Here is a 134,193-nt window from a genome sequence, read left to right on the forward strand (position 1 = left end):
AGTGTAAGGCACAGGGTTCTATCCTCAACACCACATAAAAAATAAATAAAATGAAGTCATTGTGATCACCTATAATTAAAGAAAAATATTTAAAATAAAAATAAAACAAATAAAATTTAAGAAGGCTGGGGCTGGGCATGGTGGCACACATCTGTAATCCCAGTAATTTGAGAGGCTGAGGTAGGAGGATTGTAAATTCGAGGCCAGCCTCGGCAACTTAGCTAGGCCCTGAGCAACTTAGTGAGACCCTGTCTTAAAATAAAACATAAAAAGGGCTGGTGATGTGGCTCAATGATTAAGTGCTCCTGGGTTCAATCCTTGGTACCAAAGGAAAATAAAAAAAAAAGGCCGGGGTGCTGAGGATGAAGGTCACTTATAGAGTGCTTGTACACCACCCTGAGTTCAATCCCTAGTACCACAAAAAGAGAAAAAAATCCATACTATTCTCAAAGATCTAGTCAGTGTTCAAATTTCCAATTATTTCTACAATTTGATGTTTAATAGTTTGTTTGAATTAGAGTACAAATAGGGGCCATAAATTATGATTGATATGCTTCTTAAATATCTTTTTTTTTTTTTTTTTGCAGGGCTGAGAATTGAACCCAAGGCTTTGTGCATGCTAGGTAAGTGCTCTATCACTGAGCTACATCCCCAACTGCCTCCTCCTTTCTTAAAAATGTTGAGACAGGGTCTTGCTAAATTGCTCAAACTTGAGATCTTCCTGTCTCAGCCTCCAAGTAGCTGGGATTATAGGTGTGTGCCACATTTGGTTTTAAGTGATTTTTGCTTTTGTTTTAAACTAGGAATTGAAAGTAGGGGCATTTTACCATTAAGCCACATCCTCAGCCCCCACTCCCACCCTTTTTAAATTTTGAGACAGAGTCTCACTAAATTGTTTAGGGCCTTGCTAAATTGCTGAGGCTGGCCTCAAACTTGTGATCCTTCTGACTCAGTCTCCTGAGTTGCTGGGATTATAGGCATGCACCATTGTGCTCAGCTCACTTAGCATGTTTTAAAGGTTCACCTATGTTATGTAGTACATGTACTTCATTTTTTTTTAGAGCTGAATAACAGTCCATTTCATATAGCAAGAGTCATCTCTTGGTATATGGGGTATTGGTTCCAGGACTCCCACAGATAACAAAATCCACAGGTCCATTTTATAAAATGCTCAGGTCTCTTATATAAAATGGCACAGTATGTGCATATAATGTACATGTATCTTCCTACATACTTTAAATCATGTCTAGATTACTTATAATAACAATGTAAATTATTATTATATTCTATTGTTTAGAGAATAATAACAAGAAAAAAGTCTATACATGTTCACTGCAGTGCAACCTTCCCTACCTGAATATTTTTTTTAATATTTATTTTTTTTTAGTTTTTTGGCGGACACAACATCTTTGTTTGTATGTGGTACTGAGGATCGAACCCAGGCTGCACAAGAAGACTACACAACATTTTGTTTGCCATTCATCAGTTGGTGAATGTTTGTGTTGTTTCCACTTTTTGGCTATTGTGAATAACACTGCTGTGAATATTTGTATACAAGTTTATGTATAGATTCTTTTTTTTTCACCCCAGCCTTGTGTGGATTCTTAAATATCTTTTGATTTCTAGGTTTCCTCCCTGTGTATGTATGTGGGATACTGACTTTTAACTTATTTGCTGAAGAAACTGTGTTGTCATATAGTTTCTCACAATTTGGATTTTGCTTCTTGTATTTCCAAGGTACAGTTTGTGTGTGTGTGTGTGTGTGTGTGTGTGTGTGTGTGTGTGTGTTTGTTTCTGGGGATTGAACTCAGGGTCTCAAGCAAGGTAGGCAAGTGCTTTATCACTGAGCTAAACTACCAGCCCAGGGGTGTGTGTGTGTGTGTGTGTGTGTGTATGTGTGATTATAAAGAAGTGAAATGGAGTAGGTCTTTGTGGTAATGGACTAGTTCTGCTTTTTTTTTTTTTTTTTGTACCAGGTGTGCTTAACCCCTGAGCCACATCTCTAGCTCTTTTTAAATTTATTTATTTATTTTTGAGGCAAGGTCTTGGTAAATAGCTTAGGGCCTTACTATCTGGTTCTACTGAAGCTGGTTTTGACCTTGCTGTCTCATGCTTCAGACTGTGGTTGCTGGGATTACTTACAGACTGTGGTTGCCTAGTTCTACATATTGATTATGGTGGTGGTTACAGGAATATGCACATGTGACAAAATGATGTAAAACTATATATACACATTGGTCAAACACCAATTTCCTGATTTTGATATTGTTCTATAATTATGTAAGAGGTAATCACTAGGAGAAAATGGAGGAAGAGAACACTGAAACTCTGTACTATTTTTGCTACTTCCAATGAACCTATAAATAGAACTCCCAAAAAAGTTTTAGAAGTACTTTTACAGGGTTCGGGTTATAGCTCAGTGATAGAGCGCTTGCCTAGCACATGTGAGGCACCACATAAAAATCCTCAGCACCACATAAAAATAAAATAAATAAGACATTGTGTCCATCTAGGCTAAAAAATTTTTTGCTTGCTTCGCACATGTGAGGCACTGGGTTCAATTCTCAGCACCATATAAAAATAAGTAAACAAAATAAAGATATTGTGCCCATCTATAACTAAAATTAAAAAATATTTTAAAAAGTACACTTACAGAATTTTAGATATGGTCTGATTCCACTGTGTTAAAAATTTTCAATGACTGTTATTATTATCACATTTTACATTTGAGAAAACATATGAGGGGCTGGAGATGTGGCTCAAGCGGTAGCGAGATCGCCTAGCATGTGTGCGGCCCGGGTTCGATTCTCAGCACCACATACCAACAAAGATGTTGTGTCCACCAGAGAACTGGAAAATAAATATTAAAAAAATTCTCTCTCTCTCTCCCCGCCCCTCCTTAAAAAAAAAAAAAACATATGAAATGTTAGGGTTTGACTGTCAGATGTAACCTATGTTCTTAATGGTTGCGACATACAGAGTGTGTGTGTGTGTATAAAGCAAAATCAGACAGAGAGTTTAATTTTTCAGTTTTATAGATCTCTATTGTTTGAATAGTTTACAACAAACTTATGTTACTCTTTTTTCATTGGGGGGGGGGAGTAGAAAAAGGTTAAAGTTAGTGAGGCATCCTCTCCTTAGTGTCCTAATGGTGGATCCGAGCAACGCTATATTAGTCACATTATTTCGAAAGTTCAAAGCTCCGCACAGTGCGCTGCAGCCTTTATTAGGAGGTCTCCTTTTCCCTACCCCATTTTGTGTTTCTTAAGTCATAACTGACTACTTTGGAACTTCTCTCAAATTCCGCGTGGATCCTAGATTGCATGTGGGGCTGGCTGCAGAGGAAGGATACTGTGGCGGTTGGTCCCAGTCCTACATCGCAGAAGGGCAGCAGCAGGCGCGACGACGGCGACACCAGGGACTGGACGCAGTTAAAATATTTTGGGGCGGGTCCTGGCGGTACACGCAGCTTTCCCACACGCGACTTAGCTTCTTAAAATCAGCCCCCACCCCCGCCTGCCCCCGCCTTTCAGGTCCTGCGCCTGTTTCCCATTGGCTAGTTTCTATTGCAACAGGGACTTTTTTTTTTTTTTTAAAGGAATGCGTCTAGGACATCGGTAAAAATAGTCGTTTAAAAAGCGATAAGGTTCACGCAGAGCTGTCGCTGCCAAATTACAATTCTTTTCAAGGAGCAGTGCTGAGGTTACAAGGTCGTGGGCTCAGAGCAGTAACCCTTGTTTGCCTTCTCTTTTAAACAAGGTCGACTTCAGCCACAAGTTCAACTTCCTTCATGTAAATTAACGCCGAATCAGCAATTCCCACCATCTGCATTAGGCACAATTCGCCCGAAGCCATTAGTGTACTTTCACGTGAAATGGAAGGAAGGTGGCAGGAAGGCTCTTGAAATCAATGGAATGATTTAGAGAATTCTGTGTAATATAGTTTCTTTTCTAATTTGATGTTGTTGTTGTTCACAAAAGCAAATCATGTTTATTATCTGAAATTAATTTAGCAGAATGTTAAACAAGAAGTGAAAGACTCTTCCCTTTCTCCACATAATCTCACAGGCTAATGTAACTAACCACTGTTAAAAATTGGGTATTCATTTGCCTAGCCCTTTTTCTATGCACATTCTAACACACATTCAAACTTTTTTTTTTCTCCCTCCTATGAGATAAACTCTGGCTATATTGCCCAGACTGTTCAGAACTGATGGGCTCAGGTAATCCTCATGCCTCAACCTCCTGAATAGCTGGAATTATAAGTGCACACTACTACACCTGCTCCAATGTTTTTGCTATTACATATTTCCAGATTTTAAATTTTATTTTTAAATTTTTTTAGTTGTAGATGGGCACAATACCTTTATTTTTTTTAAATTTATTTTTATGTGGTGCTTCAAACATGGGAGGCAAGCACTCTACCGCTAAGCCACAAATCCCAACCCCTAAACTTTATTTTTCTTCTTTGTATATACAGGAGTAACACATGCTCAATGTAAAACATTTAAGATTTCAGAAATGTATGGCTTAGAAAGCAAAAGTTCTTCATAATTCCTTCTCTGATAACTACCAAATACAGATGTTCCTCTATGCATATACCACATATATAATCTGTTATTGTGTAGCTCTATACATTATTGGTAACACAAATGTGGTTATATTACACGTTTTGTTTTCTACTGAAGTCAATGCAAAACATTACATAGTTCTTGATATATCATATTTCACACTTTGATTCAAGTGGGTTATGAACTCCCATTTTTACCCCGTATACAGATTGCAGAATCACATCAGTTACACTTCCATTGATTTACATATTGACATACTCATGTCTGTTGTATTCTGCTGCCTTTGAATTCCAGGTCTTTATCTTCCTAGCAGCAAAGAGGCTAAGCCTTTTAACCTATGGAATACAAGAACCACCAACTCTTCAGAAACAGGGAATTTATTTGGCTGCCTCACTGTTAAGAACCTCCTCTTGCCCAGGGCAACTTCCCTATCTAACTCCTCAAAGATCCCAAACTCTTTGGAACACTAAGTTTGTTTCTGCTCTTATCTTTTTTTTTTTTTTTTTTTAAAAAGAGAGTGAGAGAGGGGGGGGAGAGAGAGAGAGAGAGAGTGAGGGAGAGAGAGAGAGAATTTTTTAATATTTATTTCTTAGTTCTCGGCGGACACAACATTTTTGTTGGTATGTGGTGCTGAGGATCGAACCCGGGCCCCACGCATGCCAGATGAGCGCGCTACCGCCTGAGTCACATTCCCAGCCCTCTGCTCTTATCTTTACAAATTACTCTCTGACACATGATAAATACACGACTTGTCCACATTATTATGTAAGCTGCTTTTATAGTTAGGTAAATTAGGTTCACAACTAACAACAGGAGCCTTAGAAACGGAGATGCTGATTTTTAAATTGTTTAAGCTTTCCATTGGAATGATACCAAATAATAATTACTAACAGATTTGGTGGACAACTTGCAAATGCACAGCTTCCCATTCAAGTGTTCATCTTCCCACCTCCTTCCCAGGATACAGAGGAGAGATGGGGGTCCATCTATAGATTGAATAGCCAGGCTGTTTGTTTTCCATGCTAAAAATCCCCTACATTGCACCACATAGCCTGGCCAAAGATTCACAGGAAAGAGAAGTTGAGAGCTCTGGGAACCTGAAACTGAATACCAATCCCAACTTCACAAAGGCTGAGTTTAGGGATTTCTCTCATGTGTCAAAAGTTGGAACCATTTTTTTTTGGGGGGGGGGGTACTAGGGATTGACCCAAGGAGCTTTACTGCTGAGCTACATCCCCAACCTGTTTTATTTTGAGACAAGGTCTCACTAAATAACTGAGGCTGGCTTTAAATGTGTGATCCTCTTACTTCAGTCTCCCAGATTGTTAGGATTATAGGCATGTGCACCATTTTTTTTTTATATAATCCTACTTTTCTCAGAAAAATTATTCACCATTATCACTGATAATATCTATTGAGTACTTTCTTCAGGCCAGGAACTTTATACACAGCTTTATTATTTAACTTCACAATCCTATGAATGTAGTAACAATGATCTCTTTTTAAAAAATTTTTAAAAAATATTTATTTTTTGGTTTTTGGTGGACACAACATCTTTGTTTGTATGTGGTGCTGAGGATTGAACCCAGGCTGCACGCATGCCAGGCGAGCGTGCTATTGCTTGAGCCACATCCCCAGCCCATGATCTCTTTTTTTATTGATGGGAGAAAACAAATTTTAAAAAGTCAAATAACATCCAAACTTCCCATTAGGAGCAAGTAGCAGAGTAGGGCTTGAACCCACTGATTGCAGAGCCCTGGTTCTAAACCACTTTATTACTGAACCACAGTACTTTGGCACCAGTGGCCTCAGTATAAGAAGAAGCACAAATGTGCACATCAGACCTTTTCACCAGGAGAGCTTCACATTGCCCAAGGCTATTAATAGGACAAAGCAGGGATGGTCTTTTTACTTTTTATTGGATTCTGAACCCTTCTACACTAGGTGTAGACCATAAGAGTTCTGTGATATAAAGTCTTAGATACTGGGGGGTGGAGTTTGGGGAGGAGAGGGAAAGAGATAGTTTTAAGGGAGCTATTGTCTTACCTAACAGCCTGTGAGGATAAAAGGATTTTTCCTGAGCTGCTCATTATTCAACCAGTCATTCATGATTTCATTCAGTAAGTGTCTTTGAGATGCCAGGCATTGGGGATTAAAAGAGGAGCAACAAGGACAACATCTACGCCTTCTAGAAACGGACAGTCTATGGGTTCAATCCTCAGCACCACAGAAAAATAAACAAATAAAACAAAGGTTTTTTAAAAAAAAAAAAAAAAAGAAACTGACAGTCTATTGAGTGAAACAGTTGTTTGACAATTACAATCAAGTGTGATCAATCTCTGGAAGGACTCCAATCAGGGCCCCTAACCTAATCTAGGGTTACTGTTCAGGGAAGGCTTCCTGACAGAGATGACTCTTAGGCCAAAATCAGACTGCAACAAATCTAAGGAAGTGTATAAGACTCAGGTGGCACAAAGCCTGTGTCATTTATTTCTCTCTTTCTTTCTTCCTTTTTTTTTTTTTGTGGTACTGAGGATTGCTCTACTAGGTATCTTCCATCAAGCTGAATCCTTTTTCTTTGTACAAGAGATTGAACCCAGGGGCACTCAACCACTGAGCCACATTCCTAGTCCTTTTTTATTTTTTATTTTGAGACAGAGTCTTACTAATTGCTTAAGCTTGCTAAATTTAGCTGAGGCTGGCTTTTAACTTGTGATCCTTCTGCTTCAGCCTCCCAGCTGCTGGAATTACAGGCTCCTTAGTCCTTTTTTATTTTTTATTTTGAGACAGGGTCTTCCTAAATTGCTGAGGCTAGCCTCAAACTTGGGATCCTTCTGCCTTAGCCTCCTGAATTGATGGGTTTACAAGTATGCACCACCACACTAAGTTTGATTTCTTATCAATTTCTATGAAGTAGGCATGAATATGGCACTAGACTCCAACAAAAGAATAAATGCTGATAGGCAGAACACATCCCAAATCGAGCTATATAACAAAAGAAGGTGGCTATGCACAAAAAATGTAAAATCAAGTGCAATTCCTTCAATAAACTACTGCTCTGATATTTTACCATGAATATATAAGCTGCTTCAGACTCTGATATTTTGCTCTGCTATTTTACCATGAATATATAAGCTGCTTCAGACTCACAAAGTCCATCTTTTCAAAGAAATAGATTAGCTGCTACTAGTTAACCTCTAATAGACAGCCTATAATGGTAATATCAACTTAAGACATCTAGACTATTTATGGACATTCTTACATTTTTTTTTGTAGTTGTAGATGGACACAGTGCCTTTATTTTACTTGTTTATTTTTATGTGGTCCTGAAGATTGAACCCAGTGCCTCAAGCATGCCAGGCAAGTGCTCTGCCACTGAGCTACAGCCCCAGCCCCTGGATATTCTTTCATTTTAAGACTAAAACCATACCTTAAAAAATATCACATGGCTGGGTGTGTTGGTGCATGCCTGTAATCCCAGCAGCTTTGGAAGTAGAGGCAGGCGGATCACAAGTTCAAAGCTAGCCTCAGCAATTTAGCAAGGTCCTAAGCAATTTAGTGAGACCTTGTCTCAAAATAAATAATAAAAAAGGGGGCTGGGGTTGAAGCTCAGTGGTAAAGTGCTTGCCTAGCATATGTCAGGCACTGAGTTGATTCTCAGCACTGCAAATTTAAGTATTTTTTTAGTTGCCGATAGACCTTTATTTTATCTATCTATCTATCTATCTAAGGCTAAGTGGTTAAGTACTCCTAGGTTCAATTCCCAGTGCAGTGTGCTCACAATTTTAGAAAAATAATGGAAGGTAAATCAAGGGCTGTATGTAGAATGAGTGGGAGGAAAAATCACCCAAGGACAAATTTATTATGTAAGAAAATTTACACACTCTGTACAAATTTATAATATTGTTTATATGTATATATGCAACTTAAATAAAATGTGCAGACCTTTAACATTCAGATCCATAAATTTTGACAATTGTATATAGCTGTGTAACTTCCACCCAAAACAACATATAGTACATTTACATTACCCCAGAAAATTTCTTCAATTCCCTTCTTGGTAAATCACTTCCCAACAATGGCAATCATTTCCTGAATTCAACACCAAATAGGGTTTGTCTATTTTGGGGTTTCATGTGAATGGAATCATACAATCCATATTCTTCTGTGTCTTGCTTCTTTTGTTTAATATAATCATTTTGAGATTCATGCATGCTATTGAGTGAATCAATAGTTGGTTCTTTTTCTTTTCTTTTTTTCCTCCAATGCTAGGTATCAAATCAAGGGCCTCAAGCATGCTAGACAAGTGCTCTACTACTACTAAGCTACAACCCCTAGTTCAATTACTTTTTTTGTTGTTGTTGAGAAGCATTCCATTGTATGACTATATCAGAGTGGGCTATTCCATTCTCCTATTGATGGACATTTGGGCTGTCTCCAGTTTGGGGCTACATATGAATAAAGATGCTATGAATATTTATATACAAAACTTTTGTGGATATATATTTTCACTTTTCTTGAGTAACTACTCAATAATAAAGTTGCTAGGTCATATGGGTGTGTTTACTTTTATAAGAAATTACCAACATTTCTCTGAACTGGTTGTAAGAAAATTTACACACTCTGTACAAATTTATAATATTGTTTATATGTATATATGCAACTTAAATAAAATGTGCAGACCTTTAACATTCAGATCCATAAATTTTGACAATTGTATATAGCTGTATAACTTCCACCCAAAACAACATATAGTACATTTACAACATATAATACATTTTACACTCCCATTGGCAATGTATTAGAGTTTCAATTACTGTACATTCTTGTCATTACTAATTATTGTTAATGTTTTTTAATTTAGCCATTCTAGACAGTGTCAAATGGCATCTTATTGTATTTCCCTGATGACTAATAAATTCCAAAATACTTGAAAATTAACTTTGGTTAAAGAATAGATCACAAAGTAAATTAGAAAATTAGATGGGCTGGTGATGTTGCTCAGTGGTAGAGAGCTTATCTAGTATGACCCTAGGTTAGACCCCTAGCACCACAAACGAAACAAACAAAAAACTTAGAGCTGAACAAAACTGAAAATACAACATATCAAACAAGGGGAATACAACAAAAGCAGCATGCTTTTGGTACTTTATTAATAATTTTTTTCCCCTACTGGGATTTCTGGTGCTTGGGATTGAAACCAGGGGCACTTTACTAACACTTTATTACTTAGCTACATCCTAGGTCTTTTCTCTTTTTAGTTTGAGGCAGGGTCTTGCTAAGTTTCTGAGGGGCTTGCTAAGTTGCTGAAGTTGGCCTTGAACTTGCCATCCTCCTGCCTCAGACTACCAAATTTCTGGGATTGCAGGTGTAAACCACAGTCCCTGGAAAGAAGTACTTTTAGAGAAAAGGAAAAGTGTGGTTGAGGCAGTAGCTCATGGTAGAACACATGCTCAATATGAGTGAATCTCTGGGTTCAATCTCTAATACACACACACACAAAAAAAAAAAAACCAAAAAAACCCCAAAAAACAAACAACAACAACAAAACAGTGATTTAAGCTCCTACTTCAAGAGGAAAGAAACAAATTAAATCCAAAGTAGGTAAAAAGAAAATAAGAGCAGAAGTCAATAAAATAGCAAATGGATTGCACAATAGAGAAAACAACAAGGACACAAACTGTTCTTGCTGAACATGGTTCAAGGTCAATGTCAGCAATTTAGACCCTCATCAATTTATGTGACTCAGGAGGCTGAGGCAGAAGGATCACAAGTTTAAAGCTAGCCTCAGCAACTTAACCAGGATCTAAGCAACTTAACAAGATCCTTTCTCAGAATAAAAAGTAAAAAGGACTGGGGATGTGGCTCAGTAGTTAAGTATCCCTGAGTTCAATCCCTAGTAAAAACAAAAACAACAAACAAACAAACAAAACAAAGAAACAACTTTTTTTTTTAATTTTATTTTTTGCAGCTGAGCAAGTGCTCTACTACTGAGCTATATCCCCAGCCCCTGGAGGAATTATTTAAATTGATAAATCCTATGCTAGATTTATCACCAATAAATAAATAATAAAAAAGGAGAGAAAACACACTTTACTAATGTCAGGAAAAAGGGACACCATTAAAGTTGCTACAGATAGTAAAACGAAAAATAAGGGTATTATATATAATATCTTTATTCCCCGTTGGGTCCACAGTGGCTCTGCCCTAATTTCAACCCTTCTCTGTTCAGTATATGAGACAGTATAAATCTTGCCACAGTCACCTGCTGTGACTGTGGCAAGATTCTTTCCTTAATTGGGCTGTAGTTTTTCTTTCTTTAATAAATTTAGGAGTGAGAAACAATGAAGGCAAAGTCCTTTCCAGTAGATGGAAGAGAAAAAGGGGGGTGGGCATTGCCCTGAGTGGTGGCGCTGGTTTGTAATCCCAGTGGCTTGGCAGGCTGAGGCAGGAAGACTGCTGGATCAAAAGTTCAACGCCAGCATCAGCAATTTACGGAGGCCCTCAGCAATTTATGGAGATCCTGTCTCAGAATAAAAAATAAAAAGGTTTGGGGATGGCCCAGCCTGGTAGCTCATTCTGGTCTTAATGTAGATCTCTGCACAGAGTATATGCTCAGTGAATTAGTTTGTCCCCACCTTCTAAAAAACAAATGCATGTATTCCAGGTTTGCTTAAATCGGTATTCCTGATGATCTTGAACACATTGTTGATTTTTAATTACTGGAGCATACACTATATAGTTTTTAATTTTTTTTCCTGAAGCACTTGGTAACAATTTACCAAGCCAAGGGTCACCTCTATTAAGGCAGATATGCCAGTGGCTCAGGACAGAACAAGATCTTCTGGGGTTGTCCACCCAAGCTCGGGAATTTCATTCCCAGCGGGTGTCCAGGGTACTACCACAGCTTTTGGAAAGGCATCGGATTAGACTTCAGAAAAGTCCTAGTTTTGCGACTAGAGCTGTGGGACAGTGGACAAGCCTTCCTCTTTCGGGGACGTTGCAATGGGATTAAGTGCCTCCTTCGGGATTGGTTCGGGGATGGTAAAGCGACATGCAAAACATGTGCCTTTAAATATTTTTTTATCTTCGACGACACGCACGAGAGATACTAGGCGCTGGGAACTAAAGGGTCCTGGCGCCAGAGGATCCAGAACCCGCCTGCTCCTCGACTCTCGCGAGATCTCCTCCCAGCGCTTCGCGGCGTCATCCCCTCGACCGTGGCGGCCCTGGCGCCGACAGCGACGGTGCGTAAGGTACTCACAGGGGCGGACCGTATCCCTCCGCCGCCGGCGCGGCCCGGCCCTCCCTCGCTGGACCGCCAATCCCCGCGCCTCCCGACCTGCCCCTCGGCCTGGGCCCACCCCGCGCTCTGGCGGCCCCACCCCGGCGGCGCCGCCCGCCCGCCCGCGCGTCCCTTGGTCCACCTGCAGCAGGCCGGAGGGCAGGCAGTTCCTCTCGCTGTCCGACCGAGAGGTGCCTGCTGAGCCGGAGACTCGGGCTCTTGCTCCCGGCGGAGGGATCCGTGGCGGCTGTGGAGGCTCTGAGACTGGGAGGAAGAGGCAGCTACGGCGGCGGCTGGGGCGGCGGCGGCGGCTGGGGCGGCAGCGCATAAAGGGGCCGCCGCCGGGTGATGCGGTGACCGCTGCGGCAGGCCCAGAAGCTGAGTGGGCCCCAGCCCTCAGCTTGTCTTGTCGGACCCGCGCTCCCGAACTCCCCATCTTCTCCGGCCGACCCGCGACCGCCGAGGCGGCCTTAGGCCCCCTCGTCCCTTCCCCACCCCTCCCCCGCCCCCGGCCCGGGGGCCGCTGCCACCTCCACCGCCTCCCAACATGGCTCTGAAGAGAATCCACAAGGTAAGCGTCCCGAGGTCGACTGCGGGGATGGGCCGCTGGGCGGGCCTCCTGAGCAGGCTGCGGCCTGCACTTCCCGCCGTCGCCTCCGCCGGGCTCGCGGCCTCAGGTTCTCGCTGCCGGCGCTGGCCCCGCGGGGCGGCCTTCACACCCCACTCCCAGTGATGGCGCCCGTGGAGGCCCCGGCGCGCGGCCCATGCTTAGGCCAGAGGTGCTCCCACTCCTAGTGTTCCTCCTGTCTGCCTTTCCAGGCCCGCGTGGAGTGGAGTCCCCGGGTGTCTCTCCGTCCTGGGACGGCTGCGCTCCAAGGCATTGTCCAGCTAAACTAGGGATTGGGTGGTGCGAGGGCTTTAGGAGTCCCCATAGACAGAGCTCGAAAGGGTTCCTCCACCCGTCTCCGCCCTGGCTCCCTTCTAGAGAAGTGCCTGGGCTCAGGGACCCTCTCTTGGGCCGGCGGAGGAAGCTGTATTGCCCGATCCACAACTATTTCTTGAGTTCACTTACCTATTTGATGACTATGTACTTCGGTCCATCTGACTAGCAGAAAGTGCTAAAGTAGGAAGTTTAGAAGGAAAAAAAATGTGACTCTTAGGAAGGAGGAGGGAAGTAGAGGGAGAAGCCTTTTATTCCTTGAGGTTGCCATATGTAGTCAGAAGCTATCACTGCAGTTTTGCAAGATTAGATCTGATAGAAAAACTGTTAAATTGGCAAGGGTAGGAGCCAGTTCAAAAACTGAACATTGAAAACCACTGGAGAAATTACACACAGAAGCCTTTCACCGTCCATTCACAAAATAGACTTAACACAGTGTTGTATGTTCAGGGAGACCCTTTTGATTTTCGACGAGAAAGAATTTCTTTGCTCTTCGAAATGAAAGGTTATTCGTTCAGTTATGGATAAGGAGGTTTTCCTAATAATTGCATCAAGAGTGTGCGCTTGTCTTGAAAATTTAGGGTTCTTTATCTAATATTGTAGCCTTTTATTTTTATTTTACTTTATTTTGGGGGCGCTGAGGATTGAACCCAGGGGCGCCTTATTACTGAGACACATTCCAACTTCTCTTTATTTAACTACTGTGAGACAGAATCTTTCTAAGTTGCTTAGGACCTCCTTAAATTGCCGAGGATGTCTTCCAATTTGCAACCCTTCTACCTCAGCCTTGTAGTCAATGGGATTTCAGTCGTGTGCCACCACACCTGGCTATTGTAACTTTTTTAGTGCCACTTACTGTAATTTTTTTTTTTCTTGGAAGTAGGGAGACACCATTGGTGGTTTTTGTTAGGTGTTTCACTTGGCTACTCAGATTGGCTGAATTAAAGTTTTAGCTGCTTAGTGAGAAGTAGGTCCTGGGATTATCCATTCTGAACTCTGTGGTGGGAATGCAGGAGGAAGAGAACCATTTTTTTACTTTGCCTTAAGCCAAGTTAGGATGCAGATTGACAGTTTAAACACCTCAGTTCAATAGTTGATCCTCATTTCATTCTTGTTGCTACTGTACTGAAGGTTGAACCCCTGGTCATTTGCCATTGAGCTACATCCCCTCCTCTCCCCCCCCTTTAAAAAAATTTTTTTTTTTTTTGATTGTAGATGGTCTGTCTAAATTGTTTAGGCTGTCCTCAAACTTGCATTCCTCCTGCCTTGGTCTCCTGAGTCTCTGGGATTACAGGTGTGCCCCATCATACCTGGCATGTTACTACATATTTTTGAGCAATCGATTTTCTCCAAAATATCCTTATAAATTTTAATAATAAAATCAAATTTTGAAATTAAATGATAGCTTGATTTTTTTTTTTAATGGTACCTTTATTTTATTTATTTTTATGTGGTGCTGAGGATCAAACCCAGTGCCTCACACATGCTAGGCAAGTGCTGTACCATTGAGCTATAACCCCAGCCCACATCACAGTCCTTTTTTTTATTTTGAGACAGGGTCTGGCTGAGTTGCCTGACCTGGCCTAGAATTTGTGATTCTCCTACCTTATCTTCTAGAATAACTGGGAACTGCACTCTCTGGCTAGTCCTCACTTTATTCTTTTTTTTTTTTTAAAACTATTTATTTTTCAACTTTTAGTGGACACAACATCTTTATTTTATTTTATGTGGTGCTGAGGATCGAACCCAGCGCCCCAGGCATGTCAGGCGAGCTCGCTACCACTTGAGCCCCATCCCCAGCCCCCTCACTTTATTCTTGATCAATCAAGACCTTTAAATGAGTAGAATGAGTCCCATCACCTACTATAGGTTAGTTTAGCTTCTTACCCACTTTTTTGGCTTCAGTTCTTACAAATGAAAAATGGCAGACTTTAGACAATAAATCTTATACTAAAATGAAGCAGGATATTTGTTAAAAAAATGTGAACCTTAAGTAAAGGCTTCTGGTAGAGTCATTTAAGGTGCAGAAGCACAATTGAGAGATAATCATCCAAGTAAAAAAAATATGTATTTTTGAGGTGTTTAGGAGTTACTAAGTACTTCTAGAGTCTAACTAGGACGTTATCAACTTGGAGATGTCATTTGGTTTATACCTATAGAGGATTGTGCTCTTCTACAACTGAGTATACTATGTGATAACTATCAGATCAAGAATTGTAGCATTTAATCCCTACATTGATTGAAAATAGCATTTTGATTACAAACATAACATTTTAATCTAATTGTACTTGCTACTTGCCCCCCTAATGTGATTTCTTCTGAGTTACTACATCTTTTTTTTTTTTTTTTCCCTTTTTGGTACTGGGGATTGAACCCAGGAAAGCTTTGTCACAGAGCTACATCTCCAGCTCTTTTTATTTTGAGACTCACTGAGTTGTTAAGGCTGGCCACAAAATTTGCGATCCTTCTGCCTCAGCCTCCTCAGTTCCTGGGGTTTACAGAAAGCATATGCCACATTTTTTTTCTAAGTTTATTTTTGGTACTGGGGATTGAATCTAGGAGACTTTACCACTGAGATACATCTGCAGCCTCCCCCCCCCCCTTTTAAATTTAACACAGGGTCTGTATAAATTGTTGAGGCTGTCCTCAAACTTGCAATCCTACTGCCCTGGTCTCCTGAGTCTCTGGGATTATAGGTGTGCCCCATCATACTGGTATGTTACTACATATTTTTAAGGAATAAATTTTTTATAATAAAATCAAATTTAGAAATGAAAGGATAGCTTGATTTTTTTTTTTTTAAATGGTACCATAGATGCTTAACCACTGAGTCACATCTCCGACCCTTTTATTTTTTGAGACAGGTTCTCACCCAGGTTGTTTTAGTGCTTCACTACTGAGGATGGCCTTGAACTTGCAGTCCTTCTGCCTCAGCTTCCCAAGTTACTGAGATCACAGGCATGTACCACCACCCTTGGCAATGCTTGAACTTTTAAAACTGCTATTCCTTTTTTTCCTAGTTTTTAACTAAAGGCTTCTTCAAAGTATGGCTTGACTTCTCAGAGGCTAGAGATTAGAAAAATGAAATTTATTTCTGGTATACCATTCAAAGATTATGAAAACAAGATAGATTTAAGTTTTTTACTTTTCATATGATGCCCATTTTAGGCTGAATGGCAGAGCAGTCTAGTAGTGTATCTCTAATGGAATCTGCAAGACACTTGCTTATTTTTTTTTCTGTTAATACTGGGGTTTGAACTCAGGGGTACTTTACCAGAGTTACATCCCCAGACCTTTTTATTTTTTATTTAGAGACAGGGTCTCACCAATTTGCTGAGGGCCTCAAATTTGTTATCTTCCTGTCTCAGCCTCCAGATTACAGTTATGTGCCACTATGGCCAGTAACATACTTGTTTTATATTGATCTTGGTCTTGAACCTTCTCAATTATCATTTTCTGAAATAATAATTCTCCTTAAATGCCTTTTCAACTTTAGATGTCAAGAACTGCATCTGGATTCCAATAAAATTTTTCTTTTTTTTTAAAGTATTTATTTTATAGTTGGACACAATATCTTTATTTCACTCATTTATTTTTTTACATAGTGCTGAGGATCGAACCCAGGGTCCAGCGCGTGCGAGACGAGCGCTCTACCGCTGAGCCACAACACTAGTCCCCAGTAATATTTTTCTAAGAAAAACCACATTTGACATGGCATTTTTAGGAATTTAGTATCTTGTTTCTTTGACAGAGGGACACTATTTGTATCTGAATTTGGCAGTCTTCAAATCTTTTTTTTTTCCCCTGTGCTGAGGAATTGCCTTTTTTTGGAAAAAGCTTTTGAAGGGCTTTATTTTGAGATACAGTTTAAGGTTGTCAGACCTATGCTTTAAGCAGAATATATCAAAGAGGATGATTATGAATATACAGTGTAGTTCTGGCAAAGGTTGAGATCCTCTGGGGTTTTTGTATCTATACTAAATGGCTCTGGTCTGCTATGTTTTGAGGTTTTTTTGCTGACTATATAGGTCTTCAGCTTTGATTTTGATGCTTTGAGTGCCTTGAAGCACCACCCCCATCCCTTTTCCCGTTGGCTGCATCTCATCTGTTGTGGGCTAAGAAACCAGATCATGGAGTTTATTAAAATTGTGTCTAAAATAAGATCTAGTAGGCTCTGAGTGAAGAGGGTTTATGTGTTCTGTGAATTGTGTGGTCTTTGGAAGATCAGAGACCTTTTTGACTTGCTTCCTGTTTTTCTTTTGCTATATAGATGCCAGAGGTTCTTTTGTAAGTGCCATAATACTGACATACAAAGTTAGTTTCTGTATTTTTTAGGAAGGTTAAAGGCTCAGTATCTTGATCTTTGAGGATTTGAAGATTGACCAAATTTTGGATACTGAAAGTTTTTTTTTTTTAATTGGTGCTGGGGATTGAACCCAGAGGTGCTTTATCACGGAGTCAGTCACATCCCCAGCTCTTATATTTTGAGACAAGATCTCACTAAATTGTTTAGGGCCTTTCTAAGCTGTTGAGACTCATCTTGAATTTACAGTCCTCCTGCCTCAGCCTCTTGAGTTGCTGGGATTATAGGCATGTGCAACCATATCTGACAAGCTTCTTTTTTAATAGTAATAGAGTCATGTACATTTAAAAGATATCCTTGGGGCTGGGATTGTGGCTCAGCGGTAGAGCGCTCGCCTAGCACAGGCAGGACCTGGGTTCGAACCTCAGCACCATATCAAAATAAAAAGGCATTGTGTTATGTCCATCCACAACTAAAAAATAAATATTAAAAAAAAAAAGATATCCTAATGGTGCCCTTGCTACTTCTAGTTATAGTTAACATTTGGTATACTAGCTTTAAAACATCACCTAATATATATTATCACCTAATATATATGTTTTTTGTTTAAGATTTTATTTTTTAGCTGCCTTAAATCTTTTAAGCCTCCTAAAACAAAATGATGAAGTTTTCGGCTAAAGATTTAAAACTCTGATGACTATGAAATCCAGGCAGGTAACCAAAGTGAGCAAGAAGAAAGAAGAGAATTAGCAAATGCATGTGTTGTGTCAGATGAGGGCAGCTGCTACCCTGTTCCCTCCAAATGTTGCCATTGCCAAGATCCTTGGGCCCAGTGTTGCCAGATCTTTCTTTTTTTTCTATCCATGAAAGAGAAGCTGAAAGTCCAGATTTTTGGCAACCTAATCAAATTTTTTTTTCTTCTCTTTTTTAGTACTGAGGATTGAACCCAGTGTGAAAGGCATGCTAGACAAGTACTCTAATACTGAGCTACATCTCCCACCCTTTTTTTATTTTGAGACTATCTCACAAAGTTGCCCAGGCTGGTTTAGAACCTATGATTTTCCTCCTCAGTTGCTGGGAATACAAGTGCCTGCTACTGCACCTAGCTTTATATTGTGGTGTGAGGTTATAGGAAACATCAATTTAGAGGTATATATCCTATCCTTTAAAAAAAATTTTTTTTTTTTAGTTGTAGGTGGACACAATATTTTCATTTGTTTTTATTATTCCTTTTTTAGTTTTCGGCAGACACAACATCTTTGTTTGTGGTGCTAAGGATTGAACCCAGGCCACACGCATGCCTGGTGAGCGTGCTATCGCTTTAGCCACATCCCCAGCCCGTTGTTTTTATTATTTCTATGTGGTGCTGAGGATTGAACCCAGGGCCTCACATGTGTGAGGCAAGTGCTGTACTGAGCTATACCCCCAGCCCCATTTTATTCTTTTTTTTTTTTTAAAAATATATATTTTAGTTGTAGATGGATATCGTTTCTTTATTTATTTTTTATCTGGTGCTGAGAATTGAACCCAGTGCCTCACATGTGCTAAGCAAGTGCTCTACCATTGAGCTACAACCCCAGTCCATACATCTTATTTTTCATTATGATTTGTTTCATGTTGTTACTCATCTTTTTGTAGATGGTACACTTTCAAAATATCTTGAGGTTGAGAGGTTACCAGAGTAATGATTTTTCCTTCTTTTTCTTTTTTGCACTGGGGATTAACTCAAGAGGCACTCTAAGACTGAGCTATGTCCCCAGCCCTTTATATATATTGAGATCCACCTGCCTCTTGGGTTGCTGGGATTATAGGTGTGTGTAATTGTCTCATTACACCTGGTTCAAGTGTGATTCCTAAGGTCGTGGGAAAGGAGTTGTAATACTGTAACAGTAATAAATTTTAAAATATTACTTAAAAGTTGACTGGGGGCTGTGGACATAGCTTAGGTTGTGGTGTGCTCCCCTAGCATGCACAAAGCCTTAGGCTGAATCTCTAGCACCATGTGGAAGAAATACTAGAGATTTGGATTGTATATTACTATCATCATAGGAGGGCTGGGATAAAGTTCAGTGGGAGTATTCTCACCTAGCAGGTGGAAGGTCCTCCTGGGCTCCATCTAAATGAATTCCTACCAAAACGATGAAACAAATTAACAAATATTCCTGTGAAATGCTGGGAACTTTAACATAGTAAGTAGTTGGCTAAAAGAAAGCTATTTAAATTAGAATTAGTTCTATCTTGGAAAGTAGGTGTACCTTATTACAAAAAATAGCTTTTTTTTTTTTTTTTGGTGGTGATGGTGCTGGGGCTTGAACTTAGGGCCTCCTACATGCTAAACAAGTGCTCTATCACTAAACTCCAATCCCATCCAACCCCAGCTCTTAGGATGAGTATATATATATTTGGAAAGATTTTTTTTCTCCTTCCACTAGAAAAAGATTTCTTCCCAGGGGGCAGTGGTGCATACCTACAGTCCTAGCTCTATTGAGAGGCTGAAGCAGGAAGATTACTTGAGATAAGGAGTTCAGGCCAGCCTGGGTAACTGAAAGATCTCATCTCTTAAAAAACATTGGGGGTGTAGCTCAGTGGTATACCCAGTGCTTAGTATACATGATAAGGCCCTAGTTCGACCCCCAGCATGATTTTAAAAAAAAGAAGAAATAGAAACCTTACTTTGCAACATTTCATTGAATTGAGAGACTTTCTTTGGTTCTACTAGGTTTCTATTTAAATATAATTTAAATAGCCATTATTAGCCAGGTGTTGTTGTACATACCTATAATTCCAGCTACTACAGAGGCTAAAGCATGGAACACAAATTTGAGGCCAGTCTGGGCAATTTAGCAAGACCCTATCTCAGAGTAAAATAAAATGGGTTAGGAATGTTGCTCAGTGGTGAAGTGCTCCTGTGTTTAGTCCCCACTACCAGAGGTGATGGGGAGCTGCCTTTGAGGAGAACTTAATGAAGATTTTTCTTTAGAGATCCTCAGGGATTATGTATTATGGTAATGCTGACTAGGGAGGTTTTAATAAGGCCCAATTCTGGATATTATAGTTCAAAAAGGGATGGCTGCTAAAATATCCCAGGCAGCTCCCAGGATAGGAATTCTTGACTCATTCCTGATATTTCCAGAATCCTCTGCCCCCCACATCATGGAAATATGGAGCACACTTGGTTTTCCTGTACAAATAAAGTTTTGATGGCTAACCATCAGGCTAATCTTCAAAATCATATTAAATTATAACATAGAGAAATAAGTACCATTTTTTTCTGTTCAAAGTCAAGTGAGATTTCAGCTAATAGAATCATAATGTTAAATATTGCGACATATCTCAGGGCTGCTATCTGAAAAGGCCATGTGACTTGCTAGGGAAGACTAGGCCTGAATCCAGAACCTGGATTTATTGCTGGGTATGGCAGTGTACACCTGTAATCCCAGCAATTTGGGAAGCTGAGATAGGAGAATTGCAAATTAGAGGCCAACCTTGGCAACTTAGTGAGACCTTGTTTCAAAATAAAAAAAGTTTAAGTGTTTCAGGGTTCTGTCCCCATTGGGTACAGGGGTGGTGCAGAGGGAAAGAAATTTGGATTTCTTGTCTGTATCCAATATCTTTTCTGGAAGGCCATGTAATAAATACCTTTATGTAGGTATTAGGATATAAATCAAAAGGAAGCAACTTTTTTTCTTTTGTTCAAACAATTTTTTTTAAAATTGGGAATTGAACCCAGAAGTGCTTTACCATTGAGCTACAACCCCAGCTCCAGCTGTTAATATTTTGAGACAGGGTCTCACCAAGTTGTCCAGGCTGGCCATAAATGCAATCCTCCTACTTCAGTTTCCCTAGTCACTGGGATTACAGATGTGCTCCACTAGCCTGACATAATTAGGATTAAATTATGTCCTGGAATCTGAATATCTTTGTAAACTTTCCTTTGAATTGTTGATGGGGGTCACATTAAGAGCATATCCATGATCACCCACTTGGATGTTCTTTATCATTCATTCATATTTATATATATATCTTTTTTAATTTTTTTTAGTTGTAGATGGACACAATATCTATTTTTTTTTAATGTATTTATGTGGTGCTAAGGATCAAACCCAGGGCCTCATGCATGTGAGGCAAGTGCTCTACTAGTGAGCTACAACTCCAGTCTCTTTATATATTTTTCATCAGTGTAAAATGGGTGCAGTGGTACATACTTGTAATTCTAGCTACTTAGAGGATCTGGCAGAAGGATCTCAAGTTTGAGGCTAACTAGGCAGTTTGGTAAGACCATGGCTCAAAAAATTGAAAAACAGTAAGGGCTGGGGTTATAGCTCAGAGGTAGAGCACTCCTGGGCTCTGTCCCCAGTACTGCCAAAAAAAACAAAAAACAAAAAAAGAAGAAGAAGAAAGTCAAATGGGTTCTTAAATTTTTAATGGCGATTTTTTTTTTCAATATTTATTTTTTTTTAGTTCTCGGCGGACACAACATCTTTGTTTGTATGTGGTGCTGAGGATCGAACCTGGGCCACATGCATGCCAGGCGAGCTCGCTACCGCTTGAGCCACATCCGCAGCCCCGGTTCTTAAATTTTTACAAAAGATTAAAAACCATCCTCCTACCTTCTTAAATATAGTTTTAATCTCATCATGACCAAAGCATCTATTCTACAGAGAAAATAGGAATCTCTTATTATGTGAATCTTTCAGATTTCCTTGGAGGCATTAAAAAAAATTCCAGCTACTATATTTAGAGATTAACTGTATATCAAGAATTACTGAATCTTTTCAGCAGTTCTATGAGAATTGCTTTCCCCGGGTTAGACGAGAAACAGAGACATGGAGTAAACTTGTCCAAGATTATATGGTTATGGTAGAAAAAGTCAGTATTCAGATGCAGGTCTTGACTGTACAGCCACTGCTTCTCTACATTTGACTGTCTATCATTGTTTTTCTCCCTGCTTGTTTCTAGAGAAACTGTACTTTTCCCGTTGCCAAACAATTACCTTCTATCCTATTCTTTCTTAAATGTCCTTGCTCTCTAGTAAATTGTCTGCTTTTATAGTTCCAGTGTCTGCTCTACTAGTCTTTTTCAGCATCCAAATTTATCCAAGGTGTTTTTCCTTTCTAAATAAACAAATTTGTTTAGTGGTGCTGGGGATGAACTAAGGAATGGTGCATGCTAGGCAAGCATTCTGCCACTAGACTACACTGCCAATTCCAGCAAATGAAAAAAAAAATTTTTTTGGATCTGGACATTTAAGCAAGGGGTGGTATTCCCCCACCCTTTTTTCATAAAGATGCCTTTATTTTTATGTGTATGTGGTGATAAGGATCGAACCCAGTGCCTCACACATGCTAGGCAAGTGCTCTGCCACTGAGATACAGCCTCAGCCCCTCTCCACCCCTTTTTGTTTTTAATTAAAAAAAATTTTTAATATGTATGTGTGTGTTAATTGTGTCATATCTTTTTTAAAAGAGATTTATTTTTTTAGACTTTTATTTATATGTGGTGCTGAGTATTGAACCCAGCACCTCACACATGCTAGGCCAGCACTCTACCACTGAGCCACAACCCCAGCCCCTGTCTTGGAATTTTTGATCTTCCTGCCTCAGCTTTCCTAGTCCCTGGGATTACAGGCACTTGCTACTGCATCAGGCTAAATATTTTTTAATTAATTCATATATATTTTAAATTTGACATCACACTGCCAGTTGTGTTGTTTTAAGCCTATTGTCCCATCTACTCAGAAGGCTGAGGCAGGAGGATTGCAATTTTTAGGTCAGTATGGGCAATTTAGGGAGACCCTGTCTCAGAATAAAAAATAAAATAAAAAGGACTGAGGATGTAGCTCAGTTTCTGGGTTCAATCCCTAGGATTTCTAAACAAATAGCTCTAATGATCTCAGACAAGAGATCATTATTAATTTAAATATATAATCAAAATTCACTATAATAAGCAAAAAAAGTTAGGGACTATTGAAAATGATATCAAGATGGAACATCTTTCATATTTATTAAGACTAGTATTTTTGGGGGGCCAGAGACATAGCTTATTGGCAGTGCTTGCCTAGCATGTACAAGCATCCTCACACACAAAAAATAGTACTTTTCTTACTTAATATAGTGATCCTTTGGGGCTGGGATTGTGGCTCAGTGGTAGAGCTCTTGCCTAGCATGTGTGAGGCCCTGGGTTCGATTCTCAGCACCACATATGAATAAGTAAAATAAATGTCCATTGACAAGTGAAAAAAAAATTAAAAAAAAAAAAGTGATCCTAGGGCTGGGGATGTGGCTCAAGCGGTAGCACACTCGCCTGGCATGCGTGCAGCCCGGGTTCGATCCTCAGCACCACATACAAAGATGTTGTGTCCGCCGAAAACTAAAAAAATAAATATTAAAAAATTCTCTCTCTCTCTCTCTCTCTCTCTCTCTCTCTCTCCCCCCTCCCTCTCCCTCTCCCCCTCCCCCTCCCCTCCCTCCCCTCCCTCCCCTCCCTCCCCTCCCTCCCCCTCCCCCTCTCTCCCCCTCCCCCTCTCCCCCTCTCCCTCTCCCCCTCTCCCTCTCTCCCTCTCTCCCCCTCCCCCTCTCCCCCTCTCTCTCCCCCTCCCTCCCCCTCCCCCTCTCCCCCTCTCTCTCCCCCTCCCTCCCCCTCCCCCTCTCCCCCTCTCCCCCTCTCCCCCTCTCCCCCTCTCCCCCTCTCCCCCTCTCCCCCTCTCCCCCTCTCCCCCTCTCCCCCTCTCCCTCTCTCCCTCTCTCTCTTTCTCCCTCTCTCCCTCTCTCCTCTCTCCCTCTCTCTTTAAAAAAAAAAAAGTGATCCTCATCAGGTGCTGCATTAATGTATTACTGGATATTTGTATTACAGTGTATGAAAATTGTTTGGAACAGGTACATTGTTGTAAATGAAAGAACACAAACTTCTTATTATATATATATAATATTACATTATAATTATTATGTTATTAATTATATATTAATGTTATATTATAATTATAATATATAATATTATATATATTTTAGAAGTAGTTGGACACAATACCTTTATTTTATTTATTTATTTTTATGTGTTGCTGAGGATCGAACCCAGGGCCTCGCATGTGCTAGACGAGAACTCTACCTCTGAGCCACAATCCTAGCCCCTACTGCTTATTTTATACTATTCTTATTTGCCATATGTAGGCAATTCAGCTACCACTAACACTTTTTAGTACTGAGGATTGAATACTGGGGTGCTTAACCAATAAGCCACATCACCAGCCCCCCCACCTTTTAAATGTTTTGTTTTAGTTGTAGTTGGACGCAGTACCTTTATTTTACTTTTGTGTGGTGTTGAGGCTTGAACCCAGGGCCTTGCACGTACTAGAGGAGTGCGCTACCGCTGAGCTGCAACTCCAAACCCATCGCCAGCCCTTTAAATATTTTACTTTCAGACATGATCTCTCCAAGTTGCTCAGGACTTTGCTAAGATGTTGAGCCTGCCTTTGAACTCGTGATTCTCCTGCCTCAGCTTCCCTAGGCACTGGGATTATAGACATGTGCCACCATGCTCAGCTTACCAACATTATTAATTGTCCTTCATGAACAAGTCACCTAATTTTTTCTAAAAACCGGAGACTATGCTTTGTTTATGTTTTTTAAAATTATTAATTTTTTGGGCTGGGGATGTGGCTCAAGCGGTAGCGCGCTCGCCTGGCATGCATGCGGCCCGGGTTCGATCCTCAGCACCACATACCAACAAAGATGTTGTATCCATCGAGAACTAAAAAATAAATATTAAAAATTCTCTCTCTCTCTCTCCCCTCTCTCACTCTCTCTTTAAAAAAAATTATTAATTTTTTGTAGTTGTAAATGGACAGAAAGCCTTTATTTGTTTATTTTTATGTGGTGCTGAGGATTGAACATAGTGCCTCACACTTGCTAGGCAAGCACTCTGCCACTCAGCTACGGCCCCAGCTAACTCTTGCTTGTTTATTTAAAAATAATTTGACTTCTTGGGTTAAAGAATCAAAGGACTCTGCTTTCCATTTAAAACCTGTTCATTCTAACTATAAGTCTTTGGGAAATAGGTTAGAATGCCAGAAATATTTAATATTACGGTGAGCTTTGATTAAATAACTTCTCAAATATACATGGAATTATGACAAGAACATAGGGTAGATCAATGGTTCATTGGTGGTCAAGAAGAAAGTAATGCTGGTAGTTAAATATTGTATCTCTATGCAGATTGATAGAAGTTTGGCATCATTTGCACGTGTGTGTGTGTGTGTGTGTGTGTGTGTGTGTGTGTGTTACTTGAGTTCAACTACCCAGGACCTCCTCATACATGCTAGGCAAGTATTCTACTACTGAGATACATCCCCAGTGCCTTTAAATAGTTTTTTTTAATTTTTGAGACAGGTCTGGTACAGTTGCTTAGGCTGGCCTGGAATTTGTGATCCTCTTGCCTAAGCCTCTTCAGCCTCCCCAATACCTGGGATTACAGTTTCTGCCACTGGCTGGGCTTATCATTTGCTTTTGCTATTTGATGTGCAGATTTCTTCAGGCAAATTATTGCTCTAAAGCTGAAAATAAAAAAGTATTGCTTAAGAATATGTATTGGGCTAGGAATATAGCTCATTTGGTAGAGTGCTTGCCTCACATGCATAAGGCCCTGGGTTCAGTCTCCAGCAGCACACACACAGACACACACAAACACACAAAAGTATGTATTAAAAGTGGATAAAATTTAGAACAAAAAATATTGCTGCCTTCACTATTATAATACATAGTAGTTTATCATGGGAAAAACTTTGTAATTGAAACAGTTCTCATTGATCCTGCTCAGTAATTTTATTTTGTTCTTTTTTGAGTGCTTTCCCTTATACAAAGAATGTCTTCTCACCCCACATTCCTCTCCTTCCAAATTCTTTATTCAAACTTAGAGACTTCTGAGAAGCTTGCACTAATATAGAATTGCTGCTGCTGCTCCTCCTCTTCCTCCTCCCCCTCCTCCCCCTCCTCCCCCTCCCCCTCCCCCTCCTCCTCCTCCTCCTCCTCCTCCTCCTTCTTTTGTAGATGGACACAATACATTTTCTTCTTCTTCTTCTTCTTCTTCTTCTTCTTCTTCTTCTTCTTCTTCTTCTTCTTCTTTTTTTTATTATTAGAACTATTTTCTTATTTGAGTTTTTTTCCCAGATCCTGAATTTCTTCTAAATTTACAATGAAACAACCAGAGGATTGGAAACATTGGTTCTGAGACAGACTCCTTGGTAATGAGAAAGTCCAATTCCAACTGGGGAAGTTTACCCGAGTCCCAGCCTTTTCAGTTTAACATATACTTACCACCTAGAAAAATAAATCCCAAGTACCCATCTGTGTTGAAGGAAAAGAGTTACTTGTGATTTTATAAAAAATGGAACTAACGATACCTTTCTTTTATTTACTTTTATGTGGTGCTGAAGATAGAATCCAGTGCCTCACATGTCCTAGGCAAGTGCTCTACCACTGAACTACAACCCTAGCCCCAGTATTGTTTCTTAGTATGTGTACATGAATGATTTTTATCTCTTTTGGACTTAGCTTTCCTGGACAATATCTCTGTTTTATTCTTTGTAGTATACCTGATGCATGGTAGGTATTCAGTGAATGCCAGTTCCAGTGATGTGGTAGGAAAAGATAAGAGGATTTTGGAGCAGCATACCTACTGAGTTATTTTCTAGTCCTGTGGCATTAGGCAGGTATTCTCACTAATGTTTTTAAGCCTCAGTTTCCTTATGTATAGAAGGGGGATAATGTCATATAGCCCACAAGCCTGTGGGAAATATTAACAGGATTAATTCTTGGTACTTTGAACTACACAAAAGGTGTAGGTTCTTGTTTTGTTTTGTTTTTTGTTTGGTTATTTGTTGCTTTTAGTTTTGTTTTTACAACATGTGGCCCTTTAGTTTGTTTCACAATCTGGAAACAAATCAAATAACCATCAATAGATGAATATAACAGCAAAATATAGGATATCCATACAATGTAGCATTACCCGCAACAAAAAGGAGCAGTTCCTGGTGCAGTGGGAGGCTGAGACAGGAGGATCCCAGAGTTCAAAGCCAGTCTCAGCAAAAAGCAAACCCTAAGCAACTCAAGTGAGACCCTGTCTCTAAATAAAATACAACATAGGGCTGGAGATGTGGCTCAGTGGTGGAATGCCCCCAAGTTCAATCCCTGGTACCAAAAATAAACAAATAAATGAATGAATAAAAAGGAGCAGATAAAAGATACTTATCTGCCACTTATATATTAACTCAGCTTTAAATTCAGCCCTTAGAACCTTCTCTATTGTAAGGAGCTGGACTCTTTCACTTTTGCATTTAGCAAAATATTAGGCATTGTCAGTAGAGGGCACTGGAAGGACATTGCAGAAGTAAGAGGTTCCTTGGATCTGTTAGGCTTTTTATTACTTTTGTTTTTATTTTAATTTTTTTCTGTTAGTCTTCTTAAAATCATTATTTAGTGTTTTTGTTTGTTTTTTGTTTTGCTTTTGCAATACTGGATATTGAACCCTGGACCTTGGATATGCTAGGTAGCTAGCATGTGGGTTTACCACTAAATTACATCTGCCCTCTAATAACATGTGAAAGTTTCATAGTCTAGAATTGTGACTAGTTCTCTTAAATGTTACCTTGTAATAGAGGTATCAACTGTTATTTGAGGACATCCTTCACCATTCATAGAGGATCGTTCCAAAAAAGTGATAGCATTTCTTTGTCAGTTTCTACAGGACTTATGTCAGGTAAAAACTTGGAAATCAAATTTGTTTTTTACAGAAGCATCAATGATAAAGAGTATAGGAATTAATCTCTTAAAGTAGTAGTTCACTAGCTGGACACAGTGTTGCATACCTGTAATTCTAGGGGCTTGGAAGCTGAGGCAAGAGGATCCCAGGTTCAAGGCCAGCTTTAGCAACTTAGGGAGACCCTGTTTGAAAATAAAAAATAACAAGGTCTGGGTGTGTATGTAGTTCAGTGATAGAGGGCTCCTGGGTTCAATCCCCAGTACGAGGAGTTGGGGGGAGAAACAAAAAGATTAAAAAATAACCTACTAAGGTAAGTGCTTTTCTTTAGGTAAAGTATGCTTTTCTTTATACTATGCATATTAGTTTTCCATGCTGTCATAATAAATTACCACAAAGTGGGTGGCTTAAAACAACAGAAATGTGCTCTCTTGGATTTGGAGTACAGCAGTCTGAATCAGTGTGACAGCAGGGTCACATTCTTTTTAATGCTGTAGGGGAGAATGATTCCTTGTTTCTTCCAACTTCTGGTGACTGTCAGCATTCTTTGGTTCCTTGTTTTGTGGTCACATCTCTTTCAGTCACTGCTTCTTCCATCTTTATAGCGCCTTCTCTGTGTGTCTTATCTTCTCTTTTGTCATATATATATATATATATATATTTTTTTAAGAGAGAGAGAGAATTTTTTAATATTTATTAGTTTTTGGCAGACACAACATCTTTGTTTGTATGTGGTGCTGAGGATCCAACCTGGGCCGCATACATGACAGGCTTGAGCCACATCCCCAGCCCTGTCTCCTATATATATGACAGTTGTAATTAAACTTGCCCAAGACTGGGGATGTACCTCAGTAGTAGAACATTTGTCTAGCATGGGTAAGTACCTGGGTTTAGGTCCCAATACTGTAAAAAACAGACAAATCCAAAAACTTGTTCACCCAGGTGATACAGGATGATTTTTATCTAAAGATTCATAATTATATCTGCAGATACCATTTTTTCCAAATAAGGTGACATTTGTAGGTCCCAGGAGTTAAGGCATGTGGGTATCTATTTTTCAGATGGGGTATTTAGTCCACTGAGGGTTGAGCCCAAGGCTGGGCAAGTGCTGTACCACCAAACTTCATGCCCAACCTCAAAATGAGAGCATTTAATCACTCAGGTTTTTTTTTTTTGGGGGGGTGGTAGATACTGGGGATTGAACTCAGGGGCATTAGGCCATTGAGCCACATCCCCAGCCCTATCTTGTATTTTATTTAGTGACAGGTCCTCACTGAGTTGCTTAGCACCTCACTTTTTGCTGAGGCTGGCTTGAACTGTAGATCCTCCTGGTTTAGCCTCTCAGGACACTGGGATTTCAGGCATGTGCCACACTGTGCCCAGCTCAATCACTCAATTGCTTTTTTTTGAGCAGTACTGGGTATTGAATCTGGCAGGTGAGGCTCCTACCACTAAGTGACATCCCTAGTCCTTTACAGGGTCTCATCAAGTTGCTGAGGCTGGCCTTGAATTTATGAGACTCTTGCCTCAACTGATATGAGTATTATGGGCATGTGCTGCTAGGCCTGGCTAGCCTTTGGTTTTTTGTTTTTTTTTTTTAAAGAGAGAGTGAGAGAGGAGAGAGAGAGAGAGAATTTTTAATATTTATATTTTAGTTCTCGGCGGACACAACATCTTTGTTGGTATGTGGTGCTGAGGATCGAACCCGGGTCGCACGCATGCCAGGTGAGCGCGCTACCGCTTGAGCCACATCCCCAGCCAGCCTTTGGGTTTTTTCATACTGTTTTTCAACCTACACAAAAGTTGCAAATACAGTATAAAGAGTTTTTTTTTTTTTTCTTGAGCCATTTCAGAGGAAGCAACCCTCATTTAATTTAATTTAATTTTTCTGGTGCTGGAGGTTGGATCCAGTGCCTCATGTGTGTAGGTAAAGTATCAGTGAGCATGCCTCCAGTCCCTGCATGGATCTGCAATGTTGTTTTCACAGTGATTGTACCATTTTACATTCCCACCAGTTATGCACAAGGGTTCCTTTTTTCATTTTTCTTTGCATTTTGCTGACAGTTGTTTTCTTTCTTTCTTTTTTTTTGTTAATAACTATCCCAGCGGTATGAGGTGATGATTTTTAGTCCATTCTAAGATAATTTTTTAATTTAATAATATAGGGGTCCAGATTTAGTCTTTTGTATGTGAATATGCAGTTGTTCCAATATTATTTATTGAAAAGATTATATCTTTGAACCCTGTTGAATTGTTTTGGCATTGAAAACCATTAAACTACAGATGTTTGGGTTTATTTCTGGACTTTCAATTTTATTCCATTGATCTCTGTAATCTTGTTTTAGTTGTAGATGGACACAGTACCTTTATTATTTTATGTGGTGCTGAGGCTTGAATCCAGTGCCTCGTATGTTCTAGGCAAGCACTCTACCACTAAGTTATCACCCTAACCCTGATCTTTATGTTCATATGCCACTACCATACTGTCTTTTTCTTTGGGGAGTTGGGAGTACTGGGGATTGAATTTAGGGGCACTTGATCCCTGAGCCACACCCCCAGCCCTATTTTGTATTTTATTTAGAGACAGGGTCTTACTGAGTTGCTTAATGCCTTGCTTTTGCTGAGGCTGGCTTTGAACTAGGGATCCTCCTGCCTCAGCCTCCCAAGCCATTAGGATTACAGGCATGTACCACCACACCTGGCCTTACCATACTGTTTTGAATGCTTTAGATTTGCATTTTGTTTTGAGTCCATAAATGAGTCCTCCAGCTTTATTCTTTTCCAGATTGTTTCTGTTCTTTGAGCCCTTTGTATTTCCATGTGAATTTTATTTTATTTATTTTTTGGGTACTGGGGATTTAACTCAGGTACAATTTATCACTGAGCTGACAGCTCCAGCACTTAACTTTTTTTGTTTTTTTCTGAGACAGGGTCTTACTAAATTACTTAGGACCTTGCTAAGTTGCTGAGGCTGGCTGATCTTCCTACCTCTGCCTCCCAAGTTGCTGGGATTACAGGTGTGCACCACTGCTCTTGACTCCATATGATTTTTTATCATCAGCTTTTTTACTTCCTGTAAAAATAGTTGCAATTTTGATAGAGATTGCATTGAGAATCTATAGCTTAGTTTGAAGAGTATCTGCACTAGTCTTACTATGCTCCCTTTGTAATTTTCATCTTTGTCTTTGTCTACTTTCTGGAAGGTCTTCTCAATTTTGTCTTCCAGCCTTTCAATTAAAGTATTTTCATTCTCAGAAAATTTCATTTGTTGGATTGTTTTAAGTGTTTTTCTTTTGTTTGTTTGTTTGTTTGTTTTTGCAGTACCGGGGGTTTGAACCCAGGGCCTCATGCATGCTGGGCTACATTCCCAGCTTTATTTATTTTTCTTGGTATTGGGGATTGAACCCAGGGGTGCTTTGCCACTGAGCTACATCCCCAGCCTTTTGTTTGTTGTTTTTAAACTTTTTTTTTAGGGGTTCTGGGCATTGAACTCAGAGGCACTCAACTACTGAACCACCTTCCCAGCCCTTTTTTTTTGTTATTATAGATGGACATGATACCTTTATTTTGTTTGTTTAATTTTATGTGGTACCAGGGATTGAACCCAGTACCTCACACATGCTAGGCAAGTGCTCTACTACTGAGCCACAACCCTGGCCCACAGCCTTTTGTTTTAATTTCATTTTTTTTTTAACTTTTTAAAATTTTAAGATGGGGGTCACTAAATTGCCCAGGGTGGCCTTGAACTTGTAACCATCCTCAGCAGTTCAAATTATAGGTATGCACCACAGCTCCCAGTTTATTTTTTTAATCTTCATTTTTTTTGGTACCGGAAATTGAACCCAGGGTTATTTAACCTCAGAGCCACATCCCCAGCCCTTTTTATGTTTTATTTTGAGACAGGGTCTTGTTAAGTTGCTTAGGGCCTCAATAAGTTGCTGAGGCTGGCTTTGAACTCATTGATCCTCCTGCCTCAGCTTCTCAAGCCACTGAGATTACAGGTGTGCACCACCCAGTTTATTTTGTGACAGGGTTGGATGTGCTAGGTTATATTTTGAATATGCAAATACTATGTTATTTTGTATAAGGGACTTGAGCATCAGATTTCAGTATCCCTGGGGATTGGTCCTCTCTCCTCACTGCTGCCCATGGTGGATACTGAGGGATGGCTGTATAAGGGAAATTGCTAACTATTCTACAGTACATAGAAAGAACAACAAAGAATTATCTGGCCCCAAAATGTCAGTAGTGCTAACATTGAGAAACACCAAGATAAGACTTTTAATTATTTATTTATTTACTTATTTGGTACCAAAGAAAAACCCAGGAGCACTCAACCATTGAGTCACCACCCTAGCCCTTTTTATTTTTTATTTTGAGACAGGGCAAGTTCTCACTAAAGGACTCAATAAGTTGCTGAGACTGGCTTTGAATTTGGCCATTCTCCTGTCTCAGCTTCCCGAGATGCTAGGATCAAAGGCATCCATCCACCATGCGTGGTGTGATAAGGATTTTTAAAAAGTGCACAGTAGTTAACTAAAAATATGGACAATAATTTTTGTATCAAATGTGTAATCGAGGGCTGGGGATGTGGCTCAAGCAGTAGCGCGCTCGCCTGGCATGCGTGCGGCCCGGGTTCGATCCTCAGCACCACATACCAACAAAGATGTTGTGTCCACCAAGAACTAAATAAAAAAAAAAATGTGTAATCGAGCAAAAGAAAAAAATTAGTAAAGTTCTAAATACTGGACCTGCAATTGTAATTTCATATTTGCTACATTTGATTGGTTAAACAAGACGTGTTCCTGGGTTCAGAGGGAGGAGATATAGACTATTTACTGATAAGAGAAGTGGCCCTGCTTATAACAAGGGAAGAAATTGTTTGTAGCCATCATTGAAGATTATGTGTTTCAGGACATATTTAATGTTTTATTTTTATTTGTTTATTTTTCGGGGGTGAGATACTGAGGATTGAACTTAGAGGTACTCAACCACTGAATCACATCCCTAGCCCTGTTTTGTATTTTATTTAGACACAGGGTCTTACTGAGTTGCTTAGCTACCTCACCTTTGCTGAGGCTGGCTTTCGATTTTCCTGTCTCAGCCTCCCGAGCTGCTGGGATTACAGGTGTGTGCCACTGTGCCCAGCAAGATATTTAATGCTTTCTTAACATAATTCTTGGATAAGGTTCATGTGCCATAAATGTATTTTTTAATGTAATTTTTGCTGCTATAGAGTCATTAAAAATGAGCTAGTTGAGGGCTGGGGATGTGGCTCAAGCAGTAGCACGCTCGCCTGGCATGTGTGCGGCCCGGGTTAGATCCTCAGCACCACATGTGTCTGCCAAAAACTAAAAAAATAAATATCAAAATTCTCTCTCTCTCTCTCTCTCTCTCTCTCAAAAAAAAATGAGCGAGGGCTGGCATTATGACTCAGTGGTAGAGAACTTGACTTGAACATGTGAGATACTGGGTTTGGTCCTCAGAACCACATAAAAATAAAGATATCGTGTCCATCTACAATTAAATATTTTTTTGTGGTGCTGGGATTGAACCCAGGGCTTTACACATGCTCTGGGAGTGCTCTACCACTGAGCTACATTCCTACATTTCTAGCCCTAAATTAACATGTTTTCCTAAATGTTTATCCAACAAAACTTCTTTTCTCAAGATTTGTTTGGGAATAGTGGGCGGGAATAGAGAAGGAGATGGAAGGGGAAAAATGTGATTGTTTTGAGAAGTTATCTAGTTTGAGGACGGGGTGTTTCCTGTCAGAATAACTTCCAAATTTGCATTGTTTAGCCTAGTGCTAAGAGACTAAGGGAAAGAAGTTAGAAAGGTAAAAGAATTAAATAACAGATGAATTTCATGCTTTTACAGACTTTTTCTTTTGAAACTTTCACTTAAGATTCAGGCTTGATGGTACACTTGTTAAGAAACTTGAGACTGACTAGATTGTGTTTTTAGGGGGAAGGACTTCATTCATAATATTTTTATACTTCTATTGTACCACAGAACAAATTCTCTACTTTCTGCCTCCTCTGTATTGATCTCAAAAATGCTCTTGGAATCCTCAAGTAGCACCACTGTAATGATTGTATGAGTTAAATATCCTCTAAAACTTAATCATATTGTAAACTACTTACTACATAGAAATAATGTTTGAGAAGATAGATATGTTTACTCTGACTTGGACATCACACAATATAAATATGTATTGAAGCATCACATGGTATTCAAATATATACAATTTTTATGTCAAAAAGTAAATTTAGCTGGTCATGGTGGCATACCTATGATCACAGAAACTCTTCTTCAGTTAAATGGTTTTGTGTTGTTTGTTTTTAACTGGCTATGTAAGTTGTTATTTGTAGAATAACCTTTTCCAGAACTGGAGCACCTGACTGTCCTTCATTGTACTATAAAAATAAATGATTTCTAAGCGTGGTGGCACATGCCTATAAAACAAACAACTTGAGCTGAGGCAGGAGAATCCCAAGTTCTAGGTCAGCCTCAGCAACTTAGTGAGACTCTGTCTCAAAATAGAAAATAAAAAGGACTAGGGATGTGACTTAGTGCTAAAATGTTCTGGGTTTAATTGTTAGTACCACAAAAAGTAAATTTAAAAAAATATTCATATACTATGAAAAGTTTGTGCATGCCATTTTTGTATTTAATGAAAGAAATTGACCTAGTATTTTTTCCCCCACCTTATTAAACTGCTTACTAGAGCTGCGATTTCTAAATGTTTTCTTGAAACAGGCAATGCAGGTTGGTACTCTAGCCTAGATATAGACTTGAATTTCCTGTTTGGCCCCTTCCACTTTCACTTGCAGATAGCATGACACTACTTTCAGGGTGTGAATTTTCATCATCACAGGAAAACAAACTGTTCTATTTTCTTATTGTCTAAGTACTCTATCCCCCAAGATTGTACTAACTGCTTCTGTTCCTGTATAGAAGAAAGGTGATTAGATACTATCTCAGGTGCTTTTAATGTATACAAAGGACTCCTATCTTTAAGCTTACATACAATATAATTTTTAAAAACATTATTTCATATGTATCAAGTCACATTTGTTAATAGTGTCTAGTTTTGGAGACTGAAATGTTCCAGGAAGAGATAAGACCTCTTTCTGTTAGTTGGTGTTTTGATTTGTTCCTTTTCAGTGCTAGAGATTGAACTAGGGTCTTGTGTGTGCTGGGCAAGTGCTCTACCATGAGCCATGTCCCCCACTCCATTTTCTTATTTTGAGATAGGGTCTTGCTAAATTGCACAGGCTGGACTTGAATTTGCAATTATCCTGCCCCCCTAGCCTGTCAAATACTTGGGATTACAAACTCTTGTGCCTTTGATTCATTATGTGAGACAATTTTGCAGATATATAATGAGTCTTCTAGTGATTGGTACTGGCAATTGAACCCACAGGCCCTTTACCACTGAGTTTCATCCCAACCCCTTATTTTTTGAGACAGTGTCTTGCTAAGTTTCCTGGGCTGGCCTATAACTTGTGGTTCTCTTGCCTTAGCCTCAAGTGGGGTGACAGGAATGTACACGTGCTTGGTTTACCATTGTACAGTTTAACAGCTTACTTGACTATTGTTTTACCCATCATGTACCATACAGTTTGTCAATCTGTGGGAAGACTGATGTAACCATAGTCGGATTTCTTATTACATATTTATTTATTTGATAACTGGGATTGAATCTAGGGGTACTTTACCATGAACTACATCCCCAGCCCTTTGTATTTTTTCTTTGGAGTCTCACTAAATTGCTGAGGGCCTACCTCCAGAGTTGCAGGGATTACAGATGTGTGCCACTGTGCCCAGCAGTTTCATCCTTTGAAACTCTTGATAGTCATTGAAAATTTGTGAAATGAAAACTACTGGCTTTACTGTGGAGGAATGAAGATGAAAGTCCATGAGAAGTATTACTTTTTGTTTCAAGGATTTACAGTTCTGACAGTTTTATATATTTCAGCACATCACACCACTTAAGTACCCATATGCTGCTTAACAAAAATAGTTCACATAGGTTCTTTGAGAGAGGGGCATAGTTTTACAGGGTATAATGAGAATCAGATTGCCATCTTACTTCTATTATGAGTTCCCTATTATTCTGTCGATTTAAGTTAGGTTCCTGTTTGGTACTGGGTCATGAGACATTAAATAGTACACAAAACTCAGAGGCCAACCTGGGCAACCTCTGATTCCCTGTCTCAATAAAAAGGACTGGGTATGTAGTTCAGTGATAGAATTCTTGCCTAATTTGCCCAAGGCCTTGGGTTTAATCCTCAGTACCAACAAAAACAGAAATATGAACTATGCTAAGTCGGAAGAGTATCTTCTGCTTCTTTGTAGTATTTAAGGAGAAATTAATGAAAAATGGGCCAGATGCAGTGGCACATACCTGTCATCCCAGCAACTTGGGAGGCTGAGGCAGGAGGATGGCAAGTGACCTCGGCAATTTAGCAAGTCCCTAAGCAACTTAGTGAGACCCTGTCTCAAAAAATAAAAAGGTTTGGGGATGTAGAGCACCCCTGGATTCAACTGCAGTTAAAGGAAAAAGAAAGAAAGAAGAATGGGGGCAAGGAATTTCAGAGAATGCCTAAGGGCGACATGTACATATATCCCAAAGGTATCTGGAGGAGGTAGGGATAAAGAGAAGAGTATTCCAGGCAGTATGTTCCTGGAGTTCTAAAGTGATGAAATTAAAAAGTCAGTGAATTGAGGTGGGGATGTAGCTCAGTAGTAGAGCTCTTGCTTAACATGTACAAGGCTCTGGGTTCAATCCCCAAGTACCACAAAAAACAAACAAAAAACCTCCACAAACCAAACATGAATGAATTAAGAAAAAGTATTATACACAATGGGATATTATTAAGCCTTAAAAAGAAGGACAGCCTTTTTGTAATAATGTAGATGAATCTGGAGGATATTATTGTTAAGTGAAATAAGCCATGCACTAAAAAGACAAATGATCATGTTATCTCACTTTTATGTGGAATCAAAGTCAACCTCTTATAAGTAGAATGGTGGTTACCTGAGCAGGGTTTGAGGGTTAGGGAAATGTTGGTCAAAGGATACAGTTTCGGTTAGATGGGAATAAATAAGAGATCTATTGTGCAACCTGGTAACTATAATTAATAACAACATATTCAAAATTGCTAGGAGAGTGTTTTTTAAAATATTTTTTAGTTGTAGATGGACACATACCTTTATTTATTTTTTTGTGGTGCTAAGGATCAAACCCAGTGCCTCACATGTGCTAGACAAGTGGTCTGCCTCAGAGCCACCTCGCCAGCCCCTAGGAGAGTGTTTTTAAGCACAAAAAAACTTAGCTGCAAAAAATGTAAGTATGTTAGATTTGTGTGTGTGTTTTAGCTGAATATTGCTATATTCAACATTGTATACATATTTACATAATTTTGTAAATGATGCATATGTTTTTTGTCAGTTTTAATAAATGAAAAAAGTTTTGAATTATGAATTCAAATAAGTGAAATAAAGCCTATGGAAGATTTATTTATTTGTCTATTTACTTATTTATTTATTGGTGCTGGGGATCAAACCCAGGGCCTTATACATGGTAAGCATATGCTGTGCCACCAAGCTACACCCCCAGCCCTAGGAAAAGTTCTTGATCCTCATAATGAATGGAGGAAAGTAGGCATGGTGATAATTGCCAGTGTCTCAGCTACTTTGGAGGCTGAGCTGGGAGGATCACTTGAGCCAGAAATTTAGATAAGCTGAGCGACATAATGAGACCTCAAAAGAAATAAGTAGCTGGGTGGCACTGTAATCCCAGTGACTTGAGAGGCTGAAGCCATTGGATCGAAAATTCAAGGCCAGCCTCAGCAATTCGGTGAGGCCCCAAGCAATTTAGTGAGACCCTGTCTTTTTAAAGTTGATACTGCAGATTGAACCCAGGGGTACTTTACCACTGAGCCACTTCCCCAGCCTTTTTAATTTTTTTATTTTGAGACAGTCTTGATAAGTAGCTTAGGGCCTTGCTAAATTGCAGAGACTGGTCTTGAATTTGCAGTCCTCCTGCCTCAGTCTCTCAAATTGTTGGGATTACAGGTGTGCACCACTGTGCCCAGCTATGAGATCTAGTCTTAAAATAAAAAGGTTTCGGGGCTGGGGATGTGGATGTGGATGTGGCTCAAGTGGTAGTGCGCTCGCCTGGCATGCATGTGGCCTGGGTTTGATCCTCAGCACTACATACAAATTAAAAGAAAAAAGATGTTGTGTCCGCTGAAAACTTAGGAAAAAAAATTAAAATTCTCTCTCTCTCTCTCTCTCTCTCTCTCTCTCTCTCTCTCTCTCTCTCTCTCTCTTAAAAAAAATAAAAATAAAAAGGTTTGGAGATGGGTCTCAATAGTAAAGCACCTCTGGGTTCATGCCCTAGAACTCCCCTCCCTCCAAAAAAAAGGAGACCAAAACAAATTATTAAAAGAAGATATTGTCATTAATTATAGCAGAACGTTTCCATCTAAATGGTTTCTGCTCAAAGGGAGAAATTTAGTGTTCTCTCTAGTGTTTTCCAGTCCCCTCCTTTTTTTTGAACTGGGGATTGAACCCAGGGATACTTTGCCACTGAGCTACATTTCCAAACTTTTTTTTTTTTTTTTTTTTTTTTTTTTTTTTTTTTGAGACAGGTCTTGCCAAGTTGCTGAGGTTGGTTGGCCTAGAATTTGGCAGTCAGGGATTCTCAGCCTGGGATTATAAACTTGTAGCACTGCCCCTGGTTTGTTTTCTGGTCTTAGCCCCAAATGCCTTTTCCATTCAGGTTCAGTAAATAAATCTTAATGTATTCTGTATGTCACTATAGACTTTGTTTTCTGGCACTATAGGTGATTAGGCTCAGCAAATTGGACTTGTCCTTGGAAGTATACCCCTCACATTGTCCCACCTCCACTTCATACTGGAGATTGAACCCAGGAGCACTTTACTGTTACCACTGAGCTATATATCCCTACCCCTTTATATATTTTAGAGACAGATCTGACTAAATTGCTCATGCTGGCCTTGAACTTGTGCTTCTCCTGCCTTAGCCTCCCTAGTAGCTGTAAATACAGACATGCAGCTTTGCATATGGCCTTTGGAAATGTTTTTTATGTGTTGTTTTTTTTTTTTGGTGGTGGTGCTGGAATTGAACCCTGAGCTTTGTGCTTATGAGGCAAGCACTTTGCCAACTCAGCTATATTCTGCAATCCTGGTTTTAGGTTTTATTGTCCTTTATTTAAAAAATATTTTTTAGTTTTCAGTTGACCTTTATTTTGTTTATTTATATACGGTGCTGAGAATTGAACCCAGTGCCTCACACATGCCAGGCAAGTGCTCTTCCACTGAGCCACAGCTCCAGCTCCTCTTTATCATTCTTTTTCTTGTATCAATTCTGCTTGGTACTGTGCTAAGAATCCTTTCATTTAGGTATTTAAGTGCTTCTTATTTTCTACTCTTTGAGAAATGTACTGAAGAATGTGACATATCTTATCTCTCACTTTAAAGAGTTTATAATTTAAACATTTAAGGAATAGAGGGTGAGAATATAGAAGTGAACTTTTGGTAGTTAATTGAACATGAAGTACAACTGTAGAGTACCATATATGATATTAAATGTATATAACACTGTTAATGAATAAAGTAGCAGCTTTGTAAAGGAAGGTGATTTATGGGGTCTAAAAAGTTAAGAACGTGTTCACATATATAAACACTATCTTTATAATTGGAAATGTTTAGTGCTGTATTTTAAAATCACAAATGTGCTATTGTGGATTTAGATAAAAATGATCTGGGCCAGGGGTGGCTGGGGGTGCAGTTCAGTGATAGAACACTTGCCTAGCATGCACAGGCACCTGGGTTTGATCCCCAGTACTGGGGTCTTTAGGAGAGATCTGGGTGTAGCTTAATATATTTTTCTTTAAATCTGTTTCATACTGGGTCAGTTGTGCATTGTCAGTTTTATATAGATTTTTCCATTGTGAAACTTTAAACAATGGTAAGCAAATTTGCTGGGTGTGGTGGTGCATGTCTGTAATCTCAGTGGCTCAGAATTGTAAGTCCAAGAACAGGGTTCACAACTTAGTGAGAACCTGTTTCAAAATAGAAAATAAAAATAAATAAAAAGTACTGGGATATGGGGCTAGGATTGTAGCTCAGTGGTAGAGTACTTGCCCCTCACATTTGAGGCACTGGGTTCAATCCTCAGCAACACATAAAAAATAAAGTAAAAGTATTGTTTACCTACAACTAAAAAAAATTTAAAAAGAAAGTACCGGGATAAAGTGCTCTTGGTTTAGTACCAAAACCAAACAAGAACATGGTAAGCAAATTCAGATGTCTTATCAAATCAGCTGTCATTTATTTGGGAGAAATATCTTACAAGTCTGAACTCACTGACTTGATCTCAGAATTCCTAGACTCAGTTGTTCTCTTGCTTCAGCCTCCTTAGTAGCAAGGACTATAGGAGCTTCACTGACTTTTTAAAACTTCTTTTCTCAAGGTAGATTTTTCCTGCTTGCCAAAGTGATATTCATTATTCTCTGACTTCCTGATTCCATATTGCTGTCCCTTACCTTCTGATGTGTAGACCTAGTTTTATTCTTGAGGTCAGTGGTGAGTGTAAAAAAACAATTTTCAGGGGATTGGTGATTTAGTTTGAGATAAAAACCTTTTGGGTTCAATCTTCACTACTGCCTATAAATAAATATAAGTACATAAAAATAAAACCAATCTGAAAATTCATAGATAATACATGTAATCTGCCTTGAAAAGAATTTTTGATGATTGGGCTGGGGTTGTGGCTCAATAGTAGAGTGCTTGCCTAGCATGTGTGACGTACTGGGTTCGATTCTCAGCACCATGTAAACAAATTAAATAAAGTAAAGTTTAAAAAAATGTGAAGATTGAAAAAAAATAAAGAAGAATTTATAATGGGTGTGTACACTCTTGTAATCCCAGCTAATTGGGAGCTGAGGCAGGAGAATCCTAAATTGTAGGGCAGCCTTGGCAATTTAGCAAGATTCTGTCTCAGAATTTTAAAAGGGGCTGTGGATGAAACTTAATGGAAAAAAGTAATTATGTTGTATTAACCTTATCTGAAAAACTACTAAACTTGAACTTTTTCTTACTTTAAACATTTGCTTAAAACACTTCAAAGTAGTTTTTTGGATAGATCTTAAATGAAGATGAGGAATAACTACTAGACAGTTTAGCTGTATTGTGCAGATTTCTCTGTCATGTTGAAAGACTTATTCATGAAACTGTAACATATCTTGTCTGGGATAAAAATATTTTTCTTGGTTCTTTCAAACTTATTTCAGACATTATGTATTTTGTGAGAATCAAATCTTGAGGGGCAGAAGGAAGAAAGAAGTAAAGGCTGGTTTTGTGTTCAAAGTGTTTTCTATATGCAGAACCTTTTTAGAACCTTGAATATTCTAATGTGTAAGAATGTAGATTACAACATTTTCCAAATTTCTTTGACCCTTAAAGACCTATAAATAAACCATGCTGTGTAAATTTCCTTTTCAGTCTAACTCTCCGCCCCTCAGTCCTGGTCTTATTTGGGTGGTCTGTAACTTGTGACCCTCCCACCTCAGCTTCCTGAGTAGTAGAGACTTACCAGTGTTTGCTACCGAGAAAGTGGCCTTATTTTATAGATATGAGAACTCTGATCTGGACTGTTTGACTGATTTGCTCTAAGTTATGTCAGAGCATATAATGAAAAATATTGAAGTATATTAGCATTTAGAAAACCTGAATTCTGCATATTACCCCTAGTGATTATAAGCAAGAATATAAGGAAGTTATTTATTTATTTATTTTTGAACTGAGGATCGAACCCGGAGTGCTTTACCACTGAGCTCCACGGTAGAATTTTTATTTTGAGACAGGGTCTCAAAATAAAACCAGTGATCCTCCTGCCCCATCTTCACCAATTACTGGGATCACAGGCATGTGCCTCCATGCCTAGTCCTTAGTTTCATTTTCATGCTTTCACATGGACTGCTTAATTTTCATTATTTGCAACATAAAAATCTCTGTGGTATTCTTGTAGAACCATTCATTTATTAGGTTTTTTCATATATATATATTTTAGTTGCAGATGGACACAATACCTTTATTTATTTATCTTTATGTGGTGCTGAGGATCAAACCTAGGGCCTTACACATGCTGGCAAGTTCTCTACCACTGAGCCTTAATCCCAGCCTGAGAACAGGTTTTATTTTTATTTATTTATTTATTTTGGTACTGGTTCTTTTGTAGCTCAACCACTGAGCTACAACCCCAGCCCTTCGTACTTTTTTTTATTTTGAGACAGGGTCTTGCTAAGTTGCTGAGGCTGGTCTCATTTAGAATTTTTCATAAATTTAGTAAGAAAACCACCCCTGGGTTCAGTCCTCAGAAACATACACACACAACAAAAAAGGGAAGGAAGAGAGAAAATAAGAGCCAGCTGGGCATTGGGGGCATATCTATAATCCCAGAGAGGAGGATCCTAAATTCAAGGCCAGCCTGGGCAATTTAGCAGTACCTTGTCTCAATAATAAGGGCTGGGAATGTAGTGCCTTCAGGTATAGCACCTCTGAATTCAATTCCCAGTACAACAAAGGAGGGGGAAAGAAAGATCTGTTTAAGAGCAAATTCCTCTTTAATAATGGAAACATTTCAATTAGATAAATAGCAAATAATTTGTTTTGTAAACCAATAGCTATAGAATTAGAAATGTAATTTTAAAAGAGGAAGTTCTTTCTACTTAGTGTTTACCTTGAGAAACTCATGAATAAAAGAGAATATTTAGTAAAGCATTTTAATAGTGAAAAATAGGAAATAAACTAAATATCCATAAAGAAAGGTTTTATTGTTGTGAGTAGCAGAATAAACAGCAATGGAAAAAGGATAAAATAGGTCTACTGTGTATTTTCATGGGAAAATATCTCAATATTTTGAGGGGGAAAGCAAAGTATGAAATATATGTAACCCTGTAAGGCTTTCTAAATATAAATTTAAAAATTGTATGCGCAGTGATGTAGGCTTGTATTTGGGAGGCTGAGGCAGAAGGATGGCACATTCAAGGCCAACCTCAGAACTTAGTGAGACCTTTTTAAAAAATTTTTAAAAAAGAAATAAAAAGGGCTGGAGATGTAACTCAGTGGTTGAGCGCCACTGATTCAATCCTCAGTATTTCAAAATAAATAAATGAATATGAAAACAGTGCTATATTGTTTATGGACACAGATAAAAGTATAAAGGATTGCATGGGAATAAAAAACACTATATTTAGGTTAATCATTACTTATGGAATGGTACATGGGGAACTTTGTAAAGATTCAAAGTTAATGTGGCAGTATTAAGATTGGGCAAAGCTGAGGGCTGGGGATGTGGATCAATGGGTTCAATCCCTGGTACCCCCCACCCAAAAAAAAAAAAATGTACAAAGCTGGGTGGTAGGTTCAGGTTGCTTATTTTCTGTATTTAAGATTTACCTGGATTATTTTTAAGGGAGAATAGGCTTATTTCTGATAAGGGTGTCACTTCTTGTAGTCATTTCAGAGAAAGATTCATAAAGATCCTTTTCCATCAATTTGTCACTAAAAAGTAGCATTATTAAGAGAGAAAAAGGAAATAATATTTAAGTGTGCCAAGGGGTTAAGTCTGTTGGCTCCGGATAATTTGATATTATCAAAAATCATATTTCTCTGTCAAACTCAGATAAATGTGAATTGCTTGTATCTATATCTTCCAAGCTGTTACTTTATTCATTAACAGTATTATATACATTTAATATCACATGGTAATTTAAAATATGCTAGCAGTTGTTTTCAAATATTAGCTTAAATATAAGATTGGCATATAAATTGGGAATAGACAATTAATTTAAATTAAGGTTAAATTAAATTCAAGGCCAACCTAGGTAATTTAGCAAGACCCTGTCTCAGAAATAAAAAGGGCTGGGGATGTAGCTCAGTGGTAGAGAGCACCCCTGGGTTTGGCGAAGGGGAGGAATGGCAAAAATTGCTGAAGACTGTTTTGCTCAGTAGTCATAGGATGGAGCCTGGAAAGTTTGCATTTTTAATAAGTTTCCTATGATGACCAGGTTGTTGGGCCCAGGACCTCAGTTTCGAGAACTACTAGTTTGTTCTTGGCAGGTCAGTAATTCTAAATGAGATTTAGCTTAATTTCCTAGGCAAACAGTTTCTTAAAACATTTTAAACTTGTGAATTTCTAATGTTTTAGACCTGGCATATGTAGAATATTCTAGATCCAGACTGAAGAAGCATGGTATAATAAAACACCCAAATTCTTACCCTTATGTTAGATACTTTTTGTTTTTGTTTTGTTATAAAATTTGGGAATAGGTCTAGATTATCTCTTCTGAATTTGAGGTTATAATCCTGTGAATCATAAACTCTTTAAATCTTTTCATATCATGAAAAAGAACCACCCAAAATACTTGATTTGTTAGCAGTGTTCAAAACTGTTAAAACCTGTCTTTAGTCAAGTATGGTGGCACACACCTGTAATCCTAGCAATTCAGGATGCTGAGGCAGGAGGACTGCAAGTTGGAGGCCAACCTGGGCAATTTAGACTGTCTTTATAAAATAAAAATGATTGGGGATGTAGCTCAGCACCCCAAAATACTTGATTTTAAAACCAGTTTTCTACCAAGCTAATTATAACATCCTAGTTTCCCATCTTGTTCTTCTCACTCTAGACTAAAGGTGAGGACCAAAAGAGCAAAACAAACCTTTTCTGTGCTGTATTTATGTTGCTTCATAATGGTTAAGATTGGGGAATAACTAGAAAAGCTGGGCATAATGATGCATGCTTGTAGTCTCAGCTATTTGGTAGTCTGAAGCAGGAGGATCCCTTCCCAGGAATTCAAGGCCAGCTTGGGTAACATAGGGAGACCTGGTCTTGTGGTGGTGGGCAAGCAAAAGGCATTAATTTTTACCCAAGATGGCTTTACTACTTAGATAAAATGAAAAGAAATCTACATATCCCTTGCAGGATTGCAGGATCCCTTCCTCTAAAAAATTCAGGAAACTTTCTTTCCTGGTTGTGTGGTGTGTATATGTGTGTGTGTGTGTGTGTGTGTGTGTGTGTGTGTGTGTGAGAGAGAGAGAGAGAGAGGCACTAGGGATTGGACCCAGGGGCACTCTACCACTGAACTACCACTTTTTATTTTGAGACAGGGTCTCACTAATTTCCTGAGGCCAGCCTCAAACTTCTGATCCTCCTATCTCTGCCTCCTGAATCACTGGAATGGCCTTGTGCCTGGGGTGAGGCCCAAAATTTAATCCCAGCAAAACATTTGTATACATATGCGCATGCACGTACACACACACACAAATAAATAAGGAATAATTATTTGGGAAGAGGGTATTAAGGAATAACAAAGGATTATTACTAGTCTTGCTTATTTCTGCATTAGAAATCACATTCCTGAACCAAAAAAGATAGTAGGAAAAGTGTTAAAAGTTTTATTGAAAGTTAAACTTTACTTGAAAATAATTAAAACGGTATAGGTTCAGGGCTGTTTGAACTAAGACAAAAACACTTAGGATAGTTTGAGAGAAGCAAAATTATTTATAGTTCATAGTCTTTATTTAAAGATCTTAGTTCTACCATATACCTATATACAAGATTAATATAGGGAAATAATTTTTCCCCTAATACTGCAGATTAAACCCAAGGGTACTTTACCAACTTTTTTTTTTTTTTTTTTTTGGTATGGGGATTGAACTTGGAGGCATGTGACCACAGAGCCATATCCCCAGCCCTGTTTTGTATTTTATTTAGAGACAGGGTCTCACTGAGTTGTTTATTAGCTTTTGCTGAAGCTGGCGCTGAACTCGGGATCCTTCTGCCTCAGCCTCCTGAGCTGCTGGGATTTCAGGTGTACATCACCATGCCCTGCTGACAAAGAACTCTTTTAAATTGGCTAAAATACATAGTTTGCTCCCCCAAATGATACTTATTTTAATTTTTAAAGGCTGTCAAGGAAATTAAAAATGTAAAATCTTTTTATAATTTGAGGATTCTAGTTTAACTGTCAGGCTTCACTGACTTCCCCATGTTTTTCTTTATTTTTTATTTTTTAATGTTTTTTGGTACCAGAGATTGAACTGGGGGGGGGGGGCACTCCACCATGAGCCACGTCCCCAGCCCTATTTTGTATTTTATTTAAAGACCAGGTCTCACTGTGTTGCTTAAGGCCTTGCTTTTGCTGAGGCTGGCTTTGAACTTGTAATCCTCCTGTCACAGCCTCCCAAGCCGCTGGGATACAGGCGTGCGCCATTATGCCCAGCTTTCCCCCACATTTTCCCAGAATCTAATTATTTCTCTATTGCTCTTTCTGTAGAAAAGTTGTTTTCCTAGAATGCTCTACCACTGGGCTATACCGCCAGTGATTTTTATTTTATTTTGAGACAGGGTCTGGCTAAGTTGCCCAGGCTGGCTTTGAACCTCAAGTCCTTCAGTCTTGGCTGGAATTATAGGTCTGCTCAGCAAAATTGAACAACCTTGAGGGCTGAAAATGTAGATTAGTGGCAGAGCAATTGCCTAGTATATGTAAGGCCCTGGAGTCAATCCCCAGTACCACAAAAATAAACAACTTTGAGATGCTGAATTTTTTTAAATATTTATTTTTTAGTTGTAGGTAGACACAATACCTTTATTTTATTTTTATGTGGTGCTGAGGATCGAACCCAATGCCTCACACATGCTAGATGAGCGCTCTACCTCTGAGCCACAACCCCAGCCCCAAGATGTTGAATTTTTTTTTAATTTATTTTTTAGTTTTAGGTGAACATAAAATTTTATTTTTTATGTGGTGCTGAGGATCAAACCCAGTGCCTCATGTGTGCTAGGTGATCGCTCTGCCACTGAGCCACAACCCCAGCTCCGAGATGTTGAATTTTACATTTGTAATACGTATCTCAAAGTTAAGTTCAACAATTTTAAGCCAAAAATTTTTTAAAAATTTTTAGTTGTTGATAGACCTTTATTTTATTTACTTATATGCAGTGCTGAGAATTGAACCCAGGGCCTTACACATGCCAGGCAAGTGTGCTAACTGCTGAGCCTCAGCCCCTTAAATTAAAGTTTTAATTATACAGTTGGAGTTTTGATAAGTATATGTAAGTTGTTCACTCTCCAAAATTATGATACAGAACACTTCCATCACCCCCAAATTTTCCTCCTGTCCGTTTGTATTCAGTACACTCACTCTTTTTTTTTATATTTATTTTTTAGTTTTAGGTGGACACAATATCTTTATTTTACATTTATGTGGTTCTGAGGATCGAACCCAGTGCACCTCAGGCATGCTAGGTGAGCACTCGACCACTGAGCCACAACCCCAGCCCCTAGAACAAGTCCTCTTATGAATTTTTTATAATACCACTGACCTTGTTATAAGATGGTGTCTTCCGTATTTAAGAATTTCTAATAATGTACCTTACACATTTTTTTACATGTTTTCATAATATGTATTATTTGCAGAACATAGAAGTATTTTTATTTAATCAAGCAAAACACAAATTTTGACTTCACATTCACATATAACTTTCTCTGACATTTGAAACTCAATAGATTGGTGATCCAGAAGATCTTCAATAATCATTATATGGAACAAACTATATTATTATCTCCAAAGTTTACTCCCCCAAAATTTCTTCTTTTATACTCTAAAACATCTTCATCGTGTTGTTTGATGAGATAGAACCACAGAAAGACGGTGGTACCCAAGGTCAGCCCGACTTTCAGCCTGTCCGGCTGGTCGTTCGGTGGGTCCTGCAGGTAGAACTTTGTGCTGAAGTTAGCATGCAGAAGCCCCTGGTTCAATCCCAAGAACCCTCCTCAAAGTTTGTTGCATATCTGAGTCTGAAGCTCCTTAAGGCCTCCCTGGTTTCCTTCTTTCTGGAGCAGGGAAGAACATTTATTTCTTAGTTTCCTAGCAGGAAACCAGTACTCTCACTCTTATCCAGCTTCTGGAAACAACTGATCTGTGTTTGTTTGGGGGGTTACTAGGGATCAACTCCAGAGGCTCTTAACCTCTGAGCCACAAGTTGCTTAGAGCCTCACTATTTTTGGGGTGGTGGTGGTGGTGGTGGTCATCGTGCTGTGGATTGAACCCAGGGCCTTGTGCATGATAGGCAAGTGGTCTACCATTGAGCTATATCTCCAGCCCTAAGGCTGGCTTTGAACTCAATGATCCTCCTGCTTCAGCCTCCCAAGTAGCTGGGATTACAGGTGTGTGCTACTATGCCTGACTTGATGTGCTTTTTGTCATTATAGTTTTATCTTTTCTAGAATGTCAAATAAATGGAATCATACAGTATGTAAGCCTTTTTTGTCTGGCTTCTTTTACTTAGCATCATGCATATCTGCCTTTGAACCAAAGAAGTGTTCAATGAGTGTATTAAATGTATATTAGCCTACATTTGAGTAAGTTTTTAAAAATTGATTGTATCATACTGACTCAAGAAATGTACTGATGGATTGTAAATTCAGCTTAGATAAATCTTAGCTCTTGAGGTCAAACCTTGATATCATTTGGCATAAAAAAAAGTAAATCAGTTTGAAAGGAGCAAAAGATTAAGGCTAAATCAGAAGTGAAATTCCATTTAATGAACATAGCAAGACTTCAGAATAGCTTGTTAAATTCAAATTATATTTTAATAGTAGCCTATTGCTATAGCAGTCAGTGTCTTAAATCAAGCCATAGTTCTTAGTTATACTGACTTATATTGAAGGAATATTTGGGAATGGGAATTATACAGTAATTATATTTCTTCTTGAAATGGGTGGAAAATCTGTAGGGAAGCAAAATCTAAAAACTGAAATACTTGAGGAAATGTTTTAGATCTCAAGTCTCAGCACCTTTTTTTTTTTCTTTCCAAGACTTGTCTCTATTTATGCTTTGTACTCCAAGTTCACACATAGGAGTAAAGAGCGTAATAGTTGTAGTAAAGTGACTGGTTGAATAACTTTAACTCTGACAACTCTCAGAAACAAATATGTGTTGGGTACACCTGTAATCCCAGTGTTTTGGGGGGCTGGGATTTGCAGGAGGATGGCAAATTCAAAGCCAGCCCCAGCAATTTAGCAAGGCCTTAAGTAACTTAGTGAAACCCTGTCTTAAAATTTAAAAAAAAAAAGCTGGGGTTGTGGCTCAATGGTTAAATGCCTCTAGGTTCAATCCCCAGTACAAAAAACCAAACTGTTCAAAAACAAAATACCAAAACCAGAAAAAAAAAGTATGTTGCAAATTAATATATAATATTTGGAGAACTAAAACCATACCTTTATAAAACATTGGTAAGTCTATAAATAGTTTATAGCATTCAAAAATATTAGACTTTACTGTTGTTCTTGTATACTCTAAAACTAGTTTTTCTTCAGAACTTGTTTTAATCAGAAACCAGAACCAAAACAAAGGGTACTGAAAGTATACACTGTCTAGCAAGGCCCTGGGTTCAGTCCCCAGTACTACACATACACACAACAAATAAACAAACAAATAAATAAATAATATAAAATAAATAAAACACAAGTGGAGGGCTGGGAATGTGGTTCAGTGGTAGGAGTTGCTTAGCATATGCCTGCTCTGGGTTCAATTTCTGGTATTACAAAAGAAAAAAACCAAGCCAAGGGAAAGTAGTATGATTTTCTGCCTTATAATTATTCAGGCATACCCACTGTTAACTGTTCTCAAGTTTAGCTAGGAAGTAAGGGCACCCAGGTGCATATCTGTAATCCTAGCCACTTAGAATACTGAGGCAGGAGAATCAGAAGTTTTGAGGCCAACCTCAGCATTTTAACAAGTTCCTAAGCAACTTAGTAAGACCCTGTCTCAAAATTAGAAATTAAAAATTAAAAAATCAAAAGGGTTGTTGCTCACTGGTAAAGTGCCTATGGGTTCAATCCCCAATACCAAAAACTAAAACAACAAAAACAGCTAAAGAGCTGACATCTGATTGTAGAACAATACTTAAGTAGATCAGTCTGTAAAGCTTTATGGTGTGGGGTGTGTGTGTGTGTGTGTGTGTGTGTGTGTGTGTGTGTGTGTGTAGTGGGGACAGATGGACCAGGGATTGAATTCAGGGGCATGTGACCACTGAGCCACACCCCTAGCCCTATTTTGTATTTTATATAGAGATTGGGTCTCACTGAGTTGCTTGGCACTTTGGTTTTCCTGAGGCTAGCTTTGAACTTGAGAACCTTATGCCTTAGCTTCCTGAGCCCTTGGGATTATAGGCATGCACCACAGCACCGCCCAGCTATGATGGGTTTTATTACTAAAATCAGTCCTCTTTTTTTGGTGGGGGCAGTTCTGGAGGTTGAATCTGGGAGCACTTTACTAGTGAGCTACATCCCCAGTCCTTTTATTTATTTTTCACATTTTTGAGATAGGATCTTGCAGACTTGCTGAGGCTATTCTTGAGATCCTTCAGCCTCAGCCCCCAGCATAGCTGGGATTACAAGTATGTGCCACCATGTCAAGCTCAACCCCCTATGTATCTATCTAATCTATCTATTTATTTATTTTGAACCCAGGGGCACTGAACTACCCCCCAGGCCTTTTTATTTTTTTACTTTGAGACAGAATGGCCTCAGATTTTCAGTCTTCCTGCCTCAGTCTTCAGAGTTGCTGTGAATACAGGCATGTAGCTCTTTGCCCAGCTCTTAGTTCTATATTTGCCTACTAAATTCTAAACAAAGCAAAAATGCCGCACTTTACTATTCTATTTTTTCAGTGCTAGGGGTTGAACCCAGGTGTCTAGTATATGCTAGGCAAGCATCCTTACCTCTGAGGTATACCCTCTCACTTTTAAAAGCATACAGTTGCATTTAAGAGTCCAAAGTAACTTCAATTTAAAAGTTCACTATCTAATCCTCATTTGAAGGAATGATCCTTAAGAGCTTCAACAGTAAGTAGGACAGAGAATATTGGTAACAATGAAAATTTAGTCACGATGTAGTTACATTTATGTTGAATACATTTCTTTTCTTTTTCTTTTTTTCCTTAAGGAATTAAATGACCTGGCAAGGGACCCTCCAGCACAGTGTTCTGCAGGTCCTGTTGGAGATGATAGTAAGTATTTAAAAGGAATTATGGAGTAAAACAGCATAACAATGTCTCTGGGGAGCTCTGTATTATACGATCTCTTTTAAAGTTATCTTGTTTTAAGAGATAGTTTGCTAAGGAAAGGAGGGAGTGTATACTTTTAGTTTCCAATGAAAGAAGCCATTCAGTCATTTTCTATTATATTTTGAACCCCCTGTGCTAGGCATTATCTTCGTTGTTCTGGTTTATTCTTCTCCCCTCCTTCATTCCTTCTGTGTATTTTTGTGGGGTAAAATAGTTAATTAATTACATCTAGTTTATTTATTTGTTGGTACCAGGGATGAAACTCAAGAGTGCTTTACCTACCATTGATCTACATCCTTAGTCTTTTTTTGTTTTCTGGTATGGAGAATTGAACCCAGGAACACTTAAAATGCTTGGCCACATCTCCAGCCCTTTTTATTTTTTATTTTGAGAAGAGGGTCTCACCACATTACTTAGGACTTCTCTAAGTGACTGATGCTGACCTTGAATTTGTGATTCTTTCACCTCAGCCTCCCAAGTTGCTGGGATTACAGGTGCTCACCACCTTGCCAGGTTTTCCTAATGTATTTTTTTTTTTTAAGAGAGAGTGAGACAGGAGAGAGAGAGAGAGAGAGAGAGAGAGAGAGAGAGAGAGAGAGAGAGAGAGAGAGAGAGAGAGAGAGAGAAGAGAGAGAGAATTTTTAATATTTATTTTTAGTTCTCGGTGGACGCAACATCTTTGTTGGTATGTGGTGCTGAGGATCGAACCCGGGCCGCACGCATGCCAGGCGAGCACGCTACTGCTTGAGCAACATCCCCAGCCCTCCTAATGTATTTTTAATGTCTAATTTACATGCTTACTACTATCTAAAATAATTTATTAAATGATCTTACCACATAGGTTGAGTAATAATTTCCCTTTTTTTCTAATATGATTCCATGTAGCTTTTCCCCCTGTATCTTCTAATTTTGTTTGAAGGGAGGATATTTGAAGGACTCTGTTTTGTAACACCAGACAAATCCACAAAAAATTGGTAATGTTTATCAATTAAAAAAATGATTGTGATTGTCAGAAACATTTGTATAAGAAAATTATACATTTTTTTAAAAAGAGAAAGACCCTAAGGAACTTAGCACCTAAAAAAACTTGGCTGGGGTTGTGTCTCAGTGGTTGTGCCCTGGATTCTGTCCCTGGTACCAAAATAAAACAGTAACAATAACAAAAAACAAACAAACAAAAAAACCAGAAATGAGTATGAGAATGAGATTATCTTGTCTTCTCTGATGCTAGGGATCAAACCTAGTGCCTCACATATGCTAGGCAAGCGCTCTATTGCTGAACTATTTACCCCAGTTCCTTGATTTTATTAAGAATTTTTTTCTGATTTTTTTTTTTCTTTTTCCTTACTATAAGGAGAATGATGATGATGACAGTGATGATTTTGGTACCAGGAAGTTGCTTAGGGCATCACTAAGTATGAGGATTATTTTAAAGATAAAACTGATATTATAAATTATAAATTATGAGAGGGTATGGGGTTATGACTCAGCTGTAGAGCGCTTGCCTAGCACGCACATGTGAGGCCCTGGGTTCGATCCTCAGGACCACATAAAAATAAAGAAATAAAATAAAGGTATTATGTCCAACTATAAAAATAAAATACTTAAAAAATAAATAAATAAAATAAATTATGAGACTGGGGCTAGGGTTATAGCTTGGTAGAGTGCTTGTCTCACATGTGAGGCATTGGATTCAATCCTCGGGCAGCACATAAAAATAAATAAAAAAGATAAATAAATAAAATAAATTATGAGACTAAGTATGTACATGTGGAAAAATCTGATTTACATTATTAAAGTTTGACCTGTCCAGCATTAATATTTACTGTGTTTAATACCAAGCAGGGCAGACCACACACTTAACAATACAAAATGATTTAAGTACAACTGGCTAGGGAGTAGGTCAGAGATTTTAAAATAGCTTAGAAAAAAGTAATAAGAGCCTCATAGAGATTTCTGAAGTGGATACATTCTTCTCTCTCTCTTTTTTTGTTTTTGTTTTTCTTTTGTTTTGGTACCAGGGATTGAATAGGGCCTTGTTAAATTGCTGAGGCCAACTTTGAACTTTCAATCCTTCTGCCTTAGCCTCCTGAGCCACTGGGATCGTAGGCATGCACCACCATGCCTAGCAGTCATTCTTAGTGTTTTTTATTCCAGTTTTTGCCGTTCTGCCATATCATATGACATACCTACAATGGTGTGCTATTTTTCATTCATTTGAAAAAGTGGCTTAGCCAGGCTCAGTGGCATAAAACCTTATAATCCCAGCTCTCCAGTAGGCTGAGGCAGGAGGATCATAAGTTCTAGGCCAGTCCAAATAACCTAGCCAGATCTTATAAAAAGGGCTGGGGATGTAGCTCATTGATTAAGCACCCCTGGATTTGATCCTGGTACAGAAGGAAAGAAGGAAGGGGTTGGGGAGGAAGAAAGAAAATAAAGGAAGGATGAATGGATTATACATGAATGTGGATTAGATGGGGAATGATGACTTAATTGATAAGGTACAATGTGGAGATTGATACATGGTGATTTTTTTCTTGTTCTTTTTCAGTGTTCCATTGGCAAGCTACAATAATGGGGCCAGTAAGTATTGAGATTAATTTCAGAATAAATAGTTTATGTAATTTATTCCTTTTAATTCCACCTTTTCTTTATCATTAACAGAATGACAGTCCCTATCAGGGTGGAGTATTTTTCTTGACAATTCATTTCCCAACAGATTATCCCTTCAAACCACCTAAGGTAATTGGGATATGATAATTATTTTCAATGTGCTCTGTGTGATACTTTTAAACAAATTTACAAAAATTTTTCTTTTTCTATAGGTTGCATTTACAACAAGAATTTATCATCCAAATATTAACAGTAATGGCAGCATTTGTCTCGATATTCTACGGTCACAGTGGTCTCCAGCACTAACTATTTCAAAAGGTAATGGAATGGATATTTGATACCAAGCTAAACACTTTTTTTTCCCCCCCTTAAGACGATCCAGTTTTGGGCCTGGGGTTGTGGCTCAACGGTAGAGCACTCACCTTGCAGGTGGGAGGCCCTGGGTTCTATCTATAGCACCACATACAAATAAATAAATAAAACAAAAGTATTGTGTCCAACTACAATTAAAAAATAAATTTTTTAAAAAAAGATTATCTATTTTTGAAGAGATTACTCATTCTTTTTTGGCGGGATGTGGTAACCAGGAATTGAACTCAGGGGTCACATTCCTAGCCCTATCTTGTATTTTATTTAGAGACAGGTCTCACTGAGTTCCTTAGGACCTCGCTAAGTTGCTGAGTCTGACTTTGAACTCATGAACCTCCTGCCTCCACCTCCTAAACTGCTGGGATTATAGGCATGGGATACCATGCCCAGCTCATATTCCTTTTAAAAGGAACAATCTCCCTTAGTCTGAAATAGACATCATGACAATGGGAAAGGGTTGGGGCTTTGAGCCTAAAAATTCCTTGGTATGGTAACTAGTCTGTTGATTATGTTATTTTGGATTAGGTTGGCTGAGCATAGTAGTGTATGCCTATAATCTAAACAAATTGAGAGACTAAAACAGGAGGAATGCAAGTTCAAGGCCAGCTTCAACAATTTATAAAGGACCTAAGCAATCTCACGAGACCTGCTCAAAATAAAAAAAGGGCTGAAGATATAGCTCAGTGGTAAATTGCCCTTGTGTTCAATCCCGAGTGTCCCACCCCCAATAAAAAAGGAAAAAACAAATAGCTCTTTAGAAGATAGCATTACTTGTGCTATAAATACAGTACACAGACATTAGATGGGGGTGGAGGGGGGCCATGTTGGTTCTGGGGATTGAACCCAGGGGCACTTAACCACATCCCCAGCCCTTTTTAAATATTTTTATTTAGAGACAGGGTCTCACTGAGTTACTTAGAGCCTTGCTAAATAGCTGAGGCTGGCTTTGAACCTGTGATCCTCCTGCGTCAGCCTCCTGAGCCACTGGGATTACAGGCATGCACTGTTGCGCCCAGCTGGATACTAGATTTTTGAAGAGCCAGATGTAGGTAAATTGGTGTAGAGACTGTTTCACCCAATGTTATTTTTAGGAACAGATTCATCCTCTTAAGATGATCAGTTTAGCATAAATATTTTTGGACTGTAGGTGTCATTTAGTAGTAGAGTGATTACCTAACATGCACAAGGGTCTGGGTTTGATCCTCCAGCACTGCCTTCCCCCTGTCAATTTTTTTTCCCCTCTGAACATCCCAGTGATGATTAGTATAGCTCTATGTGTGTTTGAAAATATGTTTTTTAAAAAAAGTTAATTGCTAAATTTGTAATGAAAGACCAGTAGTTCTACTAAATCATTACATGAGTAAATTAAGGATTTTTTTTTTTTTGGTACTAATGAATTGGTGAGATAGTTAATGAGAATTGTCTTAAATGTTAATTTGAAAATTTGCATCCCCCCAATATTATCCCTAAATGAAATTAAAAGTGGATTAAAAACTAAACTATAGCCAGGCGTGGCAGTGTATGCCTATAATCCTAGTGACTCTGGAGGCTGAGGTAGGAGTTTAAAGCCAGCCTCAACGAAATCGAGGCACTAAGCAATTCATTGAGACCTGGTCTCTAAATAAAATACAAACTAGGGCTGGGGATGTCTCTCAGTGGTAACGTGCCCTTGAGTTCAATCTTAGTACCCCTGCACCATCTCCCCGAAAAAAAAAATAAATAAAGGGAAGATTTGTCAGATCTGAACTTTCTTTTGGGCGAGAAGCTATTACAGATTGAACCCAGGAGTGCTTAACCACTGAGCTACATCACCAGGCTTTTTATTTTTAATTTTGAGATAAGGTCTTGCTAGATTGTTTAGGGCTGGGTTGCTGAGGCTAGCTTTGAAATTGCAGTCTTCCTGCCTTGGCCTCCTGAGTCACTGGGATAACAGGCGAATGTGCACCCGGCCCTAGATCTCAATTATCTAATATGAAAAGTATTGAAAAAAAGAAAATGAAAGAGTTAAAAGAAAAAAGAAAAGAAAATCAAATGGGTTAATGTTTAAAATGTGAAGAACTTAATAAGGAAAAAAATATCTCACCATGTGCAATGGCACACAGCTGTATGTAATTCTAGCAGTTTGGGATGTTGAGGTAGAAAGATTGAAAGCCTAGTCTAGGCAACTCAGTGAGACTCTTGTCTCAAAATAAAAAATAAAAAGGGCTGGGATTATAGTTCAGTGTTAAGGGCCTCTGGATTCAATCTCCAGTACCAGAAAAAATAAAATTTACCATTTCTTTAGTGAATTTGTCTTCTGTAGAGTGCCCCTGGATTCAACCCTCAGCACTGCAAAAACAGACAAACCAACCCAATCAAACCCAAACAACCCCAGTCCCAATAGACAAATGCACAAAAAAGAACCAAAGACTAAGGAAACTTAAAAAAAAAATTTTTTTTTTAGTTTTAGATAGATATAATACCTTTATTTTTATGTGCTGCTGAGGATCAAACCAAGTGCCTCACATGTGCTAGGCAAGTGCTCTGCCATTGAGTCATATAACCCCAGCCCAACTTAAAATTTTTAAGTTCCCATTTTTTTCGTTTACATATGCTAAGCCAACCTCTACCACTGAGATACATCCTGAGCCCGCTCTTCACCAGTAAACCATTTCACCATCATCTTCCCTCTCTTTTAGTGATAATGAGGATTAAACCCAGGGACACTTTACCACTGAGCTTCATTCCTTATTTAGAGACAGGTCTCACTAAGTTGGGAAGCTGGACTTGAACTTAGAATCTTCCTGAAATTTTAAATAGGGGCTGAGGATGTAGCTCAGTGACACAGGGTCCCTAGGTTAAATTCCAGTAACCCCTCCTCACACACACAGACTAAATGTTGATGATGTACATTATAATGAGTACTATATACAGTAGAAGGGTAGATTGTACACTGTTACATGTTAAGAGACTTTCATTCCCCTGATCCAGTAATTACAACAATAGCAAATGCTTAAAAAAGCTTTGTATTGAAGTACATTTGTGACAGTGATGTGGTTTTGTTTTGTTTGTTTTGGTACCTGGGATTGAACCCAGGGGTGTTTAACCACTGAGCCACATCCCCCTCCCCCCCTCCCCCCCATTGTTTTTGTATTTTATTTAGAGACAGGGTCTCACTGAGTTGATGAGGGACTTGCCAAATTGCTGAGACTGGCTTTGAACTTGCCATCCTCCTGCCTCAGCCTCCCAAGCCTCTGGGATTTCAGTTGTCTGCCATGGTACCTGACTGACAGCAGTGTTATTTCTGAAAATTGGAGATTATATACAGATGCAGTAGTAGAGGAAGAAATAAAATAAGTTCTAGCACATACATTTAAGAGTACTGATCAATTATAGCCTGGTATGCTGGTGCACATCTGTAATCCCAGCTACTTGGGTGGCTGATGCAGGAAGTTCACAAGTTCGATGCCAGCTTGGGCAACATAAAAAGTCCCTATCTAAAAAACAAAATGAAAGGCTGGGTTTGTAACTTTTAAATAGAGGTTGAGTGCTTTCCTTCCATATGAGAGGCACTGGGTTCAATTCCTAGTGCTGCAAAAAAAAAAGCCTTTAAAAAGTTATGACACTAGCCAGGCAGTGGTGTGTGCCTGTAATCCCAGCATCTTTGGAGGCTTAGGCAGAAGGATCACAAATTCAAGGCCAGTCTTAGCAACTTAGTTGAAACCCTGTCTCAAAATAGACTAGGAAAAGATAAATAAAATAAATACTGGGAGTGTAGCTTAGAGGTAGAACACTATTGGTACTCAATCCTTAGTATGCCCCTGCAAAAAAGTATGGCACTTAAAGTCATTAGGAGAATGATTGCCTAACATGCACACAGTTCTGGGTTTGATTCCCATCAACCCCTCTCTGAAAATACATAAAATTATTGAAATGGAAAAATACTGTATGGAAAAAAGCAGAAAAGGGCCAGGCACAGTGGCTCAGGAGGCTGAGACAGGAGGATCCGCCAAGTTCAAAGTCAGCTTCAGCAAAAAGCAAGGCTCTAAATGACTCAGTTAAGACCCTATCTCTAAATAAAGTACAAAAATAGGGCTGAGGATGTGGCTTATTGGTTGAGAACCCCTGAGTTGAATTCCCAGTATCCCTCCCAAAATGGGGAAAATTTGTATACTTTGAGTTATATTAAAAAGTTTTAAGGGCTGGGGTTGTAGCTCAGTGACAGAGCACTTGCCTCGCACATGCTAGGGTTCAATCCTTAGCACCATATACAAATTAAATAAAGGCTTTCTGTCCATCTACAACTATAAAAATTTTTTTTATAAAGTTTTAAATAGTTAGAAATAAGACAGTCCAAGTTTTTGCATTTGGTAGTAAAATTTGATATATGAAGTTTTTTTTTTTTTTTCTGTCTACTTAAAATTACCATTTCTGCAGGGCACAGTGGAGCATTCCTGTTCCTGCTATGTGGTTGAGTCAGAGGAGTGAAAGTTTGAGACGAGCCTGGGCAGTTTATCAAGACCTTGTATCAGTCAGTGGTAGAGGGGCCAGTACCAGAAAAAACTGAAATTTACTCTTTCTTCCTCCCCTCCCCTCCCCTCCCCTCCCCTCCCCTCCCCTCCCCTCCCCTCCCCTCCCCTCTCCTCCTCTCCTCTCCTCTCCCCTCCTCTCCCCCCTTTCCTTCCTTCCTTCCTTCCTTCCTTCCTTCCTTCCTTCCTTCCTTCCTTCCTTCCTTCCTTCCTTCCTTCCTTTCTTTTTCTTCATGAACAAAATACCATTACTTTATTTATTTTTATGTGTGCTGAGGAATGATCCCAGTGCCTGATGTGTGCTAGGAAACACTCTACCACTGAGCTACAATCCACGCCCCAAATATACCATTTCTTCAGTGAATCTAGTCAAGAGGCATGGTGGTGTACACCTAGAATCCCAGCAACTCTTGGAGACTGAGGCAGGAGGATCCCAAGTTGGAGGCCAGCCTCAGCAATTAGCAAAACACCATCTTAAAATAAAAAATGTTTAAAATGGGGTGGGGGTGTAGCAATGTGGAAGTCCCCTGGGATGAATCCCTAGCACAATGAATAGAACATAGATTCTGAATCAAATTGCATATGTTGAAATTGCAGTGCTACCTCTTATTGAATGAAACTTGAGACATAGAATTCTGTGTTTCAGGTTTTTTATCTGTAGAATAGGGATGCTTAATAGGTTTTTTCATTGTTATTATAAAGATTAAAGAAAAAAGTATAGTCAACTTTTTCCTTAAACACTTCAAAAGTGGGACAAAAGCACAGTTGTCACAGTATTAGAAGTTTGTCATGTTATAACTTGAATATTAAGATTTGTATACTCTTAAAATTAATTCTTTAAAGGAAACCAAAACTCAACAGCATTAAATTAAAATTTCTGGAGTCTTAAGTAAAAGTCGAAACAAAAAAAACCCAGAGAACCACATTTTTCTTCATATTTTTATTTTATTTTTGGTACTGGAGATTGAACCAGGGGCACTCTAGCCCTTCTTTTTTTTTTTTAGTTTTAGGTGGACACAATATCTTTATTTTATTTTTATGTGGTGCTAAGAATCAAACCCCTCACGCATGCTAGGCGAGCGCGCTACCACTTGAGCCACATCCCCAGTCCCTCCCCCCTTTTAAAAATGTTTTTTTAGTTATAGATGGACACAATATCTTTATTATTCTTTTTTATTTGTTTATTTTTACGTGGTGCTGGGGACCGAACCCAGAGTCTCACGCATGCGAAGCAAGTGCTCTACCACTGAGCTACAATCCCAGCCCCTCCAGCCCTTTTTATATTTTATTTTGGGACAGGGTCTTGCTAAGTTGCTGAGGCTGGCTTTATTTAACTCATGAACCTCTTGCTTCGACCTCCTGAGCCACTGAGAGAGAACTACATTTTAACAAGTTGTGAATTAAATATTTTTTTTTCAGAGAAGTGGGCTTTTCTTTCAATTCAAGGGCTATTTGAGAAAGTGTTTATTATGTGTTTTTGTCATTGTCTAACCTGGTGAAGTTTCTGTTGGTTGCTCTTTCTTTGCTAAAGAGCAGTAGAGATATAAATCTAATAAGGAACCAAGAGAGATGGAATTGTGTGCAGTATGTGTATGTTTGAGGGGTTAGCTTGATAGCTGAAATTGTTGCCATCATTTTTTTTTATCCTTTCCCTTTTTCATGTCTAATGTTGATTCCTACCACCACCACCACCCCTCCAGCCCCACTATTGTAAATTATAAGGACTGTTAGAAGTTTATTTAACTGATATTCTATCTGGATAGGTATCTCTTAAGATAATTGTAGTGCCATTATGTTGAATATGTCACCTATCATAGATTTTAATGTTTCCTTGAGCCCTTTTCATAAATTGAATGTGTGTTTAAGTATTTCTGTAAAAGGCCTTAATCCTGTGTGTAATAATAATTGTCCTTTAACATATGCTTCCCCTCCTTCCACCCCATTACTGGGAATTGAACCCACTGAGTTACACTTCTAGTACTTTATATTTTACATTTTGAAACTGGATCTCACTGAGTTGTTCAGGCTGACCTCAAACTTAGAATTCTCTCTCAGCCTTCTGAGTTGGTAGGATTTACAGGTATGTGCCACCATTCCTGGTTATGATCATTTTCAAGGACAATAATTTTGACCTCAAATCCCCTTTTCTTTCCCCAAACCTTAGTGCAGGGGATTGAATGCAGGGTATGACATATTAAGTATGCACTCTACCAATGAGCATATCCCCAGCTTCCCTCCACTTTCAAGATACATGTTCGGAATCTAAATATACAGAAAATGTATGTGTGTAAATATAAGTAAAAGTTTATTCATTATCAGTGAGGAACCTATGCAGGTTGTAGAAGTTATTCTTGTTATGGAAGAAGAAAATACAGTAGGTTATAAGCCAAAATCAATTTTCCCTGAATTAAAGGAGAGCTAAGTGGTGTACTAAGAATCCTTTCATTAGGTCCAGATAATCACTATCCTTCTTCTCTTTCCTAAAAAGAAAGTCAGAAAAGCTACTTCTTTAAAATTTATCCTTTTAAATTTGTATAGAAGAATAAGTAAAGGGCTGTGCATAATGGCATAAACTTTTAATCCCAGCCACCTGGAAGCAGAGGCAGAAGATAAATTCTAGGCCAGCTTGGGTAATGTAACAAACAAGACCCTGTCTCAAAATAAAATAAAAAAGGAGGGGAAGGGGCTAGGGCTAGCTCTGTGGTGGAGTGCTTGACTGGCATGTATAACCTTGGGTTTAATCTCTAGTATAATTGGAAAAAGAAGAAGAAGGAAAAATTAAAGGGAATTTGTAACACATACTAATTTTGAAGTATGTCTGATTTTATGTGAAGAATCAGTGGTAGGGGCTGGGGTTGTGGCTCAGTAGAAGAGCACTTGCCTAGCTTGAGCAAGGCCCTGGGTTTTGATTCTCAGCACTGCATATAAATAAATAAAATAAAGGTCCATTGATCAAGAAAGAAAGAAAGAAAGAAAGAAAGAAAGAAAGAAAGAAAGAAAGAAAGAGAGAAAGAGAAAGAAAGAAAGAAGAACCAGTGGTACTCTTGCTAATTTGATAGCCCACTGAAATTTCTTCTTTTTATAGTCAACACTTTCATGAACATTCAAAAATCTATAACTCCCTTTTGTAATTTCCGGGAAATACATGCAGTCTTTCCAAATTCTATTAGAATTTGGAAAAGAGAGAGGGCATTAGGTGATGGTACATGATGGGAAGAAAAGATGTTTTAAGACTACCATCTACCTGAATTGTGCCCAACGGAAATGAAGAGTCAGAAAATATTCTTTCCTGATGTTTTTTATTTGCTATATAAGGCAAGGAAATAGCTTTTTTTTAAAATTACCAAACTGAAGAATAAAAAGGGCATGTCAACTTTTTCTTTGTCTCTCAGAAGCCTTTGATCTCTGTAGAATAGATTGATAGGAAAATTAGTAAATCCTTTTCTTGTTGAATTTAGTGTTTGGGAAATAAAGTGTACTCAAAGTCATTGCGTCTTGGCACAGAATACTAGAGAGAAGTAAGATAAATTCTGATACCATCAGAACAAAAGAATTTGAATTTATTTCATTATGTCAGAGACTACTTAATGTTATCAGTAACCTGTTCCCCCCTTTTGCATTCAACAAGGAATGCATACATTAATGACATATTTAAATAGAAAAAATTATACTATTAATGTTTATCTGATGCATCCCAGGTTATCACTGAGGAAATAGCTTAGATGAAATCTAAATCATTGCTGAAAAGAATTTAAGACTTTAGTAGAAGTATGTGTTGTATTTATATATGTGTGGCTATCCCCATTTGGTAGCAAATTGTTGCCTTCATGTTCTTGACTTGGACTAAATTGTTTTCAGTTAAAAATGAAACAAATCTGTTGGAGTTGTAGCTCAGTGGTAGAATGCTTGTCTGGCATGTGTGAGGCACTGGGTTTGATTTCCAATACTTATATATCTATACAAAGGCCCACTAACAACAAAAAATATATTTAAAAAAAATCCAGTGTATCTGATAATGGTACCTGCCATTGACAAAATAGTGATTGTTGAATTTCACAGTTGTCATTTTTGCTTAAGAGAATTCAGTAATGTGGTTGTCTTTGTAATTTTGAAAGCCATATATTTTCTTGAGTCTGGGCTTCTGAAAATTGAACTTCATGTGTTCTGACAAGTGTTCTTGGTCTAAGATTTGTGGAAGACCTATTTTGTTTAGTGATTTTTTAAATTTGTTTTTTATTCTTCTTTTGGTGGTGCTGGGGATAGAACACAGGGCCTAGTGCATGCTAGGCAAGTGCTATACCACTGAGCTATACTCCGAGCTCAAGACCTGAGTTTTTAAATTTCATTCTCATCATTAACTCTGGGCCAGATTCTTTAGGAATTTAGGCATAAAAGCAGTCCTGTCTATGCTGTTTACATCATGGGGTAATTGTGACACTGAATCAAAGGGGCCAGATATTCTTACCTGGGAGGCCAAGGTGACTGTCATTCACCATAAATTTTCTGTTTGTTTTAATTTGGGGAGGTGAGTACTGGGGATTGAACTCAGGGGCACTCAACCACTGAGCCACATCCCCAGCCCTATTTTGTATTTTATTTAGAGACAGAGTCATAACTGAGTTGCTTAGTGCCTCACCCTTTCTGAAGTTGGCTTTGAACTAACAATCACTGGGATTATAGGTGTGTGCTGTTGCACCTGGCCTTCATTTTAATTTTTTAATGACTGAATCAGACAGCTGTTTCAACTTAAAATCTCTGATGATTACTGGTAGTAATAGAAAGGGCCTGGCATAGTGGTACACTCCTATAATCCTAGCAACTAGGGAGGCTGAGGCAGGAGGATCACAAGTTCAAAGCTAGCCTCAGCCATTTAATGAGCCTCTAAGCAACTTAGCAAAACCTTGTCACAGAATAAAACAGGGCCAAAGATGTAGCTCAGTGGCAAAACAGCCCTGGGTTCAATCCCCAACACTGCAAAAAAGAAAAAGAAGAAAGATGGAATTTATAAAGTTTCTAGTTACTATATTATATATAGGTTCTGTTTTTGGTGTGGGAAGGCAGTGTTATCAGTTGACCACTGAGCTACACTCCCAATCCCTAAATTGATTGTTAGAAGTTTTCTCTTGTGTTTTTTTTTTTTCAACCCATTGCATGTGTTCTACCCCCTCTCCCCATTCCCCCCCCCCCCTTTTTTGATACTAGGGATTGAACCCCGGGGGCACTCAGTCACTGAGCTGTACCCGCAGCCCTTTCTTTCTCTTTAAGATATAGCTCACTATGTTGCCTAGGCTGTCCTTGAACTCACAATCCTGCTTCAGCCTCTGGAGTAGGTTTACATGCCTGGGCAACTGCACCTGGCTAGCTCTTTGCATTTATTCTCTATTAATTTACATATTTATATGTATATTTTTTCTTCCTAGTACTCTTGTCCATCTGTTCTCTGTTGTGTGATCCCAATCCAGATGATCCTTTAGTGCCTGAGATTGCTCGGATCTACAAAACAGATAGAGAAAAGTAAGTATGCCTCTAGACGGAAAGCTATCATGGTGGGATGGAAATGTTTGTCTCAAATCTTTCTTGTCTAAGGACTGAACATATGCCAATTATCTTAAACAAAGTCTTAATATACTTTCCTGTGAACAAGAAAGAGGAATGTTTGCACTAAGTATCATTATAAATAGATTATACTGATTTTATCTCTAGAACTTTTTAATATTTATTTTTTAGTTTTTTGTGGATACAACATCTTTATATGTGGTGCTGATGATCAAACCCGAGCCACATGCATGTCAGGCGAGCGCGCTACCGCTTGAGCCACATCCCCAGCCCTTATGTTTGGTTTTTGACATATAAAATAATTTGCATCAATTTCCCATTTGTTTTGCATAGGTATTTGAAAATTAATGGGAAAGAAAATTGATATTCTACCAATCTAAAGGAAGAATAACAAATTACCGCTACGGAATATGAAAGCCCCAAATTTCTTTTAAAACAAAACTTAAGGGCTGGGGTTGTTGTTCAGTGGTAGAGTACTTGCCTCCCACGTGTAAGGCCCTGGATTCAATCCTCAGCACCACATAAAAATAAACAAATAAAAATAAAAATTGTGTCCATCTACAGCTTAAAAAAAAATTTAAATGCTTCAGAATTGTATACTGTGAATTATTGAAGAGTGGTCAGAATATCAACAGATAGTGTTCTTCCAATTTTTGTTTTATGTATTAATCAGTGGGATTGTAGGACAAACTAGATGGAAGCAGATAGATATTTTTCTTAAGTTAAAATATAAAGGATTGGCTGGGTATGATAGTACATGCTTATAATTAAGCAACTTGTGGAGGCTGAGGCAGGAGGATCAGAAGTTTGAGGATCAGCAATTTAGTGAGACCCCTTTGTAACTTTTAGTAAGACCTTGTCTCAAAATAAAAAGGACTAGGGATGTAGCTCAGTGGTCAAGCAACTCTGGGTTCAATCTCCAGTACCAAAAAGAAAAAGAGGAATACACACACACACATAATTAAAGAATTATTTGAATTTTGATGGATTAGAGAGAGATAGTATTTTGTGGTTTTTTTTTTTTTTTTTTTTTTTTTGATGGAGCTACACTGGGAATAGCATTTGATTCTTAGTTTTGTTTGTGTTTAGGTCCAAATAGAATTGTAGTCTTGTGTTTCTGGCTCATTCAGAATAAAATTAGATTGTCCTTAATCTTTTTTTTTTTAAACTAGCCATTTTGCCTACTGCCTAGAATTGTGGCCATGAATGCTTACCAAAAGGCAGATCCTAAGTTATTGTGGTAGTAATGTTTACCAGAACTTTTCTGCATTCCCCCCCCCCCCCCCGATTTTGTGTTTGCTTGCTTTTTTTTTTTTTTTTTTTTTTTTGCTTGGGGGGCTACCAGGAATTGAACTCAGGGATACTCAACCACTGAGGCACATCCTCAGCCCTGTTTTATGTTTTATTTAGAGACAGGATCTCACTGAGTTGCTTAGTGCCTCGCTCTTGCTCAGGCTGGCTTTGAACTGGTGATCCTTCTGTCTCAGCTTCCTGAGCTGCTGGGACTATAGGCGTCCACCATGCTCGGTTTTGTTTGCTTTTTTGTTTTCAGATAGGTCTCCCTATAGTGCCTTAAACTCCTGGGCTCAAGCTGTCCTCTTGCCTCAGCCTTTGAGTAGCTGGGACTAAAGGCACTTGTCACCATTCCTAGCCTTGCTTCTCTCTCTCTCTCTCTCTCTCTCTCTCTCTCTCTCTCTCTCTCTCTCTCTCTCTCTCAGTTGTTGATGTGCCGTTTATTTATTTATTTATTTATTTATGTATGTATATGTGGTGCTGAGGATCGAACCCAGTGCCTCATACATGCTAGGCAAGTGCTCTGCCACTGAGCCACAACCCCAGCCCCACATCTCTCTTTTAGTATAAAAATTACAAACTACTGGAATGTTTTCTGGAGTAGTAAGCCCATACATATTGTCAAGCAAAGTTAAGTTCTTTCAGAACCAGTTATTTTATTGATATAATTGAAAGCATGATGTCAGTTTAATAACTGTTAGTATATGATTTGAAGAATCATACAATGTAGAATTCCAGTTTTAAAAACTTCAAATAAATGAATTAAAGAGAGTTGAAGGTCTTTTATTGAAATAGGTCAATCAAGTTTACAAAAAGTACATGCCAGCAAATGCCAAAATTTAAGTAAAACTCTCCATAAGTATCATTTACAGAAAATTATTGTGCATTTTATAGGTCTTTCCTGTTACCATTGAGTAAAGGCTCATTATAAATTTGAGGTAGCCCAGTGTAATTGTACACACCTGTAATCCTAGCTACTTGGGAGGTTGAGGTAGGTGGATTGCAAATTTAAGGCCAGCCTCAGCAACTGAGACCCTGTTTCATAATAAAATAAAAAGGACTGGGGATGTAACTCAGTGATAGAGTGTCCCTGGTTCAGTTCCCAGTATCACCAAAAAGAAAAAAATTAAGGTTAAAATAAGGTAGTTTTGCTAGAAGTTATTTCCCTCAAGTTATTAGATGGAATAAAATAAAATCTGTTGCTTAATAACTGACTCCTCACCTATGTTAAGCCAAGCTTCTCTTTGTGTGTACAGGTACAACAGAATAGCTCGGGAATGGACTCAGAAGTATGCGATGTAATTAAAGAAATTATTGGATAACCTCTACAAATAAAGATAGGGGAACTCTGAAAGAGAAAGTCCTTTTGATTTCCATTTGACTGCTTTCTATGAGCCCACGCCTCATCTTCCCCTGTGCACATGTTTACCTGATACAGCAGTGCTGCGTGTTGTACATACTTGGAACAACAAACTAGAAATACTGTACTTCTGTACCAACATTGCCTCCTAGCAGAGAAGTGTGTGTGTGACAAGCCAATTCTCCAGGCGTAACCTAGGTGTGAGACTAAAAAATTCTCCTTATTGACTTAAATTTGGATAACGACAAGGTGTGAGGAATGGTGGGTGGTACACGGTGTATGCTTGGATGGGGTAAAGCTCCACTGACCTGTAGGAGATTGTTTTTAAGTGGAATCCATTTAAACTCAAAACAGTTATGAAATGAAGAACATGAAGCTGTTTCTGTATTAATTTTATTCCGAAGGACCTACAACTTAGGTGAGAAGGTTATGACCAACCAGATTAAACTCTACCCACATCCTATATATTTTAAGGTCTAAGTTTAACTGGTCAGCATTTAAATGGATTGGAGCTATTAGTATATAAAGTGTGATGGGCTTTGTTCCCAACTTCTTTTACATCTCCCTGCCCCTTCAACCTTCGTCCTTTCAGCCCCTTTCTCCATATTCTTTGGTTTGTATGTGGTTTCTCAGTTAATACATAGCTAATAGCTCTTATTTTTCTTATGTTTTTAACTGCTTAGGTCTATTTGGATGTAAGGGTGAAAATTCATTTGATGGAAATACTTGTGTATATTTAAAGACCCAATTGCTCCTCTGGAGCTTGTACGTTCAAGAATGATTAATCTGTGTAATAAACTGATTACTACAGTCATTACATATAATTTTGTGTGAATAGGCTTTTTGATTTTAAGAACTTTGTCTAGCTGAGATTAGTGGTGGATTTTCCTTCTCTCCTGAAATGTTTTCATTGATAATGGTTGCATTTCAAAATCATGAAACAATTTCAGTTTACCTAGAAAAAAGGACATCTTGAGCAGTTTTATTGAACAAAGAGAAGCATAAGCTTAAAAGTGTTTTCATGAAATGTATGTGCAGCATTCCAGGAACATGACTGTTAAACTAAATAAGAAATTTTCTTTATTAATGAAACTAAGCTGCATCACCAAAACCTTGTGACATTCCCTTGGTACATAGGCCATAAAACATGAAGGCGATGCTATTTGGTAAGTTAATCCTCTGTGATTGTAATTTTAGAAGAGCAACTTTGACCAAACCTGAGCACAATCTTGTATTGGAGAGTCTACATAATTACTTTGCACTAACATTTGTAGGATGTTCATCCAGTTTTAAATTGTACTATATGTGGCTTTTTGAAGTCTTCCCTTGACTCTGGTAAAATGTAGTTTGAAACTTGTAAAAAACTGTATTTGCCAGAAACATCATGTGTGTGAACTAGGCAAATTACCATTCCCCACCCCCCTTCTTTTCCTAATTTAAATGTAAACCAGGCCAGCCTGAAGGCCTTGAATGATGCTCTCTAGCCATCAGGTTCTTTAAATGCATCTTTACACTCTTGCACAAAAATTGAGGAATAAATGTCCACTGCTTTTGGTTTTAAACTTGGTCACCTTGTCTTATCTCTCAGTGTCACTTCTCCATCTTAGAACCTACCTGTGATACAACCTAAAACCCTCTTTAAGTTCTGCATCTTTGGATGCTGGCTGCTTATAAGCATTTCAAGGGTGCTTATTAGCATCCTGAACCTTGTAGAATAGGTATGGGAAAGGAGTGAGGATGGAACCTAAAATCACCCTATTTAATACCATGGGCAGGTAGGAATTTGGTTGTGGGTTTTTTTTGTTTTGTTTTTTTGTTTTTGAGGAGGGTTGTGAGGGTTTTTTTGTTTGTTTTTGTCCGGTTTTGGGGATCAGGCCCAGGGCCTTGCACATTTGGCATATGCTAGGAAAGTGCTCTGTCACTGAGCTACATCCCTAGCCTGACAAATTTATCAGTTTTTGACTTGCTATTAACTCTGCTGTTGACTATGGGTCAGCTGCACAGATCTTGAAAGCCTTCTTTATTTGCCTCTCATCTAGTGGTAAAAAGCAACCAGTTTATTACCACTTATTAGATCATAATGAGAATATTTTCACAAGGGTGCTGTAAAGTATTTTTGTGCTACATGAAAGCTGCCATCCTGGTGTGCAGGTGCCAGATTAAAGGTTTGGATGGTCACAAACAACATTAAGCTCTTGAGTGAAATTTCATTTAGTCTTGCTCATTTGAGTATTATACACATTTGGTTCAGTCATGTGCATGTTCCTTGCCCAGAATGAAGGGTACCTTTGCCACTCAGAAAAAAAGTGTTACTCAGGGTGGTTCTCATCTAGGAGCATGTTGCTCTGTGGCTTTCTAAAGCTAGTTTGCAGCAACCTTGATTATCTTCAAGCAATAGTTACAAGGGAATGTTAGTGTATGGGTTTCCTTTTGTATGCTTATTTAATAACAGGTTGAAATACTTTGACAAGTTAGAGTTGGATCAATTTCTTTTGGTAAAACTAAATCATTTCAGATATTTGCATGCTGTTATTGGCCAGCAGTCAAAGGGAGCATTGTCCTGTTTGTTTTTCTTTCTTTGTAGTGGATATTCAACCCAGGGGTGCTTTATTATTGAGCTTCATTCCCAGTCTTTTTTATTTTTCATTTTGAGACAAGTTCTCACTAAGTTGATGAGGCTGGCCTCAAACTTGTCTCTGTTAGCCTCAATATCCTGGATTATAGGCATGTGCCATCTTGCCTGGTTTGTCCTGCAGGTTTCTACACTTTGCCTAGAACAATGACTTGGAAGGGCTATAGGGATGGGAATGGTGGGAAATTCTGTAGAGAAGGAAAACTCGATGGTCAGAGAAGGGGACCTTTCTCTGGATTGACATAGCTAAAAAATAGAAGCTTTCCTTTTCCATTTCCACCTGCAATATTCTACTTTCTAAGTCATTCCTCTTTGCCTCAGCAAGTTACTTTGAAACCTAGCTGGGTTGTCAGGAGAAATGAAATACTGCTTTTTTTGGTACTAAGGATTGAATGGGGACAGGAGGGGCTTAACCACTGAGATATATTACCCAGCCCTTTTTATTTTTTATTTTGAGATAGGGTCTCACAAAGTTGCTGCTTGGGGCCTTGCTAAATTGCTAAGGCTGGCTTTGAACTTCTGAGTGTCCTGCTTCAGCATCCCAAGCTGCTGGGATTATAGGCCTGTGCCACTCTGCCCAACAGAAATGGGTTATTTCTAAAGTACAGTTAGAATGCTTATAAACATTGTCTGCAATTAATATGTGAAATGCTGGCTTTTTCTTGGTGTGCTCTGAAGTGTTCCTTAACATGCCATGATGAGGTTTTAATAGAAGAAGTTTCTTGTTTCTGGTCTTCTGAATCAGGAATAGGCATCTTTATTACCCCTACAGCAAATTTTGTCACTGGTGTTAAGAATCCATCTTTGTGCTATGCACGTACTCAGATGAAAACTGGCTTCCTCTAAGTTCTCTTTACCTCACAGAAGTCTTCGTAAGCCTTTAACTGACACTGTAACTTTACTTAGCTGAAGCTGGTATAGTGGTACATGTTCAGGGACCTCTTAATATTTCCAGATTGATTCCTGGGCTGAGCTTAGAAATAGGAAAACTGGCTGGGCACAGTGGAGTGTACCTGCAATTGCAGGTACTTGGGAGGCTGAGGCAATAGGATTGCAAATTTGAGGTCAGCCTGAGCAACTTGGCAAGACTTGTCTTAAAATTTTTTAAAAAATAATAAAAAGAGCTGGAGATATAGCTCAGTAGAACATCACTAGGTTCAATCCCCAGTACTATGGGGGGAAAAAAGAAAGAAATAGGGAAACTGTTCAGGAGATCACATTGTCAGGGTTAATATTCATGAAATAGTTCCCTTATATTTTTCTTAGTCAATATAAGTGGAAAGGTTTAGACTTACTTAAAGCCTTTAAGTCCTTTAGCCTTATATAATACTGTTACCAACCAGCTTTTACTTTTTCTCAGTGACTGCTCTTGGGGTGGTTGAGGCCAGATCAGACATTTTTTAAACAAATGACCATTTTTATTTTTTAATTATTTGTGGGGCTTTATCTGGTTAGAGGCACAATATAATCGGCCTCTTAGCAGATGTAAAACTATAAAAGAGCTTGGGTTGTAGCTCAGTGGTAGAGCACACGTGTGAGGCACTGGGTTTGATCCTCAGCACCATATAAAAATAACGAAGATAAAAACTATGAATACCATCTTCCTAAGACAGCAGTTTAGTAGCCATCTTCAGGGCTGGGAATGTAACTTGGGGCAGAGTGCTTGCCTAGCATGGGTTCAATTGCCAGGACTGCAGATAAATACACATATATGTTCTTTGATTAAGTGGTTTTGTGTTGTTTGCATATAAGCCTACTTGTAGAATAGGCTTTTCCAGTGCTGGAGTGCCTAATTGCCCTACATTGTACTATGGAACCAAATGGTTGTCAGATGTGTTGATGCTCATCAGCGACTAAAGGATAAGGCAAGGGGATTGCAAATTTAAGGCCTGTCTCAGTGATTTAGTGAGACCTTGTCTCAAAAAATAAGGACTGGGGATGTAGTTCAGTAGTAAAGCACCCCTGAGTTCAATTCCTGGTACTTTAAAAAAGGGGAGGGGGCTGGCAAATGATTTACCACTTGTGGAAAAACAAGAAGAAACAATTGAATGCCCAAGCTAGTTGTCCTATGCTGCTGCTATACAAGGAAGAGTAGCAGCAGCTTTGGTGAATGTACCGTGTTCTCTTTCAGACTTAAGATTTGAGGGGGAATAGTGGCCATTTCCCCAGGCACATTTCTGTCTATCCTAAGATAGGTGTTCTCAATGTTCTCCTATTTGAACCTAAGAGGATTACCACCCCCCATTGTTTTGGGGGGTACTGGGGATTGAACCCAGGGCCTGGTGCGTGCTAGGCAAGAACTTTACTACTGAGCTATATCCTCAGTCATTTTCATTTTGACACAGGGTCTCACTAAGTTGTCCAGGCCAACCTTGAACTTGTGATTGCCTTCCCTCAGCCTCCCTAGTAACCGCAATTACAGGCTTATGTCCCTGAGCCTGACTAGTACTTATAAATCTTGAATCCTTGTGAGTTGTTTGTGTGTGTGTGTGTGGGGGTGCTGGAGATTGAACCCAGGGCCTTTGCATACGAGGCAAGCACTCTACCAACTGAGCTATATCCCCAGCCCCCTTTGTCTAATATACTATGCATTGAACCCAGTAGTACTTAACCAGCCCTTTTTGTTTATTTATGTATTTTTTTTACAGTGGAGTCTCAGTAAATTGCTTAGGACCTTGTTAAGTTGCTAAGGCTGTGTTTAAACTTACAGTCCTCCTGCCTCAGCCTCTTGAACCACTGGGATTACAGGCATACACGATCCAGCCACAAATCTTGAATCTTTACAGGTATCCCCCTGCCCTAAATTGTAGGGCCTCTAGGGAATAAAAGTGAGTGGGAGGGGCTGGGGTTGTCTCTCAGTGATAGAGTACTTGCCTTGCATGCGTGAGGCACTGGGTTCAATTCTTAGCACCACATATAAATAAGTGAATAAAATAAAGGTCCATCAACAACTTTAAAAATTTTTTTTAAATGGGAGGGTTTAGTTATGTTAACCCTAAGACTAGCTATTCCCCAGATTGCCAGCTTTCTCAGGTTTTCCATAGATAATGAGGTGGCTTTGGAGGGTTCTAGAAACAGCCCACAAATACAGTAAGACATTTGGGCTCCAGAACCAGCACCATACTGTGTCAGAGGTAAGAGAAGTTTGTATGCTTAAAGTAATTGACAAAAGTTGATAGCAGGGGTGTCTGGAGCTTCCCCCAACTAACCCAAGGAACAATACTGGTATGGTTCATCTGGATAGTTTCCCCTCAAGCCAGGGGGAAAGTGTGGCCATCTTTGAAAGTGTGGTTACCTCAAGGATGTTTTGTAGAGTTGAGGGGAGCTATTCTTGTTTTAGAGGTCATTCAGTGCTCCCTGCTGCAGAGTGACTAAAGGATCTCTGGAAACCAAGACTTTCCCAGACCTGCCAGTAAAGTTGAGCTTTTTGGAAAGATGGCTCCAGTTCAGCTGTGTCCTCCTTTGTAGGAAACACCGGGAGGGCATTTGAGAAGAGGTTGGGCAGGTTGTGGTGCATTATTACGAGTAAGGGGGCAGGTTCTCCGCAGGTGGATTCAAATCTCTAAGCCACATAGAAAGGGCACTTTTGAAGTTTTAGACTTATATTATACTTGAAGGTGGTGGGGGAGAATTGCCCTGTCACATTGGGTCCCTAGGTGGTTTCTGCTCATTCTGCCCCCAGTCCGGTCCTGACTCAGGTGACAACTGGATGTGGTTACATTTCAATGCCTGCAGGTGGATTTATCAGGTAAATACAGGTGCCATATACCAGGTTGGGGAGTGAAGGTGGCCTTAGTTTCTGAGTGGATGCTAGTGCCTGAGTGGCCAGCAGAGGGCAATGATGACCCATAGCTTTAAACAGCTGTAAAGTGTACAGTCAGTGAATCTGCATGGACAGAACCTGAGAGGGGCTTTTGTTGGGGTAGGGAGACTTCTTCTGGGCTTGGCTTTTGTTTGGTGTGTCAGTGACCAGATGAGTCAGTGCCTGGTTCAGTCAGGTTCTAAGAGAACCTTACAGTGAGGAAAACAGGTTAGTGACTTATATTCCACCCAGAGGCCTACTAGTAGTAGCAAGCTGTTTTATTCTGTCTTACCTCCTTATGGCTGTTGTAGACTGTGTGTGAACAGGCTAAATGTTGTCCAGGCCAGGGCCATTATCTGCAGGTTACATGGGAGCAAAGACCTATCCACTGCTTCATATGAATAAGGGGATCCATATTTTTGGTACCTACCGAAGCAGGCAGTCCCTGTGCCCACACCAGACTAACCCAAGTCTTGCCTGTCTACCTAGTCTAGGCAACTATGACATAGTTTTTCTAGATCCTGAGGATGGAGGCCTGGAGACAGGAGGAGAAAAGCAGGGCTGGTGATAGTGCCTGGGAAATATTCTTGTGCATTTCAATCTAGTGTTCAGGGGAAGGCCCCCAGGCTCCCCAGTCTTCCTGCCCAACAGCTGTGAGCCCCCAGGGCCACCACCCGGAAGCCAGCTGCCTCTTCATGGGGAATTCTTTGAAATTCTAGGCTTGGCCATCTGGGTATGCAAATATCTCCAGATTTGCTGAACCCACCAAGTGGCTGCAACCCAGGCAGAGCTGTGAGAACTACACTACCCCCAGATGGGGAAAGCTGCCTAGGGGCTGTTGGTGCCTGGAACACAGGGCTTTGCCTACTGATAAATTCTAGGGAGGGAGGTCATGGGAGCTCTTCAAGTCCTCGTCTAGTTCCTAACCATGTAGGGTATTTGCAGGAAGCTCTGGACCGAAGAAAGTCCCTTGAGTAAGGAGGAAACTCTCCAGTCTAGCTTGGCTGAAGGGAAAAACTCTTTGACTTCCTACTATGCCAGACCCAGGCAATAGAACAGATGCTTAAGCATCTCACAGTAGGGCTTGCAGCTTGGCCCCCAAGCCTGCCCCTGGGGCTGATTATCTGGCTGCTGCAGGAGAAACGTAAGTTCTAGTGGGTGGGAAGTCAGGGTCAGGGTGGAAACTTACAGAGGAAGCCACAGAGAATGTAGCTGACGGGCTCCAGACCTGGGATAGCATAGGGCAGCATGTGTGTATGTGCACACGTGCGTTATATGTATGAGTTCAGGAGCTTGTGAGAGAGAATTGTGAAGGTGGACATTTCTTAATGATTATGCATAAATCAGGTTAGTATTTAGGTACTGAACCCAAGTCAGTAGTCTGAAGAACAGGAATCAGATCTGGGTTTAAACCACAGGCCCAAGGCTTTTCAGTTGTATGATCTTAAGCAAATCATTTTTCTGTCTTTTTGATTTTTCTCATCTAGAAAATTGGTACTTGGCCCCCAGCTTGGTCCATAAGCAATACTTTTTTGACTGTTAGTGTTTGTGGGTTCTGGGAGGGTAGGTAGGCATGGATGGTGGAATATCTTTCCTGGATAAAGCCAGAGGTTTGTCCTTCTTGGAGCTGGACCAGCTTCTTGGACATCCAGGGACCTGGGATAGGCTCTGGGCCCTTTGGGCCTACAACTCACATCCCCTAAGACCTGCAAGAGTGTCTGCCCAATGAATAGGGTAGTAGGCAAATGACATGCTTGGCTGGCATGTGTGTAGCTGCCCATCCTGGTGAATAAAAGCTGGGAAGGAGGGTAGTGGGAAAATTCACCTCTAGGCATGGAGTTGGAGGTGCTGTGGAAGGAAACCAGATATCTGCTGTTTCTCAGTCTTTACTGAAGGGTTAAGGAGAGGGATAAGTTAGTGGTTGATTGTAGCACCCTAGAGTCAGCATCCTTGTTGTCCTCATCCTAGTTTAGGGACCCATTCCTCCTCACACACACATTAGTCAAGGATGCCCTCTGGGGGGAGGGGTCTTGGTTTAGTGGGCAGGACTTGGCATCCAGACACAGGTTAGGGAATTAACCAGAGTCACACAGCTAGGCAAAACTAAGGAATGTTGGGAGTCTAGCCCAGACCTTTAGGGGGAGCTCCCAGCTGCAAGACATTCCTGGAAACCCTTGGGTGGGCCCAGATCTTAAACTGGAGGAAGTGAAGGCTACATACAAGTCCAGCTGTCCCTGCACTGGAACCACTCCAGGGTACACTGAAGGACTAATGATCTTGGCCCTGCTTCCATTCACATGCACTCCTGGGAATGGGGATTGGGGACATGCTGAGATCTGGGTCCAGCCAGTTCCTGCTTTAGATGTGGAATGGGGAAGGCCTTCCCAAGGACTCTCAGTTTCTCTTGTTGAAAATGAAGGAATTGTCAGAGGGACTGACTTTAATTTGATAAAGCCGAGAAACTTATTTTGGAGGCTCTGGTATGCTGAGTGGGTGACCCTTGTGGGAGAAATGTTGTATATTCCACAACCTTGTGGGAGTAGAAGGAAATTAGGCCAGTAGTATGCACTAGTTGAGTTGCACCTGGTGATAGATTGGGGGTGTTTCCCCACCAAGAGCCAGAGCCATGGCACTCTGCTGCTTGGGCAAACGCTGCTGCCCTGGGGGAAGGGGGTCTGGGCTGGGTTGGCTGTATATTGGGATAAGTGAAAATGTGGCCTGCTATGCCAGTGAGTGCAGTAGCCTGAATTGTGTTTGTGACACTTGAGTTGCTTCCCAGGTATGTGTAATAGCAAAATTAGTTTTGCCACTGGCGTGAATCTGGTTTCCAGAGAGGAATGGACCAAACTGGAAGTGATGCCAAGTACCTGCAGCATTATATGACTTAGTAATTTATAGCCATTAATAGTGTAACCCAAGACCCCCTATGTGTTGAGTGCTTACCATGTGCCTGGCCCTGTGCTAAACACTTTACTTGCATCATTCCTGTGAGAACCCTTGGGTTTAATGCTCTTTTGCCTATGCCACAGTGCTTGTGTCATGTGAAGTTGAGGGGAACACAATTGTATTTGTGTTGGGTGTGCAAACTTTATCCTTATTTTAGTTACTGGGGTGCACCTCATAGCAGGAGGTGCCCTTGTTGTATATTATCCTTGGGCTCTTAATTGTGTTGTATAGTGTGAGACCCAGTCTGACAATGTTGATGGGTGATGTATAATATGGGTATGTGACTTTTTTGCTTTGTTGTGCAGGCAGAGTTGTGTGATTGAGACCGCTAGTGGAGTCTTTGGCTTATTCTGTGTTCTGGTGATTTGGTGGGTGTCTTGTGATGGTGTGAGGCCCTGTTGTGTTGTGTTATAGCGTGACTGAATCCTGTGTCATTATTACATACCTGTGACCCTGTTGTATGTCCCTGCAAACTAGGTGTTTGGTCCTGTTGTGTTGTGACTTCTATCAGAGACTTGTGTAACTGTGGTAAGTGTGACTCCTTTGTGATGTTGGTGGCCCAAGTGATATCTCCCTGTACAGATTGTGTCCACAAGACCCTGCAGTGCCCTTTTGTGGATCTCTTGTGTTTTTTGACCTCGGCCACGAGTGCCCCCACTCCTGCCGGCCGCACCGCCCCTCCCCCGTGCTGTCCGCCCGCGCCGTGCGGCGATCGATCGCCATTGATTGTCCCTGACGAGCTGCTCCACTTTCCAGCCAATGTCAGGAGGGGGGATCTCCGCCGCCCTGGCGGTGTCATTTCCACACACTCCCTGGGCTGCCGCCACAACGGGCGCCGCCAAGAGCCGGCCTGGATCGCCCGGAGCGCGGACTGGACCGCCCACATCCTGGGAGGAAGCCCCCGACGGCGCGGCCTGACCCTTCATTGCTGGCCTGGCCGCCCATTTCCCAGGATGGGTGGGTGGATGTTGTCCCCAAATGAGTTTGAGCTGTCTGGTCTGGGGTGGCTGCTCCCCATAGGTGTGCCTGCCTAAGTGACAGGGTGGGGGCCATGCCGCTTCCGGTTGACGGAGGCGCCAGCGGGCCAACGGGCCAGCGTAGCCGACCCAAACAGATGCTAATGATTTTCCGGGAGGCGCTGGTTATCTCTGGCCTCAGCCGGCTGGTGTGCGAGACCTGGGCCCAGCCAGACCTTCTCATCCTCCCTCTCATTCCAGTGACCCCCACTAAATGACCAGTTGGCCCCAAGTGTACCGTGAAGGTCGCAGGCTGCCCCGGGTGTCTCCAGAATTGTGACTACGTGGAAATATTTGCTTCTTGTCCACCCTGGATGCTACTGTCTTCTCTTCTGAATGTCTTTCCAAAGAACCTCCACCACCATACACACACCCAAGCATGGGAAACTGAGGTCCGAAAGAAGTGCGCTGCCTGAGGTCACAGGACCCCATCCCTTGCTCAGTTGAGTGGGTCACTCTCTGCAAACCATCCTGTCGGGGACCAGCAACCCCTCCCCCTCAACACCCTCCACTCCCCCACACACAGGGGACGGAGCCAGTTTCCAGACTCCCCGGTGGAAGTGCTGACGTGGCTCTGGGCAGCTGTCTGGGGCCGGGAAGCGGGGCAGATGTCACGCAGCCCAGGGGAGGAGGCGGCTCCGCGGGGAAGGCGGGGAGGGTGGGCAGGGCCTCTGGCCAGGCGAGACTGCCTCCTCCCCCTCGGACCTGGCTCACTTCTGTCTGGAGCTGGGGCACAGCCACTGGGCTAGGCTGACACGCCTCCAAGACTAGCTGCAGCTCCTCTGTGTGGCTACTGGCAAGTGCTGCAGCCTCTCTGAGCCTTTCTGCTGGAGAATAACAGCACCTGCTATGAATGGGTATGATCCTCAAGTGAAAGCAGAGGTGTGTGAAGGCCGGGCCCAGTGCCAGGCACATTGTTCCTGTTCAATAAATGTCAGCTATTGTTATTGTTGTCTTTGCAAGTGGGAACTTGGTGTGTCCAAAGGCAAAACTGAGTCCTGAGAGTGCCAACCATCTTCAGAGGTCATTACAGCCAGTCTGCTGCCTCACTGCCCCTGGCTTTCTACAATTCTCATGCCTATCTAGCTTTGTGCCTTCTTACTGCAGTGTCAGCCCTCTTGGCTCTGCCTGCTGCCAAGCTGCCCCTCTCCCCGCCTCTTATCCGTGTGGTTCCCTCCTATCTGGCGGCCACATTGGGTCCCTGGAGCAACACAGCCCCCCTGGGAACAGCAATCGATGGGGCGGAACAGCCTCCCTGACAGATGGACCCACGGAGGCTGGGCTGCTTCAGCAGAGCTCCCTAGGAAACCAGAGACAGGAGCTGAGCCACCATGGCTGCCTCCTAAATAGAAATGGGAGGGGGTGGAGGAAGGAGGAGGAGGAGGAGGCCTGAGCTTCCAACCAGCCTTCTCCAGGCTGGGGCAGCCCTTTGGGGGTGAGCTTGAAGCAGGGCAACCTTCACCCTTTTCCAAAGGCCCAGAATCCTTGGTGCAGGGAGGGCTTTGTAGGGTTTGCCTGGAAGTCTGATGTGTGAATCCCCCTCCATTTGCAAATGAAATGCTTTACCAGGTCCATACTTTTTCCTTATATGTCCAGAGGCTGGCATGTGGGTAGGTAGGCAGGCTGGCAACTTAACACATTTCTAAGGCCACAAGGGGTCTTTGAAGCCAGAGTGGCAGAATTAGGCCTTCTCTGCCTGTAGAAGGTTAGAGATGATGAACCTTGGCCCCTTTATGGAAGTGGATGGCTGGGGGTGGGTGAGGGTGGAAGGTGGAGGATACCTCCTATTTCCATCCAGGCTCCCAGATTAGTCATGGAAGTTCCTCCCAGGTTTAACCCAGGTCTCGAAACCTCAGCACTACTGACACTTTGAGCCATAGGACATTTTATTCTTTGTCCTGTACATTGTAGTATGTTTAATACCTCCAGTCTCTAACCATTAGATGCCTGTAGCAGCAGTGTTATAGAAAATGTTTCCAGATATTACCAGATATCCTCTGGGAGATTCTGTAGTTCAGGACCAACCCTCTGGAGGAGATAACCAGGACCCCATGGGGATGCCAAAGATCTGCGGTAGCAGGGGAGGGATCTTCTAAAATAGCTTTGTCCCCAGCTATCTCGAGTCCAGAAGTGTGGGAAATATCTCATACCCCTGGCTTTAACTGCCAGGTTGGAGCATACCATGCTTGCTTGAGATGGCAAGGCTGTTGGCGTCACTGCTCAGCTGTGCCAGGCTTGATGCCAACATCTCACTGCTGAGACTACGAGTCATGGAAGTGGGGGTGGGTAGACGAGGTCATTGGGCTACTTGCTACCTAGGTGGCCTTCTGTCCAGCCATCTTGAGATGGGCCACCAGCATGGATGATTAGCCGCCTCCCTTCCCCTGATGCCCTGCCAATGTCTGCTGCCTCCCTCTAGGTCACCGCTGGGGTAGGGATGGGGCTGACAGGACTCATATCCAGTGGAGGCTATTGCTATAATGTGGGTTGGATAAAAGATACTAAGTATCCTAATCTGCAACCCTTGAACCAGAGGACTGGGGAGGGGACTCCTTTGAGTCATTCTCTTTTTCCCACCCAGGCAGGCAGGCAGGGAAGGGAAAGCTCTCTGGTATACAGTGTTACTGTTGTGAAGTCCCTACTTCTGTCTAACCTACTTCCATCTTCCTAAAGCATCAGCCCTGTACTGACCTGCATGCTCTGCCCTAGCAAAAACAGTGCCCAACATTGAGGTCAGGGTGTGCCCTCATTCCTGGGGAAGAGAATTCTCACCCATGAGGAAATCTCAGTCAGAATACAGGTCAACCATTGCCTGGGTGGATGGACAAATGAGGATGCCTAAGTGGACAAGGCTGGGGAGATAGGATTGGTGCCATATCATACCACCCACTGATCCCAGCACCAGCCTAGGGGTCCCAGGGTAAGGAGGAGGGAATGGCTGGGGAGGTGGGCAGTGGCTTTGTAACCAGAGATAGGCTTGACAGGCTAAAGCACCGCTTGGGGCTAAGGTTTAAAATAGCGCCTCGGCCTGGCCAGGATCGTGTTCGGGTCACCCACAAGGCAGCATGGCTACCACCATCCAGCTCAGGTTTCTCCACTTCTCTGATGATTTGGCAGTGGAGGAGGGGGCTACTCTGGTCTCTGGAAGGGGGTTCAGGCACTGCCACTACAGATTCCTGACCTCCACTACAGATACACTGGCCTCCCATACGCAGCCCCACCAGAAGGCACAAAACTTGTTCCAACCATATTCTGATGGCCTCCCTCCACAGTAAACATTTAGCACCAACTGGGGGCCAGACACTGGGCAGGGCATGGGGATGGGCAAGGTCTTATCCCTGTCTTGGGCCCCAGAAATGCAAGAAGGGGTGGGTGATCAATATGCATCAGGGATCCTGTCCCAAGGACCCATGTTTCATTTATGTCCCAGCCTCACCCTGAAAATTCTAGTCTTGAGGAAAGCAAGAGGAAGAAACGCACCCACAGGCTACAGCAAGAGAGAAAGTTTAGACCTCAGGTAAGACTTCTACCTGAGAACAGGAAGGTAGCTACAATGAGGAGGAGAAAATGTCTTCAAAAGCTAGCAATCATCCTAGAGCTTAACCTGGGAGGCTGTTCATAGCCTGTTTCCCCTGTAAGGAGTGACCCAAGAGAATGATCTGGTACCCTCCATCCTCTCATGCCCAGGCAAAGGCCTGCCAGTTTATTCCGGTAACTCTGTGTCCACATAAGGTGCCCATTTCCTCAGGCTAACCCAAAGAATAGGGAGATAGGTCAGGGGTATTAAGAGGGAGTCCCTTTAGTTTTTCAAGGGAGGAAGATGGTTATCACCCCGCCACTCCCCATTATGCTGTTGGAAAGTAGGAGAAAATTAGTTCCAACAATAAAGCTTTATCTACACCAGTCCCTTCTGCTCCACTCTCCCTTACTAGTTTCTGAGTCCCTGGATAGTGGCTCCTGGGACCTGGCAGGTGGGGGTTCTCCCTGCCTTTCCCTTCTTCCTCAGTTCTGGGTCACGGTGGGGGAGATGGTGACGTAGGAGGCCAGGTCAGTTTAGGACCATATGCCTTCTAGATGGAGCAATGGCCAGTCCTCCTGACAGAGCTCACATTTATCTAAAAAATCATCTTGTATATCTTAATGATTTCTCAACAGCCCTGATTGAAGCATGCCTAATTTAGTCATGCCGTAAGTAACTTTTTATATTTCCTTAGGGAATCATTTCACTTATGAATCTTTTCTGAATCTGCAATCTCGATTAAAAGTTGATGTTGTTTTTTTCTGTCTCCTCTGCTTCTGAGATGCCTCCCTAGTGAAAAGGGTGGCAGCAGCATCAATCCTTCCTCATTGGCCTGTCTGAAGAATTCTTCCTGGGGTGGAGGGAGCAGCTAAGCCTCCCTGGCGGTAGCATGTGGAGGATGTGAGCTGGGGAAGGGGCTCCCAGAGAGGCGGCACAGTAGGGGACATTGATAGTCTCTTGCTCATACAACCCCCCATCTCCTTACTCCTATGGGGCCCTGAGCAGTATTATACTGGGGAGAGGGCTTGTCCAGCCCCTCCAGCCATTAGGGTGTCTCCTCATCTATTGCTTAAGAGTTTGAGAAGGGGATGGGCTGAACCCCTTCAAGGATTCAGCTCACAAGTACAAAACTGGTCCAAATCCAGGTCATCTTCCTATATAGCTGCCATAGTCTGGGTAAATTACCTTCCTTTTTTTTTTTTTTTCCTTATCAGTAAAATAGGAATGAGTTGCTAAACAGATTACCTACCAAGTAGGTAAATTGTTTTAATATAACTCCTCCACGAAGGCAGCCTTTGTTGTCCCCCCTCACCCTCAGGACCCAGCACCAGGAAACAGGTTAGAAGGATGCTGAGGATACTCTCCCAGTTCTGAGCAGTGTCTGTTTCTCACCCCATTCATTATCTAGTCCTGGTGACACCCCAGGTGAAGTGGGTGGAACAAGCATAATTATCTGCTGAGACTTGAGTCTTGCCCAGAGGTTCCCCCAGAGGGCCCCCACCCATCCCAATGTCTGGCTCTTTCCTCTGAGAAACAAAGGTCAGGGATACAGCATAAGACAGAAGGGCAAATTAGATTGAGAAGCTCTCAGAATTTAGAGGGAAGGGCCATTCCCTTTGAAATGCCCCTCCTCCTACTTTTGATAGTTGGGGGAAGGACTTGCCCAGGTGCTGAGACCTCTGGCTCTGACCTCTGACTTTTGACTTCTGGTGTGGGGGGTACTCAGGCCAGAGTCATGGCGGGGGTGGAGCCCAGGGGACCCAGTGGCGGCTCTGGGAGTTAACGATTTACAAGGGGCCCCTTCCTGAGGCCTCCCTCCTCCCTGGCCCAGCGGGCAACCCGTGACTGCCCAGGCGGCTAGACACAGAACCAGTCCCACCAGTTCAAAGAGCAGTTCATCCTGGGGCCCACCCCTTGCTGTTCCTGAGCACCCCATTTGTAGAGTCTAAAGAGGAAGGCAGAGGAGGGGTTGGTGTTTGGGGCCCCTACTCTGGTCCATTTTTGGAAGTCCTGGTGGGAAGAGCATTTAAAACCGTACTCCAGCCCCTGGGGCCAGGTAGCTGAGAGGCAGCAGAGCTTCAGCAGGCCTCCCCCATACTTCACCCCATCCTGCAGGCCTTAGGCAAAGCACTTTCAGGCCAGGCTGGCTTCTCAATGCCTAGGCATCCTCCCGCAGGTCTAGGACCTTCAGGTTTGAAACATGCCCTCTCCTCCCCCCAAGGCCTCCTCTTCAGTTACCTTCTCTCCCTTCAGCAATGTTTGCCTTTCCCTCTTCATGATGAGGAGGGTGGGGTGGGGCTTGAGCTACAGCTTTGGCCTCTGGGAGCACTCAGTCCCGTTCCCACAGCATAGGCAGCTGAACCATGATTTTGCCTAGAGAAGCCAAGGGTTACTGTCAGGGATATAATACCCTGCCAGATTGTCCTTACTCCCTTTCCCCCCTCTAAAGACTGAGTTCCTTGTTCCTGGCAGACGATGTGAAGCTATATCTATGGTTGTCTATGGCATGTATGTAACTGTGGTTGGGCATGGGAAAGTGTATGTATGACGAGTGTGATTTCTGTTCTTTCCCAGGCTTTTTGTGTTGGGGCTAGAGACCCTCTTTTGTCCCACTCCCTTCCCTTCTGTTTACATAAGGTCAAGGCCAGGCATGAGCCATCAAACTGATTGCTCAGAAATGGGCAAGTCTGGACCACTTGGGAGACAGACCTATGAGGGTGTTTTTTTTTTTTTTAATTGTTGTTTTATTTTGTTTTCTGGTACTGAGGATTGATAACTCAGGGGTGCTTAACCACTGAGCCACATTCCCAGCCCTTTTTTATATTTTATTTAGAGACAGGGTCTCACTGAGTTGCTAAGTTCCTCACCAAGTTGCTGAGGCTGGCTTTGAACTCGCAACCCTCCTGTCTCAGCCTCCTGAGCTGCTGGGATTGCAGGCATGCACCACCACACCCAGCTCTGACTTATGAGCTTTTTGAATATTCCTTTTAGTTACACAGCTCTCTTGCCCCTTCAAAAATCATGGGGTCAATGGTGAGGGAAACCTAAGGTCCAGTGGTTACAGAGAAGGCTGAGACCCCAAAGTCCTGGGCAGTTAAGCCCCTCCCTGCTTCTGCCCATATTGGAATTTTGACTGAGATCACTGTCCAGTATGACCCCATTGAAGACTATCCTGTAACCTGTCCTAGCAGGCAGGGATGCCAACACCCTTGCTTCCATCTTTGAGACCATAACTCTTAAGACTCCTCTCTATGCAGCATTTCTGGTCACTGGATGTTTAATCAGTCCTGGCCACTAGCTGATACATGGCAGTTGTAGAAAATGCCTCAGACAAGGCATAGATTGAAATCCTGGTTTTGCTACATTGTAACATTGAACAGGTGACCCAGTCTGAGGATTAAATAAGTATGTGCACAGAAAGCAATTAATATGGTGCCCAACATATAGTAAGTGCTTAGAAAGAGGTAGGCTATAATTGTTATTATTTGACCTACCTAGAGCCAGGCTTCAGGTCTAGGGCAGTTTGGTAGCCTCAAAGAATTTTCATTGATTGTGGCAGTGGAGAACAGGGAGATAGAGGAGCAAATATAAGCTTTTGGGGGGTTGGGATATATGCCAGTGGTAGAGGATTTGTGTAGCATGTATGAAGCTCTGAGTTCAATCCCCAGCGCCATACACACACACAAAAGCTATTTTAGCCAGGTGGGGTGGCACCCATCTGTAATCCCAGTGACTCTTAGAGGCAGAGATAGAAGGATTACAAGTTCCAGGTCAGCCTTAGGCAATTTAGTTAGACCCTATCTCAAAATAAAAAGGACTAGGAATGTAGGTCAATGGTAGAGTGCCTGTGGGTTCAATTCTCAGAACCAAAACAAAAATTTCTCTGCAGTATGGTCACTGTGGCCATAGGAGGGGACAAGGGGCCCAAAGCAGGCCACAGAGTATAGCTATGCAGTACATGCACTTCAAAAAGGCACCTAGCAAAGGTAGCTAGGAAGGTAGCTAGGAAGGCTAACGGGCAGTCCATGGGCCTCTTGCATAGGTTTCTATATATGCTCTAAGTGGGTGACTTTTTCTAATTCGTACAAATGCTACTGGTGGCCATGTAGGCATGGCCCAAACTCAGGCTGGAATTGACACAAAAAGCTCCCAGTGGAAGTGATACATATGCTGTTGGTCTTCAATGGAGTTTATGGGGTGAGCTCTTTTAGGCAGAGGGATGAGCACATGTAAAGTCCTGGAAATCTGCAAGAGGGCCTTGGAGTGTCTGAGAGGACTCCTGATATTAAGTGGTGTTGGTCAGCAGAGACCTGGAATTTAAAGGAGAAGAGGGCTGGTTTGGGAAGGGTGGCCATGGTGTCTGAGAGGAATCATTTGGGAGTAAGGGGCTTAAGCTGATTCTGTGTGCTCTGGGAAGGCACTACAGGATTTGATTCAGGTGAACTCCTGGTCAGATCTGTATGGGAGAAACCTCAGGGGCACAGCAAATCTCAGGGTTAGAAAACAACATCAGTGCAGTCTCACTTTTTTCCTCATCTGAAAAATGGAAATGATATAAGAAGTTAATGAGATAATATACCTTAACTGTTTAGTACAATGATCTACTAAGGTAGGGTAAGGCTTTATAAATGCCAGACATGAATTTTATCAGCAGGATTCAAGAGAGCACCATCGGTTGGGGATGTGGCTCAAGCGGTAGCGAGCTTGCCTGGCGTGCGTGTGGCCCGGGTTCGATCCTCAGCACTACATACAAACAAAGATGCTGTGTCCACCAAAAAACTAAACAATAAATACTAAAATTAAAAAAGAAGAGAGAGAGCATCATCAAGCTGGGAGTAGCTCAGTGGTAGGGTGCTTGGGGCAAGGCCCTATATTCCATGCCCAGCACTGCAAAAGAGAACAAGAAAGAAGCACAACACCAGCACTCTTCCCTAGAAGACAGGGCAGCTGGGTACAAGGACTGTTGCTCCCCAAAGGTGCTGGAGACTTGAGGAACTGGCATCCTGACTTGAAGTTTGAATGATTATTTGAAAGAAGTCAGCAGAGAGCCAAGTGTGGATGGCCCAGGCCTTTAATCCCATCGACCCAGGAGGCTGAGGCAGGAGGATTGCCAGTTCCAAGCTAACCTCAGCCACTTAGCAAGACCCTGTCTCAAAATAAAAAGTAAAAAAAGGACTGGGGATGTGGTTCAGGTTGAATGCACCTGGATTCAAGCCACAGTACCAAAAAATAAAAACACCTCAGCAGAAAGTTTAATAACAAGACAAGCATTCCTTTTTGGAGGTAGAAGAGGGGTAGCAAGTCAGAGTGACTTCTCTTCTTGGGGAAAGAGGATAAGGTGAGAATGGTTTCCACAAGGGCAAAAGCCCCCACCTCATCCTTCCTGGGTGTCCTCTGCTTGTCTCAACGTCCATAATGGAGAGTTCTATGTGGATAGCTTTCACTTGACATTTCCTGTCATATTACATTTTCCATATTCTGGCCCTGTCCTCCCTTGTTCCCATCTGGGTTGAACAGGTAAGGGTCAGGGTCTCCACGGTTCTTGATTTCCAGGAGAAGGAAAAGGCTACAAGATTCACCTTCTGAACTGGGACTGGTAATTGTCATCATCGCTTCCCTGAGGAAACCATCACCATTGGGATCACCTGGTCTTCTTCCACTGTAGCCCGTAGACCTTCACCTTTGTAGTTGGGTGGAGGTGGGAATAAGGATCTCAAAAAATTGATAATGTACTCCTCTATTGTGATGTATGTAAGAAATAATAAAAAAATAAAATTTTAAAAAAGGATAATTAATAATAATTCCCTAATGGGGTAACTGTCTACCATCCTCCCATGGATCCTGGCATTAAGCTTTTTTTCAGGTGTACAGAATCAGGTTCTGCATTTCATATCAGGTTTCATGGGTTTGTAGGTTAGTTTCACTTTTTGGGTCCTAACTCGGAGGCCTGCTTTTAACTCCCAGGAAACAGGTCCTTCCTCACAGTTTGTGCCTCTGCTTTCCCTGAAATGGTAGATGGGAGTGGATTAAGTGCTAGCCATCCTAGAGCATCTAGACCTGTGATTCTGCTTCATTTTTCCCGTATGCTCAGTGACAAACAGTGCCTGCCCTCTCAAGGTGAGGCCCAGAATATCTTTAAGCAGTTTAGGGGTGAACATTCAGTGGTATACACTGTCTTAAAATTGTATTTTCAAACCAAGAACCTTAATTTTTACTCACATGGTATGTTTACTTGGGGTGTCTTTGAAGAAGCCTGCTGGAGAGGTGGAGAGAGGCTAAATGCCTCACGTAAGGGATATATATATTTTTTTTTGGGGGGGGAGTGGTACTTGGAATTGCACTCAGTGGTGCTCTACTACTTAAGCAGCCTTTATTTTATTTTGACACAGGGTTTCCCTAAATTGCTGAGGTCGGCCTTGAACTTTTGATCCACTTGCCTCAGCCTCCCCAGTGGCTGGGATCACAGGCCCACCACACCTAGCAAGAAGTCATTCTTTGACACAATAGTTAAAGAAGAACATTTCAGCATTTGTGCAAGGAAGGAACTGGCTGGGAGGGGGATATCCCTGATAACTGGGAAGAGTCACTCCTTGTGGCCTGGGAGGTCAGAGTGGGAGAGGCAAACATTCCAGAGGAGTCTTGCCCTTTTACACCACCCTCACCCCCAACAGGTTTGAGCTTCAAATCCACACTTAGAAGGCTTAAAGGTGGCTGACGGCTGCTACTCCAGGGGGACACTGACCATGGCCTTTGCCCTGGCTGGGAAACTGCAAGGTGGGAGCAGGAATCGTTTCTCCGAGGGAGGCCTGTGGCTGAGGCACCCTGGCTGCAGTTATCTGGACCCCAATCAAGCTCAAACTGTAACTTTTAACCAGAAGGAGGCCAACTTCTCCAATGCATTGGCCACCCCACCCCCACCAATCCCGAGAATTGAGAACTTCCACTTTGGGATTATATACAGTTTGGGATTAGGAAGGAGTCAGGGCCTTGCTCTATAGGTCCCTGAGAAGACATCTGCAGCTGTAGGATTAGCCCAAACCGGGCAGATGAGGGGTGGTGAGGGTACTGGAATAAGGACGAGGCTATACTCACCCAAATCTATGTTTTGGGTGGGCGTTTATTCTGCCAGAGCTGAGGTTTCATTCTCTTTCAACCAGTATCTGTTGAGCCCAGCTGTGTTCCCTGCACTGTTTCATGCTCAAGAGTTCGTAGGCTCTTGAGTCTCAAGCCATTACAGTGTCGTCACCTTAACCCCAGGGCTCAGTAAGTTTGGCTGGCACCAGCCTCCCAAGAAACAGAATGTCCTTTCTCAGATCAGTTTCCTCACCTGTGAAATGGGAACAAAAATTCCGCCCCTTTTTTCTCAGTGGACCTAGTGTCTATTGAATTACAGGAAGGTGCTCTGGGAAGGGTACGGTCTTTGAACACGCGCCTAGGTTCCACAGCCCTGAGCCAAAAGTCCCCAGCCCAACGCACACCTAGTAGGGGAGGAGGTGCTGTCTAACTCTCTCGATCCTTTTAGCTTCTTGCCCCGCTTACCAGGGGGCAGAGGACGGCAGGTTTTCTCGGAAGGTGTGTTTCCAGGCCCAGGCATCACAAAAGGGAGAGGCTTTTTTTTTTTTTTTTTTTTTTTTTGGTAAAGTTGCGCGAAAAAAGGGTGAAGCAGGGAGCTCCGGGAAGCTGAACCTGGGCGGACCTCGCCACGGCGCAGGGAGCTCCAGGCGCAGCGGCTGCGGCTCCAGCTCAGAGCCTGCGGCGTCCAAGTGGCCAGAGCTGCGCTGGGAGGGAGGCGGCAGGAGGAGGGAGGGGAGCCGAGGTGGAGGGGGGGGAGGGAGCGGCTAGTCCGGTCCAGGTTTTGCCGGCAGCCCCCGGGCAGCGTTCAGAGCTCCTGCCCGGGCGGGCGCGCGGCGGCGGCAGAGGCGGCGAAGCCTGAGCGGGGATGTAGAGGCGGCGGCACTGGCGGCAGCAGAGGCGGCAGTGGCGGCGAAAGCAGGCGTTTGAGCTGAGCAAGAAGAGCAGCGAAGCCTCATAACCCAATAGTCCGACCCTGCGTCCCAGCCCTGCCCAGCCCGCGCCCAGCATGCGCGCCGCCTGCTGAGTCCGGGCGCTGCACGCTGAGCCCTCCGCCCGCCGCGCCGCGCTCCGCTCCGGGGTGATTAGTTGCTTTTTGTTGTTTTTTAATTTGGGCCGCGGGGAGGGGGAGGAGGGGCAGGTGCTGCGGGCTCCCCCCCCTCCCCGCCTCGGGCCAGCCGCGGCGGCGCGACTCCGGCTCCGGACCCAGGCGCAGCGGGCGGCTGGAGCTGAGCGCACCGCGGCGGCAGTGCCCAGAGAGGAGCGCAGCTCCCCGCCCCGCCCCTCCCCCTCGGCCTCGCGGCGACGGCGGTGGTGGCGGCTCGGACGACTCGGAGAGCCGGTAGGTGTCGGGCCATGGCCCTCCCCCGACCCCCCCCCAGACCGGCCCCCTCCCCTTCCCCGCCTACCTCCCTCTCCTCCCCCGGGGCTCGGTGCGCGGCCGGGGCCGGAGTTCGCTGGAAGTCGGCGGAAAGTTTGGCTGCGCGGGTTCCCCCGAAGTTCAGGTGCGGAAAGCTAGGGACTGGGAAGGAGGGGTCCGTGTTTGGGAGGGGCGGGGGGCTCCCGCAACCTGAGCCGCGGAGCCGCGAAGCCTGGGAGACCTAGCGCCGGTGAACGTTTGGTGGCCGCTTCTATACCCAAGCCTCCCCAAGCTGCAGTATGCTCGGTCGCAGATCACTGAGTTCAGACAAAAAGAGGGGTTTTAGGGTCTGGGACGGCGGGCTGGGCGCCGTGGAGTGGGGTTGGGGCTTTTCCTGAAAGGTGCCGTCCCCTTCCCAGTCACTCCAGATCGTGGGCACTGGGGTGGCGGGCGCCCCGGGGTCCTCACCTCTTGGTGTTAGGTGGGCGCTCCGCCTGCGGGGGTGACTGCTTGGAGATCTCTGGCGTGCATTCCCCGCAGCAGACCCCACTCACAATCCTGTGTTTGGGGGCGATGGTAACTGCCCTGAGCGGCTTCGACCATGCGTGGCTGAGCCTCCCCCTCCTCTTGGAAGAGGCGGCGGCCACTTCTGCATTTCCCCTCCAGCTCCTCGCCCCCGCTGCCCGCGGGGTGCCTGGCGGGCTGATCAAGTTTGACCTTTTTTTTTTTTTTTTAATCGGTGAAAGTATCACCCCCACTTCCACCGTGCCCCGCAGCCTCTCCCTCCCACCACAGCGATGGGGAGCCTTTCGGGCTGCCTCCCAAGCCCCGCGTGGGCTAAATAGCGTGCAAAGCCAGGGAGGGAGAATGGGGGTTTTCCCCTAGCTGCAGGGCTGTTGGAGGGGGATGCGTCCCAGGCTCCTGCCGTGCAGCTCTGGCTCCGAATTTACCCCTGAAGTTCTGCCCGAGCCCCCTCCCCTTCGCTACCCCGGAGCGAAGGGCTGAACCGCCGCGAGAGGAATGTGTTAATTTTCTGACTGGGGGAAGTTGTCCTCGCCCGGAATGGGCTGTTTTCCGGCGGGGAGCGCGGGGTGCGCCTGGCTTTGTTTATTTGTAGGATCGACAGAAAGTGAGTGACCCCAGTTTTTAAATGGGGGTCCATCTCGGGACCTGTCAGAAGAGCTGAAACATCCAATGAGAGAGCAAGACCTCTCTTTTTTTCCTCTTCTCCGAGAATCAGAAGGGGTACACGGAGTTTGGGTTAGTGCCATGGGCTGCAAGGAGGCACCAGTGGATTTGGGGGGGTTCTGTAGTGACTCATCCGGGAAGACCTGCTCCCTCTAGTCTCCTGCGACGAGGGTCTGAGATTCAGCAGTTTCACCCTCTTTGCCCCCAGGATCCTGGGTGGTCCAAGAGTCGCATCTTTGGATTGGGGGCTGCAGAAAGGGGGATCGTGGGACCATCCTCCCGATCCCAGCCTTTCCCTGCGCCGCAGGCGCTGTTTGCAGCCCTCGGTTTTGTAGTGGGTCCAGCCCCACCCCGCTCCTGGCGTTTGCTCTGGAAGCTCTGGGGAGGGGGGCGTGTGTGATCCCTCGGTCCTCTCCCCGCTGGAGCCGCCCCAGGGCCGCCGGCAAACAGAGTCCCTTTCAAGTTTTCCGCTGGGGCCGCCTGGCGGGGGCTGCAAACACAGTCGCTGCGGACTTGTTTGGAGCGCGATTTGAACGCCCGGCGCCACCTCAGCTGCCCCTGGCCGCTGGGGTGGGGGGGTTCGGTCCCTGAAATTAGGAGCATTTAAATGAGATATTTGGGGGATCTTACTTGCCTAAGATTGACTTGTCCTCCTCCCGAAAGACCCCCCTTCCAACTGCTACTAGGAACCCAGAAACTAGAACCTGAAGCACCTTCCAATCCCGTTTTCTGAGATCCGTGAGGGGAGACGTAGGGCGGGGAGACATAGGGCGCTACCTCCCCGTAACGGCGTGGTGTTGATTTAGCAGTTTCCCTAGATGAGAATCAAGCTGGAGCTTGTTGGGGGGGGGGAGTGGCCCGCTCTGCAGCTGTCACCCCCCTCCCAGAACGAAATTGTTCTCTCCCCTTGGGGAGGAGGGAGAGGAGGTTGACAGTCTGATTTTCTCCCCCCTGGAAAGGGGTGGGAACAGCTGAGGGAGGTTGGCCTCTGCATTTTCAGTCAGCCCTGGGAGCTTGGTTGATATAGCCCCCCTCCCCATCTTGGGACTCTCCGGGAAGCCCCGAGCCAGCCTTGAGCCTCCCTCTCCCCCATGCCACTTTCCTTTCCAAGGTGGAGGCAGAGAGGTTCCTGTGCAGAAGACAGAGCCTTGACTGGCTGGCTGGCTGGCTGACTGACTGACAACAGTCGTTGGTGGCTTATTTATGTGTGTTTGGGCTCAGTTGTTTTCCCGGCTCAGCAGGTGACCCTGGCCTGGGCCTCCTATCTCTCCTGCAACAGAGCCTGTTGACTTATCCGAGGACCAGCGGCCTCCTCTTTATCACGTGAGGCCTGGAATGTCCACCCAGCCTGGCTGGGTTAGGCTACGTGGGGGGAAGGGGAGGGGACTCTTGGGAAGGGTTCTGCATCCAGGGCCCAGGATGGCACAAGCCTGCTGTCTGTCCATGTGCTCCACCATGACCCTCAACTTTTTGCCTCTTTTCAGCTTTTTGCCTGTCTTTTACCCATTTGGCCTGTGTGAAACTGAGGCCCATAGAAATCTGGGGGCAGGGTTGCATCTGGATAAAAAAACACATCTGGGAATTTAGGACCCCACCTCCTATTTCATGGGAGGGTAGAATGGAGATAGGGGTATCCCTCAGAAAGAAGCGAATGATATATGCTGGGCAGAGGTCAGTTGACTTTTTAGGGTACAGAATGGGGTAGAGGTCTGGGGGAATATAGGTGAGCCAGACTCAGGCCTACTTCTAGAGCCCCGTGGTGACCAGTCAGAACTAGTTACCAACTATAGTGCTCTGGAGCATACTTTTAACTGGCTAGGGATAGGGCAGGCTCACTTATTGTTGTTATTATTGCTCTCTGCTTATATGTAGTTAATTTATTCATTCATTAGCCTAATATGTAAATGTTATACATGCTATGTATTTCTCGGGGTGCAGAATCACTGCCCCAACTCTGTAGGCATGTTCCGGGCAGAAGCTCCACCCCCTTCCCCGCCTCCTGGGGCCCTGATTGGGGCTTTCCCTTTTATTTTTTTCCCCTTGGGGCTCTCCCAATCCTGCCCCCACCTACTGGTCCCATCCTGGTCCTGTGTGTGTGGTTGTGTGTGTGTGTGTGTGTGTGAAGTGTTCTTGATTAAGTGTATTAATAGTTAAACTCTCACTCATAGCTGGAACTCACCAGACCACAAAAAGCCTCCCCCGTTACTCACGCGCTACTGCCCAACAAGAATATCCCACTAAAGTTTTTTTTCTGCTTCCCTTACTTCCCCCTCACTCTCTCTGACTCCCCCCAGTGCTGAGCCCACCCATCCAGGCTGAAGGCAGTGAGAAAGGACTGCCCCCTCAAAGACCCAGGAATCTCCAATCCTCCACCTGCCTGCTAAAGCCAGAGGCAATGTCAGCTGACAGATGAGGCTGTGTGGTACTAGTCAGTTGGTCTGCATTGTGGGACTGGATGGCCTGTGTGCTTATGACTCAGGATATGTGTGTTTCTAAGTTGTGTGTGTATGTCTAGAAATTGGTGTGTTGCATGTGTGTCTCAGGAGTCTGAGCATGCATGGATCTGTGGATGCGGGCTTGTGTAGCTGCATTATACATGTAAACCCAATGTATGTTTCTGAGTCTGAAGATTGTAAATTGGAAAATTGGATGTGTCTCTGTGGATCTAGGAATGTATATTTTCTCTATGTGTGTGCCTGAAAAATTCAGAGAGACTGGTTGTGGTTGTGTGTATTTGTGTGTTTTGTATATGCTTATAAATCTGGGAGTAAGCCTATCTAAGCTGTATGGGTCGTGGTCTGGGCCTTCAGTAGCTGGTAGCTATGTGTTCCTTTCTCTTTTAGTATCTCTCTCTGCCCCTCTGTCTCTTCCTTCCTGGTTGTTTGAGGCCCTGAGAAAGAGAGAGAGAGAGAGAGAGAGAGAGAGAGTGTGTGTGTGTGTGTGTGTGTGTGTGTGTAGCATCAAACCTCTTCTACCCGGCTCCCCCCCTCCCCAGTAACTGGGCAGCTTCCCCGTCTGCCTGCCTGCTGGGAGTTTTGGAAGCCATGGAGGGAGACAGGCTGGGGCCGGGGTGACAGCGCGTATCCACGGTGATGGCAGCCTGTGATTACGGGAATAAAAGGATTTTAAGGTCATGGGTGTTTTTTATGTTCCCCCCCTTTGGTGGAGTCAGTGGCTGCAAAGGGCCACAGCTGTGTGTGTGTGCAGGTTGGAAAGTCTACCCCTGTGAAAGTGAACATGGTTATGTGGAGCTTACCTGGGAGCATGAACACAAGCATGTACATGCATGAGCAGAATCTGTGAGAGAGTATGCCTATCTGCCTGCTCCTCATGTGAGAGTCTGGGGGCTGCCATCGATTCCCTAGGGGGAGAATTCCTAGTAAAAGTTGCTCCTGGGAATCACATGAACCTGGAATCCTACAGTCTTCTATATGCTGAGGAGGGCACTCAGGCCCCACCCGCTGCTCACCTGCGCCCCCTCCCTGAGTCCAGTGTCTCTAGTTGGATACTGCCTGGGCCCAGTTACCTGGGCAAGGCCACATCTCAGGGTGTCAGTGCCCCTGGCCCAGCTCCAGCCCCTGTAATTGCATTCTGCCGCCTAATCCCCCGCCAGCTCAATTAGATCACAAATTCTTCTTCATTTCCTGCCTCTGATGCTGGCCTCCCTCTGGGCTAGCAGTGACTAGAAGAGAGGAGGGATCTTGACCCCCCCCCTTCTACCAGCACTAGAGGCTGGAGGGGGGGTGATAATAAATTCCTGGTACATGGACCCTGGAGTCCAGGTTATATTTGAGGGACCAAAATGATGGGGCTCCATTGACCCTTTTTAGACCAGCTTCAGTATCCCCATTCTGGGGAAGAAGGCTCATGTTACCTAATATAGGGGCTCTGGGTAGACCAGACAAGTCACTCTAGTCAAGTCCCTAGGCTACTTCCTTTCCTGGTTTCCAGTAGGCCCTGCCTGCCTCCTGATCCCAGAGCAGTTGCTGGCCACCCCCAAGCACAGCAGTTGTGACCTTGTTTTTGACCTTTCCATGTTGTCCATTCTAGGAGCCAGTAGGACCACTGAGCTCCCCTCCTACTTAGTTCTTCTAATCCCCTCCCTTGGCCCCACCCAGATAAGTGTGTATGAGCAGTAGCTCTGAAGTCCTTCAGACCTGGCTCCAAATCCTGGCCACACCAATGTCTCAGTGGATGTATGATATATTGGCAAGTTGCATTATCTCTACAAATCTGAGTTTCTTTATCTCTGAAACAGGTAGTTAAGAATGGCTGCCTCACAAGACCATTTTTGGTGAGCATAGGGAAGTTCGCATAGGTGCATACCCAGTCATGGAGGGAGACAGGCTTTTATAGTGATGAGTTCTTCATATCTTTCAGTGAATAGGAAGGAAAAAAAGCACTTGGCTCACACTTAGCATTTCTTCTCCATTTTGCTAATTACAGGTGTGTACCTTAGTTCTATCACTTTGCCTGAGTTTCTCTCCCCCATCTGTAAAATGGGACTGACAGAGGGCTGACCTTAGAGGTCACATGAGAGGATTAAATGCTTGGCCCCAGCAAGTTCTCTGCCCTTTCTTTCCTCACACCAAGCCTGGGGTGGATAGGACTAGTGAAGATACGGGCTCTGGGACCAGGGGCTGACCAAGGTCATGAGACTGGTAATGAGGCCCAGGGATGACCTGCTGGCTCAGCTGAGTTGTGAGGCACAGCCTTCCTTCCCTGCAGGTCTCTGAAAATTGGTGGCTTGGCTGATTATTTTCTGGGAAGGGGAAGCTGAATGTCTGCCCCTCCTTTCCCAGGAGGCGCCCATGGCAGTGGCTGTGCTGACAGGCCTCCTGGCTTTCTTGCTAGGGTGGCTGGCAGCTCTGTGGAAGGCTGGCTGTGCCCAGATCAGCCCAAGGGAAGGGAACTGCAAAGGTCTCCCTCCCATCACTGACCCCTGCAGCCCCTCCCATCCTCAGCCTGTCTTCTCTCAATGGAAAGACAGCAAGGAGAGCTGGGGAGACTGGCTGTGATGGAGGTGGCGGAGCAGCCTTCTGCCTCGGGGTCCCCTAGCACTCCCTAGCTAGTCTCCTGCTTTCTGTGACCTCTGTCACTCACTAGCCTGGGCTTTTTAATATTTCATGGCCCTTCAAACCAGCCCCCTGCCCCAGCCCACATGGCCCCCTTTGTCTGCCTGCCTGTCCCCCACTGCGTCTGCCCCTGCTGCATTCCCTGCCTTTCTCGATCCGTCTGTACCTCCATCTCTCATAGGATTCTCTCCCCTTCCCTGACATCTCTGACTGTCCCTCTGCCCCTTTCCTCCATTTTCCTCTTTTGTCGGCTGCCTCCTTCCCACTGGAACAGAAACCAGGCAACTGGTCTGCCTGCTTGTAGACCCCCTGGGTCTACCCCTTCCTGCCCCCTCCCCCCAGCTGTGCTGGCCGCCCTGTGAGAGCTGGTTTTATTTATTTTTCTGTTTGTTTGGGAAGAGGGCAGTGGCAACTCTGAGCCCTGGCTGCTGCTCTGCTTGGAGCAGTGAGCAGGCGGCTGCACTGGCCTCCCAGGAATGTGGCTGGGACGTCCCGCGCTATATTTACTCCCCTCCAGCTGCTGTCCCCAACAGGGCAGAGCCAGGCCTGCCTGGTGGCCCCCAGGGAGCCCTGTGCCCGCCCTCCTCTGTCTGGCAGACCCCACATAGCCCTTGGGCCCACTGCTCCCCCCCTTGCCTGTGACCTCCTCTGACCTCCAATTTGCCTGGCCTGCCAGCAGAAACTCATGTGGCCCATGCTGGTATGGGTATACAGTGAGGGCACAGAGTCCTGGCACCTAGTACTCCCCCCACCACACTCCTGTGCACCCCTACTCAGGGGCCTAACCTATGTCTGTAATCTGATGGCCAGAATTATGCAAAACATCTTTCCAGGCTTCTCTTCACCAGGCCTGGTCCCTACTTTTGCCACAGTCCCCTCAACTCAGCTGCAATCACTGGGGAAGGGGGAGAGCTTGAGTGGCTGTGTCCTTTTATCACTGGTCCCCTTGGTTCCTCACACAAGCACACATGCGTGCGCAGCTGAGTGCTTGCACATACATATGCAGTAAGTCTCCCTTTCCCATGGACACACATGTTGGGTTATTCCTTCCTTGGAGGCAGGTCCTTGCCTCCTGTCATTGATTCCCTCATTCATCAGATGCTTACAGGGATATTTTGAGCCCGCTCCTTGCCAGCCTTGCAATGGGATGTGGCAGTGATTCCTTCCTGTACCCTCAGTGCCTGGCACCAAGTAAGTGCTGAAGATATTTCACTGCTGCTGTACTGAGCTGCAGCCCCCAACTATTATCACTGTTAGGATCAGATATTGTAACAATGGCAGTGACAATGGCTGGCCCATCCTAAGCCCTTGCAGGGGCAGCCTCTGTGTTTCTGACCTTTGCCTCCTTTAGTCCTCCCAGTAGTCCAGTGAGTTGGGTGCTGTTAACATCTGTTTAGAGAAAGGAGGAAACTGAGGCTGGGAGAGTTTGTGACTGACAAGTGGGATTGAGTTCTGGCAGAGCTCTTGACAGGGTACAAACACTATGAAAGACAGCCAGCGTTGGTCTATATATGTGGTGTTTCCAGCATCTTCCCTGGTACCTGGTTACATGGAACAGACTCCCTAAATGCTTGTGAACACAAGCCTTGCTCTGCTTCCCCCTTGTGGCTCTCTAACCCCTGACAGTGGGCCTGACATGAGGCAAGGAGATGGGCTGATTGGCTAGTTGGGTGAATAAAGGAATGAATTGATGAATGACCAGACAACTCAATGTGAGGATGAGTATTCTCAAGGAAAATGGGCATGTGGGATGTGCTGGTGAACAGACTGCTGTGTGGACACCCATTGGCCCATAGAGGATTCTGGGAAGTGAAGTAGGGTCAGGGCTGAATGACACAGCTAGAGACCAACAGTCTGCTGAGCCAGTGAGGCAGGACCTATCTTCTCCATGGACCTCAATTTTTCATCTGTCAAGTGGGCTTGGGAGCCTTTGTTCTGGCTGACTGCCAGCTGGCATGGGAGGTGAGGGGACTGTGGCTGGAAGGAGGAAGTAGTGGGTGGTGAAGACAGGAAGGTGAAGCGTGGAGCTTGGCTTGGAACCTGAGAAGCAGGGAGATCAGCCCTGACCTGACCCATAGAGTCCTCTCTCTGAGCCACAGGGTGGGAATGCAGGCTGTCAAGCCCCCCTGCCTCCCATTCCTGCTATGGTGCAGGCTTGTTTCCTGACATCTGCGACATCAGTGGTTTTGTGTGCCAGGAGGAGGTGGCTTGTCCCTTGGCCTAGTCCGGCTCCTCCCCAGACCCAGACTCTTCCCGCCCCTCTGCAGCTTCTTGTTAGTTCCTGTTGACCCCATGGGAGAAACCCAGCCCCTCTCCTGCCTGACCCACCTCCCCAAAAGCTAGATGAGCAATTGGTTGACTGGACCTACAGCAGTTAGGAGGGGTTAGACATGGTCCTTTTTCTTCCTGGGGCTGTCTGATCTTGGTGGTTTAGAATTTTTAGTGACAAGAGACTAGAATCATAAACTCCTTGTAATGGAAGGATTTTCAAGTCATGACTCTTGTCATGTTGGGATTCTAGAATCACAGAACCATGGGTTTTCCTGTGGGAAGGAAGTATGAATGGTCCGTCATGTTTCAGTCTTCTGTTTGGTGGTAGGGGACAGTAATGCTCTGTAGGGAGGAGCTTCCCTAAGGTCATAGAGCCTGGAGCCCTCAGGTGACACAAGCCTGGGACAAAACCTGAGACAAAAATGCCAGTTTTGCCTGCAGGGGTGGACTGTGGGCCATCAGGCAGTGAGGGGATTCAGGGACGGCCTGGCCTGCAGGCACAGGAGGGGTCTTCCTTGCGGCTGCCTGCTGCCCACGCTTCCCGAGGCATCAGTGTGAGGAGGAAATGCGGGCTGTTTCTCCCAGCGACAGCCGGCAGGGCCAGGCGACTTCCCAGCTCCCCCTCTGACTCATGGCTGCCTGCAGCTCCCCTCCCCTGGGGGCCTCAGCAGCCCCATCTGTGCAATGGGGAGAGGTTTTGTCCCACAGCCTAGCGTTATAGAAACAATAAGACTAGGATTCTTTTCCAGGGCCACTTTTAGGCGGTAGAGAGTCTAAAGAGTGGTCCAGAAGAGCCACAGAGCATTTGGCCCTCGTATACTGAGAAGTCCTGCTTGGAGTCACCCTAGTGCCTCAAGAAACCTGCGGGGGTCAACCTGGTTCCCTAGGCAGAAATTATGGGAAGCCAATGATAGAGGACCTAAATCATTCTTTTAGGAAGATCCCAGAATGTGAGGCTTAGAGCTCTCAGCGATCTCCCCTGACTTCAGTATACCCATCTGCAAAATGGAGGATGTTGTTCTACTAGGTCAGTCATTTAGTGGCTGCGCTGTACCTGGATACGTGCCGGATACTGGGGAATGGGGAATCGGGAATCCTTGACTCCAGAAATGGGATGGGATGTGATTGGGTGGAAGGGGTGACAGGAGAGGTAAGAAGCTGACCAGCGAGGGAGTGTCCAGCGGAAAATCCCAGCTGTTCTCAGGAAGCATTTCCTCCTCTGGTCTCCTGGGAGAGAGACTAGGCAAGCAGGACAGAGAGCAGTGGGAGGCCCCTCGCGGTCCACGTGGAGACATCCCAGGCCTGGCAGCTGGGCGGGTGTGCCCTTCACACTGCCGAGGGCTGGAACACACCTCCCATGCTGTGTGGTGGGGGGCCAGGGCTGCCAGGAGGGGCCCGGCCATAGTCCAGATTTTAAAGCTTTCCCCTGGGGCCTCGTGGTACCCTCCACCCTGTCCTGAGCTGCCACCACGGGGGTGGCAGATGCTGTTTCTTCGGCCCAGGCGAGTGGGAGGCCTCCGGAAGATCCTCCTGGGAGGTTCCGGGGGGCAGCGGGGGCGTTGGCAGCTGCTGCCCAGCCAGGGTTGGCTCACAGTGGCCTCCCAGGTCCCTCAGGCCCCCAGGCTTGAGGTGGTGCTTTGGAATTGAGGCTGGTCCCTCCAGCCCTTGCTTCCCTGCTGCTGCCCACCAAGCTTCTTGTCTCTGGCCCCCTCCCATCCCTGGCTGCGACTGCAGAGCCCCCCGGGAAGGCAGGGGAGGAGGCACAGCGGGCTCAGAACAGCGGGTGCCCGCGCAGCCAAGTATTTGCGTGAGCTGTCAGAGACAGACAGGCATGTGGGGAATTTGGTGCATGTGGGGCTGGGGGAAGCAGCCGGGTGGGCAGGCAGGCAGGAGGAGGGAAGCTGGGGCTGCCTGCAGGCCTGTTGAACCCTGCAGAGATACTGTTTCTACCCAGTCCTTTAGGCATCTTCTCCTGCCTGTGCCAAGGCAGTGAGGAGAGTGGGGACTGTCCTGACTGGGGTCTGATGGTGGTGCTAACACTCGAAGGGGGCACCTTGTCAAGGGCCCAGAGCTCTCTGGTGGAGTGTGGATCCAGGCAAGAATCCGGGTTGTACCCAACTGTGGCCTCCAGGAAATAGCAGCTGTCTTCTCTGCCCCTACCCCACCCCAAGCCTGGCACAACTTGTTTCCTGGCCAGGGTCCGGCTGGGGCAGATTGGAGGAGCCTGGTATTGCCCGGCTGGGTAAGGAACAAGCAGGATGGAGGGGGTCATGTTTATAAGCCTAAAAGCAGTTGGAATGCTGTGGAGAGAGGACCTAAGCCCTTGTTATCCTTATGCAAAGACCCCAAGTTAGTTGCCTTTGTGGTCTATTCCCAATAGATCCTATTAAACAGGACAGGGGCCCAGAGCTGAGTAATACTTGATTTTTCACAGCTGAGAGCCCAGAGGTGAATATACTGCCCTGAGGTCAAACAGTGGACTCCTAACCTTCCCTCCACCCTCATGTGGGCGGGGCCAATGGGAAGAGGTGAACTTTGGGGTTTGCTGGGGTGGGGGCTATATTTAGTTCTGCAGAGCTGAGGGGCCCCTCTAGGAGCAGCTGTTGGGGGGTGCACACACAGGCCCGGAGCTTCATTTAGTCTGGACAGAAATATCCTCCCCCCCACCCACCACCCACTGGCTGGGCAGCCAGGCTGCGGGTTTGTCCCCTGAGGGGCAGCTTGCCTGGGCCTGGCGGCCGGCGGGACAGGCAAGATGACCCGATAGGCTTTTCCCAGCTCAGGTTTCGATGAAACAGGAACCGGAGCCGCAGCCTGGACTGTGGGGGCCAGGGCAGCCAGGAGCCTGGGGGGCCAGGGCTGCCTCCCCCGCTTCTCCCTCCCTCTGCTCTGTGATGCAGCCTCCCCTTCGCAAAGGCCTGGGGAAGCAGCAGGTTATTTATCAAGCCAGCCTCCCTGCCGCGTCTGCCCGCGCTTCCCCCCCCCACCTCTTGCGCTGGCGGCCATGAGCCCAGCAGAGCAGGGTGAGCTGGGCAGGCGGGTGGCGGGATTAGCTCAGGAGACATGAGTCACCCCATCCCCAGCAGCCCTGCGAGGCCCTGCGGCCTGGCAGGCAGAACACGCACTCACGCACCCCCACATGTGGCACACTTAGGGCCACACAGGACAGACATGGTCATACAGAGCACACTTAATTCTACATGGTGTGGCACAGACTTGGTCACGTATGTTGTGGGCCCTTCAGAAGCACACTCACTGTTACAACCCTGGCCCCTTGTGGTGTGTGTAACTGGGACAGACCTAGGGAAACAGACATACATGGTTACACAGGGGTGGGCCCCTTGGGAGGAGGCCACACTTGCCCTTTCAGACCCTGCACCAATAAGGCAGCTGTATGTCTACTCCATCCTGTCACAGTTCGGGCCAGTGGTCCTGAGGTCATAGTTCATGCCCAGGTGAGACCATAGGGTTAGTCCAGGAGGACTGACAGCAGATCCTGGTGCACACACCTGTACATATTCCCACCTGATGTGGTTAGGGCTCCATTCCCCCATTAAGGCTCACACAAAAGAGGCCTGACCCTCAGCCATGATGTCATCTGATTCTGTAAGGTTTGGATAGGGGCTTTTCCCTATCACCAGGCTGGTGTGGCCCTATAGGGGACCTACTTACCCTCCAGTGGGGAGCTCTGGCCTGAGCAAAGTAAGTGGGGGTAGATGGGGCAGAGAGCAGAGAAGCTGATTTCCCCAGGAGTGCCCAGTGGCCAGTTGCTCTCCCCCATTCAAGGTGGGGTCTGTGAGAAATGGGGAGTGCCAGGGATTGGGAAAGGAACAAGAGCCCCTGATCCAGTGAACTGTGTCCCAGGAGTCTGTCCTCCCTGCTTACTCGGCTTGGTTTTCTCTGATCCTCTTGGTTCCCAGGGCCCGGATTTTCCAGTGCCCCTCACCCCCACCTTTCAACCAGCACCCTGAGACTTAGAATACATCCCTGTTTCTTACTCTGTAGCCCTGCAAATTGGTGTGGAGCTGGGCTGATCATTCTGGGCCCAGGAAAACTTCCACCTTCTGGCTTTAGAGGTCTCCTTCCTAAGGGCCTGGACAGTGGTCAAGGAGAAAAGAGAACCCAGGCATCCAGAGGAAAACAAGACTGGATGCCATCCTGAGCCTTGGACCCTGAATTAGACAGACCTGGGTGCCTGGCTTCCTGCTGTGTAATTATAACCAGCCTGCCAACCTTTCTGACCTCACTTTTGTCACCTATAAAATAGATATAAACCTCATCTGTCTTAAAGCTGTAGGACCTAAAATAAATGGTGAGGATTAGGAGTGTAGCTCGGTGGTAGAGTGCATGCTTAGTATTTGTGAGGTCCTAGGTTCAATCCCCATCACCACAGAAACAACAAAAGTAGATGACAGGGTATATTCTCATCAGTACTTACTTTGTCACACCTTCCAGGGAGTCCAACACCCTGTGCCTGAGATTTTTCTTGGCTTACTTAGAATATCTTAGCTTTCTCTAAGACTGTTGTCTGATAGGAATGCTGCATGTGCTTGATTGAGTGAGGAGGCTAAGCTGGGTGGGCATGGGTTGGGCCCAGGATAGAGGAGCCTATCTCTTGGATAAATTCCTGGAGGCTTCACAATATGGGAGAAAAGGGAAAGAGCCAACCTTAGTTCCAAGGCTTTTTCTGTTCTCTAACCTAGCACACACAACAAGGCCACAACAAGTTGGACTTGAGCAGAAACTTCCAGGTTGCAAATGGGGCCTTAGCAGAATGTGAGGGGCTTTGCACCTGCCCATGTGTTAGGGCTGTTGGGACTGGAAGATCTAAGAAGTGCTAACTAGAGCGGGCATGGGTTGGGGGCTGGGGATGTAGGAGGAAAGGGCGGCAGGAGGTATAGGTGGGTTCTTCCTGTGGCCAGAAGAGGAAGTACAGGTACAGGTCTGGCCAGCTGGTATTACTCTCCTTATACAGAACCATCAGCAGCTCCCCATGGGCCTGCAGGGTAGAGGGCTGGGGGTCCTTTGTATTGGGGCTGGGGTAATAGTCATGAGGGGATTGGCTTTGAGCTTAAATTCGAACAGGGCTACCACCTAGGTCATCTAATGTTCCAGGCCTGAGCTGTCCTTGACACTCATGCTGGCAGATGATGACAATAAAAATAACAACACAGCTATCATGTGTTGAGAACCTACTGCATGCTAGCCCAGAACCAAGAGTTTCGTATGTGTCTTCTCCAGGGCTTTGATGGGTTGGGGCTGACATCTACATTTCACCGCACAAGACATGGGTTCAGCAAGGTTCAGCAACTTGTCTGCAGTCACCTAGGCTGAAGACTGCAGAGCAAGGAAAGGAACCCTGACTCTTGGAGTCCAGATGGACCCTTCCATGGCTTTAGCCTGTGCCTCTGAGAAGAGGGGCTCCCCACCATGCGTGATCACACATGCTGAGTCATATTCATAGTTGGGCCAGCCCTTTTCCCTCCCCCGTTTTAACTGTCCTAGGACTCTCTGCTGTCTACTGGAGGCACTCCCCAAGTTGAACCCAAGGGCTTTGGGACTGCTGGGGCCTTTAGTCCTTGGAAGGGTGAGTCCCTTTGGCTATGGCTTCAGCATGGGAAATGTCTCACTTGGGGGTTGAGGGTAGAGAATGCCCCTGAGAGCAGCTTGTTGCCCCTTGAGGTTGCAAGGATCTGCAAACAAGTTCTGGGAAACTCCATTGCTAGGCTTAGGAGAGCCACCTAGGGGTTTGCTCAGGGTCACACACCTCCCCCATCCTCACCTTGCTGGGGGCTCCTTGCTTCTCTTTGGGAAACCCTGCAGGCAGTTGTTGAGAAAGTTCCCTTCAGTGTATACTTCCTCTTCAGTACACAGGAGCAGCCTGTGGATCCCCTCCACCCCCAAATATTGTTGCTTAGCCAAAGATTCCCCAGGCTCCATGTGGCCCTGGGGGACTCACTAAAGGTCCCCAAGCCAGGTTGACTTTGCTGGAAGTTACTCCTCACCTCAGTCAGATGACTTCCCCTTTTTGGTCTCAGTCTCTTCATCTGTGAAATGACTGCATCCACCCTACACATGCTCAGAGGCAGGGGTAAGTTCATTTCCCACTCACAAACCCATGACTGGCATTCACTCCTCAGGTCCCCCCAGGTCCTGAGCTTCTACTATGGCACAGGAATATGGGAGCAGGGTGGACACTAGAGTTGGACAACCTGCATTTCAGGCTCACCTTCATTGTCTAGAACTTGGGTGTGACCTCAGCCAGTCACTGCCGCACTCGGTCTGAGCCTCAGCATCCTCATCTGTGAAATGGTGCCTACCTCTTTGGACTGCTCTGAGGGTGGAGCAAGATGGCGAGGACAGAGTACCTAGCTAGACAGTGACAGTGGGGGCCCCTCCCCCACTCAGTCCTCCAGCTTCCTGTCCCTCCAGCCTTGGTCTTGAGAATTCTGGGAAGGAGACGGTGCCAGTCTGCTGGCTCAGCCGACTTGGCCACTGACCTTCAGAGCACCCAGGCTGTCAAGGCCGCCTGACTGCCTGCTGGGCGGGCAGGGGGGAGCGCCAGCCAGCTCTTCTCCTGAAGCTGCCCGCCCCTGCTCCCCCTCTTCTCTCCCTCTCTGCGCCTGTGTGTGAGCTAATTAATCTCAGCCCCTTTGGGAAATTAGAACGCCGCAGCCGCGGCCTCCTCAGCCTCGCAATGCCTGTACTGCTACTGGGCCATGCCAAAATCCGTTGTGGTTTAGGGGTACTGGAGTGGAGGATGGGGGCAGCAGGATGAGCTGGGCAGGCCACAGGTCTCTGAGTCCCTGCCTTCTGGCTTACTGGCTGAGGGCTCTGGCCTCTTGGCCCCCTACCCATAAGGAAGCCAAGTAAACACACTGCCACAGTGAAAATCCCCAGTGGCCTCTCTAACCTGGTCCCAGGGCTAGCGTGGACACCCCTCATTCCATGTTCAACCTCATGTGGGGTCCTCTTGCCTGCCCAGCTTGGGCTGATGGAGACACATGTAATTATGGAATTTTGCTTGGGAAATTAATTTGAAAAAAGTTAATTAATTGGTGGTTCCGGAGGTGGCGGGCTCCACGCCCGGCTGGTCTTGTTGACGTCAGTGCTGACCCACAGGAGACATGTGGCTTCCTGGGCAGGCTGGGGAGGGGGACCCCAGTGACCCAGCTGGGCAGCCCTGAGACAGGTAGATGGACAGTGAGGAGCAAAGAGCAGACCAGTGTCCTGGCGCAGAGTGGGCACACAGACAGGGTTTATTGACTAGACTCACTGAAGGTGAATCTCAGCCACTTGTTTGTATGTCCGGCGAGCCATTGTCAGCTTCCACTGTACATGGATCCCAGTGTCTCAAGTACCCCCAGCCAACATAGACCAATGAATGTTTTGTCCATTTTTTTCAAACTTCTTTTCTCAAGAAAAACCGCTAAGCCTATTCTTAAAGCTTTTTGCAAAGGGCCGGAAGGACACTACTGGGCCCATTGTGCAAATGCCCAGGTTGTTGTACCTGTCCTCTAGCAGCATCAAGTAGGAGGGGCATGAAGCTTAGTCTTCTTCCCAAGGGATGAACACCCCAGCTCTTTGGAATCCCATAAGCAGCCCCCTTCAAAGAGTGGGTGATAGAGCCCTTAAAATTGACTGTTCCCTAAGGAGGGGGTCATGGAACATAGCCAGCCCCCTCCAACCCATCACCCCAGCAGTATTTATTTTGTATCCTTCTCCTCCCACTGCCCTCCCCCACCAACATATTTGTTGTCCTTTGTGTATACAGGTAGGGGCTTCCCACACCCAATCCTCAGCAAGACCCAGCTGGGATGAGACTGGAGGCAACATACCTCAAGGGTCTTGGGGTACGTGTGGACCCCCACTTCCTCTGGACTCCCCACAGGACCACTGACCACAAGCTTCAGCTGAACTAAGTCCCTATTTCTGGAGGAGTGTGGGCAGACTTTCTCCAGGTAGGGGAAGGGCTGAGACAAGAGGTAGGCAGGCCTGGGACAGGTCAGGGTCCTAAATCCCTAGGTGAGAAACAAGGGGTTCCCCAAGCTCTGTGACCTTGGGCAGTTCCTTTCATTGAGGCTCATTTCTTCATCTAAGAAGTAGGAGTGATCACATAGCCATTCAGAAGCCATGGTCGGTACAGGGAGGCATAACCACTTGAAGTGTTTGGCCCTGGCACCAGGTTTTTTCACTGCATGGTGGAGGCGGGCTGGGTGGGAGAGAAGGGAGCCAACCACGTGGGACCGAGCTGTCAATGGGGCCTGAGAGGCCAGTGGGTTTGGGAGGGGAACTCAATGCGTGGGGTTGGGACCAAGGAACTGAAGAATCTGAGAGGAGGTGATGTTTTCCAAGCAGCCAAGAACAAACAACTAGCAGGCCTGGGTGGAGGGTGTCAGTTATCCAGCATCCACCCTCTGGGGAAAAAAGTACCCTTCATGGGCAAGCAGATCTGGGAACTTCATATCTCACATCTGTCTGGTGTGTCCATAGTTCTGGGTTTCTTCAAGGCCTGACCCCAATCTTTGTGGCCATACCCACACCCTGACCATCCTGTGTGGGCCGAGTATGGGGTAATAGGGAACTTCCTTTGCCCACTTCGCCTCCTCCAAGAAGCTCTCCCTTCTATATCCCCATCCTTCCCCATCCCGTTAGCCCCCTGGCTGAATATTCAAGGTTCTCTGCACAAATTGTTAAATTCTTCTATGTATGTCCCTGAGGTGAGTTCATTGAAATTTCTTCTCTGTCTTGGTGCCCAGCACAGGGTTAGCACTTGACAGACCCATTGGTCATAGGACTTCTGTGTGTTTCCATCTTACATATGGGTCACATGAAGACATTGTTCAGCCAAGGTCATGCAGCCTATTTGAGGGGCAGAGCTAAGTTGGCTTAGGTGGTTGTAGGACCCCTGGGGGCCCTGGCCCACCTGACAGGCTAAGTTCCTAATACCAGACTTTCATCCTTGTCCGTGACCTTGGGGAGTGAGGGATTCTGACATCAGGCAGGGGTCAAAGGGCAGAACTTGGGCCAGGGTTGTGGCTCAGTGATAGGGTGCTCTCCCTGCTCGCCTAGCACAGGTGAGGCACAGGGTTTGATGCTCAGCATCACATTAAAATAAAGGTAATTGTGTCCATCACAACTAAAAAATATTTTTTAAAGGCGGGGTGGGGGGGACCTTAAATCTTTCTGAGCCTGAGTTTCTTCATCTGTAAAACAGGGATTTAAGTACCTCTTCTTTTAGTGCTGGGAGGTGGGGGGCTGAAGAGATAATGCCTATGTTGTTCTTAGCTGGTGCCTGGACCTACTAAAAGCTCTGAGTGTTTGCCACCGTTATTATTACTTCTGACGTTGTTATTTTGTTGTCATTGCTTTATTGTTCACGTTCCCAGGGCCCAGCAGCTGTGGTAGCTGGGCCTGGACACAGCTCTTGGTCTGCAGAGAAGTTGCAGTGCCTAATTAGCTGTAAAAAGGCCTGGGTTTTTATTTTTGCTGCAGGGTCCCACCTGCCCAAGGCTTCCCCAGTCCCTCTCATCCACTGGGCTGGAGCCATGCCCCTCCCCAACCAGGTAGGGGGGCTGGCCCCAGGCGAAATCCTCCCCAAATTTCCCCTGCCACTCCCTCCGCCTCCCAGACCTCCGGGGCCATGAATCATTTATGAGGCAAAAATGAAACCAATTAAGGACAAACTTTGAAAGCCTCTAATTGCTGCGCCTGGTGGCACCGGAGAGTGAGGGGAGGCAGGCCTGCGCGCTGCGGAATCTCCTTGGCCCAGGCCTTCCCAGGCCGCCTGCCCCGCCGTGTCTCGGGGCGCCACAGCCTCCTGGCTCCCGCCGCCTCCCGGCCGGCCGCGGACGTGCCTGTGCGGCTCGGCCGCCGCGTCTGCCGCCGGGCGCCCGCCGGGTCCCAGGCCGACTAATTAGGCCCAGCTCCCTCCCCGCGCCACCCGCTGCCCGCTCCAGGCCCGAGGTGATGGCGGCTGTTCCTGTCCTTCTGGGGCCTGTGCCCCAGAGCTGGCCGCCTTTCTCGGGCAGGAGCCAGCTCTGCTTGCCTGGCTTAACCCAGATGAGCCCAGGACGCCCTGTGTCTGAACTGGAACCTGGGATCCAGCACACCCCCACGGTGGAGCACAGCTCCTGAGGCGCTGGGTCCCCTTCAGAGTCAGGGAGAGATGCTTATCAGCAGCCAGAGCAGAAGGGGCTGCGGGTGGCTGATGAGAAGGAAGCTGGGCCACAGGGGAAGGGCAGTGCTGAGCTCTTGGGTATTGCATTGGTTCATGGCATCCACTGCCAGCTCAGCTTTGCCTCAATCAGTGACCTTATTCAGATTCCTTAGTCTCAGTTTCCCCATTTGTAAACTATCAAGACCCACTACTTTCCTCTCCTTTCTGGAAGTGCTGAGGTGTGGAGGTCAGCATCTGGACCCAACAGGGCCTGCCTCCCTGCTGTGAGCCCTGGATACCAATGACAGCCTGCTAGCTATATGGGGGGCCAGGCAGGCCCTGGACATTCAGGCCCGTTGTTTGCTGAAACAGAATTTCCGTGCTAGTGTTTTTCCATAATTATATTAGCAGGTGGGATTTTTCCTCGGGGGAAGCAGTTGAGGGGGAGCACCATGGCTGTGTCCCCGCCCGCTCCAAGCGTGAGCTCACACTCAGCTCTGCCCGCCTGCCTTCCGTAATGATTTTTTAATTATGCAGCCAGTGCTCGGAATTGCTAATCCACCTCCAGCCCAGCATCCCTTCCTGCAGCTCACACCCTGGCCCCTTGCTGTCATCCCCAGAGTGGCCAGCCCTGTGCCTGTTATTGAGTGTGGACACCTCTACCACAGTGGGAGAGAGGGTAGGCTAGGAAGGGTGGTAGGGTACCTCTCCTCCATCTGCAAATGATAGGACTTGGGGGCTGTTATGGCTCTCTTTGTCCTCCCCCCACCCCTAGCCCAAGTGTGGTTTGTGCCCTCCAGGACAGCTATAGCTCTGGAAGGGGGTGGGGTAGTAATCACTGACCACCCCTGAGTGATGTGTCCACACCCACTTTAGGAACATTAGCCTGTCCCTCTAGTTCTGTGTGACCCCAAGGACAGATGCACACAGCACAATCTTTGTCTCTGTCACATCCACACTCACACTTTGCTTCCCTTCTCCACACTTACTTGGCAGCACAGCCAAGCTACACAAGCACAATGACAAGCTCTGTGGGTTTCTCACACACACAGCCACACCTGAGGGCTAGGGCACCCTCGGGAGACCTCATTCCCGCCTCACTATTGCCTCCAGACCCTCTCTCTCCTCTCCTCCTGGCTTCTGGGAGGCACACTGAGGTCTCCTTGCTCACGCCTGGTAGGGAGCTGCCAGTGGCTGGCCTGCCTGAGCCTCCATCGACCCTGGCCTAGGGGAGGTGGGGGGGTCTGCTGTACATTGGCGGCGGGTGGCGGCAGCTCCTCTCCAGGCGCCCAGCTGTGGCATCTGTCAAGGTCAGATAGCGACTCCGGAACCAGCCGGCTCGGCCCCATGGCCCCTCTCGCCTCATTATTTTTGTGTTCCGGGGCTGCAGCGACACCTCCCTCCCTCCCTCCCTCCCTCCCCTTCTTGCTGCCTCCCCCATGCCTCTGCAGGGACGGCCTGCGGTCTGGGGGCTTTGTTTTCCAGGTTTTTTTTTTTTTTTTTTCCTGTGCTCAGGCCAGAGCTGTTGGACCTTGAACAGCAGACAAGACAGGTGCCTCCCTCATGGCCCAGACAGGTTCTCTGCTAGTAGAACCATGGGTTTCTCACAGGGACAGACTGAACCTGGGTAGAGCCCAGCCCCCACCACAGCACAGGTGCACCTGTGGGCAGCTTCTTGTTTCCATAGGGGCCCTAGCAGCTGACACTAGTTCCTGTCCTTACCATCCTCATCCCAGTCAGGCTGCAGCCTCACATCCGTCCCAGTGCCCCTGACAGCTCAGTGTGCACACACTGGTGTTCCCGTGGTGCAGGCAGGTTGATCTGCACAGACATCTTTCTGCCATGTAAACTGATCTACTTGTACACCACACAATTCTGCACACATTCACAGGTGTGGACAGCACACACCTCTATCTTACACATGGGGAGGTCACACAGACACCTCCACCTGTGCTGGCATATAAAACTTGTGAGAACAGCAGTGTGGTCCAGTCCACCAAGGGTGACATCTGAAACTACACATGCACCTGAGCACAGCCACAGTCCACCGAACACACACATAGCATGCAGTTGTCTGGCATGTCTTCCAGTACACGTTTAAATATACTCATCCCGGGCATGGTGGCACATACCTGGAATCCCAGCGGCTTAGGAGGCTGAGGCAGGAGGATCATGGTTCCAAGCCAGCCTCAGCAACTTAGCAGGACCCTAAACAACTCAGCGAGACCCTGTCTCTAAATAAAATATAAAAAAGGGTTCAGTGGTTAAGCCCTATGGTACCAGTTCAATCCCTAGTGCCAAGTAAATACTTAGATAGACACACCATACACTCATACACGCATACATAGTGCTGCTCCTCGCAACATACACTCTGCCCCTGTGCCCTTGTTTCTTGTGCAGTTATATACTCAAGGGACTTTTGTCTCCTGAAATTTGGGACATGAACTTGAGGACTCTGCTTGATGTGCCCTCTGTGTCCTGAAAGTGGGAAATGGTGGCCGGACAGATGTACATCCCCCCTGCACCTGGCCAGTCTCTTCATGTGCACTGCTCTGACCCAAGAGCAGTGGGATGGGGGGATGGGTCCAAGTGGGTCATGATGGGTTTGGTGGCTGCCAACAGGCTCAGGGGGATGACTGCTTGGGTTCTATCACCCCCGATTAAGATGTGTGAATGTTGGGGAAATGGGATGTGGGCAGACCCCAGGTCCCCAAGGTCTCTGGGCAGCCCTGTCCATCCACTCACTTCCTCCTCCAGCTGTGGACTGCTGTGACTACCCCCAAGAGGGGGAGGTAGCTGGAGGCTTAGTGGTGGCTGGGCCCCCACCCCCCAGGAAACTCAAAACCCTGGGCCAGCCGCTGGTGGCGGGTTGGGGCAGGCACAAAGAGGGCCTCTGTGCAGCCGGCTGGGCTGCCCACAGGATTCTGGGGGAGGCGGCAGGAGCCGGTTTCCGTCCCGTTCTGCTTCCTGCGGAGGCCGCCGGAATGCCCGGAGCTCTGGCCCAGCCTGGCCTGTCCGGCCCACCCAGAGCCCCTTCCCCTGTCTTCCTGGGCCTTGAGGTACAGCTGAGGACTTTGCTGCAACAGTGCCCTAAGGTGATTTGCCCAAAGCCTGAGAACCACCCCCAAGACCCATGGGGAACTTTGGGGTAACCCCAGGCTGAGAGCTGAACTGGGCCTCATTCCAGCTGACATCCCTCTCACCATTTTCCTTGGAGTCCTTGGAGAGCCAGGCCCTGGAATAACAGACCTGGGTTTAAGTCCTGGCTCTGCCACCTATTGACCTCGTGACCTTAAGTAACTTTATCTCCCTAAGCCTCAGTTGCCTCATCTATAAAATGAGGATGATGATGACAGTCAAAATAAAGGGATATAGAGAGAATCCAGTGGTAAAATGCATAAGACCTGGCAGAGAGTGAGTGCTTATTCTTAGCGGACCTGGCATTGTCATGTCCTTTGGAGAAGCACTTACTTGCCCCAGTAAACTATGCATCATCTGGGGCTCATTCTAAACCATGTGACTTGCTCAAAACCCTTCTCTTCAGGTCTGCCTCCCTATCTGCAAGTCATATCATTGATTCAGGCCTTCTGAGACTCGGAGAGTAGATGGGGAGTCACTATTTGGAATCTTTCCCCCCGCCCGCCCGGTATCTTTCTCCTTCCCCATGGGACCCTGTGGGGTCATGATTCCTGCAGTTTGGGCTGAGGAGCAAGAACCATTTTACCAGTGGCTTGGGAGGCTGAGGCAGGAGGATGGTGAGTTCAAAGCCAACCTCGGCAACAGCAAGGAGCTAAGCAACTCAGTGAGACCCTGTCTCTAATAAAACACAAAACAGGGCTAGGGATGTGGCTCAGTGGTTGAGTGCCCCTGAGTTCAATCTCCTTTATCCCCACCCCCACCCCCCGGCCCAGGAAAGAACCATTCTTCATATTTTTCAGATGGGAAAGGGCAGGGCCACAAACCCACACCTCTCCAGTTCCTACCCACTCCTGTTGAAAGGTGCCACCCACCCTGTAGACAAACATACACCTCACACAGGAACTCCAAAGGACAGAGCACTCCCCAAGATCCAGGGGTCACCAGTAGGCAGGGTAGCATTTTATGTACATAACAACTGCTCATCAAATTGCCTGCCCTAAACAGGGCAGTCCACTTCTTCCTTCAGAGGGTGGGTGTGAGGTAAAGCATACATGATGTCTGGCACAGAGGAAGGAGTGTGTTAGTTGTGACCCTTGTGGTCCTATGTGACATGAGGAAACAGGGTTCAAAGGCTGTATGCCAAAGTCACAAAATAAGGAAAGACTTGCCCGGTCCTTTAAAGCCTTCAGAATCCAGCCTGAAGGAGGTGTCAGTTGAGGAGGGTTCTGTCTTTCAGAGGCATCCTAGGCTCCTCCTCATCCCACTCCCTAGAACCCAGGTCAGAGCACACTTGCTGCCTGGGGCTTTAGGGTGCTACTCCATGAATGGGCTGAGCCTCTCCACCCACTGTTTTGGGGAGCTCTAGAAGAACAGAGGCCCACATGCTCCTGTGGTTTTTCTGGAAACTTGTGTCTCAGCCTGTTTCAGGCTAAGTAAGGGGTGGCACCTGCCCTAGGAGAAGGGGTTTAAGAGGAAGGCCAGATGTCAGGGTAGAGTCCAGGAAGTGCGACCACAGTGCCCTTTCTGTCCTTGACGGTTGGTCTTGGGGTTATGGTATCAGCTGGGGCTGTGTTTCTGTCTCCAAGATCACTGTCACAGGGTGTTTCTCCTGGACTTGAGTGGGGCTTTTTCCCCTCTGGAAACTCCCCAGGCTGAATCATGGAGATCAGAGACAGAGCACACACACACACACCATTGCTCAGCTTAGTTCACTCATCGTAGCCTGTGGCCTGCACTTCCTGCCACCACAGGTCTGCATGCCATCTGTCTGTCCATCTCGCCTTGGGGACCAAGGAGACCACTTCACCAAAGTGGGTGGAGGGCTGTGGTGGGGCTCTCAGCAACTGTAGAAATGGACTTGTGCCAGGGCATGTGGGTTTGCAGAGCCCACCTACTATCATCCAGGTGGCCAGTGCCTTGGGGTCCCCAAATGCAGTCTCCTCCAGAAGGCCTTTCATCTGCAGGCAGGAAAGACCTGGAAGACTGGTACAGCTAGCTAGGAATCAAGGAGGGTAGGTGTCTTGGACAGACCCTGTACTTGAAAGGGGTGACTATTGCACAGTAAAAAATGTACTCAAAATCTTATATATAAGGGTGTATTGAATTACACCCTTAAAAATGGGCAGATTTTATAGTATGAAAGCTATACTTGAATAAAGCTGTTTTTAAAAATCATGCCCTTGGTCTCAAGGCCCTGTTCAGTTGAGACCCATTCAAGCTCATGGCCACACCTCACACCTGCCTCCCTGCTTCTTAGTGATGCTTTCAGGCGGCATCCTCTCTGGGAACCTCTGTGGCAGCCCCTTCCTCCAGGAAGGCCTCCTGCCCTGCTCTGTCCCATTCCAGTTCTTGCTTCCCACTGGCTCATGTGGCCACCAGTCCAACTCCCGTGCACTCCTGGGGGCAAGGGCTGCCACTGGAACAGGTAGGTGGTAGAGGGTCTGTGTGCAGCCAAACATCTGGAACATCCAGCTGTGGACCACCTGTGTACATGAATGTCTGGGCACACAGTATGACCTCCTCCCCCGCGCTGCCCAGCCCTACAGGAGTGAAGGGAAACTCTTCTGGGGCTGAGGGTGGAGCGAGGGTACCACCAGTACCTCCAGTGACCTCATTGCCTGCTGGCATTATGACGTCGTTGGTCTAGCATTCTGAGTTCCTGCCTGTGCATCTCCAAGCCCCCAGGTGGGGGCACTCCCCTGGGGTCTGTGACAGCTCGCCCCTGACCACAGAGAGGTGACAGGCATGGTAACAGTTCTGGGGTGGGGGGTTTTGGGTAACTGGGTCACCTTGCCCTGGGCCATTCTTCTTAATTGCCCAAATAGAACAAAGGCAGTCACAAAGCAGGGTGACTAATACTTGGGCTCCAGGCTCAAGCTGTGCCCCTACTGGGCACCAGCTCTTTGACCCTGGGCAGACTGCTTGAACTGCAGTGAGCCTTAGTTTTCTCATCTCTGAAATTGGTTAATAGTTCTCTCCTTGGGTTCCGTTAACATGTGAAGCATAAGAACACTGGGACACAGTAGGTCCTCAATAAATGCAAGCTGATAGGATTAGTTAAGGGAACCGGGGTGTCAACTTTGATTGACACTGGATCCGGAAGTAGAGGGTCTGTGCCTTCTAGGGTAGAGGCAGGGAGTGGTCCCCTGTAGCAGGGTGACCCTATTCGGACTTTCTCTTCCCAGTGTAGCCACAAAAGGTGTTGGCCCCATGTCCAGGTCCTGTGGCCAAGAACTTACTGCCCTCTATCCTCCTCTCTCCTTCTCTTCTCCCCAAGCCTGGTGGATCTCAGCTGGTCTCCTTCTGCAGACTTGTCCAACTGCTTCTCTTGGTCCTTATGCCCCTGGGGTCTAGGACTCTCAGGCCTATGGATCTCTTAGACCCTGAAGACCTGAGCCCAGATTAGGTACCTTGGGTCCTTAGATCTGTCTGAGCCCCATCATCCCAGTTTCTGGTCCCCTATCTGCCCTTTGTCCTCTAACTTTGACCCTTGCCCCCTCCTCACCAGGTCCCTTGTTCTCAAACCTACCTCTGTCTCTCCGTTCTCTATCCCTACCACCTGTCTCTGTTCTTCTGCCGCTATGTCCTCCTGTGTCCCCATCTCTCCATGACTTGTTCCCCTGCCCCCTAGGCTCTGTCCCCGCCCGTCAGCCCCTGGTCCCAGCTCTCGCCCGCCCGGCTCCTGCATGGACAAAGGGGTCCTTTGTGGGCTGACCGCGGCTGGCGGGGCGGCGGGGCGCTGGCTCCGCATTGCTGATGAAACGGAGCCCTTTGTTGTCCCTCCTCAGGCGCAGTATTTCTTTTTGGGGGCTGGATGCGTTCCTGGCAGGGCCGATGATGGATGCGCCCGCCGCCGCCCGCCTGCCCGCCAGCTTTCCCTCCCGCTCATTCCCGCTCCGCTTCAACGCAGCCCCAGCTCCTCCCCTGCTTGCCTGGGCACTGCCAGGCCCTTCCTGGCCTGGGAGAGGTTGCTGTGTGCCCTGTAGTAGAAGGCTGGGTCCTAAGAGAATGTCACTTCCATGTCCTCCCCTTCTGTGAGTAGGGCAGATGGGGTCCGTGATCAGGAGTCCACTGGGACCAGGGCATCAGCTTTTCCCAAGGTCTGAAGAAGATGAGCAGGTTCAGGGGCAAATTTGGAACAAGCTTAAGGAAGAGGCCATGAAAACTAAATGTAGTTGTCTGCCCTTTCTGGGGTTTTGAGGACAATTAACCCCCTGGGGCCAGTCCCCCTTGTGTATCCTCCCCTACCTTCAGCTTCTGGAGCTGACACACCAATGTTCTGCCTGCAGCACCTGTTTAGTAACATCACATTCTCTGTCCCAAGCTCACGATCATGTTCCAGGAACTGGGGAGCTAGGGCCAGGTGGTCCCTGAGGAAGGACAGTAAAGTAGAGGGTCAGAGAAATTCTAAGAGGGGGCCAGCAATGAACAGAACAGGAGGTTTGTACCCACCAAGAGAGACTCAGGATGGAGACAAAAGCAGGGGCTCAGCCAGAGCGCCAGCGCTGAACCAACGCGGGCCGGCTGTTGGAGGGAGCTGACTTCTAATTGACCTGCCCGCCCCGCATGCAGAGCCAGATTCTGGAGCTGTGAGGAGGGAGGGAGCCGACGAGCAGAGCAAGAGCAGCGTTAATGCAGCTATTGATTTCTGCCACCAGCCAGCAGGCCACAGAAGTGGGGGACGCACGCAGGGGCCAGGGTGCAGAGTGCTCCCTGCCCTACCTCTATAGCGTGAAGACCCTGCCTTCTCCTGCCTTTTCCCTTATGCTGTATTTGGAGCTGCTGGGGTGTGGTCCAGGGCATGTTGGCCTTTCAGATGAGCAGGAGCTAGGAGAAGTGACTCGGTGGTGACCACCCTCATCTCCACTAGCCTTGGTCCGCTACCCCTAACCAGGGTCTCTGATGCGTGAAGGCTCACCAGTCTTTGAGCTGAAGAATTGATCCTTGGACATAATGTGGTCCTTTTGCGCTCACTACATCTCTGACCTCTGACCCCTTAGCCCCTCCAGGACACTGCCAGGCCCTCCTGGGTCTGTCTTGGACTCTGCCAGCTTGCCCAGCTCTTCCTCCTCAGGCATCTGCCTTCACTAGGGAGGAGTCTTGGTGGGCTCATGTCGCTGGAGAGGGCCAGGGAACTTGCGGCTCTTGACGCCAGCATTGCCTCACCCTGGAGCTTTTTCCTTGACCATGTTCGTCCCTCTTTGTGGTCACTTGTTGGCAGTCTTGGGGCAGGCTCTGCCTGCTCAGGGTCTCCATTTCCCCCTCTATGATGCCAAGGACTAGATGATCTTCTGGGACAGGCTGAGTGTCGGGGGCAGCTGGACTGGGGGATGATAGGGTTGTCTGGGGACAAAGATCCAATGTGTTCCCTTCTTCAAGCCCAGGGCAGGACGGGGTTCACCAGATGTGTGCCTCCCCCCTGAGCCACCAGCTGCTGGGCCCTGTCCTCCCACCCCTCTTCTGACAGGTGCTGACTTAGAAGCAGGCAGAGAAGGGACACTAGAGAGCCAGAACTGATGAGGAAACTGCCACCCTGCTCCATGTGGGCCAGTTCCTTCCAGCTGTGGAGGCTGGCTGCTCAGATGCCTTAGCCTTGAAGCCGCGTACAGAGGCCTTGTCTTGGGAAGGGGCACACGTGGAAGCGGCTGAAGGACACACTTTTACGTGGCTCCACTCCTCTAGGGTCACAGCTGCTCTTGGTTCCTGCCTGCCCCAGCCAGGGGCCCCTCCTGCCTGCAGTCCACCCCTGGGTTCTCATGTGGACCTCACCCAGGCCAGACTCTTGACAGATCTTGTGAGGCCTCTGCCCCTACTGTATCTGGGAGCCAGGCCAGAGCATAGCAGAGACCCAAGTAGACATGAGAGTAGAGTCTGAGATGATAGTGACTGTGGTTTGGGAATTGAGGAAGAAGTATATGCATAGGCGTGTTGTCCCCCTCTCAGGGGAAGGCTTGTCCTCTGGTTCAGTGCTGCCTGCTCTCTAGTAGGAAGTTAGATGTTCCTTGAAATAAGGATTCTAAACCTGGCCTATGTCCTCCCACCAACTTAGGAGGCTGAGGCAGGAGGATTGCAAGTTCAAGGCCAATCTTAGCACCTTAGCAAGATCCTTAACAACTTTGTAAGACCCTGTCTCGAATGAAAATAAAAAGTGGCCAGGCACAATGGCTCATGCCTATAGTCCCAGCAGCTTAGGAAGCTGAGGCAGGAGGACAAGTTCAAAACCAATCTCAAAAATTTAAAGAGGCCCTAAGTAATTTACCAAGACCCTGTCTCAAAATTAAAAAAAAATAGAAAAGGGCTGGGGATATGGCTCAGTGGTTAAGCACCCCTGGGTTCAATCCCTGTTACCTAAAAATAAAAAAGTGCTGAGGATGTAGCTCAGTGTAGAACACTCGTGATTTCACACGCGTGCGCCACACACGAAGGAAGGAAAGAAAAGGAAGGTTTCTATACTCTGTTGGCAGACTCTGGGGACTCTGGTTTATACATAGCAACCAGGTTCCTTTTCCTCTAGTACTTGTCAGAGCCTTGAAATAGCAGATGTATATTAGAAATCTCCAAACGAGAATCCAAGAGCAGCTTCCCAGACTTTTTGATATATACCTTTAAGCACTCCTCTCCCTAGGAAGGTCCAGGGAAGGAAGGTTAGAAAGTAGAAGTGACCTTAATCCTCCAAGGTTAATAAGTATCTCCAGCTCTTTTCCACCCCAGCAAGGAAGGAGTGCCTGTCTCTACCAGGTCTTCTAGAACAAAGCAAGACAAATCCATGTCTTGGAGCTGTGGTCTGAGCCTGCACTGTGCCACCTGAGAGCCATGTGTCCATGGGCTAGTATTTTCTTTCCTTTTTCAGCACTAGGGATGGAGCCCAGGGTCCCATGCATGCTAGGCAAGCATTCTGCCATTGAGCCCCATCTGTAGTCTGGGCTAGTAATACTCTTAGACCTTGTTTTCCGCATCTGTGAAATAGAGGATTACCAGCCACTACTTTGCAGGGTTCTTCTGAGTCTTAGAACTGAGGTAGTACAAATAAAAAATTCCCTAACCAAGGTGGGCTTGGCACTTAATAAATGCCTCATCAGTCTGGTGGTGGTTACCGTGGTGATGGTGGGGAAGTTGAAGGAGGAGGGATTTGCTGCTCTTCTCACCCTATATCCTCTTGTCCCAACAGAGTAAAGACTCTTCCACGGGGACACCTGACCATGTGCCGGCCCTGAGCAGCAAGGCCCACCAGGCACCTCCTTTGTGGGCAGCAGGGCCGAACACTTGCCTGTGAACCCCAGCAGTTGGCAGCCTCCCTCTGCAGCAGGGTCCGGGCCTTGGCCCCACCATGTCGAGCCTCAGCGGTGGCTCCCAAGAGGCTGGAGGCAGTAGTAGCAGCAATAGCAGCAGCAGCAGCAGTACCACCACCACCAGCAGCAGCAGTGGCAGCAGTGGCAGTGGCCCAAAGGCAGGAGCAACTGAAAAGGGTGCAGCAGTGGCAACTGCTGCGTCAGCCTCGGTGGCAGATGACACACCACCCCCAGAGCGTCGGAACAAGAGTGGCATCATCAGCGAACCCCTGAACAAGAGTCTGCGTCGTTCCCGTCCCCTCTCCCACTACTCTTCCTTTGGTGGCAGTGGTGGCAGTGGCAGCCTGATGGGCGGGGAGTCTGCTGACAAGGCAGCGGCGGCTGCGGCCGCCGCCTCCCTCTTGGCCAATGGTCACGATCTGGCGGCAGCCATGGCGGTGGACAAAAGCAACCCTACCTCAAAGCACAAAAGTGGTGCTATGGCCAGCCTGCTGAGCAAGGCAGAGCGGGCCTCGGAGCTGGCAGCTGAGGGACAGCTGACGCTGCAGCAGTTCGCGCAGTCCACGGAGATGCTGAAGCGCGTGGTGCAGGAGCACCTACCACTGATGAGCGAGGCGGGCGCTGGCCTGCCCGACATGGAGGCCGTGGCAGGCGCCGAGGCCCTCAATGGCCAGTCCGACTTCCCCTACCTGGGCGCTTTCCCCATCAACCCAGGCCTCTTCATCATGACCCCCGCAGGTGTGTTCCTGGCCGAGAGCGCGCTGCACATGGCCGGCCTGGCCGAGTACCCCATGCAGGGAGAGCTAGCCTCTGCCATCAGCTCGGGCAAGAAGAAGCGGAAACGCTGCGGCATGTGTGCGCCCTGCCGGCGGCGCATCAACTGTGAGCAGTGCAGCAGTTGTAGGAACCGAAAGACTGGCCATCAGATTTGCAAATTCAGAAAATGTGAGGAACTCAAAAAGAAGCCTTCCGCTGCTCTGGAGGTAACGGCTCCTTAGAGGGAGGTGTGTGGGCTCTTGATCCGTCTGGCAGTCCAAACCCATCCCCCAGCCCCGGAGCCCAAATTTCCTACCTGGGCGAGTGTCTGGGGGAAGGCCCGGCCAGTCCTGGGGCCTGGGGGTCTGGCTTCAAGACACCAACCAGTTCACTGCCCTAAAAGTCAGAGCCACATCCTGAAACCTGAACAGGCTGTAGTTTGCAAGGCACTGGGATGCCGATGCCCCACCTGGGCTCTGGGTCAAGGATTGAGATTACCATATAGGTCCCGTTTCTCTGACACTTGTCCTACAGCATCCAATCCGTGATCTGAGATTCTGGAACTGTCCCCTGTCCCATTTGAGGGATTCTGTCCCCTGTACCCGTAGAGCTCAGCCTTTCCCCCAAGGCCTCCCAAGGGTAGAGCAGCTCTAGTCTAGTCTGCCCTACACTGAGGCCTGGAAGATTCCTGAATCTGTGCACCAAGTTCACGGATTTGGGGGCCTGGGCTGGGGTGGCCATGAGCCTGGATACAGTACAGGCAAGTCAACAAGGGCCTGTCTACCATGGGGTGGATTTAGAGAAGGCATAGAAGTTCCTATGCTGCTTTCTCTCCACCCTGTGGCAGGGCCTGTCTCTGTGCCTCCAGACGTGACAACCTAGCTGGAGTGCCAGGCCTGGGTACAAAGCATCTTTTCAGCTTGCTCTGTCCCCTGCCCCTGGCACCGCCCCTCTACCAGTGGGCTTGACGCAAATCTCCAGAATGGTTGGAAAACAACAATGGTATCCTGGCCATGGCCCCTGGCCACCCCCTCCAGCCCCAGACCTCATGAGTGTGTTTGCCTATGTGCAAACAAAGGCACCCACTTTCGTCCGGTGTAGAGAAGCACGCACACCTGCCTGGTCCTCATATCTCATTATAGACACAGCTGCTTGTTGACCACCAGTTACCCTCCTTCCCCACACCGCTCCACGTGCACCGCACAGTCTAGCAGAGCGCGACAGACACCCCCTGTACATAGCCAGTGCACACGCTGATTTGACAGAAACATGGACACAGCCCCCAGATTGCGGCATGGCCACCGGGTGCTCGGTGCCTTTGGGCCAGGGGAAGAGGTTTTCCTATGGAAAGAGGGTTCCTGGGCACAGTGGCTCGGGAGGCCTCAGGGTGCTCTGGGCCCTCCAGCGGTCACAGCTCCTTCTCTGGCCTGGCCTGGCCAGGATAGCAGGAACTCTGCGGGGTGGCTGCCTTTACTCCAGGCCCACCCCTCCGCCATGAGGCCATCCACGGGGAGCATCTTGCACCTGGCCCACCTGGACCCTGACTGAACTCTCTCCTTGTTTTTGTCTCCCGCCCCACCAGAAGGTGATGCTTCCGACGGGAGCCGCCTTCCGGTGGTTTCAGTGACGGCGGCGGGAACCCAAAGCTGCCCTCTCCGTGCAATGTCACTGCTCGCGTGGTCTCCGGCAAGGGATTCGGGCGAAGACAAACGGATGCACCCGTCTTTAGAACCAAAAATATTCTCTCACAGATTTCATTCCTGTTTTTATATATATATTTTTTGTTGTCGTTTTAACATCTCCACGTCCCTAGTATAAAAAAGAAAAAAAAAAGAAAAGAAAAAAATTTAACTGCTTTTTCGGAAGAACAACAGCAACAACAAAGAGGTAAAGACGAATCTATAAAGTACCGAGACTTCCTGGGCAAAGAATGGACAATCAGTCTCCTTCCTGTGTCGATGTCGATGTTGTCTGTGCAGGAGATGCCGTTTTTGTGTAGAGAATGTAAATTTTCTGTAACCTTTTGAAATCTAGTTACTAATAAGCACTACTGTAATTTAGCACAGTTTAACTCCACCCTCATTTAAACTTCCTTTGATTCTTTCCGATCATGAAATAGTGCATAGTTTGCCTGGAGAATCCACTCACGTTTATAAAGAGATTGTTGATGGCGCCGTGTAGAAGCCCCTTCTGTATCCATCCACGTGTGCAGAGCTGTCGGTGGGAGCTCGCTGCAGGGAGGGGGCACCCCCCACCCCCAGGCCCAGGCCAGCCATGCTACACCCACTGTCCCTGACTGGGATCCCATCCCCCCCACCCCAAACGTGATGATTTTGGAAAGATGAAAGTTCTGTCTGTTTATCCACTGAGATCTGGGGGGGGCCGTGTCTTGATATTTCCAATCCTGGCTACTTTCCCTTAGAGAAAATAAGTCCTTTTTTCAGCTTCGCTAATAGCAGCAGAAGAAAGGGCTTCTTTGCGTGGTCCCCTGCCGGTGGGGGTGGGTGCCCAGGGGGCCCCCTGCGGCCTGGAGCCCCCTGCCCATGGCCAGCTTCCTGCTGATGAACATGCTGTTTGTATTGTTTTAGGAAACCAGGCTGTTTTGTGAATAAAACGAATGCATGTTTGTGTCACTGAAGCACCACTGGCTTCTTGCTCTCTGGTTTTGGGGGGCTGGTTTGGGGCTTTCTGGGACCATCTTGAGGTGGGAGAAGGGTGGCCCAGGGATATTTAGAGTGGGGTCTCTTGGTAAGAGAGGCCTTCTGGATCCAGCAAGGAGCAGCCTGGAGAGAGGATAGAAATGGCCTCCACTTGGAAAGGGCTTATCCTGAAGCGCCCCACCTGCCTGCTCACACCCCGGACCTCAGAACCTGGGCCGCCAGGATCCTCACTCACCTGGAGCCATGTTTTCTATTCCCCTTGATTAATCAGGCCTCATGGTGCAAAGCAACCTGCAGTCTTGGGGAGGGGTCTGGGCTGCCTCTTGGGATCCCATTCCTTTCTTGTGCCATGGCAGGGATCTCGTACTTCCCCAGCCACTGTTCTGTTCCCCATGGAGCAGTCTGAGCCCTGGTTCACGGTGGCCAGGTTGTATCCAAGCACAAAGAGACCCCTCCCTCCATTCTTCAGGCCTAAGAGTTGCTAGACTTGACTTCTGGGGAAGTCATCACACACAGCCACAGGGTCTAGGAAGCCACATGCTCTAGCCTGAACAGGAAGGAGTGGCAGTTGCATGCCCCTCTCTACATATCACAGAGGTCAGCCTGAAAGATATTCCCTATCCATCCACTGAGGGAAGCATTATTTTCACCCAGCTGCTTTTGAGCCTGGCAGAGATGGAGGCTAGACTTAAGGAAGGACTTCCTGACAATGTTGAAACCCTGCTTCAGGTGGGTGAGGGATTTCAGAACAAAGGAAGGGGCAACTTCTAAAGCTGAGTGGGTGGTGAGGTGGGGGAAATGGGCTGTCTCTGCCATTGTTCCGGAAAGGAGAAAGCAGGGGGGTGGGGTGCTGACCCCCAACCCTTTCCCGGGTGTCGCAGGCTCCCTTGGAGCACCAGGGGCTCAGCAGCCTGGCCTGGCACAGCGGGGGCAGGCGGGGGCGGGGAGGCAGCTTTCAACTGCATCTCTGCCTGGGAAAATTCCCTTTCATGTGGCTGCCTGTGATCTCTCCAGGCGGCTCTGCCTAAGGGGGGTGTCCAGCAGGGAGTAGGGGGAGGTGTTGGCAGCTGGGGGGCACCCTCACCCCTAGCACAAGCAGACTGCAGCACCTCCAGAATCTCAAGGGGGTGGGGAGGACCCCCAGGGCTGTGGGAGGGGGAGCCCGGCCAGCAGGGGGCACCGGGCTGGCTGGAGGCCCCGCCTGCCTCCACCAGGGCTGGCAGCACACTGGCTGCAGATGGCCTCGGCTGGCCCTCATTGGCACGCCTGCAGGTGTGGGGTGGATGGCTCTAGTGCCAGTCCCGATGGGGGGGGGTGCTGTGACTCAGCCGGCCTTGCTTTTAGTGTGCCAGCGCATGGCCCAGTTGAGTCGCGTGGACCCACCTCCCAGCCCAGTCACCCCAAGTTCAAAATCCCTTACCTCTCCCACCTCTTGCCTCCTGGGTCTGGAGGAAGCCAGGGGGAGGACATAGCTGTGAGGCTGAACATGTGATGAGGACTCATTTACCTCATCCGGGAAAGGGGACAATAATCATCTCTCCCACAGAAAGTGGCCTGAGGGGAAACTGAGATCACACGAACCACCGTCAGCACTCAGGCAATGGCAGCTGCTCTTACTACTTAAACCTCTCCAAAACGTCTCCCACCTCTGCCCAGACTCTGCATCCTCCCTGCCACCCTAGCCAGCCAGGCCGCCCACCTCCATGGTGTGGCCAGCAGCAGGCCTTTCCTCCCCAGCCCCAGCCCGCCGAGCTCGCCCTGCTTCCTTTGCCTCTGTCTCTGGCTGGCTGTCTGCAGCTCCAACATGATGGTCTCTGGCTCCATGTGTCATGAGTGTCTTCATCTTTTGACACCTCTGACCTCTGTGTGGCACTCATCTCTCCTGGCTCCACACCTCTCTATAGCTGGCAACTCCATCCCCATCTTGCAGGCCTACAAACCCCACCCGCTGCTCCCCTGCCTCACAAGGCACTTAGAGGCAGACTTCCCTGGGGGTAGTGTGCCCTTTTCCATCCCCTCCAGGGTTCCTCAACTCCCCTTTGCTGCAGCTGGGAGCCTGACCTCCTAGTGACCTTTTTCTTTTTATGGGGGTGGGGGGTCTGGGACACTCGAGCCACAACCCCAGACCTATTTTTGTATTTTATTCAGAGACAGGGTCCCACTGAGTTGCTTAGCGGCTCACATTGCTGAAGTTGGCTTTGAACTCCAAATCCTCCTACTCCTGTCTTAGCCTCCCCAGCTGCTGGGATCATAGGCATGCACCACCATGTCCAGCAAAATGGGGGTTTGAGAGGCTGGATGTATGGATGTTCTGAACCCAAGTCCAGCTCCTGCGAGGACCCTGTGTGTGTGTAAAAGAGATGGAGACATGCTACGAAGCCCTGAAAAGCTCCTGAGGTCTTCTCTTACACAGCAACATGGATATACTTGGCATCAAGTGTGACGTGAAAATGGGTGTGTGACTGTGTGGCAGACTATGATATGGGACCTCCTGTGACCACAGGTTAGTATATGACACCAGTGGCCACACTTTGGGATGTTCTGTAACACTGCTTGTGTGATCCTTTGATGCAATCCTATAAGAGACCCAGTGCGTTACCAGGGTGGACAACTAAATGTGTGACATTGATTATAGCATTATTGTTGTATGGCATTGTGTGGCCCTGTGACAAAACTGGGTGATTATATGAATGTGTAACGCTGGGTCCGTAAGACCATTCATGGATGTGGCCCTGAGACTGACATGGATTCTCTATGTCAGTGTGACCTCGGTTTAACCATGTGATACTACCTAAATAATGCTGGGTGTGTGCCATGACACCATGTCAGCGTGCACCTGTGATCCTCAGTGATGGGGACACTGTTGCCATGTCTTGGCTTCCTTGTCTTTCCTGGGTCTCTGCCCTAACAGCCTGCAACTCTAGAGGGAGAGCAGGGCTCTGGCGGCCTCTCTTATCCCCAGCCTGCCCCCTCGCCTGGTCCTGAGGCGCAGGCTACATGGGGGAGCTGGCGTGGGGGCAGCAAGCACAGTTCCCACGGCTGCTGCGGCCCCTCTCCCAGACCCATCACCGCCTGCTTCAGCTACACAGAATCCTGGCAACCCCAACCTCTTTGTTCTCTGTGACCGCCAAAGGCCTCCCTCAACCTGGCCTGCCCATCGCCTGGCAGCACCCCCTCCCCATTACCCCACCACAGCAGCCAGGCCTGGCCTGACCTAGTCTCTAATCACCCTTATCAGAGACTTCTGGGGCCTGATTCAGGATTCCAGACAGGGCCTTTGGACCTCTGCTCTGAGCTTGCTCTATGGTTGATCTCTGCAGGAAAAAGGAAGCAGGACAGCTTCTGTGGCTGCACTGGATAATTGTGGGCTCTGAACTGGGCTCTTTGTCAGGGTAATTCCCCTTGGCCCAAGGCTTGTTGGAGGCACAGACTTTAGTCTGGGACAGTTTCAGTTTACTAAGTAAATTTACTTCATTGATTCCAAGAAGTCATCAGTACCGGGATTATTACCCATTTTATAGATGAGAAACTGAAGTCCAAGAAATTAAGTGACTGGCCCATAAGCAAGATAGTGTCAGAGACTTAATTAGAACCCAGGCTCCTGGCTGCCTAGGGGAGGAGGAGCAGCTCCCTCCAGGAGAATGCAGAGGGGGCATGGGAGTCTGGACATGGGTTCCCCCTCATTTCTTGGTCATGGTGTCAACACTGCATTTTGTGCATGTGTGTTTGGTGTGTGTGTGTGTCTTTGCTGGATGATCTTGGCCAAATGCCCTTGCCTCTGTGTTCTCAGGAAAGAGGGACAACATAGCCAGGGGGTGTAGAAGAGAGCCCTTGCCAGCGTGTTTTGCAGAGCAACAAGATCACCTCAGTTAGTGCCAAGACCCACATCTTTCCCAGCAGGGACATGAGGCTGGTGGGCCTGGGGGACCATGGTTTGAGGGTCCAGTCTCCATTCCTAGATTCAGCCCAGCTCAAATTGCCACAAAGGAGATGGTGATGGCCACGGCTTGAATGTAGTCAAGTCCATTTGCATCTGACTCCATTGTAGCCCCAGCTTCCCACCCCTCAAGGTGCCAGAGATGGATAGATGGAGGTCACTGCACAGCCCCCCCCCAGCCCCTCATTGCCCGCCCACAGCCCTAGGCTGACATGCCACTGCTGGCGACAGCCAAGGTTGGGGCAGGAACAGGCAGCCACCAGCCTGGTGATAATACAGACCTTGACCCAAACGCCCTGCAGACAGGGAATCAGTGGGGCACAGAGAGAACTTGCTGTCCCCCAAGGTCACACAGCCTCGCAGCGAGTCCTGTCCCTGGAGGCCCACACCTGCCTTGAGGGTTCTTCTTGCTGGGGAGGATAGTGGGGGCATAAGAGGGTCCCCTGAGGCTGGCCAGGCTGCCAGAGCGGACACTTTCATCTCTCTCTGCCTGTCGACCTGCCATCTCTGAGCGGCATTAAATTCCACTCCTGCTGGAGAACAAGGGCTGCCTCAGATTCCAGGCAGCAGGGCGTGAAGACAGGCGGCCCAGGGGAGGTGAGCCAGGTCCTCCAGGGCTCTAGCCTGGGTGCAAAGCCACTGGGCCGGTGGGATCTCATCTGGGGGCTCAGGTGGCCATTACCCCAGCCTCCAGTGCTCAATGAGATGCACGTCTGTTTCCTGTCCCCATCTCATCCTTATGGGTGCCTTCCTCCCACTTCAGGTAGCACCGCAAGACCTTCCTGACCCCTGTTGTGTCAGGTTTCCCTGAGCCCCCCTTGCCATCCCAGGGCTGACCATCGAGGGCACCACCTTGGTAACCTATGGTCCTGTGGCTCAGTAAAGGAAGTGTTGGCAGCTCACACACAGAGGGGGTGGAAAGCCTCTGTAGGCTAAATAAACATCGTCTCCTCTTTCTGGGCCTTTTCCCCCCTGTGCATTTCTGACTCTAATTGGGGTGCTGATGACAGGTGAGAGAAACTTAGTAAATAGAGACTCCTCGGGCTGAGGCTGGGGCTCTGTGGTAGAGCACTTGGTAGCATGAGCAGGGCTCCGTGCTTGTTCCCCAGCGCCCCCAACAAGCCTCCCTTCCCAACCCCTGGAACCTCCAGGAGTGCTTGGTTAGAGACGCTGATCATATCCTGCCTCCTAGGGCGTAGAACTTATGGCTGTGGGCCAAAAATGGGGTCAATCTGTTGAGTTCACACATGCCCAACAATCTTGTGAGGAGGGCATTGATCAGTTATCCCCATTTTGTAGATGAGACAGTTGAGGCTCAGAGGTAGAGAGACCCATGCAAGGTCACTTAGCTAGGTTCCTCTGCTTTTCAAAGCTAGCCTTTAACACCTGGTTATGCTTTGGGGGTGGGCTGCAAGGACTCCCCCACCCCACCACCCCACCTGACATGCCACCTATGTCCCTGCCCTTACACTTTTCTGCATTTTCTGACTTTTGGGGTTTCCCCCTTTTCTTGTATATTGTTTTTCAAATCAGAATGCCCAATACATTTTTTTTTTTTTTGCAGTCCTGGGAATTAATTGAACCCAGGGGCACTAACTCCGAATTGCCCCCAGACACCTTCATTTTGAGACAGGGTCTCACTAACTTGCAGAGTCTGGCCTCGAATTTGTAATCCTGAGTCCCTGGGATTACAGGCATGCGGCCACCAGGCTTGGCCCCAATAAATTCTTTAAGCAAACGTTCTCTAGTCCAGAAAGGTCTGGAAACAAAGAGCACTGTGTGGCAGAAGGGTAGGAGATGAGGAAGTAGACGAGTGTGACAGGGTTTGGGTATTCTGGGGGCCCGCGGTGGGCACAGCCTGCGTCTACACAAGCTCCTGCCCTTCCACCTCCCTAGAGCCCCGCACGCTGGCTCACAGCCCCTAACCCAGCCTGCCCGGGAGCTGCAGCCCTGGGGCTGAGGTTTGGCTCTGCAGCAGTAGGATCCACAAGCAGCTGCTGGGGCCCTGGGGGAGTGGCTGCGAGGGCGAGGGCAAGTGCAGTGCCCGCTGCGCGTTGGTAAGGTGACGGAGCCCTCAGGAACAGGGACGCAGTGAAGCCATGGAAACATGACTGAGGTGTGAAGCTGGCTCAGCCACTTCCCCCAGGTGGCCACCTCCCAAGCCTGGCAGGGGGCCCAGCAAGACAAGTCCAGCCACTGGCCGTCTGACTCTGCCCTCCTGGGAGCTAGGCTAGCAGCTGGGCAGGCTTAGTGTCATCCCAGGGCCAGGCTGGGGTCAGCCTTTGGGGCTGAGTAGGGAGGACTGAGAACAGGCAGGGGTGTCCCCCAAAGTCCCCTTAACCCATTCAGTTCCTCCCCTTCTACCATTCCCTCCTTCCTTATAAATATGTGTGTATTATTTACCTTAAGCGTTTTGATAAATCATAATAGCAGAGACATCTGCTGTCAAAACTGCAAACTGCATTTGGGGCTCAGCTGGTGGACTACCAGAGCTGGAGACCAGGGGTGCAAGGGTTCTGATGGTTTGAGGGGGGTAATATGGATGCCCCCCACCTCTCCTCTAGGGCTGGACCTTGAAAGAGACCCAGGTCTCACCCTTTGGGACCCCTCTTCACCAGCTGCTGATAACAAAACCTTCCCAAGGAACCTACTCACCGCCACCCCCCAACCATGTTCCCTCCTTCCTGCCTCCCTCTGCCTCAGAATTAATGCAGCAGTGACAGCGGCTGAGAAGTCCCCCGAGCAGAGATTAACTCCTGGGGCAGTGCGGGCGGGGTTGGCCATGGGAGGCTGAGGGGGTGCTGTCGCGCAGCCCTCACAAGATTAATCGCCCTGCAGTCGGCCTCATCACGAGGGCGCTCAGGGCTCAACACCCCCATCCCCAGGAGGGGCTCTGGGTCCCGTGTCAGGAACCTGCCCTGCTCCCATGGCCCCCAGTCTAACTCGTGGGAGGAATTTGGGGGCCCAGACAGAGTTTCTTTCTCATTTTCTCTTCCCTTCCTGGTGGCCCTGAGGGACCCTAAGGAGCAAGCAGCAATCCTGTGGTTTCTTTCCCTCCCCCTGTTCCAATCTGGCTTAACAGCCCTGGGAGGGGGAGGGCCTGACCCTGGCCTGCCTGCCAACATTTTGAGGGCCCTGGTGGCCCTGGGTCTCCCATGGCTCTACTGGCCCCAAAGCAGGGCTAGGGCTGGGGGCTGCTGCAGGAAACCTTCTGGATCCAAAATGTTTATATGGGGGGGCTCAGAGAGGCGTAATGGACCTGATGGTTTTGCTGTTCAGCTAGCCCCCTCTGCCCATCCTGGGGGCCCTGGGGAGATAATAGAGAGAGGGGGTCCTGGGTAGAAATAGTGAGGGTGCTGGCTGCTACAGCCACGGGGTCCAGGGCCTGGAGACAAGCCTTTCTCAGCCACTTATCCCCTTATAAGTCTTTATGGGTTGCAGCAAGTGGGGTTGAGGTCAAGGCAGAGAGGACCTAAGGGAGGCGGAGTCTGTCTTGATGGTAAATCTGGGCCTACAGGCCTTCTGTGTACCCAGTGCCCCAGGGGCCCCCTCACAGCCCTGCTGGAACCCCACTGGGTGAACTCATCTGTTTGCTTGCTGTCTTCCCAGCTAGGAGGACTGGGGGAAGGGACCTGCCTGGCTGGCAAGCGTCAGGTGCTCAACCATGTTGAATAAGTAGATGCACCGAGGGAGGAGGCCAGCGCCTGTTGCACTGGAGAAAGAACTGTTCGGTCTGAGCTTGAGGATCTGAGGAACAGGGCCTGCCACAGGCCGGAGCTTCCAAGTGGAAGTCGAGGGGGTGCCCCAAGAAGGGTCAGAAGAAAAGAGGGTCCAGAGCCAGGCATCACTCACCAGTTATATGACCTTCTGCAAGAGGCTGCCCTCCCCCGCAGACAGTTCACTCATAGGTCAGTGATGTCACTTCTCAGAGACACAATGAGGCTGGAACAAGAGGTCCTGTGTGAAAGATCTCGTGAACTCTCTACGCTCATACTCCATGGTAAGTGAGCAAGGGATTGACTGGGTGGGAAGACCCAAGGAGCTTCCTAGAGGAGGAAGGACCATGCCACTTTCCTAGAAGGCTTGGGGACCGGTACTTCTGAGGCAGTGACACCACACTGGAGAAAGCTCAGAGGACCACAGGCCTCAATATCAAGGTCTAGGATAAGTGGGTGTATTTTATCTTGGGGACAGTGGAAGCCAATGATGGTTCTCAAACTGGACAGCTTTGGAGGGGCTAAAATTTGGAAGGAAGCCTTTGGTCAACCAGGGTTGTGGGGCAACTTCTCAATCCCACTCTGGGCCCCTGGGGCTGAGGTGGGGAGTCAGCCAGAGGCCATGGCCCAAGCCATATCTCTTTGGAGGGGAACCAAAACATTCCGGAAGTTAGGGACTAGACTTAACAGGAAATGACCTGTCTGTTTGGGGGCCTTGTCCACTGGTTATAGGATGGGGAATCCAAGTTACAGAATGGTCAGGCTGGTTGGAGGACTTCAGGACCCTTTCAATTCCTGGAGGTGGAGATGAGTGTCTAGGAGCTTGAACTAGAAGAAGAAGAAGAAGAATATGGGCTGGGAGGCAGGGGAACTAGGATTTCCATTTTCTAGAAGTCCTTGGAATTCTCTGGTCCTTGGTTTCCTTTTTGTATAATAAGGGAGCTACATGGAAGAGGGGAAGCTGAGGAAGACCGAGAACCCAGCTGCTCCATCTCTAAGCCCCACCCCTCGCTGGCTTCATGAGCTCATGACCAAAAGCATAGCCAGCCCTTCCGCGCCCAGCTTTCCTAATCAGTGCCTGGAGTACTTTGTAGCATCAATCAGGCGCGGTTCTAGGACTCTCCTGGGGGTTCACGCCTCAGGAGGGGGCTATCATTTAGGGGTCCTTCATTCTAGCTCTTCCTCCACCCTCATGCTGGGCCACCTCTCTTTTCCTGCTCCTCCACCCACACCCCCTCACCCCTGACCTAGTGGCCAGCAGCCTCTGCTGCTGTCATCCGTTGTCATGGGAACCTTGCAGCTCTGACCTGGTGCAGAGGAGAGCTGGCCTGGAGCTCCTAGCAGGGAAGCTGATGGTAGCCAGGCAGATGGGAGCTCCTGTTTCTGCCAGTTTGGATTCCCCCTCCGGAAGGGGCCATTGGAAAGATGACCTAAATGGGGTGGGCTAGGGTGCAAGGGGTCAGGGCCTGCCAGCCCCCAGTCCCTAGGGTCCCTTTCCATTTCCAGGCCCACTCTCTCTCAACCCAGCTACAGGCTGATGGGGGGAGGGAGAGTGGTGGGGACCTTCCCATTTCCCTCACTGCTGATGGGAGCTTAGAGCCCTGAGCTCAGCTCATTCTAAAAATACCAGGGAGGCGGTGGCAGCAGCTCTCCCGACACCCTGCCTACCCCCCCCCCCAAGCAACAGACACACACACACATACACACACATGCCCAGGCGCACACTGGACCAGACTGCACCACTTAACCACACAATGCTTTGGTCTATGGAGGTTCCCAAAGTTCCTCTTCTATGTCACTTTAAGAGATCTAGGCTCCACTTTCACTTTTGACCCCAATTTGCTGTGTGCTCTTGGGGTAGTCCTTTGACTTTTCTGGTCCTTTGTTTCCTTTTTGTATAATAAAGAAGGCACAGGAAAGAGGGGAGGCTGAGGAAGATTAAGAATCCAGAATCGGGGCTGGGAATGTGGCTCAAGCCGTAGCGCGCGCCTGGCATGCGTGCGGCCCGGGTTCGATCCTCAGCACCACATACCAACAAAGATGTTGTGTCCGCTGAAAACTAAAAATAAATAAATAAACATTAAAATTAAAAAAAAAAAAAAAAGAATCCAGAATCCGGTTACCCCATCACCTTTCATTATCACAGCAGTCTGACAGCTCCTTGAGTCAGAATCTCCCTTTTCCAGATGAGCACAACGAGGCTGGAGAGAAAGGTAAGGGAGTTCAAGGGATGATAACCCAAGCCTTTGGGTTCCATGGAGGCCCTCTGGCCCAGAAGTGGCCAGTTGTATTTCTGAAACCTCTAAGTATTTGTTGAAAAGTAGATTTGTGTGGGCTGGGTTTGTGGCTCAGCGGCAGAGCGCTTGCCTAGCACGTGCGAGGCCCTGGGTTCGATCCTCAGCACCACATAAAAATAAATAAATAAAATAAAGATATTATGTCTAACTAAAAAAAAAAGAAAGAAAGAAAAGAAAAGTAGATTTGTGTCGATAGTGGGAAAGGGGCCTACTTGATGACATCTCAGTTGAGTTCTGGGTTCTGCCAGCATGACTGAGAATGTGGTGGGGAGTCCACAGTGACTTCTACCAGGGTCTGGTTGAGGCTCATCCACTCTTCCTATCTGCCAGGGGCTTTGCCCAGGCCCCGGTGAAGGTTCACAGTCCCACTTCATCAGGGAGTCTGAGGCTCACCGTCCATTTAGGCAAGGCCTGGCCAAGGCACAGAATGAATATCTGTATTGCCCAACTGCCTGGGCTGGACCAAGGCTGGGGTGCCTGTGCATTCTGCCTGTCTGCCTGGTGCTGGCTGACGTTGGGTTGAGGGTTCACCCTGTGCCGCTGGAGCTGTGGTCAAGGGGAATCTACACTGTCCATTGCCCTGGGTCTAAGCTTTTTTACTACCAGCCCTGGGCTCAGGATTTCAGTTTGGATTTCAAATCCTCTCTTCCTTCTTGGAAAGCTGTTCATTGTCTCTGCTTTAAAGGAGACCTAGCTTCATTTTAGTGACAGTGGAGGAAAGCTGGAGCACACCCAACTTCTGGTACCCTCCTGGGAGTACCAGGGAAAATCTACCATGGAAGTCACATTGGTCACTGGGAATATGGAAGTCTGGGGATCTACCACTGTGGAACCCTAGTCACTAGGTTCCTATTCTTCTTTCTACCAGCCCAAGGACATCTTGACATCTTTTTTTTTTTTTTTTAAACTAGGGATTGAACTCAGGGGTACAATATCACTAAGCTATATCCCCAGCTCCCTGCCTCCCCGCCGCCATCCCCCCCCCCACCGCCTCCTTTTTTGAGATAGGGTCTCACTAAGTAGTTTACGTTCTCACTAAATTGCTAAGGCAGGCCTCCAATTTGCAATCTTCTTGCCTCAGCCTCCCAGGTCACCTGGATTACAGTATGTGCCATCATGCCCATAGACATCTTTTTCTTTTCCCTAGACATCTTGAAAACCACAGGGCACCCTGGTTCATAGACCCAATGTCTCAAAGTTTGGATTTGGTACTGGCAAGACCAGTATGTGGACTTTCTGAAGAGGTTACTCAATCCTGCAGGACAGAGATTGGGCTTTGAGTCATACTCCCTAGTCACACCTATGAAACAGGTGTTTAATAGTATTTGTCAGGCTGGGAACGTAGCTCAGTGTACAGAAGTTGCCTAGCATGTTTGAGGCCCTGGTTCAATTACCAGCACTTAGGGGGGAAATACCTGTCTCTAGGGGTAGATTCTAGAATAGGTATAAGAAATGAACGTGATATTCCCATAAATGTCTGGCAGGGTAATCGTTATTTCTGAAGGCTGGCAGGAAAGAAGCATTCTCTGAAAGAATTCTGGAACATTTGTTTATTAATTATTATAGTGTAGGGCTGGGGATGTGGCTCAAGTGGTAGTGCGCTCGCCTGGCATGCGTGCGGCCCGGGTTCGATCCTCAGCACCACATACAAACAAAGATGTTGTATCCGCCGAAAAACTAGAAAATAAATACTTTAAAAAAAATTATTATAGTTCTGAGAACTGTGTTGGCTGCTGGATCTAGGGGCCTGAGACTCTAGATGGGGTCCCCTACTCTGAACTAGGGGCCTCCAAAAATGTTCATTAGTTTTGTGAACATATTTTCAGTCCATTAATGGATGGTCTTAGGTAAAACATTAATAAACTGCAACACATTGGTGGGGAAAATTAAATGTAAATTAGATAATTAAAAATGAAGCTGATGCCCGCTGCTTGGTTTTATTACCTCTTATGAGACCTGGGCTCGGTGGTGCAGACCTGTAATCCCAGTGACTCGGGAGGCTGAGGTGGAAGGATCCTGAATTCAAAGCCAGCCTCAGCAAAAGCAAGGCTTTATGCAACTCAGTGAGACCCTGTCTCTAAATAAAATACAAAATAGGGCTGGGGATGTGGCTCAGTAATCAAGTGCCCCTGAGTTCAATTCCTGGTACCACTCCCTGCAAAAAAAAAACATGAGAAGTGGCCCTGGGTGGAGGATGCGTGAAGGACTTTTGGTGAGGGTGAGGGCTGCAACCGGCTGCCCACTGGAGCCCAGTTTTGTCTTTGGAAGAGGTAAACAGAGGGGATGCTCCTGTATGGGCACTGGAGAGCTGGGGGGAGAGAGTGGGGGGATCGGTGTGGGCATAAGTTCTGCCTCTTGTGGGGGTCCCTGGAATAGCACCTTTCTCTTTCTTTTTTTTTTTTTTTTTTTTTTGGTACCCAGTGGCACCTAACCTCTGAGCCACATGCCTAGCCCTTTTTATTTTATTATTTTTTAAATTGTTTTTTAGTTGTAGAAGGACACAATGCCTTACTTTGTTTATTTATTTTTATGTGGTGCTGAGGTTCGAACCCAGTGCCTCCCACGTACTAGGTAAGTGCTGTACACTGAACCACAATCCCAACCCTATTTTATTATTTTTTAAAATATTTTTTTTAGGGCTAG

General features: G+C 45.6%; 2 protein-coding genes, 1 long non-coding RNA gene and 1 other non-coding gene across 8 annotated transcripts in view; 3 read left to right on the forward strand and 1 right to left on the reverse strand.

Annotated features, from left to right (window-relative positions):
- Positions 1 to 11,829: 11,829 nt before the first annotated feature.
- Ube2d2 (ubiquitin conjugating enzyme E2 D2) lies at positions 11,830 to 86,418 on the forward strand. 3 transcript variants are annotated; one of them, XM_078046219.1, is made up of 7 exons: positions 11,830 to 12,426; positions 50,898 to 50,961; positions 53,570 to 53,601; positions 53,683 to 53,760; positions 53,844 to 53,949; positions 63,929 to 64,022; positions 86,187 to 86,418. In XM_078046219.1, the coding sequence occupies exons 1-7, from the start codon at positions 12,403 to 12,405 to the stop codon at positions 86,296 to 86,298; spliced, it is 510 nt and encodes a 169-aa protein (XP_077902345.1). In that variant the 5' UTR covers positions 11,830 to 12,402; the 3' UTR covers positions 86,299 to 86,418. The 3 variants fall into 3 exon arrangements, with proteins under 3 accessions (XP_077902345.1, XP_077902351.1, XP_077902346.1); XM_078046225.1 differs by lacking the exon at positions 86,187 to 86,418 and adding an exon at positions 77,315 to 78,060 and having other exon boundaries at positions 11,838 to 12,426; XM_078046220.1 differs by lacking the exon at positions 86,187 to 86,418 and adding an exon at positions 66,614 to 68,279 and having other exon boundaries at positions 11,847 to 12,426.
- On the reverse strand, positions 71,842 to 71,913 carry Trnat-cgu (transfer RNA threonine (anticodon CGU)). Its single transcript has one exon. It is a non-coding gene; the product is annotated as a tRNA-Thr (tRNA).
- Positions 86,419 to 88,471: 2,053 nt separating the features above from the next.
- Positions 88,472 to 121,578, forward strand: Cxxc5 (CXXC finger protein 5). Of its 3 annotated transcripts, none has more exons than XM_078046202.1 (3): positions 88,472 to 89,046; positions 118,064 to 119,167; positions 120,523 to 121,578. In XM_078046202.1, exons 2-3 carry the CDS (start codon positions 118,223 to 118,225, stop codon positions 120,565 to 120,567), a joined length of 990 nt encoding a protein of 329 aa, XP_077902328.1. In that variant the 5' UTR covers positions 88,472 to 89,046; positions 118,064 to 118,222; the 3' UTR covers positions 120,568 to 121,578. The 3 variants fall into 3 exon arrangements, with proteins under 3 accessions (XP_077902328.1, XP_077902334.1, XP_005327334.1); XM_078046208.1 differs by having other exon boundaries at positions 88,472 to 88,785; XM_005327277.4 differs by lacking the exon at positions 88,472 to 89,046 and adding an exon at positions 89,078 to 89,209.
- Positions 121,579 to 128,370: 6,792 nt separating this feature from the next.
- The window catches only part of LOC110598351 (uncharacterized), a 14,214-nt gene continuing 8,391 nt past the window's right edge, over positions 128,371 to 134,193 (forward strand). The window contains exon 1 of the long non-coding RNA XR_002484165.3: positions 128,371 to 129,537. This is a non-coding gene — a long non-coding RNA (uncharacterized LOC110598351). The remainder of the gene's footprint in view (positions 129,538 to 134,193) is intronic.

Source organism: Ictidomys tridecemlineatus, chromosome 1 (assembly GCF_052094955.1).
Source record: "Ictidomys tridecemlineatus isolate mIctTri1 chromosome 1, mIctTri1.hap1, whole genome shotgun sequence".
Lineage (NCBI taxonomy): Eukaryota > Metazoa > Chordata > Mammalia > Rodentia > Sciuridae > Ictidomys > Ictidomys tridecemlineatus.

Excerpts from the sequence above, each read along its gene's own strand:
- Ube2d2 (XM_078046219.1), top strand. The coding sequence starts at position 12,403 with ATGGCTCTGAAGAGAATCCACAAG. Across the intron at positions 53,950-63,928 it reads AGCACTAACTATTTCAAAAG|TACTCTTGTCCATCTGTTCT; the intron begins GTAATGGAATGG and ends TTTTCTTCCTAG. Across the intron at positions 64,023-86,186 it reads TACAAAACAGATAGAGAAAA|GAGAAGGAAAAGGCTACAAG; the intron begins GTAAGTATGCCT and ends CTTGATTTCCAG.
- Cxxc5 (XM_078046202.1), top strand. The coding sequence starts at position 118,223 with ATGTCGAGCCTCAGCGGTGGCTCCCAAGAGGCTGGAGGCAGTAGTAGC. Across the intron at positions 119,168-120,522 it reads AGCCTTCCGCTGCTCTGGAG|AAGGTGATGCTTCCGACGGG; the intron begins GTAACGGCTCCT and ends CCGCCCCACCAG.